Genomic DNA, 119,092 nt, shown 5'->3' with positions numbered 1-119,092 from the left:
AACAAAAGGCACATTTAGGGATTTTGTATTGTAGTATGCGTGAGTGTGTGAAAATATGAGTACAGGATGCAGGACCTATTTAGTTTAAGAGTTTTTCTGATTCTAAATGATTTTATTTTTTATTTCGAAGATTTCAGGTTTTCATTCTATTTTAGTCCTTGCTTGGAAGTTTTCAAGTCTTCTGTATTTTATTTCTTGCTGCAAAGGTTTCAAGTCCCTTCTCTATTTTGTTTCTTGCTTCGAAGTTTTCAAGTCTTTTCTCTATTTTAATTCTTGCTCCGAAGTTTTCAAGACTCTTCGTTATTTTATTTCATCTACTGTATTTTTGGTGATTTCAATTTTTCCAAAGTTGTGTGTTTCAGATAATGATCGATTTCATTCTTTGTCTTTCAATTTTCTGTCTTTAACTGCATTCGTCTGTTTCAGGTTTTAATTTTATGTAAGTAATTTTTAATATTTCTTTTTTGTCTTAATTGCTTCTGTCTGTTTCAGCTTTTATTTTTGTGTAAGTAATTTTTAATATTTCATATTTGTTCTAATTACTTTTCGTCTGTTTCAGGTTTTAATTTTATGTAAGTAATTTTTAATATTTCTTTTTTGTCTTAATTGCTTCTGTCTGTTTCAGCTTTTATTTTTGTGTAAGTAATTTTTAATATTTCATATTTGTTCTAATTACTTTTCGTCTGTTTCAGGTTTTAATTTTATGTAAGTAATTTTTAATATTTCATATTTGTCTTAATTACTTTTCGTCTGTTTCAGGTTTTAATTTTGTGTAAGTAATTTTTAAAATTTCTAATTTGTCTTAATCATTTTTGTATGTTCCAGGCTTTATTTTTGTGTAAGTAATTTTTATTGTTTCATATTTTTCTTAATTATTTTTCGTTTGTTTCAGGTTTTAATTTTGTGTAAGTAATTTTTAAAATTTCTAATTTGTCTTCATCATTCTTGTGTGTTTCAGGTTTTATTTTTGTGTAAGTAATTTTTAATATTTCATATTTGTTCTAATTACTTTTTGTATGTTTCAGGACTTAATTTTATGTAAGTAATTTTCAATGTTTTATATTTGTCTTCATTATTTTTGTATGTTACAGGTTTTAATTTTATGTAAGTAATTTTTAATATTTCATTTTCGTTCTAATTACTTTTTGTATGTTTCAGAATTTAATTTTATGTAAGCAATTTTCAATGTTTCATATTTGTCCTCATTATTTTTGTATATTACAGGTTTTAATTTTATGTAAGTAATTTTTAATATTTCATATTTATTCTAATTACTTTTTGTGTGTTACAGGTTTTAATTTTATGTAAGTAATATGTAAAGTTTCATATTTGTTCTAATTACTTTTTGTATGTTTCAGAATTTAATTTTATGAAAGCAACTTTCAATGTTTCATATATGTCTTCATTATTTTTGAATGTTACAGGTTTTAATTTTATGTAAGTAATTTTTAATGTTTCATATTTGTTCTAATTACTTTTTGTATGTTTCAGGACTTAATTTTATGTAAGTAATTTTTAATATTTCATTTTCGTTCTAATTACTTTTTGTATGTTACAGGTTTTAATTTTATGTAAGTAATTTTTAATGTTTCATATTTGTTCTAATTACTTTTTGTATGTTTCAGGACTTAATTTTATGTAAGTAATTTTTAATATTTCATTTTCGTTCTAATTACTTTTTGTATGTTACAGGTTTTAATTTTATGTAAGTAATTTTTAATGTTTCATATTTGTTCTAATTACTTTTTGTATGTTACAGGTTTTAATTTTATGTAAATAATTTTTAATATTTCATATGTGTCTTAATTATTTTTGTATGTTTCAGGTTTTTATTTTAATAATTCATGTTTGTCATAATTTCGTTCAGATGTTTCAGGTTCTTATTTTAATTAAGTAATCGAATATTTCTTAAGTATATTGCATATTTTATAGGTGTATTTTTATTGAGTCGACTCGAGTTTTATTTCACTTCTATTCCGAAAATGTTAATATGAATTTTGCATGTTACTTTGCATTGTGCATGCCTAAACATTGTAAAGTTACTAACATTGCATTTGCATCTCTGTCTCCTCTTTTTATTGTTACGTCTAATTATTCAATAGGTAATGAATAAGTCTTCACTGAACACATCCATCGAGGGATTTCATCAACTAATGCGCTATTTTTAAGTAATTTTAAGTTAATTTTAAGTTGCGTCTCTTGTAATACATTGTAGTATGAATGAGTGAATGTGTGAGATGCGTATACGCGAAGATTGAAGACATCAATCATCGAGGGATCGTCGGCGAATCTTCGTGGGATGCGTGCGTTACTTTTAAGTTAATTTTATGCGTGCGTTAGTTTTAAGTAAAGTGTGCTTGTGGGCAGGGTGGGTGGGTCCTTGTAAGTGCCTCTCATTCTAACTTGCACTCATCTTCTCAATTCTCAAACTTTGTACGGCGTTAGCTTGTAGTATACCCAGTTATTTTTTGTCAATCGTTCCGAACCCAAGTGGATCATTGGGGGTTCATAGCGCTGTGAACACGTGGCCGAGGTGAGCTGCAAGTGCTGGTGTAGCGCCAGGGACACATCTCTGCGGGGCCGATCGATTGATGAACCATCTCGATCTGCCGCCTCACGGCAGGGGTTTCCTCTCTGCGGTCAGACTTGCTTCAAACGCAAGCGGGGAGAAATGGGAGACCCTCCGCGGATGTGTCACTTGTTCTTGCCAGTATTTTCGGTTCATCTCGGTCTCGTGGTTCACGTAAGACACTATGGACTACCCTTTGACCCATGGAAGGCGAGGTTCACTTGGCGAAAAATACTGTTCCCCTTTTTTGACAGAAAGTTCTTCTAACTTTCTTTTGTTTTAGTAGAAAGTTCTTCTAACTTTCTTTGCTTTTAACAGAAAGTTCTTCTAACTTTCTTCCCTTTGCTTTTTGAATTCGTCATAGATTATTTGAGTGCAATCTTAGAATGAGAGGTACCATGCGGCGTTTAGAATAAGTTAAGCGTATGTGTGTGGGGCCCCATGCAATTAGTATTAAGTTAATGTATGTGTGTGTGTGTGATACAAGTTCTTTGCTGGATTGTGGTAAAGAACTTGTATATGCGAGCCTATGAGCTAAGTAGAGTCAGAACTCATTTATCCTTCTGATAAATGAGGTATTGCAATCGGAGGGTGGTAGGGATTTGGAGTTAGGGTGGGTCACTGTCTAACGTAGCCACCTCCTCGTGGTGTGACCCGGTAATCGATGTCGTTTTCTAAATACTTTTCACGAAATTAACTTTAGAAAACGATATCGAGCTAAGAGCTACGATTACAACTTCTCAATTTCATATCTAAATTACAATAATTCCGAGCTGTGGGAGGAAGGGTGGGCTCGGGCGCAGGTTTTTCGTCACATGTGACGAAAAGCTTGCGCAAATTGTAAGTGCCTTTTGTTCTAACTTGCACTCATCTTAACGACAATTTTTTAACTTGTTAGATATTAGTTTGTAGTAGTAGCCTATCATTTTTATTATCAATTGCTTTAAACTTAAAAGAAAGTTCTTCCAACTTTCTTCTTTTACCCTTTTCTTTACTTACTTTTACATTATACGAGTGCAATTTTAGAACAAAAGGCACATGTAGGGCTTTATGTACTGTAGTATGTTTCATATTTGTTCTAATTACTTTTTGTATGTCTCAAGTTTTAATTTTATGTAAGAAATTTATTTATTCATATGTGTCTTAATTGCATTTGTATGTTTCAGGCTTTTATTTTAATTAAGTAATTGAATATTTCTCCGGTATATTGTATATTTTACAGGTGAACTTCTACTGAGTCAACTCGAGATTTTTTTTCCGAAAATTTTAATATGAATTTTGCATGTTAGCATAAATCGCATATCTAAACATTCTAATATTACTAATATTGCATTTGCTTCTCTGTTTCCTGTTTTTTATTGTTACGACTAATTATTCTGTAGGTAATGAATAGGTCATCATTGAAGACATCCATCGAGGGATCATCGAGGGATCATCGAGGAATGCGTGCGCTAGTTTTAAGTTATTTTATGCGTGCTTTAGTTTTGTATTAATTTTATGCGTGCGTTAATTTTAAGTTATGTGTGCTCGTGGGTCCCTGTAAGTACCTCTCATTCCAACTTGCACTCATCTTTACAATTCTCAAACTTTGTACGCGTTAGTTTGTAGTATACTCAGCTATTTTTTGTCAATCGTTCCGAACCCAAGTGGATCATTGGGGGTTCATAGCGCTGTGAACACGTGGCCGAGGTGAGCTGCAAGTGCTGGTGTAGCGCCAGGGACACATCTCTGCGGGGCCGATCGATCGATGAACCATCTCGATCTGTCGCCTCACGGCAGGGGTCTCCTCTCTGCGGTCAGACTTGCCTCAAACGCAAGCGGGGAGAAATGGGAGACCCTCCGCGGATGTGTCACTCGTTCTTGCCAGTATTTTCGGTTCATCTCGGTCTCGTGGTTCACGTAAGCCACTATGGACTACCCTTTGACCCAAGGAAGGCGAGGTCCACTTGGCAAAAAATACTATTCCCATTTTTGACAGAAAGTTCTTCTAACTTTCTTTTCTTTTAGTAGAAAGTTCTTCTAACTTTCTTTTTTGCCCCTTTGCTTTTTTACGTCGTCATAGATTACTTGAGTGCAATCTTAGAATGAGAGGTACCATGCGGCGTTTAGAATAAGTTAAGCGTATGCGTGTGAGATCCTATGCGATTAGTATTAAGTTAATGTATGTGTGTGTGTGTGTGTGATACAAGTTCTTTGCTGGATTGTGGTAAAGAACTTGTATATGCGAGCTTATGAGCGAAGTAGAGTCAGAACTCATTTATCCTTCTGATAAATGAGGTTGCATTTGGAGGGTGGAAGGGATTTGGAGTTAGGGTGGGTCACTATCGTAGCAACCTCCACGTGGTGTGACCTGGTAATCGATATCGTTTTCTAAAAATTTTTTTTTTAAATAAACTTTAGAAAATGATATCGAGCTAATAGCTACGAATTAAATTATAATTTCATTTATTTCACATTTTCTTTTACAAAAATGTTTGGATCAAGTGATATATTACAAGTTCCACACTTGTACAAATTTAGAAGATTTACAAGTCTTATAATAAAATACTAAACTTTTCAAAAGTGGATGATAGATAAGACGGAAACCACAGAATAAACCAGAGGCGACACCTTTGATCTCTCGAAAACGCTGTCCCATTAAATTGTACGAGCGGGAATTTTAAATCGAGTGAAACTACTTTCAACAATCTCTAATAATTTGATATGTATTTGTAATAAATTTTCTGTTCATTATTAATATTGTCTTTTGAGGTATTTTTATCAATTTTATGGAAAAGTTGAAAAAGAAAATATACCAAAATGATTGGTCTACAAAATATATTTGAAGGATAGGTATTGCGGAAATGAATATTACAACTTATAAGAAAATAAAAAACTTTATTTCACAAGAAATTACAGATAAATGTGTTACAGATATATGACAAAATATTTATTGCAAATATGCATTAGTGAATATGCAGGTTTAAATTCTTCTTTTTCGCCCGCCATACTTCCACACTATGCGCATGCGCATCCCCGATTCTTTTGATTTGGTCATTTAAATTGGTGCGTCCTCTGTCTCTCTAAGAGGTAGGTTTCTTTATCTAGTGTCGCCTCTTGATATGTCTATTCTTTGCTTGAACCAATGAAAACCAATATGCGCAGTACACATGAAAACTCGTCAAACGATGGGTACGATTTGACCGTTGAACGAATACCAGCATCGCAAGGATTCGCGAGTTATCGAATCACCGTAGCGACATCTGTCACTTATCTCGTTTGGAATGTATCCTCTGCGGTTGGTGCGGCTCCTCGGAAAAAAGTCTCCTTTATAATCTCCATTCGTAGAACGTCACGCGGAAGTGATTCACTGATTCTTGTGGCAGAAAATGCAAGTTTGCAAATTGCCGCGGTGAGAAAAGTGAGTGTTGTTATCTGAAAGGTTCTCAAATCCGGTGAATGTCGTGAAATACCTCGGTTAGCGCTCACTGGGTGGGCAATTGATTTTCAAAGTGACCGTCGTCGGGTGCGAGCGAACGAACGCCTCTGACGCTTCGCAGTACCGAGTAGCAGCGAGCGCTGCCGAAGTTAGATTATTCATTCTAATACTGTCGAGTAAAAGTTTTGTGAAGCTACGTTTTATTTAAAAAAGAATATATATATTCATACATATATATATATATACATATACATAGTGCAAAGGTGTGTACCAGCAAATGGAAAAAGCGAGAAGAGCCGACCTTCGCTTTTCATGAAAGAAAGGAGCGAAGGAGGCTATACGCGTACATACCGGTTTCGGACACTCTCTCTCTTTCTCTTTATTCCCTCAAGCACCACTTGAGGCGTACCGCGCTTCTCGAGTTCGTTACGACATCAGTAAGGTATTACCCGGGTAATATCCCGAAATGGTGTCGCGAGAAATACGGTTCCGCCGGTCGCGAAATCGCGTAATCGGGCTTGTACGTGAAGGTCACGTACCAACCGTTACTCGAGCCACCAATTCCGCGTCACGTTTCGGTGTGGCTACGGGTCGTTCGCGGCAAGGTATCCTCCTCCGGTGCCTACCGAAAAGGTGACGGTTTCGCGAACACGACATCTCCCGGTGATGTCAGAATGCCGAAAAGATTTAACCGTCTACGTTCGATGAATTCTCTCGTCTGTGTGTACGAACGACGACGACTAATCTTATCGTGTATCGTAATCGGCTACGGTGAGTGCCGTTCGGTTATGGCATTACCCGGGTAATGCTCGAGAAAAACTTCACACCCTGTCCGTATTCGATTCGATAACAAACGCGACTCCGGTTGTCGCGCGCGCGCGGCGCCTTTCAAAGGCGGTCTCTCAATTTGGTTCGTCTCATTGAAAGTCCACACGACCAACGTTTATGGATCGTGGATCGAAGCGTACTACAATTCTGGACATGCGGAGAGTGGCGATGGTAAGGTCTCGCGACGGGTGATGTCCAGTACCACAAATGGATTTTCGCGAAATTTCTAATTCTGAGAGAGAAAACGCTTTTTTTTTTGATCGGGAACAACTAACTTTTCCTCTGATTGACCACTGCAGGGCGATTACCAAATCTTGTGACGTTGAATTTTTGACGTAGGCCAGTCGACGCAAAGCACGAGTGGTACTGGTTCTTCTAGCGATCTCATGGGGATCAGTGCACCGTATTATCATCTTTATGGGCATTTTGTCATGTTTTGAAAATTAACGCGTTCACTGCTCTCGTAGGAGATTGGATCATCAGCTTTTTGTCTCCTCCGCTATTTCCTATTTAACACCTTTGTCAGGTATGTATCTAAAAAGTTTCTTTAGCAACAGTCCTTATATTAATAAAATATATATTCATACGTATTTGTATTTTAGATAGTAATAAAAATGGTAAATGTTTATATTTTAAAGAGTTGTAAGTTATAAACATTGAAAGGAATAAACATAAACCTGCAGAAACAATGTTAGTGACATGTTTTATTTGTTTTAGGAATGTCACGGGACTATGATAGACGAAGAGGAGGTAGCGGTAGTGGCAGCAGTTCTAGTAAATTACGAATGGATACCAGCGTATCTCAGCCCAGACCACATGGTGAAAATTCAGGAAAACGGAGGGAATTAGATAGCGTAATGCGGAAAGCGCGTGAATCTCAGTCAAGTTATTGGAATAAAAAGCTTTTGGAGGTAGAGGAACGAGATCCAAATAGGTGGAGACACAGTGGGTACAAGGAATTGTACGTTGGGGGCACAGCAAGTGGAGAACCTAGTAGAGGACATCCCCGAAGTCCACGCAGTCCTAGACCTCGTAGTCCTCATATTTCACGACCACGCAGTCCACGGACTAAAAGTCCGCGTTCACCTCGAGATAGATCACATACCAGAGGCAGACCCACGCGTAGTCCAAGTACTGGAAGTACTTGTTCCGATCGATCATGTAGTGTCTGTTCACCAAAAGAACGTCGACGTATTGTACAGCCTTCCCGTTCACGTTCAAGATCACTCACGCCGGTTCGAACTCGGACACATCCAAAAGAGGTAGTACCATCAAGTTCACGAGTAATACCAGCTCGTACTAGACCACGATCGCCTCCCTTGCCACGCCCACGTACACCCCCGCCTACGCCACAACCTCCACCACGTCATCAAAAGGACTATAAAACAATTAAAGAAAAGGAAACGAAGGTTAGACGTAAAGAAAAGCATCATACTAGAATTCCAGAGGATCCACGAGTTCCAGATCCCATTCCATTGGTAAAGAATTTGATACTAATACTACTACGTTTTACCTTACATCTTTATTATTTATTAACTTTTGTTTATGTACCTCTTTTTTTTTTGCTTGTTCCCAATGCATAATCATGGAACTTACGCAGATGCGTAAACCTGTAAAAGTAGAAAAAACTCATTCGAGTCATGGATCAACTCAAATGATTAGGCCTCCGCCCGAATCCTCGCCTAGCGAAGACAGTGATAGTTCTTCTACCACATCTCACGTTGGTCCACCTAGGATGACGTTATCAGAAAGGTATAATTTAAAGTATTCTGTAATATAGCATGATTGGTAGTAGCCTGCAAGAATTGTATTTGTCTCATTGTCAGGAATGGCGATTTATCCTTAGCTCCCACTTAAAGCTTTCTCCAAAGTTCCTGTAGGCTTCTCCTATATTCTCCCTAGGTTTTACACCAGATGTAAACTGGTGCTCATAGGCTCTTTGGTTATAAGCATTTAATCTACTCATTATTGATGTACAATTTGTATCATTATAGTATGTAAGGAATTAAAATCGAAGTTTTAAAGAGTTTAGTAAATATAGACATAATTTATTAATAATGTTGTCTTAACAAAATATAAAATTTCGTTGTTTCATAGATTTGGTAAAATGGCACAATGGAGCGTAGATCGTAGAGACATGGAGAACATGCGCATCACAAAAGATGGAGAAAATGCAATGAAAGTTGTAATAGAAGGTGAAGAAAGAATTGCAAGATTAGGATACGATTCTCCACCACCAGGACACTATCCTGAGTCGCTTTTGGCACAAGGACCAAGAGGTCTTGAATGTTGGGATGACGTTCGTGTTAGATACGACTATTACAAGGCGCGAGGATATCTTCGAGACCTCACTTTGGATGACTATATAAAGTGGGAAGAATGGTGGTATAAATATCAAGAATGGTTAGAAGCAGAACGTTTTTATGAACAATGGGCTTCTTCGAACCGTCCTTCCGGTGGAAGTCGCAAGAGACGCGGGCGACGTAATAATACGGCTCACTGAAACTTCGTAAGCTCGTCATAAATCATTCTTGATTCATAGACATTACCATCAATAAAATATACTGTAATATTTGTTGTGCTTAGAAAAAGAGTGCAAAAGGTGTGTAAACGCTCTATACAAATATACATAATTCATATGAAAACATACACGTGTGTATTGCGCGTACGCGCGCGTGTATCATTGTGTATATATATACACATACATACAACACACACACACACAACACACATATGCATATACATATATTATAATAAAAAATATGACTGTGCTGTAAAAAACCTCGTTTTCATCGGTTTGACAAGTAAAGTTTAACATAAAAGATTTTTCGTTTTCTTATTTTGTAATGCTTTATATCCATAGAAGTTTTGTAGTAATAAGTAAACTTAATACATACTGAAGTATTATAAATATTTTGAACAATTTATTTTTATATTTATATCTTCTTTAGAAATTGGATAATTTATCATATAAATTTTTTCTAGTTATGATAAATACCATTAATACTTGCAGAAATAATTTTGTGTCTCTTTATTTAATGCCAATGTTTAATAAATTATGTTTTAAGAATATATGCAAAGGTCATACTATGAAAAAAATTGGAAGATTTGAAAGAAAAGAGTATATTAAAATAACAAGAATTATATATACATATATATATATTTTTGTATATAATTTCATTTTTTATAAAGATCAGTTTGAAAAACTCAAATATATTTAATCTTGATTAAGAAATCTTATAAATTCTGTTTCCAACTTATGTTATACATGTTACAACCTGTACCATAAATGTAATGTGACAAGATAATGTAATTCTTCATTTTTATTCGATTTTATGTAGTTATAAATGAGAAATACATAAACGATTTTTAATATTGAATTCTTAAATAATTTTTTATCAACACTGAGAAACTTCTATAGGTCTTTTTAAACCGTTTTTTTTTAAACATTAAAATTACTATGTTTAAATGAGAGTCTAATACATCAAAAAAAAACTTGAAAATAATTTTTTTTTTTTTTTCATTTATGAATAAAAATCTATTGTTTTCTAAATATTATATCTTGGAAAGAATTACATAGTGAACTTAAGATAAGATATTGCTTAACTAAGGGGTTAAAAGTTTATCAAAAATAAATATGAATACATAAGGAGAACACACAATTGGCACTGGATCAGTTAAATTAAAACAGAAGACTAAATACATCGCAAACTCGGCGAAAACAATAATGGCTTCACAAAAGGTGGTAAGAAAAATAATATCAACTTCATTGAGTCCAAGACCAGTTGGACCTTACAAGTAAGCAACAATATTATTAAAATTTTATAATATTTAAAAGTTTATTACTTGATATAGATAGTACTAATAATATGATTAATTTCAAACAGCCAAGCGGTACTTGTAGATCGTACATTATATTTGTCTGGAGTTCTTGGTTTAAATGTTAAAACCCAGAAACTTGTTGAAGGAGGTGCTGTTGCTGAAGCTCGTCAAGCGCTTATAAATATGGGACATATCTTAAAAGAAGCTGGATCTAATTATGATAAAGGTCAATTTTTTTTAAATTAATTATCTAAATTTATAATACCTCAGTATTATTATTAAAAATTTAAATAATACTTATTTTTTATTATATTTACAGTCGTAAAAACAACAATCCTGTTACAAAATATTGATGATTTTGCTGGAATAAATGAAGTTTACAAAGAATGTAAGATTCAGTTCTATTAAATCTGATTTTATTTTAAGATATTAATATACGTATATGTATGTATATATATTTTCTTTTAGTTTTCAAGGAAAACTATCCAGCCCGATCTACATTCCAAGTTGGAAAATTGCCAATGGTATAAAGCATTAAATTTGTTAAGCGTTTAAAAATTGATATATCTCAGACATTAATTGTGAAATGTTATTTTAGGGAGCTCTGTTTGAAATTGAAGCTATTGCTGTTACTGGTGAAGTAGAAACAGTTTCATCATAAATGGAAAATATTAAGTTTGTTAAGACTATAGTAAAATAAGTGTTTTTCTTTATAGTAATTTTGTAATGCTATTAGCTTAAAAAATGCCTAATATTCAAATAAGTTTTTGTATAAGGTCTATGAATATAGGGACAAATATGTTTCTAAAGGGTTGAGATTCCAAACACGATTACGAGATATAAGAAATGTTAGGTCTACATTTTTTATTTATTGGAAAATAAAAATGTTCAAACTCATTCATATTTGGTCTATGATTCCCCCTTATATGCGTACATTATCCTCCATGCATATGGCCGGCGAAGTAGAAAGCGTATGTAATGTGACAACACTGTAATGTCATTTAAAGGAAACCTACTGAAATTAGCTGTGATGCGCGAGTTGCATATTATTTGTTATTGAGAAGAATATTACATTCTTTCTAGAGTTTTTCATGCAGTTCAATTGGCTACCCTGCAAAACACTTGTCCGCGCGAACCTCTTGCGTTTTTGAATGTACTGCGCACGATGATGAAAAACTATAACATATTAACGTGTGTTTCAATTTCGCACGTGTGCGGATTCGTGCAAAGGGAGACAAAGTCTGAATATTCATCGGACAGATTCAAGATTAATAATAGATCGATGCAACGAAAGGTTTATCGATTGATCGAAGTTAATTCCGACCGAAAGGGTAAGAGGCGCGTGACTGGATTTTGATTAGTGACGTTTTACACATTCGTGACGTTTGCACGACAGACGTTTAGTTGGAAACCAAAATTGCTGAGACAGTAGTATTCGTACGATTTTAGTTGGAACGTAATCCGCAGTGTATCTGACAGCGACAAAATCGGCAGATATCAGTGAAGGAATTGTAACATTGTACGAGAATTTTCTTTCACATAGCTATACCTAAAAACAAATTGAAGATGAACGGTGTATCGTAGCAAGAGAAAGATAGGAATAGTACGTAAGAAAAGGAGAGGTTAATTCGTGCACGGAAAAGAGCCAGAGAAAGAAAACAAGGCATAGTGGAAAAGAGAGGGCAGTCAGTGCCGAAGCTTTATCTTTATTATGCGCCGCTGAGTGAATTGTCAAGTGAAATCAGAAATGGCTGCCAACGAGCAACAACGCAAGGTGAGTAGGGAGAAATACAGTGTATTTTTCTCGGATGTTTAATGGTTTTTTGATACGTTCGACCAATCGATCGACACATGATATCGTCATTGTGTATATTTGTCATTCGAAATGATCGAACGCACAACTTTTTCGCGATGATTTCGAGTCAAAATACGGGGATTTACACGGTATCTCAAGACTGGTCGTACCAAAATGAACAACGTCTTGACTTTAGTTGAATGTTAATAAATATTCGACAGCGAAAGAGATTCGAAAGTAGATTGCGCAAGAATATACAACCGTTTTACATGGACAGGAATTTTTCGAAGAGACGTACTACTTCATTCAAATATTTGCCAGATCATCGGTGCATAGAAAGACGTATAGATTCCTGTGTGCAGTATTTACATTCGCACAAGCAGCTGTCAGCAGATGATCGCGAAGGTGTCACGAAATTTTACGAAAAATATGTAGCATTTCGTTTCTTTTACCAACTCGGGATATATTGGAAAATTGTTTTTTTCAGAATGTCGAAAATCTTGTAGGAAATTTATCAGGGATAAGCTCGAGCGAAGCAATCAACGTACTACAATAGCATTAACGAAAGCTACGACGTATGACAAGCGACATGCCCCAACAATTTTAACGATACCTCCTCCATAATTTTTATTTTCCTTCCCATTAACGATTCGGCCTTAAGATGAATATCAAATTAATAGAAAATGTACGACGTCGACTGAAAATATCGCGGACTTTGCGCACGTTCGAAATAATTAGACAGAATATGAAAATTAACATATGCCTGTTACATGACGATGGATATCTGTTTTTCTTTTTCAACAAGATCAGGAATTCACTAACACACTATTACTAATTTTAATGATATATCGTTGTTAATGCGATTACGAGATATTTCGGGAATGTGGCGAATGTCTCATTCTTTTGGCATTGAATTCTACCGATCTCCTCGGTGTACCATAAATAGACGTGATTTTCCTCGGACTTATCATGGAACGATATCTTTTTTTGGAAAAATCCTTTTCGCGAATGTCGTGGAGTGATTAAACAGCGTTTTTTTTACAGATGATACTGCAATTTACGTGATTTCATAACATCGCATGAAATATAAAATTTAATACAATTGCATACGATATTCCGCAATAAAGTCCAGTTATCGGGAAGGTAAAAATATTAAAAAGATAGCAACCATATTCTTTAAGACCGAAATAAGTATAGTTTCCCTTTTATTTGTGACTTACATATACATACACGATCTTCGTCGTATTCGTGTATCGATTTACGTTTACATTTTCTAATTACTTCCATAATATTTCATTAAGTATGAAGGTGAATAGGACATTACTGAAAATATGAAAGATAAATAATTTTTATAAAATGCTTATCGTGATAATCAATTTAATGCATCAAAGAAGTAACTGTTCATTATTTTAATAAAGCAATATGGTTCTCAATATACTTCTCATACAATAATAAAGTAATTAAGTGATTAAGCAATCTTTTATTTTAGTATGGTTCCATGAATGAAATTTTTAAACAAATATTAGCTATTTTATTATAAAAATATTATTTGAATAAAAAAAAATTTTTAATTAAATATCATAGATTAATTTATTAAAAAGTATGTGAATAAGTTTGTAACATATGTACATTGATAATTTTTTTTTTCAAATTGTAATCAATGTAAGTAGTAGGTTTTAATAGTTACTATTACATGTAGGTAAGCATATATGACCTTAGAAACTGTCAGGGTATGTGATTTTAAGGCTTCGAAACTGCTATAGTATGATTATATATTGTTACGATTTAAAGATATTAAAAATATATTTACTTACTTCTTTTTTTACATTAATACTCAATGCTGTATAATTTTTATAATGATCAGAGAAAAATGTTATTAAATATAAGTATTATATATCTATTAGGTCATCTCATAATTAATGTCATTTCTGAAAAAAAAATTTAAATAGTAACTTAATAGTATTTAAGCACTTACTGTCATTCTATTTTTCAAGAAATTTTTTCTTGATTTTCTTTCATTGAAAAGTAGTGTTCATACTTTTTATCTAATAAAGTATTTATCATAAACAATTATTAGGAGATAGAAACTTGACTGCATCTTGGAAAGAAGGTCATACCAGGCATATGTTTACATGAACTCTTTTCTTATTTTAGTGTGCTGAATGTACCACTGAAGTTATACCCACAAATTCTGAAACACCCTATATATTTTTTTATTTTTAGAAATTGTATTATTCATTTCCAGACATTCAATAATTTAAAGTCTGTTGAATGTTTTTCTAAAAACTGAATATATAAGAAAAAAATTATTTAATTTTTATTTTATTAAAATTTCAGCCAGTTACATGTTTATAATCATAAAAATTTGATCAACATTTAGGAACCACGCGAGTTGAAAGAACCAGCCCACCATGCAAGAAGGCCAATGAATGCATTTCTAATTTTTTGTAAACGACACCGTGGTTCAGTGCGATCTGGTTTCCCACATTTAGAAAATCGAGCTGTCACAAGGGTTCTTGGCGAATGGTGGGCAACACTTCACCCAGACCAAAAGCGTTCATATAAAAATCTTGCACAGGAGGTAATTATTTACATATTAAAAAATGTAGATGTCACTCTAATAAATATGAGTCAACATACTTTGATGTAATACATTATAAATCTTAAATGCAGTAATACTAATTTTTTAAATATATTACTATAATTCTGTTTTAATTATCTTTCAGTACAAAGATGCATTCTTAAATGCAAATCCTGATTTTAAATGGTACAAATTACCAGCACCTCCTTTACGTACTTTGAATACTAGGCCTACAAATAAAAAGGCAGAAACAAGTTCTAGTGAGCAACCTATAGAAAATACAGAATCTGAAAACAAGTCTTCCGATTATTCAGAACTTGATAAGCGAGATGGACAATCAATTCAACCTGGAAAGTTAGCTGATGAATCCCAAATTGGTGGCCTCAGTTCTTTATTTACGCCTCAGAAAACTCAAGCAACAGATGAACAAGCAATTGTTGATGGTTCTATGATTGAAGATGATAATGAAGTTCCAAAACCTCCTAAGAAAAATTTTTCAGATACACCTTCTTCACCAGAGCATAAAAGAGAGTGCAAAGCTGATCTTTTTGATGCAAAGAAAAGGAAAAAGCCTGAATCAAACAACAATGAACATCAATATGTAAGAAATTAATTTTTAATATACATAACTTGAATAATTAAGTAACTGAATATATCATAAATTTAATCTCTTAAATATGTGCATTATTAATATTTAGAATGTAGAAGAGGAAAAAATGGAAGTAAATAATTTTTTAACTACAAATATACCTTCAGAAGAAAATAATTGTAGAAGTGAACGAACATGTAAAGGTTTACGTTATCAAAAGTTCCTTGCTGAACAAATGAAAAATATCGGTGCGTCCGGACAACAGTCTAAACGAAGAAGACAAACTGGAAGTCGAAGGTAAATACATTTAATGAACCTTCTATTAAATATATTATGAGAATTCATTTATCATGAAATAATATATCGTTACGAATATTTGTATTAGTACTGATGGACAGACGAATGAAAGACGAAATTCTATTTCATCAAATATTAGTGAGAAAACAGATTCCTTGAGTAGCGAAGGCGGAAACAGTACCCGTAGCGAATTAGAACATCTTGTAGAAAGGTAATTTCAATTTTTTAGTTATAACTAATATTTTTTATTTATTGTACATGTAATAAAAAATATTGTTTACTGTATGAAGTGCTGAGGGAAACATAGAAGCTTCAAAACCTGAAGAAACAGAAACTGAAGGTGCAGAAGAAGAATTAGATTATGGACCATGGACTGCAGGAAAAAGATTTCGAGCTGAGTATGTTACTTCATTATTTCATAATATTATTTTATGCACTTTTTTGATGAAAATATATTATTTTCATGTATTACTTTCTTGTGTAGGGATTTTAATTTAGAAAAGAAAATTGAAGCGTTACCATCTTTAAGTTTAGAAGAATTTCAGGAAAAGAAGAAACAGCAACGAAAAAAGAAAAAACTTGCCCAAAAGATAACAGCTTTAAATAAAAGATATCAGAACAATTTCAATAAGAATGGCCAAGCGAATTCAGAAGATTCTGAAAAAGCGCTTCTTGTAGGAAGTAAGAAACGGAAAGCACGAAAACAGAGCATCACGCGAAATGCTGCAGCTATTAGTGATTCAAAACAAGCTGCAACGGGAGAGTCTAACAAACGTGAGTATAGAAAACTGAAATGATATAATTTCAATTTGTTTTTACATATTTTATTTGTTAGTGTTTGATGTAAACAATATAAGAATTTTTTTAGCCTAATTCTACAAACTGGAACGTAATTTAAGTTGAAGAACAATACAGATTACAATTAATTTTTACTTTAAATTTTTTTTATATTTTTGCTATAATGTTTTTGAAAAACATTTCTTTATGCCATAAAATGGTCATATGTCGTTATAAACGTAAATTTACGTTCCTCTCTATGAAATGTTTACGTCGTATTTGAAATGTAACATTTTTAGCAATTAAGAAATTTAAGTATTTGACGATTATTAAATCAGCATATTGTATTTATAATTTGTTTTTTGTATCGCAATTTTTAATGTATACCTTTATACGAATGTAATTATTTCTATAATATTAATAGCGTGGTGTGCATCGCCGGACTTAGAAGCACTGGCTTGTCTTGCAGCAGTTGCCGCCAACAGAACAAAACTTACCAAAAATAATATATAAGAGATATATATTTTTCAATATTTAGCAGTCGTTCGCGGCATAAACTTGTACTAAGTAAACCAAAATCTTATTCATTTATTTCTTAATACAATTTCTTATTAGCTGAATTTATTAAAGTAACTGCTTTAATTGCTGTTAAAAAAAATAGCGTTTCAAATTGATCAAAAACATGATACGGTGGAGTCTCGGTATATGGCTCTGGACGGGACTGTAGAGGTGGAAAAATTGTGGAATGGACTAAATTAACAGAACTATTTTCATGCAATACCTGGTTGTTAGCCACAGTCAATATCGTACATCGTGAATTCTTAATTTCTGCATTTTCTAATTTGAAAATTTCTAAATTGCTAAATTTGAAAATTAAAAAATTTAGAAATTTTAAATGTCTAAATCTCTGCATACAAATGTGAAGAGAAATTCACGTATCAGACTATATAAATAGATGCCATATATTGAGACTGCACTGTACGTTCTTATTGTTAATATCTTCGTCGTTAATCGCTGTTAATATGAACATTTATAGTGTAATTGCTATAATTATTTTGTCACTCAACATGTAAAGATATTTCTTTTATGTTGCATAAATGTCCTACAAATGTGGTTAGTGGAAGATAGTTTCTTTATATAGTTCGTTAATAATTATTCTTGTTACTATTACATATTGAAGAAAGAAAAGAAAGATATTCTAATTTTCACTTTGCGTTACGTGTAATTATTGAAATGTTGCGTCGAGCATTCTATATTTGTTAACGTAAATACCTGCAGTGCAGACGATAGCCATTTTATTAAACTGGAAACAAAAAATGCCCGCATATTGATATATATTCGTTGGGAAATTTGTGCAACTTCCAAGAAAAGAAAGGACGTATTATAGTCATAATAGGACCTGACTAGATAAATATTCAATGAAGGAAAGAAAAGGTGCATGCAATAAGAGAGTGATAGCGAGCGTGTATTATACGATGATGAAAGCAAGAAATTTGTGATCTTGCAAACTAATTTTTCTAATGTAAAATGTTACAAATGCGATTGAGAATAATGATAACGAAGCCATGAACTTTAACAAAGCCGATGAGCAGGGCATTTTTATCATATCTATGTGTAATAACGATAACACGTAATAATTGCAAAGTCACTTGTTACTATTTTTTGTTATTATCATCGGCATACGTTTTATCTATATTTCATTATGTTCTGTAAACATTTTATGTACATAGAAATAGGTGCAGTATTATGAAAGATATCCTTCATGATCTGAATATCAAAAAAGGATACAATCAAAATATACATGTATAAATATATATATATATACATACGCGATATTCATGTACACACACACAATACATGAAAGACCATTGTTTATATGTTATACGTGCGTACATGTAAATATACGTAACAAGACGTCACGTATGCAAAATGGAAAAAATGTAAATTTTTGTTGTTAGCAAATATTTCTCTGGGTATAAAGAAAGCGTATGTATACGTGTATGTATGTAATTTGATAAGACTACGTATATATATATATGAATGTATATTTATAATATTTATATCAACTAATTATTTTAGCGTTAAGACCATGAAAAAAATGCGATTCTGTGCTCTGTTCGAGAAAGTAAGGGACTTGTCTGTGATTTTGGCTAAAGGAGTTTTTAATGTTTTATATTTTTCTATTGATTTTTTTTTTCTTTTTTCTTTTTCTTTCTCACTTCGTTAATTTCATTGAAGTCTAACTCCAGACACTGTTAGTGAAATGATAGGAACAATTAATGTTAGTAAATTCCTCTGTAATATGGAAATGAGTATACTGATTATATTTCAAATGTGCCTTGAAGAGATATGAACATAGATATTAAAAAAAACAATGACCAATAATATATTTTCGATTCGTTTCGCAATTCTAACTGTTTTTTGGCTTTTACATTTATACCTTTCCACACTTTTCTAATTGTGGTTAGGGTACATAATTATAACGAGGCTTTTATAGCCAATGTCCGAATATTTGGATTTATAAAAGAAAAAGTCAAGGGAAAGTGTTTCGAATTTTACTGCACAAACATCTATGTACCTAGCTTTAAAAATATAATTTACACGAACGTATATATATACATATATATAAAATTGTATATGATAGTATATGTATATATATATTCTATATTATATCTATACTTGTAACATATTGTATACCGTTTATATGAATAATAAAGATATAATATTTTGACGTAATTTTAAAGCTGTCTTATAATATTTGTATATAAAAATTATATCCTTATTTAAATTTATCTATTCTCGTAATAATAAAATAAGCAAGTGTGAAATTTTCATTTCTAACAAACATGTATAAACAATTAATATATTTATCGTATTTTATTTATTTCTGTGACTTTTAATTATTATTTTGGAGGATGAAAATTGAAGCTACAAATTTCGAATTAATTTCTTGCATACAATTATAAAATTAGATATTATACTTGAAAAATATTTAGTTTTCGATTATTTATTTTATATCGAACGACTATTAAGTTTATAGTGGAGTTAAACAAACTTTAAATTTTAAATATTTCGGTCTTCGAAAAATGATGTTCAACGAGCAATGAATTTTTGTTCACTCTGCGCATGTCGATTTTGATTGGTTAAAACCACAATGGCATTAAAGATTGCATCTCGAAATTTCTATGTAGGTTGTACATCTAGAATCTTAAAATCTATGAATCATGATTGAAACGGTTTGACAAATTTGAGCTGTTTATGTACCGTTGTTGCGTAGTGTATGGTATTATGGCTGCAGTGACAGCTACGTCAAATTACATGACTTGCTTGTTTGTGAAATCGAAGCACACAGAAGCTTAATTTCGGAGGTCATTTTCATCGAATATTCAAGCATTTGCAAAGCAATTAACAGTATTTCAGGATGGGCGTAATTTTCTTAGAACACATCGGAGGTACTCGTTTGTTCTCTTGTGCTTCTTGTGACACCAATCTAACAAACAGAGGTCAGCTGATAAGCACGCGTTTTACGGGCGCCACAGGCCGTGCTTTTCTCTTTAACAAAGTCGTCAACTTGAATTACAGGTATTCGCGTTTTTTCTTTGTTCTTTAAAATAAGCTAATGTTAATCGATATAATACATTTTTACATTTTTATATTGTTACGTTTCGATAACGTTTGCGTTTGTAAACAAAAATGATTGTACAAAATGGTTTGTTGTTATTTTCATGTATCTAAGAAAATGGAAAAAAAGATGATTAAAATCGAGTGACATTCAGAGTGCTACAGTTGAAAAATGTGAGGGAAAAAAGTTAGTAATCTTTTTTTAAAATTATTTACAAAAATACGACATAGCAACTTTTATATTTTGATAGCTTTTAGTGTATTTGAGTAGATAAACATTGTCACAGTGTTGGTCATGCCTAAAATTTTAAACAATTTTTGATGGAAGCATATCTGTTATTTTGTCAATAATTTGAATGATGTCAATTTCTATATTATTCTTAGCCACATCATTTTTCTATTTTGTACACATTTAGTTTTTTTTTTTTAACATTGTTTAGCGCACAGGATACCATTCATAAATGTACAGAATCACAGAGAACTTGTACTAATGGAATAATCTAATGTAACTTTTATTTATGCATAATTTAATTCATCTACAATGATATACAGTGAGGTACAGGATAGAGTGATGTTGACGGGTCGTCACATGGTCCGAGATGTCAGCTGCAAAAACTGTGATGCTAAACTTGGGTGGGTGTATGAATTTGCAACAGACGATAATCAACGATACAAGGAAGGTCGAGTCATCCTGGAACGTGCATTAGTCACAGAGAGTGATGGAATGGGCGACAATATTTAATACCCTGCAACAAGTAGCACATCATAGGATAAGAATATATTATAGTAAACAAAAATCAATTGTTCCTTTTGTCATCAATTTTTCATTATTTCGTATAATTTGGGAAATTGTTCTATAACTCTATGGAAATTAATATTTAATATTCATTGTTTTTGTAAACATTACACATATTTTATCTTATGGTATTATATATTTCTAATACCTTGCAATTTTTTTAATTTTTCATTTAAACATGTATATCATATTTAATCTAATTTGAAATAAAGATTCAGTGAATATTATATTAGCAGTTTTAATATTATGATGTTAATTTTGTATTAAAATTTATTATATAAAACTAATACGGAATAAATAGAAAAAATTGTAATAAATAAATGTATAAATTATATTAATGAGTCTCAATAAATTCGAGTTAGTCCTGTTATAGTATTTAAATTAAATATTTCTTTATTCGTCTCATAGATTAGGTACCCGCCGAAAAGCTCACGGTCACGGACATATATAGTGAAATCAACAACGAAGTCTGTAAGAAAAAGAATAATCTTGTTTTTTATGTTCAAAAATTTAAAAATTTATAAATTTGAAGATCGGAAAATTTAAAAAAAGAATTAGAAATTTAGGAATCAGATTTGAAAATTTGAAAACTTGCTTACACTTTTACTATAGTTTGAATCTGACAGTTGATTGTAACATTCCCGCGCTGAATTGATTTAAAGCTTCACTAAAAATATTTCTAAATGTCCGATTCAATTTTGATTATAACTTACGTTATCAGAGGGTAAGTAATATGATAGACATACGAGACAAAATGAACCGCGCCCCGAATCGTCACACAATTGGCTGTTACCATTCGAGCTTGGACCAATAGTAGGGCTGAGGTTCTGCAACGGGTCGCGACGGTGAACCAGTGTGGTCACGTAAGCCCACCATACCGCATGGTGGATAGATGTTTCCTTTAACTCGACGTTGTATAAAATGTTATAATCGTGTATTGTTGTTATTTTGCAAAAGGGAACAACGATCCTGTGGAACAACAATTTTCAGTCGTGCACACGGTAATTACAACATTATGTAGCTACATTACACAGCGTAACGCGTTGACTGATTTGAACGGTACAATTTGTTGTTTGCTGTTCGGCTCAATGGCCGAGTGTTAGTCGCACAATAGCAGTATATATTTCTTTCGTTTATCGAATAATTCTTTGGATTATTTTGCAAGTATCGAAATATCGAGTTTCCTCTGATATTTTCCTTTGAAAGATTATTAATACTCACATATATACATATATACGAGTATTTTTTACTTTCTTGTTTTTGTTCCTTCGTTCTTCGTCCTTTCCCCTCTACAGTGTCCCACGCATACAAAGATACGCGGCGGCACCGACGAAAGCGACTCCGAGAATTCTATGGAAATTCAAAATTAAATTTTTTTTCTTTTAAGCTAGCATTTAATTTAGCCGTGTGAGAACTTTTCCTTTTATACTCGTTAGTACTTCCTGGTGTTGCCGTGATATTCGTACCCGTAAAAAGAATCCTATCTTATCAATCGCTGTTGGGCATGTAAAGTCTCGCACACGGTGCCATTGCACTGCCGAATGGTCGTAACAGGAAAGCTATAAATACACACGCATCGCGGGGTAAACAAACTTGACCTCAGTGGAATTCTTATCGATGTACCTTCGTGTCGATGCAGTGTACACACAATCTTTTGAGGTTATGTTTAAGCGTTCGGAGTTTGTTGTATACTGTTGAAATTGAACCGTCGGATGTAGCAATAAAGTAATTAATATTTCATTTTCGGAGAAACGAAACTAGTTATTTTAATAACACTGTAAAAATCGATGTATATCTCATTATCATGAGTTATTGTTATCGTTCTGTGCTTTGGTATGTTGTGCGTTTCGTATTCGAATAAAACAAGTGTACAATAATTTCGCAAAAATATTGAAATGATATCGAACGTTTGACGAGCTTCACGTACTCAATACTTTCACTGATCTAGAAAGCTGATATGTTAATTTATGTTAAATATTAATTTTATGATACTAGTTTAAATGTTAAATAGCGGTGTCGATGATTTTAGAGGTTGCGCAAATAAATGAATAAATTTTTAATTATTTTATGCAATGTTAAATCTGTTGTACCTCTGTATTAAGACTTTACATAAAAATTAGTTTAATCATAATTTTTGAACTAACTAATAGTAGTATATTGATAGACTAGAATTTTTATAGTAAAAATATATAAATTTTTATATTTAAAAAACAATACATATTATATCAATACATGGATATTACACTTTAATGTATTATAATTACAGATTATATGATTTTAAATTTTATAGATTTTTCATGATATTTCAAAACTTTCACTACTGCTTGAATCTTCATTTCTTTTGCTAGGAACAGTATACATTTTTATCAGAAACATATCTTTCCGGCTTCTTTGTTTTAGAATAGCCAGCTTCCTTATTAATTAGTTCTTGAGTGAACCAGTTATAAAATATCAATCAGTAACAGCACTAAATAGTTCTCACTAAAATATAATATATTTCATTCAAGTAGAAACATGCTACAATAATAAAGCATTAAACAAATTAGGATTTTTTATTATATCATTTGTTCACATGATATGACACAATATTGTAAAATTCCCTGGAAAGTAGATTTTATGTAATAACAAAAACTGCTTTGCTTTACTTTAACTTGATAAGATAATACAAGATTATGGCCATAAATTTTCAAACAGTTATACTAATAATTATTTTAAGGAATGCATGATTTGAATATTTGAGATGTTGTGCTCTTTAAAATCTGTAAAAGGTTTAAACTATTAAATAATAATTTTATTTGTAATAAATAAGTATACAAGATATGCTTGCAAATATATTATCTATCAAATAAAATTGAAGTGGAAATATAAATATTGTTATTCATTTACTACAGAATATTGGCACATGTTTGTTATTGTCTGAACATCGTTGGAATACAATCGAATCATAATACACGCAATTCAGGAGAAATTGGAGCTTTCAATATTTGCTCCTTGATATTAAAGTACAGTTGAAAATGAAGTGGTCACCAGGTGCTTTGTTTTGTGAACAAGTTGGTGAACTCACTCGAGTATTTTCACAATGGAACGAGTGTGAACAAACTGTGGTACTATATGCACTACTTCGTCGCATTCCTGCAGTTCAAGCAAGGTTTCTTGCACAAGCAGTGCAGCATTCCTTGCACTCTGTTTCTGAACTGGATACACAAGAATTAAATGCCAATAATCCAGGTAAATATCATTATTATTTTGAACACAATTAAAGTATGATAATAAATGATATTTAACGAAAATATTGTTGCAGCATTTATTAATTCACTGCTCTCAGAATCGACCGAAGTTGCCATTAATCAACTTCTAACACATTTGCCGTTATTAAGGCCTGGGAATATAGAGTGCAAACAATGCTACTTAGTAGCTATACCAGAATTAGTAAGCCACTGTGTGACTACTGGGCAATATACAGAACAAACTCAACAACTTTTAAGTTATTGTTTGATCCATCCAGCTATAACTAGTCAAGATAGACGTTCTTTAACCCAATGGCTTCGACATCTTGAAGAACGTATTAGTGGTACACCACCGATACACAGCCTTGAGGAATACACCAATACTACTATTAGGTGAGCGAGTTGAGTATATATTGTGGGAAAAAATAACATATGTATCTGGCTTAAATTCAATTATAACGTTTTAAATTTAGATGGGACAATGCATGGCAGAGAAATTCTAAACAACAACAAACTGACCAAACAAGTTTATTTGGTACACAACCAGGTACTGCCTTCAATTTGCAATTTCCCCCGCCTGTAACTCGCCAACGGCGATCAAATAGTCTAACACCACCGGTTGCACCTCCTCATCATTTAGAAGTCGTTGATCGTACTAACAACGTAAATTGTACAACGAGACACAAACCCCGAAGTTTTAGTGTCTCCGGAGATCATACAAGTTAGTTTCATTGAAAATCTTATCGCAGACAGACGAAATGTTGATTATACTTTTATTTTGTCTTGAGTAATTGTTGGTTTCTAAACAGGCAATCTTATTGGATTAGGCCCATTGAGTCCACAAAGCTCTTGTGCAAGTAGCGGTAGTGAAGGACGTTTGGACGAAACATCTAACCGATCACTTGCTAGTGGTATGAGAGGTACGTGTATATATATTTTTATAAATTAAAGTTATATATATTTACCAAGAAAGGATAATAAAAAATTTCGCATCTTTTCACAGATGTTCCATCATGGCTTAAAACTTTACGTCTTCATAAATATAGTTATCTATTTGTTACTCTCAGTTACGAAGAAATGCTACAATTGACAGAAGAACAGTTAGCAGAACAGGGTGTAACAAAAGGAGCCAGACACAAATTGGCCTTATCTATTGCTAAGTTGCAACAACGCTATACGACGCTTTTAAATTTAGAGAAAGATTTATTACAACCAACACGTGATAACACACAGTCAGCGTCATTTTTACAAGGGCCAACAGTACTGGTCAATACAATCGACGAATTAAAAACAATCTTAGCCACACCTATGAAACCAAGCCAGGAAAATGATCCTCAAGACATACCTGCGCAGTTCACTAAGGTTCTTGGTAAATGTGAGTACATTTTTGTCAGCATGTTCATAAACACAGTATACATATTTGCAAAAACTATAACACATCGTGTTCTGTTCATTTCTTAGTGTGTAGCAGATTGGCATTGGATAGCGTGGATGACGGTATTTTGTGCGCTTGTATTAACATATTAGAGAAAATATTGCAGCATGATTGCTTTACTCCAAATCAAAAAGAAAAGGTACAACAATGGCGTAGCAGACTTGGAAATCCACGACCAGCTCCAAAGTAAGAAAGAAAACAACAGAATAGTTTCTATTTCTTCTTTGCAGTGTTACAGTGCAGTTTCGTTATTATGGCTCCTTTAAAATGGAGTTCTGATAGAATTCTTCTCACAGACTTCCGCAATCTCTTTCGCCCCTATAGGGCCACGTATCGAGACTCCGCTGTAACAAATAAAATTACAGGGGAAATAATTAGACAAATAATTAACCTTGATGAAACTGTAATTTCAGATGGCAACATAATTATGGATATAATAACAGGAGGTACTGTAATCCTCAACAGCACAATAGAAAGCCAAGTTTAAACCTAGGACATATTCATAATACACATCCGCAAAGCAATTCTTTTGTGGTTAGCACTCACAGAAATAGTATATCTACTCCGTATTTACAAAATAATCAGAACCAAAGTGTAAATCAGAATACTTTACGTCCGGTCCATGTAACCGAGAAACGACCTAGTTTACAAGAATCTAGTTTACAGGTATGTATTCTCTAAAATTAATATATATTCAGATGTGACCGAGGCTATTCTTGTACTGGACTGACAAAGTCAATCACCTGAATACACATCCAGTATAACGGTAGTCTCGTTTGGGAAAACAGAAGCCTCTACAATAATATTTATTCGTATCGCAGCAATTACAAAGGACGTTACAACGTACATATAGCGCACCGAGGGATCATTTTCTCAGTCAAAGCGGTAACAACACATCTGAAACGACAGAACCAGAGATCAACTCTCGTCTCGAATCTCTTTGTTTAAGAATGACGGAGCAAGCTATCGGAGGTTTCGGTGAGGCCTAATAAAATTCACTTTTGTTGACTGGATCTACACAGAGTAAGTCCTCTTAAAAAGAAACAAATGAAAAGAAAAAATTTCTAAAGCGACACACAAATATACATACACACATATACAATGCGCGTGTGTCTGAGCTCCGTTTTTTAAAGCCGAAGGCAAGACTGACTTTCGTAGATCTTGCGAATGAAGAGTTCGACAGCTATGATAGTGCTGACAGTTGTACGTATTCACGTACACACATTCTCACGCTTTAATAGCCCTACCAAATGAAAAATGTCCGACATTTGAGACATTACCAAGGAAACTCGGTTCGCGACGTCTGTATGACATTCGTGAAGGGAAAAACAACAAAAAAAATAATATTTTTTATTATATCCGATGCAATTATATACTATTTAATGAAACTGACAGAATTTGGCAAGCCAAATGCTATTAGGAAGATAGATTCTTTCCTTAACTATTTGCTGCATCTATATAAATGTATTATATAAAGAATATATATGTATACACGTATGATAGAATTTTATGGGAAGCGGATAAAAAAAAAATCATATAACGTATATTAGAAAAAAAGGGGGATGAAAAAGGTACACCATTATTATCGTGCGATGTTTGCAATATTATTTTTCGTGTTATCCATTTCGGGAAATGGAATTCGTCTGATTTTAAGCGCCAGGACACATTATACTAATGTAATGTAATTCATTTTAATGAACTGACTGATTTTACTTCTTTTTAACATTATTATTATTATTATATTATTATTTTTCATTCTACTCTTATCACCACCGCCGCTGTTGCTATTACTATCACTTAGGGATGTGCAGGTGCGAGGTTCGAGTCGGGTAATATCGAGCATAGTCGCAAAAAATCTGGTCAAAAATGGTGAGACTAAATCCGTAGCGAAGAAAGTTTCCGCTTACCACACGACGCTATCGTCTTAAAATACACAAAATATATTCCTCGAAATATTTGATATATCTGTATGAAAAGTTAAGTCAGTTTCAATTGGACTATAAAATATAATATAACAAGTATCCAGAAATTTAAAAGATCGAAGGATTTCAGATTCAGTGTAATATTAATAAGTCACTGTGAATTGTTTATAAAAGAAGAGGAAATTTTGATATTTTTATATTGCAATTTATAGTCAACCTGAAACTGATTTTCCTGGAGCAATTTATTTTCAGAATATTTTGTGATATTTTTAATAGTTATTCTGAAGTATATGTGAGACGATCGTAGTATTTTTGCTTCGTGACAAATTTTGAAAGTATAAAGATAGTTAAAGATCTTCACCGAAGTTTGCACACCTACGATCGTGTGAATGTGATTCGCGTCTCCGCCTGAGTTACTCGAACCGACAACTTGGATACATTAAATCACTCGCACATCCCTATCATACTTTCTGTCTCCACCATTCGTATTGTTCCCATCGATAGGTTTTACCACTATAAGTATCCTTATCGCTGTTCACGATATTATTCTGATCGTCGTTATAATTACCGCGTACTCTTACTACCACTGCTATTTGTTTTTTTAGAACGACTAACATGTATGCTTTGACACCCGGTTACTACACTTTTGACCCTTAATCGTTACCGCTGCTTCTACTATCACCATCCGCTACTATGCTATCTACTATTACCACTATACTACTAGTAGCACCACACTATTACTACTATCAGTAATTGTAATACTACTAATTATACTATCTCCACTGTCGCGGTATTATTACTGTAATTCTTCTTAGAGAAGGAAAGGCATACTTAAAAAGAACGATTCGTCACGCTTCGTTATATGCGTTGAAAAGAATGAAGAACACTACCGTAACACGTTTTAAATTCGCCTCTGCTATTGCTCGGAAATGAAAGCACATTGTGGTGTGTATGCTTCGTAGTTTGCGCACAGATCTCGTGATTTTTTATACTCATATGCAACGAGTGAGAAATGGGAAAAATAAAAAAAAATGAAAGACGAGGGGGGTGCGGGTAACCCGATGCGATTCGGTAAAATTCGGGAGAGGAACCTGTTGTGCTTGAAATGTTATTGTGGAGGTCCTAGATCTCCCTAGATTATATCTCTAAATCCTAATGTCCCTAAATGGACTCTAATATCAATGTATCTTTAAATTCTTGAGTCTTCTTAGAGTCTTACTTCTTGAAATTATTTTTGTTACAATTTTATATGAGTTAAAACGATAGCAACGCTGTGTGACTAGCGGAAAATTTTGATTCTCGCTAAAATCTTTCATCGGGTTCCCAGACGAGTTTTGCCGAATGTCGCCCGTAATGCCGGGTACCCGCGCCCTCAGAAATTATACAATAACGGATTTTAAAGGCCTTAAAGGGTGTATCGAGCAAATGCATAAAAAGAGGGGTATAAGACTAATTACTATATACACGTAGTGAAAACACGCCGAGATACAAAGAGGGTGGAAAAAACGCGGTAAACTTGCGTCGTACTTTTATGACGCGACATCGAAATCTGTGGCTTTAAATTATAAGCATACATCATACTACTCTGAAATATACATATGCACTTATTAAGCATCTTTTAAACGTAGCATAATATTTTTTCGTGCAAGATGATAGGGAAAAGAGAGAAGTTAGGGAAAACGTGGTAAAACGAAGAAGGTTAAATTTTCGTAATTAAATCTAGTATTAGCGATAAACCGATAACGTATCGATAACACGCGAAACAAAGAAATAAACGACAAAAAAAAAAATGATATATACAAACGAAAGACTGAACAATTCACGCGCCCGTGAGAGCCGTGAGCGATGAATTTTGGACGTTTTGCATTCGTGTATTAGAACGAGAGAGCTACACGGCCGCGTGAATGAAAAACAATTGGAAGACTGCGGAAGGAAAAAAACCTGTCAAAATATTAAGAATTAGCGAAAATGAGTGAGAGAGTGCGTGCGAGAGAGAGAAAGAGAGAGAGTGCGGTATCGTGTTAATTACGAGAGTAATTGCTAGTTGTATCTAGGTTGTAACGATTTATTCTAACGATTATAATAATCATACTGGGACGATAAATTTACGTAATGGCGTGCGGTGATCTTTCGACTAATTAATTAGCCTGTTCGAGCGAGAAGAATTTGTTTACACGACGAATATAGATAGAACGATCGGAATACGATGTTTTGCGGTGATTATTTGTTCCACCTTTTTTCTACATCGCGACAAACATGAACATACACACACATTTGTATGGCATACACGTGCACGAGTATGCACGCAGGCGCTTGCTCACTAAGGATGTTTGCTGGTAGCCCGTTGGCTGCACTGCCGATAAGAAAAGGATGCATTTTGCAGTTAGAGCCGATCAAATTTTACGTACATATGCGTCTTACGGATATACAGGGTGTTTCAGTAATCAATCAGGAAATTAATAAGTTGATCTTCAAACTGAAATAAAATATTTAGTTTCATATGTCAGACAAATTGTATCTCTTTTTAAAATGCTACAGATTTCGTTTAAAGTATTTTTTAAATAATCAATGAGTTATTTTATGTATTACTTATTGACTTATCCTGTATATCCTTCGGGTCAGCTTCAGAGACGTGGAACCGAACAGAGATCCAAATGTATCTTCCTACGTTGTAAAGTATGTTTTAGTTATACAGAGTGTCTCAATATTCGAGTACCACTCGTTCAAATACCACTAGAATTTAGATCGGGTATTCGAATACCGGTAGAAAGATACTTTCGGGTTTCTCTCCGATCCGATCTTTTCCGAAGCGATCCGAGATCGTAATCTCGGGTACCCGCACATCCGTATTGCTCACACATTCACTCGTGTTCATGCACATTAGGAACAAACAAGTGTGTACTGGCGTTAGGCATTAGGGTGCTTGTTAAGAATAATGTGATAATTTGTAATCTGAACAAGGACGGTGTATTGTTGGAGACACGCTCGCTAACAAAATCATGAACTAGAATGCGGACTATTGATTTGTGTGACCGAAGGTCACTCCTTGCGAATCGAACCACAGGTCCTGGCAATGCAGATCTATTATTCAGACTGCTTTTATACTGTCTGGAACAACGTCAGACTCGTAGACCTCAGAAACTCCACTCTTGAGGAGTCTATGTGGCGCGCCAGGCGCGTGAGCAGCGAACGTGTTAACTCCACAATCAAATTATCTTTTGTTAATAAGACAATTTGAGTTTAAAACTTTTTATGTCTACTTAATCTACTGACAACCGTCTTTGTAACGTTTTGACTGGACCCAGACGGGTTTTCATTAAATGTTAAAACTTTTAGAGAAAAAGACTGGAGCTAGTTAACTCTTTCGTTACCGAGAATGACTACAGTTATCTATTATTAAAATATCTGTATATGTGCTATAGGTAATTATAGTCATTCTATGCGTTTGTTAAATGAGAAAAAACAGCTAAAATTTTTAAATGAAATCTTATGTGTAAAATTGAAAGAACTTTATTGTACTTATAAAGATTGTTTTATTAAAAGTCACCGTAACGAAAGGGTTATAGATTAGGTTCTTATAGACCTTCTTTTCGCGTGCGAGTTGAAATTCTCGAAAGGTCACATTTCTTTTTATAAATCTCTTTTACGTTACTACACGTCACAACGCCCTGAGACTGCCCTAATGCTCATCTCTGGTGCACACTCATACGTACATAAAAAACACGTACAGTACATTGTTCGACTAGAATCCCAAGAATGTTTTTGTACACACACAAGTAATTTCAAGAGAGACGGTCAAAAGCTAGTCAAACAAATACAATTTCTAATTTCTACCACTTTTAAATGTGTACAGACGTTATTTGTACATTAATTTCGCGCGATTAACGCAAGAAACAAGGGAAATGGAAAACGTGCGCGATCGAAAAAGAACCGAACGAAATAAAAGGGTAGAAAGAGAGAAAAGGAGGAAAGTAGACGGAGTAAAAAAATATGTACGACGAACAGTTTTACGTCACGCATGCAAAAAAAGAAAAAACAAAAAAAAATAAGTTGAAAGACTGCTTCCAAACGACTTCAGGAAATTCGTGCAACGTAGAATTATTTCGTACTGAAACGCAGTATCTAAATAAATATGCGATCGATTTTAAAAAAAAGGCAGGACCTGAACTAAAGAAACGCAAAGAGATATTATCCGCATATGAAACGAACGTGTAGCAAAGATAAAAGAACAAAGAAGAGCGTAACGGGAGCGTGATTCTGCCAAAGATCGACGGCCGCTGAAAGAAAATGAATGTTGCTAATTCGAAGTAAGATCATGTATGACCCGAAAGAAACGTTGTACTTACACTGTGGTTATATCCGCTGAAAAGTGTTTCGAGTCGATAATTACGAAAGACTCTCGTTATATTGCCGCGGACAAAGGTGCAGTAGAAAACTACTTTGCTGAAAGAATTTCTCATTTGCAATGGTTTACATGAATCTCGGGTTCTAAGATGAGAAGAAGCTACCGGTGTGCGCAGAAGTCTAAAGGCGGCAATATAACGAGAGTCCGTATTTAGATTGAATCGAGAAACAATTTCGGCGGAGTGGTATCGGTGGCTTTCGGCAGAAACACTGCTTATATTGCGATTTGGCATCGAATGGATAAGAGATCGTTTAAGTAATAAGTTACCGGTGAAATTTTTGAAATTGGCGCGCAAACTGTCCTTTTGAAGATTTTTTCATGTGATTGTATTTAGATCGGTTGTCTGACATTGTTAGTCATGGAGATATCAAATTTCTAAATTTAGAAATTTAGGAAAATGGTAATTTGAAAATTTAGGAACATAATTTCAAATTTTCAAATTGATGTGACTACTCATCACTGTATAGGTGCAGTTTATCAATAGTTTAGATAACGTCCTTATTTTTGGCGAGATCAGAGCTCAAAGAAGTGATGGTATTAACATTGCGTCATTTAAGACTCTTGTTACATTGCCAAAAGGTTTTTCCTAAAAACCATTAGTTTGATATGTACGCGCTATGACAGCGAATGAACCGCTAGTGCGCATGCGTCACGGTGGTGGGAGAACCACCGGTGTGCATGCGCCTTGTAGTGAGGGATCAGTAGTGCACATCAACGATAGCAGAGAGCGTCACTCACGGACGTGACAGCTCGTAAACATGGCAATGTAACGAGAGTCCACTGTGATTTGTAAAGTTTATTACAGATTGAAAGGTAAAAATTATGGAATTCGTAGTTAAATTTATTCTAATTTAATTGATATTTTGCTACATACTTAAAGCGTACAATAAGCAGGATGTAAATAACAGACTACTTAATGCCCACGTCTGTTTATAAATCAATCATGGAAATAACGGTATTTATATGAATTTTAATGAATTTGTATTATAATCATGAAACTGAACGAATCGATAAAATTCTTGAAATGTATAATAGAATGTTGAATGAATTCAGAACACCTTCAAAAGGATAGTTCACGAAGGACGCGTGTCGTTTCAAGTTTCTATAGAATAATAAATTCAGTCGAGTTATATCCACGATTCAGAACTTATCCATTCGTTGTGTTTGCTTTAAATCCGCTTTAGAGAAGAATTTGTACCACGACGGACGAGTAAAGTTGTTAGAACGCTGCTATAGCATATAAGATATTCTCTTTGGCCGGATGCTTGTGTTTCGACAACCACTTTTCAACGCAAGTATCTATGTGCGTCGTGTATTTGGAGTAGCGTGAAATGTGTAGTAATTCGAAGGAACGTTAACACGTTGAATGCCATAACGGCCAGTGGTGGTCGCCATGACGGTAAAACAGATTTTCGGTAATATTATTTTATTTACACAAGGAGAGCTTTAATTTCTGAATTGTATATATTATGTCTAATCTATCATGTAATTGCAGGTAAAAAATTTTGCAGTACTAAGATTATCAAATTTTTAAGTATAAAGAAAAATGTTAACTTGCAAGTTTTACAAAATGTGCCACCATTAAGTTAAAAAGTGAATTTGAATAATTGCAAATGTAGAGTTGCATTACTGGTTGCTGTGAACAACACCCTAAGTATTTCCACTATGGAGCTAACTTGGTCAAACCGTGACAAATATGGTGTCAATTTAGGACGTCAACATATTAACGTATAGAATCTATGGTGCATCCCTAGTGGAGATAACAGAAGTCATGAAATGCTGCTCTAAAATATAGCACGCCGTACTACATACGTCCGTTTCCATTGCGGCATTTAACGTGTTAAGAAAAGGAAAAATATGTCGGCCAGCGACGTGTATCAAAGCAAGTTTCCGGCCGAAAGCGTCATTGACGATATGTAAGCCCAGGTAGCAACAAACGGTGATCCGTCGACTGATTTGCTTTTTTTCGTCGAGCTAGGAGATAAACTAGGAAGTTGATTAGGTATGTTTTTGTAAAAGCGAAGAAACAGAAGCAGCTAGAAAAGTGAAAACGAAAATCTGTGTAATCGTGTGTGTGGTACTTGCCTCCATTTCCCCAAAAGGAGGGAGAGCTTTCCTGCTCTTTCCGAAGCCTGGTCCAGACCTGTCTAATGTGCAAAAATGACACGAGTCGTACGTGATGCTTTTAAATTTTTTTCAATGAAAAATTTGAGATACAAATTGTCATCTAGGATGATGGTGGGTCTGGATTAGGGTTTAAGGCGTGCTTTGGTTGGCAAACGTGAATACTGTGTGTAACTCGAATGTGAAATAACGAAGGTGCACGTAAATTCATGCTGGTGTCTCTAACCTAGATTTTTTTGTATCAGTAAGGAACATTTACGATTTAATCTTATTAATATTTCCCATTCTTTGGACATTTTTAAGTTATCTCTTGAGTGAAACATTTTAGAATATCTCGACAATGCGGTTGTGAAACAACCGCGAATTGCTTATTAATACACGAAATGTATTTCACTTGATTCGGATAAAAGCGAGACAGAATTTTCGCGAACGTAAAGAGTGATTTTGACAAGCTGAGTTTGATGATAGGTAATTGTTGCGTGGATTAAAATGTCCATCGAATTTTCGTCGAAAAAAGAAAAGAATGGATTGAGAGTATATTGCGTTGTCGCCAAAGAATGCCTCTGCTACACAGCGCCTTCTGTTATTAAGAGACGTAGCTTTTGAATTGTCAGATTGCTAACTGGGATATTTTAGTTACGTAAGCTGGATAACTTGTAAAAATGCAATTTTTGTACTGTTATAACGTTAAATAGACGAAGGTATACTGACGTTGTAGCGTGAAAGAACATTTTTCAATAAAAAATTTTTCATACGCAGACTTAGTCGTATCATGAAATTGTTTCCTTCTCCTATACCCTTTTGTGTCTTTTATCGTTATTTTTTTATGTGAATTTGATTTTTATTTTGCGAGAGAGAAACCGTCGGTAACCACTGGTAGGAACTGCTACTTACAGGTAGTTTGGTACCAGTCGGTAATTGAAATGCATTGAAATTGAAAAATTGTGCTTTGTCTAACGCCCTCTCGAATATATTGCGGACGAAGTCAGAAACAGAATCTTAGTCACTGAACTGTTATTGAATTATATAATTGTGAATATTTCATTTGCATGCTTCTTTCTTGATCGTGACCACAATTTTATTTGAATGATTTTCTAAATATCTTAATCAATTTTAGAATGACTCCACAGATTGAGTATTTAAAATTTCAAAAAATCCAAGGGGCCTTCAAGGAGGGAATTTCGGCGAATTCAAATTAGAGGATTTCAGTAACGTCGGTATTTCAGATCGTGACATGAACAATAACCGCCCGCATGGATTTATGCTATACTTTGTCTGTGGTATTTCTTCAATTATTTATAACTCTTAATCAATAAAAATAAAGACAGGCTAAATATCAAGAACGTTTTATGATTAAATATTGTTTGACTCAATATTCACATATGACACAGTTCACATATGTGAAAATTATTTTACATGCGCAAAGTAGAAAACGTTTTGAGGTCGTTCATTAATTGTTATTTCTTTATTTTACTTATAAACAATATTTTTCAGAAAAAAAGACTAATTCATTATTCTCAATAAATGTTTTTTACAATCATATCATTATCAATATGAGTAATCAGAAAAGATTATATTTTATCAAATTAATGATAATTAAAAAATGTTTTTACATTTTTCTGTTTTTCATCCTTTCACCAACAATTTATATTGTGTTATAAGAAAGCGTAACCGTTGGCGCGCATCCTCATGAAAATTATATTCATCCATCAAATTATAACCAATTAAAAACTGGTTTTTTATGCCATCATCTGCTAGATGAGGAAGAGGTTTTAAGAAGATTATATATCAAAATTCTAGGAAACCAAATACACCCATATAGATAGATGGTACTTAACAGTAAACAGCAAAAGTATATAAGATATCACGCAAGCGCAAATTGTGTTGAGGTCTCGTTTTCCAATATTCAACCTACTTCATATCAGTTGCTCGTAGCAGATTCAGTTCGAAGGTTGAAAAGTGGGGAACAGTTAATGTGACGTCTTCTTACTATACGGAACACGTACATTTTGCACGACCAAGTGAACGTGATTAATAGCATAGACTCGTTGATCTAATTATCACATCAAGCAGATACGACCAATTTTCTGTATAAGGATCTTAAACGTCCTTTTAAAGAGGTGAATAATTTTAACTTATATTCGGCGCACGAATGTTCTTATCGATTGTAACCGTTTCTAGAAAGTGCGCATGACGCATAAGTTGACGTGTATTATTATTACGTTTTCCGGTTAATATTGTTTAGAAAAGTGTAAACAACGTTTTTGAAATATTATTGTCGGTAAGTATATTTTCTTCGGGGTATCGGTGTCCTTGAAAACTGTCAGTTGACTGTTCGTAATACAAGGAAACATTACTATTTTTACGTTGCGACAATGTTTCATAATGTTATACTACAAGTAGTTGCTAACAGATTACACCGGCATTTTAGTCTGAGATGAAAACAAACAACACAAAATATTGTCCCTACTTCGATTGCTAAAGTGTGATCTTCCGGATGTAGAAATTTTGGAAAATTGCATGTGACTAGATGACAAAAAATGACCGTGTTCAGAAGTGAATATTAGTGTATAAAAGTTTGAGATACTATATTCTAATTGGGAAATGTCACTTAGAATGATCTAATTTTTAGAGTACGTATCCTATTTTTAAAACGTACGCAAGATCGAGTGGAGTCATTCAAATAAATTATAATGTGCGTTTTCTGGTATATATAGTCATATGGTTTATCACTGTGTATTTTAAAGGTTATGATTCAGCAAGATAACAGCTCAAAGACAAACTTATATTACAGGTCTGATATGGGGAAACAGAACTTTTAGATAAGAATTAACGGTATTTCTCTAACTTGCATTACTTTTTGGGGGGAAAGATAAGAACTATAGTCGTGCAGCATGCAATATGCAGTTTCGTATGTTTTCACGTGAGATGATTCCTGCCCTTGCATTTGTGACACAATACAGGAAAAAGGAGGACCGTCAGTTCTGATCAGAAACAATTTTCCAGATGTGTTATCTCTCATTTCTCAATAATTCGCGTTTCGTCACCGTTGAATTAGATATATAGATTATGGCACACTTAAGTAATTGGTAGGGACAATCTGTGTGTACAAACTGAAAAAAATTGTCACTACTAACGGACTACTGCATTTAATTTTATATTGCACTAAAATTCGCCGGTGAATCTTAATTTAGATTAAAAATGAAAAAATATCGTGATTAGTTATCGAGTAGTATACATCGAGATCGTTTAAGTTGCGTTTAACGCAAATCGATTAATTTTTGTTACTCTTCTTGCTTATAAAATAGAGATTTAATTTAGGCATAGGTATATGGGTGTATGTCCATATTTTTAATAAGAAAATATTTTTTTTTAACAGTGACGCCATATTACGACACCGATGTGATTGTAAAATCGTACATAAATCGTAAATGTAGTGGTAATTATTAACTAGTGTCTGTAACGTTATTTTCAGCTGACTATAATATTTTGAACAATTAACACAGGTTAATTATGTTTATACTTATATAACTCATGATGCTTATTTGAATCTGCGAATATAAAAACTGACCATTTCAGATATCTTCTTTGTATTATCTGCCATGTGTAACAATAATTCTGAAATAATATTATAGTCTTAACCTAATGTAGTGAAAGTTTAATAGTAGTGAGTAATGTTGTGTTGTTTATATTTATGTCATTCAATTTGATATTCAATGTTTTATTTTTAAGACATTTATTATTTGTATTATTTGAAAGACTAAACAGTAATAACATTTAAAGTAATAATATATTTATTAACTTTTGATGTTTGTTTTGTTATAGAAGTTGTATTAAATTATTAATTTATATTGTAACTTTTATAATATATTTTATGTTTGATATTTCAGTTTAAAGCAAGTTAAATATTAAATGCATTATGCATGTGTTATTTTTGTAGATGTTTTTAATATAATTATATTTGAAATGGTAACTGTTTTTAATTATTTTAATAAAATAGTATGATACATAGTGAAAAATATATTTTTCTTTCATTTATTTTATATATTCCACTTAAAGGTTGCTGACACATTCGTGCACTGGCGTTCCACTGATGTTTCAATATGCAAGAGTGCTTTATGATAATAATATATTCTTTTTTAGTTAAAACAAAAACCGAAAGATGGCAACTTGGCAGAGTACACCTGGTGCAGGATTTTATCCAGGGCAACAAGGTTCTGATCTTTTTCTAAATTATAAATATTTTTTATTGTTACATGTTACTTACATTATTAATATACAGAACGTTTAGCAAACTTCAACTATCGTGATGCTTGTTTCAAGTGGCAATCATCGATCTAATCCACGAAACATCCACCCATTAATCATAATTTATAATCATTAATAATCATTAGAAAATTTTAACCATTTGCATATTTGTGAAAGGAGTTAATATATATGTATTTTAATACTTTGACTGTGAAATGTATATATGTATATATGTCCTCAAACATGCATTCAAATATGTATAAAGAACATATATATATATATATATACATATGGCCAGTAAAATTTTACTTATTGTATTAAATTAATATAGACACATTGTTTTTATTCTTTTTGTAATTGTGCACCACCATTTAGTGGCTGTTATTAAAGCACAGAATTTCATGAGAATTAATGCTTAAATTAGAATGAAACTGTCATTAGAACATATTTTATATAAATACAATTCATTTGTGCAGGTTATCCTCAACCCGGATATCCACCTCAACAAGATCCATATAATCCAGGATATCCACCAGCTTACGGCGGAAATCAACCACCAGGTTAATTCAGATTTAAAATTTTGACATCTTAATTAATGTATAGAACATATAATTGTAACATGTTATTTATTTTTTTCATAGGTCCTGGTTTTGTGCCTCCAGGTGCTCCTCCTTACGGACAAGCTCCACCTCCTGGTCCAATATTTGGTCCAGGACCACAAGCAGCCATGTATGGGACAAACTATGCAGATGATACTGTGTCAGGTGAAGTCAAAGGATTTGAGTTCACTGACAAAACCATCAGAAATGGATTTATTAGGTTTGTATTATAATTAGAGGTTTATGATATATTGATGTCATCAAAGTAAAGATTTACGTTTTATAGATTGTATGATTTATGTGTACTTTGCAGATTTAGATATATTGCAAGTGCATGAACATACACAGTATATTGATAACATTATACAGTTACATCTGTAACGTTTTTCTCTCTTTTTTTCAGGAAAGTATACAGTATCCTAATGTGTCAGCTTCTGATTACAGTAGGGCTGATAGCATTATTCCTTTACCATCGTCCAACTCAGAAATGGGCAATGGCCCATCCAGAAATGTTTTGGATTTGTTTTGTAGCAACTATTGTTCTAATTATATGTATGGCTTGCTGCACCAGTGTCAGACGAAAAGCTCCTATGAATTTCATATTTTTGTTCTTATTTACAATAGCAGAAGGTTTTCTGTTAGCCACTGCTGCTTCAACGTATAAGTCTGAAGAGGTAAAATATTAGAAAAACAAATATTATACATGTATATTAATTGATGATTTAGATACTTAATTGTACAATTATACTAATTGTTACGCGGGGAAGTACTCAGTTTGTGTTTTAAAAAAAAAAAAACTTTATTTCTTGATCACTACACTACTTTACAATGAATACGCTTGTCGCAATAGAAAGATCTCGCAATATGACTCATCCGAAACCCGAGCTCCGAATATCTCGAGTGAGCGTCGAATATATATAATAATAATGTTGCGTGCCGGCCTGTTTCTCCTTTTATACTTTTCTTGTCTACTAATTGCATTACCGTTTTCGGCTCATCTTGTTTATGTCTTTTGACCGGTGAAATAATAAATAAAAATATTTGCAGGTACTATTGGCTGCTGGAATTACTGCTGCTGTTTGCCTCGCATTGACAATATTTGCGTTTCAAACGAAAATCGACTTCACCGGTCTTCACAGTATTCTATTTGTTGCGTTGTTTATTTTCATACTTTTTGGAATAATTACGATTTTCTGGCATGGTAAGATTATAACCTTAGTGTATGCGTCACTTGGAGCTCTAATTTTCTCTGTTTATCTTGTCTATGATACACAATTGATGCTTGGTGGTAAACATAAATATTCTATTTCTCCGGAAGAGTATATTTTTGCAGCGTTAAGTCTCTACATAGATGTTATTAATATTTTCATTTACATTTTGACGATTATTGGTGTCTCACGAGATTAAGTAGTATTAATCACTATGTCGTTAAATTAATCTCTAATGCATAATGCTTTTACTTTTTGTTACTTTGTTTTGGCTCCCTCTGTACATAGAGAGTTCATTGCAAATAAAAAGTAATTAGAGATATAAAAGAGGCGGTATTGGCAGAAAAGAATTTGTTTCTATGAAATAATAGCTTTTACACAATTTTTCAAGATATAGTGAACACAGAAATTGTTTTAATGTTCGACTTCTAATCTTGTAAGTCAAGGAAAGTAATTCCTATCTTCGTTAAGGAACGTACACTGATCGTTAATATTAAGGACATAAATGCGAATGTACATGCATACAACAAAAAATTTCTTATAAACATATAATTATTCGTTTCATCTTTTCAATGGAAGAAAGTATTATATTCATTTTCATTGAATTTACTTAAAGAAGTAATATTTATTTTCTGAAGAAGGTTTTTGCGTTCTGTACATTTGTCATAATACAAAAATTGTTATATATATACAGCAAAACATATGGATTCATGTAATATGAATACATTTTAATAATATTAAAGTCAATATATTAGATTTAGTATTGTAATGTTTGAATGTTACTAAAATTTCGTATTATTGCAAAAATGTATACATGCATATTTATCTGTTGTGTCTTCTGGCAGCATATGTTATTAAATCATATTTACATAATAAAAGAAATATTGTAAAATATCGATTAATATTTGAATTCCTAGTTCTAAAAATTTGTTTTATTTAATACATTGTAATATACATTATGTTTATGACGATATATTGTAAGACAAATACACGCAATACACTACAAAAAATGTTTTAACACAAGTCAACACGAGATTTGTGTTAACTCCACGCAAGTGATTGTATTATAAAATCATTTCTTCGTGAATATTTTATATACTTTATATTGTTTATTGCAGAGGAAAATAAAAAACAGTTATCTCGAAATCGTGAATGTTTATATTTGTAGTAAATTAGTTTTACACAAATAGGATAAAAGCTCTTGGTCTTCAGCTTTCAAATTTTAACTTAAGATTTAAATAAGCATATGTAGTGCAATGTCTGTATGAAAAAGCATTCAATGTTCACATAGATTTTAAAGATTAAAAAGCCCACATTCATTCTCACTCTTCTCATTATGGTAACAAATTGCAGCCTCATAACAAATAAATTGTTTCTAGTTGACTTTGTTCGTGCAACAACGCATAGAATTTTATATAGAAACAAAGCTCCATCAACAGTGTATATTATTGATTCATTGTGTTTTATTATAAAAGCTGTGATGGAGCTTTAATGTTTGTATACATGCAACAGACACATTTATAAGTACAATCATATATGTGACAAACAGCACTTATAAGTACAATCATATATGTGACAAACAGCATTTATAACCCACCCTTAGAAACCCAAGTATAATTAAAAAACTTCACTTTCAAACTGTAGTTACACTTTTATATTTAAAATTAAATTTAGATGTCTTTTTATAAGAATTATCGTCAAATAAGTTCGATCGAATTTGATTAGGCAGTGTTGCAAAGAGTTTAATTATATTATTATGCTTTAAATTATGCTCTAAATCTATCCACAAATCTATTTTGCGTGGCATGAGCTGATATATAGTTTATTATTATGCGCCATTAAAATAAATAATATAAAATTAGCAGCACCGATTCGAGTTTCTTTCCACCCTTCGATCAACTGTTACTCTATCTGGAGCATCTTGTGGTTCCTTTCCATGTGTTTTTTCCAATATAGCTTCTGCTAATTCACTAAACGCACGATCGATGTTGATGTTTGCTTTCGCTGATGTTTCCATAAATCTAATACCGTGCTCTCTTGCTATCTAAAGGTGATATGCAAGTTATTAACTTGGAGCAGTTACAAATCTTATAAAATTTTAATTTTAACTACTTTACCGCTTCTCCTCTTTCTGTGCTAACAACACGTCTATCTTCCATATCACTTTTGTTTCCCAATATCATTTTTTCTACATCTTCATTTGCATGCTAAAAGTTAAAAGTTCAGAAAATAAAATTCAAACACTCGTATCTTTACTTGATCAAAAACAGTTTATAGATATACTTGCCTCATCAATATTTCTCAACCATTTGACAATATTTTCAAATGTTTTCTCATTAGTAATATCATAAACAAGCATAATACCCATTGCACCTCTGTAATATGACGTAGTGATAGTATGAAATCTTTCTTGACCAGCTGTATCCCTGTAAATGTATAGATTAAGGGCTGTTTAGAAAAATTTAATAATTCATAACTTACCATATCTGTAACTTGATTTTCTTTCCTCTTAATTCCACTGTCTTGATTTTAAAATCGATACCTGAGCGACAAAAAGCATACAATTTATTCATATAATACACTTCACAGTATACTGATATTTACACACATAAAACATTCAATTTTAACAACAATGTTGACAACAAATTATTTCGCAGGTACACTTTCTCCATGGTTACGAATTCGATACAAAGAAACACCTTCTTAAGTTCAAATTATTTTTCGTACGTCAAATAACATTTCACAAACTTTATTTCACAACGTTATAAATTCTTTAACCATAACCTACTGTACCGAAATAAATCCGTAATGTCGAATGATTCATTTAGAGGAAACACAATGATATTAAAAATCACGATTATCCATAACGGAGTTCTTACCTATGGTAGAAATAAATGTTGTTGAAAAAGCATCATCTGAAAATCTAAACAATATACATGTTTTGCCGACTCCGGAATCACCGATGAGTAATAACTTGAACAATAGATCGTACGTCTTTTTCGCCATTTCACTGTTGCTTCGCGTTAACGAGGCGCCGAGGAAAACAAAAAGAGTCGAACCTGTGGAGCACGATTAACAGTTTTTCCAGACGATGTTTCGAACATCGAACGTTATGAACGATTATAGGTTTCAAGGTCGGACGAGGGCGCGTCTCGACGTACAACGATGCCTCGTTAACGACGGAAAAACCGGTCACAGGGGCTGACTATTAAAAGACAATACGACGTCACACAACAGAGCAACACGCAGAAGCATCGGGGTAACTTTGCACTTCAGCTTCTGACAAAACTGTACGTCATAATATCAGCCAAACAATCACTCCTGTTAAGCCCGTTTCCTCATTCTAATTAATGACAATCACAAAACTATGCCGGGTTCAATTGCAAATATTCCATCTACCACAGGAGGTCACTACCACTGCAATAATAATTTTAAATTATCCGGATACTCTATGCGATACATGTATAAAGTTATTGCTTATTTTATCGATTTGATCTTATTGATTCTTATATATAATTATATTCTAGTCGCTCTGTATCGATATGCGTTAAAATAACATCTACGTCGCAATATGTTTTTCTTTTAGCGTTCAAGAAATGTAATTGTTATGTCAATAGCCAGTATCGCCGTTAGCGCCGAACAAACGGGACATTGTTTTAGATCTCGCGTACAAGTTTTCACATTTTTAAAAAATAAAATAAATGTGTATTGTCTTTAATTCTTTATTGTTACAAAGATACGTTGCTATGACTTGAACCGGGTGGGGTGTATTAGCAGAGTTTGAGTTTCATATGAAGTTTGGTTAATTTGACGTTCGTTATATTGCCGCGGATGGAGCTATAAAAAGGAAAACTTTAAGAGATGATAATATATCGAGTTGATCAAACTTTTTATATAACGAGTAAAATATTTAATACGCCGTATAATGCAAAATGTCTAATGGAAAATTCGACCAATATAAAAGTGATAATGTATTGAATACATAAGAATTTTTGCTCTTACAAATTTGTTAGTCCAACAAATTTTAGCTGCGGTGTAAAGGACGCAACATTTATTCACGAGTATACTTCAAATATTTGCATAATGAAGTATAAAAATGATAAAGAGTATCATTAGCAATTGAAATGTTTGCTTTTAATATATATTTACATTCTCTTTAATATTCACTACTTCTGTTTACATATGCATGCCGTAAAGATGCTCTGATGAGTAACTAGTTGGTCACAGTATACAGTGTGCATCTGAATGCATCTGAAAATTGCAAAGGGTAGTAAGGAAAATCTAAAAATCTCAACTATACAAAATAAATCTAGAATCCAGCCGATTGTATTTGAAATTTTAGAAATTTTCAACGATCTAATTGTTCAACGAAGAGTTAAAAAATTTGAAATACTGCAATTAACCGGTGAAAGTATCATCGAATTAAATTACTTTCGACTTTCGACAGAAATGATTTCGAATGCCCATCACTAGCGGTAACACTTACGAGAAGTTTGTTTCGGAACATGAAAGATAGATGGCGATTCATTTTCGTGATGCCATTATCGTCACATGCCTTCTTAGTTTGCAGTTTTTGTCGGCAGTTAGATGGAAGCACGCGGTTGAAAGAGTTAACTACGTATCGTAATACAAAAATCAAACGCGCATGGGTTTACATTAAATTTCTCTGCATATAATCAAGAGTATGGCAGCTAAGATGCAACATTTCGATCCACCAAGCTCAGCAAGTTCTGACAGGTGAGTGGTAACATATTTCTCGGCTACGTTCCTCAACTAAGAATATTGGATCTCCGTAATTTAGTGAGGATAGAGAAATTTGTTTGGACGAGAGAGAAATTTTTCTGGCCGATGACCTGTGTGAAGAGGCTGAATATTACAAGTGTTCTGATATCGCGACTCCTACGCCGCAATCTCCGAGACCACCTTCGAGGGGTAAGATAAATATTTATTTTTATTAATCTTCAAAATAATCTTGCAGTGATAATTGTTTTCGTCAATGGTACAATATTTTATCAGTTATGTCTATTTCTGTGAAAACTAGATGTTTGTCATTTATCTTTGAAGTTAAGTAGATTGCATGCTATAATTATTTACAGAACCATCAGTTTGGAGTACATGTATTTGGCAGTCAGGATGTAATTGGCGCACTGAAGTAGAGACGTTGTGTAATTTGAAGAAGGCTAAAAGCTCCAAAAGTACCTTATCCCATTTCCCATTCTTGTTCCTATTTATCTGTAAAAATTATTCGACATAAAACATCGTGCTCTTTTATTTCTTGTAGAATTTTCTGCATTTTCTAATTCTATGAAATTTATTCTTTCATTAATTTGAAAATTTTGTTCTATGATAGGATCTCAGAGATCTCCTAGATCAAGAAGGCAACGTACTACCAGTTTATCGCAGTCCAGCAAGAAAACCTCTGCAGAGTCCATTATTAGAAGTAAGACAAGAACAATATATACAGCTGGTAGACCACCATGGTACAATTCAGCAGGACAACAAGTGGAGCCTTTTGTGATAAGTTGGTGATATATTTATAATAAATACTGTTTTCTGAAAGAGGGCCTAATGTTATTGTTAATTTAATTTCAGGTATTTGTGGAGGTAGCGCATCTGGTAAAACTACAGTTGCAACAAAAATCATAGAATCTTTGGATGTACCATGGGTAACACTACTTAGCATGGATTCATTCTACAAAGTATGAAAAACCACAGTTTTTTTCTCTATATTATTTAAAAGATGAATGGCTGATTATACTGTAAACAATATCTGGTACAGGTATTAAACGAGAAACAGCACGAAATGGCTGCGCGTAACGAATACAATTTCGATCATCCCGACGCTTTTGATTTTGAGCTACTTCGAACAACTTTACAGCGTTTGAAAGAAGGTAGAATGGTGGAAGTTCCTATTTATAATTTTGTAACACATCGTAGAGAAAGTAGAACTGTAAGTTGATATCAAAAAGTATATTTTTTAAACATATGCAATGTACATTGTGTGCATTTCATTTTTTCTTGTTCCACAGAAAACAATGTATGGTGCCAATGTTATTATATTTGAGGGAATATTTACTTTTTACCACGTCGATGTTTTGAAGGTAAGCAGACTGCCAAAGAAGCAGAAGGAGTGGGTGTGAAATTCAGTAAGGTACAACAGTAATAAAAAAAAAGACAAAATTACCACTGATCTGCTTTCTTTAATTGATTAAGATGTGCGACATGAAGGTATTTGTTGATACTGACGCTGACGTGAGGCTCGCGCGGAGATTACGTAGAGATATATCTCAAAGAGGACGAGACTTAGAAGGTGTTTTAAAGCAGTACAGTACTATGGTGCAACCCGCTTTTTACTATTATATAGCTCCACTAATGGTACACGCAGATATCATTGTGCCACGTGGTGGAGAAAACGAAGTCGCGATAGAACTTATTGTACAACACGTACATACCCAACTTCAATTGGTAAAATCAGCTGTCTATTAAACATTGCTTTCGTGTGTTGCGTTTACTTACTATTACTTCCGATTCTAGAGGGGTTTCAAACTCAGAGAAAAATTAGCTCACTCGTTTATCGGTCAGCCATTACCATCTTCTCTCTACTTGCTTCCAGACACGCCACAGATTAAGGGTTTGCATACATTTATAAGGAACAAGGAAACGTACAGAGATGAATTTATATTTTATTCTAAACGTCTGATACGTTTAGTTATCGAGTATGCCTTGTCTCTTTTGCCATTCGAGGTAAGGAATACATTATATGAATGTAATAAGTGCTTTCATTTTTATGCTCATTGTGGTGTGTTTAAAGGACGTAACCGTAGAAACGCCTCAAGGAGTATTGTACAACGGGAAACGCGGAGCTACAGATAAGATTTGTGGCGTCTCTATCTTACGTGCTGGAGAAACGATGGAACAAGCTGTTCGGGATGTGTGCAAAGACATAAGAATAGGAAAGATACTTATACAAACAAACCAACAGACCGGGGAACCTGAGGTAAATATCATTTTAGAATCTTTGTTTGCTCTCAACATTTTGACATACATGACTCATATTTTTTACAGCTTTACTATCTCCGGTTACCCAAGGATATCAAAGACTATAGAGTGATATTAATGGACGCAACGGTGGCAACGGGTGCTGCTGCGATTATGGCTATCAGAGTTTTACTGGACCACGACGTTGCCGAAGAGAACGTGTTGCTTGCGTCTTTGCTTATGGCGGAATCTGGCGTTCATTCAATCGCCTACGCGTTTCCGCGCGTTAAAATTGTTACTTCTGCCCTGGATCCTGTGATAAACGAAAAGTTCTACGTGTTACCGGGTATCGGTAATTTTGGAGACCGATACTTCGGTACCGAGCCGTCTTCGGTCCAAGATTAATGCAGCTCAAGAGGATCTGATCCACGAATCTACGTAATTATTTAATCTCTGTTGTTATAAATCGAATGCAGTAATTCCATATATCTTTAACCAAATTTGTGTTATACCCGGGAACGTATACAACATCCGTGCTGGTTGACCACCATCTGTGCCTACATACGTGCATACGAATCCAATGGATCGAATCAGTTTTTATTTATCGAATTTTGGAGTTAAAGTGGCGTTGTGTCGACGTTGGAGCCAATTTCGCCTGCCTCGGCAGCGACACCCGTGCTGCGTAATTGTCTGTAACCTCGTGAACTTGCTCGACGGGAACGGCGCCAAGAATCCAAGTTCACAGAATTGGCGTTGCTCGATTGTCCAAGAAGGCACGTAACCAACCGATCAAGAGCGGCCAAATCCTCGTTCGTACTGCCGGAATTTTCTAATCCGTCCGGTGGATGAAAACCGTCGATTACAGCTTTCTCTTTGTGTTCAGTGTTTATAATGTTGCCTGCACCGCCAATGGTGTGGCGACCGAGTTTTGGCGTGAACTGTAATTATTGATATTCAGTGCAAATATTTGTATTAAGTTGTTCATTTATGTATAAATGAATTAATTGGTTGTGAAATTATCACTTATTATTCGTCGTAGAATCGTTAAGATATTTAAGTTACCTCTTCCGGACCGTGTTGGCCGTAGCTCAGTCTTTGCACTTCGCGGAACGTTTCGTCATCCGTCGCCTCGCGCACCGCCTCGTTGAGCGTCTGTTCTAACGCGCGTTGTTTCGTTTTACTCAGACCTTCGTAAAAACTGACGGAGAGATTTGTTCAGTGTTTGTACGAACCGCTAATTGCAAGGCAATCTTGAGTTAAACGATTAAATTACAAAGCTGCATAAGTTAAAACTATTCTTTACTTGACTCTGTTCTATTCTTTGCTTGACTCTGTTCCGTTAACAATATTTATTGCTTCAATTTGACCGTTTAACTCGAACATTTTGTGTAATTTTCGTCACCTCGAGTCTAGCGAGCTGTTATCTCGTGAAATATTCTTATCACGAACCAGCCGGATATCGTGCTCCCAAAAACGTCGCAGTTCCGGTGTAGATGTGTACGGTGCAGCCACTTCCTTGATCTAGAAGGAAACCGCAACACGTAGTGCGAGTGATATTGTACCAGTTAAAGAAAAGGGAAACATTATACGGTATATTTAAAAATACTTCGTTGTACGAAATTACTTTCCTGACCCTTTGTATTTTAATAAAATTCCGTTTATATAATCTTGTTAGTAATGTAACAAGTCTATTGCAGTTGTAAGTCTACTATAATTTGTAAAATTATCGAATGTAATAACTAAGTTACTAGAGAAGTTAGTTACAAGAGAAGTTAGTTTCTTTAAAATTACAGTGCAAAGCTGATCTATAGTTTTCGTTACCTTCAGCACAATAATCGCAGTGATAAATATGCACATCACGTTGATAAACGTCAAACACGCGCTGATTATGCCATTGCAGAAAAATTCGACTGGTAGATAATCAGTGTAGACGTAGACGTACGAGGTGTTGTAGTCCGTGTAGGACTCTCCTTTCATATGTGGCATTTTAATTGGTCGATAAATTAACCATATACATCCTAGAGCCCAAAATAGCCCCTGCAATAGACACTGGTTTTCATTACAACCATTGATTCAGAAATGTAAATTTATTCACTCACGCAATTCACTACTGGAGGCAGTAAAGAAGCGGAAATGGCGACACCGATCAAAGGACCATTACTTCCTTGCAACAAAGCTACCGCTACACCTGTACCTGACGGCAGAGCCCACAATACACCCATCCAGAGTGATCTATAGTTGCCTCTATCAACAAATAAATAGTTTTTAATATTCATTAAATGTTAATTTAATAGTAAATGCAATTGCGCTCTAGGTTTATATCTGATAAACACATACCTGCCTTTCATCTCGTCGGTGGGCCAATCATTGTAACCCCAAGGCATTTCGGTGGTGCCCAGAATGAGTCCAAATATGAAGCCAAAGAGGATCGAGACGAATATTCCGAGCAGCAGGCTCTTCAAGCCGACACATTGAAGATTTCTGTCGGCTATGATGGTGCCGAAGGTTAGCGACATTACGGGACCCTTGAGATTTAATAATGAATAAGTTGACAGGAAATTAACGCAGGGAGATTGGATATTACCATTAAGGGAGAGACCAACATGGCGGCGACAACGTTTGTTGCGCTGTTTTCGATGAGACCCAGTGCGGCCAGACAACTGTGGATAACATAGATATTAATATTTTGCACTCGACAGGGGTTTTAAAGTATTAGGGTTAAAGGGTTTAAGTATTAAAAGATATGGACGCTGTAGTATTTCTAGCAAGAGTACTGACTAATAAGTTTCATTGCAATTTTGTTTCGAAAGTTTAAGAATGTAAAGAGTTTAAGAGCTAAGTAAAAGAGTTTAAGAGTGTTTAGAATAAATAAAAGAAGTAATTCTCACTCAGCTGTGAGTACTAGTAACACATAATCGAACGTGAGATCTCCACCACTGCGAACGCCATCCACAACCTGTTTCACCGTCAATTTCGACCGTATCGACTCCACAAAAGCTTTCCAAGCATTCTTCCTATCTTCCGACTCCTTTCGTCTGAAACATTCGCAGTCATTACGATTCTTATACTATTTTAACTAGCAGAATACTATTGTAACTACTAGAATTTCTTCGCAACGGAGACCTTCGAGCTAAGTCATCCTTGATGGCCGCAGAAGTGGTGACACTACCAATGCCACTGTACGTGCACTGCGTAGGAATCACACTAAAAATCCACAAAAAAGTTAAGTCGTTTAACTTACAATTTACCTTAGAAAGAAAGTACCTTACTATGGAGTTCATTTTTACACCGATCCCCATTTCTGTTAGGCAATGCAGACAGTTCTCGCAGGGTTCTCCAGCTGGTACCGGAAATATCACCTGAGGGAAGATAAAAAGTTAGGAGAAGTGATAAGAAGGAGTTGGTTGCTTACCTCGTAGTACATGTCCTCTTTGTCTTTGCACCACACCACGTGCTCTACTTTTAGCTTCTTCAGCAACTCACCCAAAACCTTTAGGTATTGTAGTAATTAATAGCGGAAGAGGAAGAAGTAATAAATGAGAGAGGATTGTGTATAAATGATGTGTAGTGTGTTAGTATAATATAATATATGAAGAAGAGTAATGATGTATAATATAATATATGAAGAAGAGTAACAATGTTTGGGATAATATATGAAGAATAGTAATAATGTATAGTATAACATATGAAGAATAGTAATGATGTATAATATAAAATATGAAGAAGAGTAACAATGTTTGGGATAATATATGAAGAATAGTAATAATGTATAGTATAACATATGAAGAATAGTAATGATGTATAATATAAAATATGAAGAGTAACAATGTCTGGTATAATATATGAAGAATAGTAATAATGTATAGTATAACATATGAAGAATAGCAATGATGTATAATATAATATATGAAGCATAGTAATGATATATAGTATAATATATAAAGAATAGTAATAATGTATAATATAATATATGAGGAATAGTAATAATGTATAATATAATATATGAAGAATAGTAATAATGTATAATATAATATATGAAGAATAGTAATGATGTATAGCATAATATTACATATGATGCACAGTAATAATGTATAATAATACTAAATGATGCATAGTAAAATACATATAGGTATTATTTAAAGATTTGACTAAAAATATAGTTCACAGGGGTGCACAATTTCTCTAAGAAAAATAAAGATATAGAAGAAATGTATCTACCACTTTTCAGCAAAACTATGAATCCACAAATTTACAAATCAATACATCTACAAGTCTACAAGTTAATAAATCTACAAATTTAGAAATCTATCTCCAAGTTATGAAAACTAACTAAATTCTGAAATTACCGTTTCCATGGACACAAAAACTGGGTTCCTCTCTCGTCCGGAAGTGAGTCCTCTTCGCACATGTCTCCTGCCATCATCGTCAACTTCGACGATGCTTTCTAACTCGTCGTCGTCATCCAGCGTCAGTAACTGAGTCCTCGTTTTTGTTTCTCTTAAACGTAGATCCACCTTCGGTCCTATTACGGACGTTTCTTGTTTATCGCTTCTTTTGGTTCGTTTTAGGGGTTCACCGAAGATCAACTCGTGTTCGTAACCGTACGTGGGTATGCAGACTAGAAATACGACACCTCCGGGCATTTTCAGAAAGTTTAAATAAACGATGAAATAAGGTAAATTAATGGTTTAAATAAAGAACGAAGAAACGAAGTAAGAAATAGTAAAAGATCCACAACGTTCAGTGTGGATGTCGAGTTACGATGCTTGTTTCTGTAACGTTCGACCCTTGGTAGAAGCTTCAATTAACCCATCGCTAATCACTTTACTATTCCCGGTGTAATTAACGCGACGACGTTGATCAGTCGTTTCAAGCTCACTTTGCGTCTAAAATCATATCTGAGCTTCAGTTATGCTCTCTTCTTTAGTAAGTCTTTAATCTTCGTCTCTGCAAGATCCACTGATTAAAGGAGCTTTTATAAAACATGATACATTTTAGGGTAAAATTGAAGTTCGAGGATAATTTTTTGTAACGAGGTATTTAAGGTTGTCACTAATTAAATAGTTTTTAAATAGCTAAGTTAAACCTTCTGCAGTAAAAATAATATATTAACCTTGATAAAATTAATCGAATAAAATTTGCATTTCCTTATTGGAAATTTTAGCTGCAGAGCAAACATAGTAAATTTAAAACCAAGTTTATATTAAATTTAAAACCAGGTTCATAATAAATTTAAAACCAGGTTCATAGTAAATTTAAAACCAAGTTCATATTAAATTTATACTATAATTTTTTTGCAAGTCGTAATAAGTAAGAAGAGGTGAATTTAAGTAATAAAAGTTTGCAGAGAAATAATGACGTTAAGGGAACCAGGATATTTTCCAAGGTAATCAAGAGCCCCGTTCTTTTTTACGAAATAAACATTTATTTTAACAAATCAACAGCATAAAGACTAACGTCTAGAGTCTAGCCCGACGTTTCATCCGACCTAGGTAACTAGAGGCCGCCAGGAATTATATTGCGCGAAGGGAAATTTCGAACTCGTTCGAGATTTTTACGAAAATTGAAATCTGTCTCCTCTTCGGTTTCAAGCACGCGGCAATCGAACTAGGTGTGCGTGAAAAAATTGCGATCTAAAACAGTGATGGCACTTCTGGGCATTTGGGCATTTTGGCAATTTTAAAATTTGGGAATTTGGGGATTTGGGGATTTGGGAATTTTAGGGGTTTTAGGGATTCCGGAGATATGGGAATTTGGGGGTTTGGGAATTTCAGGGATTTTAGGGATTTTGGGGATTTTGGAGATTTGGGAATTAGGGGATTTGGGGATTTGGAGATTTAGGGATTTGGGAATTTGGAGATTTGGGAATTAGGGGATTTGGGGATTTGGAGATTTAGGGATTTGGGGGATTTGGGAGATTTGGGATTTGGGGGATTTGGGAGATTTGGGAATTTGAGAATTTGAGAATTTGGAAATTTGGGAATTTGGGAATTTGGGAATTTGGGAATTTGGGGATTTAAGGATTTGACGTTTTGAAATTTCGGGATTTGCAAATTTGGGGATTCGAGGATTCGAGAACGTGGGAATTTGGGGTTTGTGGATTTGGGAACGTGGAAATTTGGGAATTTGAGTATTTAAGAACGTGGAAATTTCAGAATTTGAAAATTAGGGGATTCGCGGATTTGGGAGCGTGGAAATTTGGAAATTTGGAAATTCGGAAATTTAGAAATTCTCAACTTGAGGAATTAGAAACTTGAGGGATTCGGAACGTCAGCAACTCTCAACTTGAAGGCCTCAGAAATTTAAAACTTCAAGAATTCCGAAATCCAAAAACTTAGAAATACCATTTTACAAATTCTCAGAATTTCCAAATTTCCAAATTCTCCAACCGCCCCAACTCTCAAATTTCCCAACCTCCCATTTTCCATCTCAAAACTTTCAAATTCTCAAATAATCCCACCACAATCCACCGTTCGCCATTTGCCCTGACCAGTTGTCCATCACTCCCCTAAAAGTCCAAAATAAAAGTCGCAACAAACCTATGTATAATTGACAAGAGACACGATTCGCATCCACGATATCCGAAAAACATCACTCACAATTTTTAACTTTCTCACAAAATCGTTCTAAACAAAATTGCACACCATCAAAGGCTATCCAAAATTGCACCATAACTATACAAACAGATTCTATTTGAAGCCTGACAATTCGTTGACCTCGTTCCAAAAGAGACAGTGCTTTTCACAGTAAAATATCAGAACTCGATACAGTTTTTTCGAACAACCATAATTGGTTTATTTTGAAAGTGGTGTAAATTCGTTTGCATGAACATACATTATTTTAGTTGAATCACCTAAAACAAATTTGTAATAATTTCGCAATAACTTTGTAATAACTTTGTAATAACTTTGTAATAATTTCTTAATAATTTTTTAATAATAATTTGTAATAATTTTGTAATAACTTTGTAATAATTTCTTAATAATTTTTTAACAATAATTTGTAATAATATTGTAATAATAATTTTTAATAATAAAAATTTGTATAATCAAATTGACCAATCAGTAAAAAAATTGCTGAAGTCTTGATGTAATTAACCTAAATTTTTTCATTGACATATATGCTAACTTTTAATTTTCTCAAAATAAATGAAAATGCACCACTTTCAAAATAATTCTTGTTCTTTTACTATAATAGTTCTAGCATCGATTCCACGTGTTTCAATAAGAAGAACATTCTTATCATACGTTCAAAGGAATCTGACGAGCGACTTCTGAAACGCAATGCACGATAAATTTATATTTACACTACGATGAGATTACTTCTCGTCGACTTAGAGTACTATGGGTATCGTGACTCGATTTCCAAAAGTCGCTCACTATGATTAACGAGGAACAAACAAACGTCTGAACTTTCTTATTTCCACGCGTGAAATCGTTTCGCTGATTTAACCCTTTGCACTCTTAGTCGAGGGTGGCTCGACATTAAATTTCTTTTGAATCTTACAAATAATTCAAATAAACTGGTTGAATATGTGTATTTTCATTTATTTACTAGTTATAATAATTTATTATTATTCACTAGTTGTAATAAATGAAAAATGTATTTGTCACGTACTTTGCACTGTCACAATACATTTTATCGACAACCCCTTTCTTGATCCATTTTGTAAATCAAAGAGTTGGCTGCTGAAAGAAACTAAAGAGTGCAAAGAGTTAAACTTGCTCTTTGTAATCTTGTGCATAGAATCTAGATATATCTAGACATATCTAGACACTCAAAAGTATTCAGATAATATCTGAATATAATATTGTTATTTCAGAATATTCAGATATTATTTTAATCAAAGTATTTAAATATTATTTCAACTAAAGCTTTAACTTGAACAACGTAGCAATTTAATAAAAGTCGTCTACGTTTTCCTTAATTCTTAGCTGAATAAAATAATTCCATTGATCTTCTCTAGTTACTCAAGTTCGTGGGACTATCACATTTTCGACCAATTTATTTTATTCTAAACGATTAACACCCTCGCTGCGTGTACCATGAACTATTAATGTTAATATTGGTATTGAGGGTAAATATTGACAGTATTATTTTTATACGTTATTTGTTTTATACGCGTATAAAATGCTGAGTTGTTTTGGACGAGGTTCTCACTATTTGGCCATTTTGGGCAAATTTGAGGACCTAAGGCAGAGATGTAAGTTGAACATTTGGTAGTTTGAAGATTTGAAGATATGGAGAATTTGGGGATTTGGGGAATTTGAGGAATTTGAGGAATTTGGGGAATTTGGAGATTTAAGGAATTTGGAGATTTGGGGATTTTAGGGATTTGGGAAATTTGGGGATTTGGAGATTTGGGTATTTGGGAATTTGAAGATTTGGGGACTTTAGGGATTTTGGGAATTTGGGAATTTGGAGATTTGGGGAATTTGAGGAATTTCGGGATTTGGGGAATTTGGGGAATTTGAGGAATTTGAGGAATTTGAGGAATTTGAGGAATTTGGGGATTTGGAGATTTGGGTATTTGGGAATTTGAAGATTTGTGGACTTTAGGGATTTGGGGAATTTGGGAATTTGGAGATTTGGGGAATCTGAGGAATTTTGGGATTTGGGGAATTTGGGGAATTTGAGGAATTTGTGGAATTTGAGGAATTTGGTAAATTTTGGGAATTTGGAGATTTGGGTATTTGGAAATTTGAAGATTTGGGGACATTAGGGATTTGGGGAATTTGGGGAATTTGAGGAATTTGAGGAATTTGAGGAATTTGAGGAATTTGGGAAATTTTGGGAATTTGGGGATTTGGAGATTTGGGTATTTGGGAATTTGAAGATTTGTGGACTTTAGGGATTTGGGGAATTTGGGAATTTGGAGATTTGGGGAATCTGAGGAATTTGGGGATTTGGGGAATTTGGGGAATTTGAGGAATTTGTGGAATTTGAGGAATTTGAGGAATTTGGTAAATTTTGGGAATTTGGAGATTTGGGTATTTGAGAATTTGAAGATTTGGGGACTTCAGGGATTTGGGGAATTTGGGAATTTGGAGATTTGGGGAATTTGAGGAATTTGGGGATTTTCTAATGAAAGAATTTGAGAATTTGGGATTTGGGAGTTTGAGGATTTTAATGTTTTGGACTTAGATATTTGGGACATTTGTAATTTGGGGACTTAAGAATTTAGGAAATTTATGAATTTGGGGATTTAAAAGTTTAGGACTTGAACATTTGGGACATTTGCAATTTAGGAACTTAAGTATTTAGGAACTTAGAATTTTGAAGATGTGAGAGTTTGAAGATTTAAACGTTTGGTACTTGGACATTTGGGACACTTGCAAATTTAGCAATTAAAAAATTTAAGGATTTAGGAATTTAAACATTACACCTATGAATAGTTAGTTTTGACTAACGCATCTGACAAATTGTACGGCAAAGGCTCAATAACTCATATAAAATATCCATGATCTGTCATTTTGACGAGTCTCGTAAATCCAGTGTATTAACACCAGATGTAAAAATGTGAAAGCTTAACTATTTCAAGATTAAAATTTTCACCTCCACAAATCACCTCCTGAATACCTTCAAATCCCCAACCCAAAACTTCCAAAACAAATATCTGGAAATTTCGAATTTCCAAAGAGTAAAATTTTCAAAGTTTAGCGTGTTAAGTTAGCACGTGTTCCACGATCCGCAGCGAACGCGTTAACCTTATACGGGTCGGTGTATCTTTCAATTCCTTAAGCACATAAGTTTCAGTTGCCCTGGAAAATCCTTCAATTCTCATAAAAACCCGAATTCTATAGTTTCCCTTAGCACCAACCATTGGTTGCACACAAACACACGCACACATGTACACACACGCGCACTCTGACACACCGATGTTCCTGTTTTCTTCGTCTCGTGTCCGATAAATGATTGTAATAATAGTCGTCGCGATAACTTGCTACGAATCTCTCGCTAAGAAAAGTTTCTTATCCTTATTTCTTGTTTTTTTTCTTGGTTTTATGTACATATAGAGTGGTATCAACGCGTTAGATACTGACCTACGACATCTTTTCGCGGTTGCTTTTCTACTTGAGACTCTTATTTCGTAACTTGTTTAATCAGTTAATTAGTTAGTTAATTATTAGTAATCGTTTAAAGCCGTACTTAAAGGGAGGAGCGTTTTAACAACTTCCACGTGTTCGCGAAAACGATCCACGGTAGGACGTCCATTTTTACAATCTATACTCGTACATGGTGTTCCATTACGACATTTTTATCGTTTTTAATAATTATGGGACATCTTCATTTTTTAAAATATAGTTAGCGTTCAATTATTTTAGCAAGCATGGTCTCTTTGGTTTTTTAAAATTAAGTTGATTCCATTTCTTAAATAAAGTAATAAATACTTTATATTTTAGAGAAACTGCGTTACAAAATGGCTGTTATTAAATTGACTCAATTTCTTAAATAAAGTAATAAATACTTTATATTTTAGAGAAACAAGGTCCTCAATAAAATAAAAATAACACACAAATTCACTTTCTTTGTGTAATTATAATTTACCAATATATTCTGTAAAATTTCTGTGAGGTTCCATGAGGGCCATTCTCTGCATTACAAAATGGTCGCCATTAAATTGACTCAATTTCTTAAATAAAGTAATAAATACTTTATATTTTAAAGAAACAAGGTCCTCAATAAAATAAAAATAACACACAAATTCACTTTCTTTGTGTAATTATAATTTACCAATATATTCTGTAAAATTTCTGTGAGGTTCCATGAGGGCCATTCTCTGCATTACAAAATGGCCGCCATTAAATTGACTCAATTTCTAAATAAAGTAATAAATACTTTATATTTTAAAGAAACAGGGTCCTCAATAAAATAAAAATAACACACAAATTCACTTTCTCTGTGTAATTAAAATTTACCAATATATTGTGTAAAATTTCTGTGAGGTTCCGTGAGAGCCATTCTCTGCATTACAAAATGGCCGCAATTAAATTGATTCAATTTCTAAATAAAGCAATAAATACCTTATATTTTAGAGAAACAAGGTCCTAAATAAAATAAAAATAACACACAAATTCACTTTCTTTGTGTAATTATAATTTACCAATATATTCTGTAAAATTTCTGTAAGGTTCCGTGAGGGCCATCCTCTGCATTACAAAATGGCCGCCATTGCGAGACCCAATTCAAGTAATCCATAAAATTATAATTAAAAATCAAATGCATCAATAAGTACCGCAATTTAGTTTATTTAGTTTAGTCAAATAATAAGAAAATTAAATTTTGCTTAAATAAAGTATTACCTTTAACATAATTTATTTTCGAAAATTCTCGTTAAAATTGTTTTTCGAAAGTTAATCATAACGAGACACTCTGTACGAGTATAATTATCGAGCTCGATATATCTCGAGCCTTGATATACATTTTCAGAGATCCATCTCGAGGGCATTTGAAAAGGTCACGCTATTGGTCGTCGAAAGCATGATTTCAGGTTAGGTAATATCCGTTTCCAGGCGGGAAACGATCTAGCGTAAGTTTGTACATTGGATATGGTATTTTTTTGTTTACTCGAAAGGAAAGTTCGCAAGAATCTGGTGGAAAAATAAGGTGAGCACTGCTTCGAAAGCGACTCGATAAGTTAACCCTCCGGTTTCTACGTCTCCTCTGGAAACATGTACACGCAAGAAGGTGCAGAGTTGCAGCTAGGATACATCTAGGAATCTTAAGGCCACGATACCGAGTCATGAGCGATCGCAGATAAGTCGTCCCTCAGGAAACGTACGCTGAGAAATACAATATTATAGGAAAGTGGTGTGCTCGCGTTGGTGCACCCATGTTCTCTCGCTTTCAGCACGCAGAAAGCAACGCAGCGACGAAAATCGACATAACCGTTGCCCACCTATCCACTCTCATCCTTTACTACTCTCAATTGTCTCCATTGGCGTAACTAGGACATTTCGGGGAAGTTTCCTTGATCGCCGCGCGTTATATTGCAATTTTGGAGGCTCTGATCTGGTCGTTTGGGGATTTGGGGATTTCAGGGTTTCAGAATTTGGGGATTTAGGGATTTCAGGGTTTCAGAATCTGGGGATTTAGGGATATCAAGGTTTCAGAATTTGGGGACTTAGTAATTTAGGGATTTTGGGGATTTCTGGGGTTAGGAATTCGAGGATTTAGGAATTTCTGGGTTTCAGTATTTGGGGATTTGGGGATTTCAGGGTTTCAGAATTTGGGGATTTAGGGATTTCAGGGTTTCAGAATTTGGGGATTTAGGGATCTCAAGTTTTCAGAATTTGGGGACTTAGGAATTTAGGGATTTTGGGGATTTCTGGGGTTAGGAATTTGGGGATTTGGGAATTTCTGGGTTTCAGTATTTGGGGATTTGGGGATTTCAGGGTTTCAGAATTTGGGGACTAGGGAATTTGGGGATTTTGGGGATTTTGGAGATTTCTAGGTTTCAGAATTTGCGGATTTGGAGAATTCTGGATTTCAGAATTTGGAGATTTGGGGATTTGGGAATTTGGGAATTTGGGAACTTGGGGATTTGGGGATTTGTGAATTTGGGGATTTTGAGATTTGGGAATTTGGAGATTTGGAAATCTAGGGATTTGGAGATCTCTCCTTAGGAAACTAAGGAATTAGAAACCCTGGAAATTTGGGGATTCACGAATCTAGGGATTTTATAAATCCCAGAAATTAAAAATTGGGGAACTAGGGAATTTAGAGGTCTTGGAAATTTGTACTTTGGAGACTAGAATAATTATGAATCCTGCAAACCTAGAATTTGGGAATTTTCAAATATCTTGAAAAGTTGGAGATTTAGAAATTTAGAAATTAAAGAATCCAGAAACTTGAATATTTCAGAATCTAATAACTTGCAAATTTCAAAATTTGATAACTTGTGAATTGAACTTGAAATTTTTTATATTCGCATACTTAAAGAATTTTTAAAAGTTTAAAAATCCACTAGATTTTGAAAGTGTACAAATTTCAGAAATTTTCAACTTCTAAATATTTGCGAAATTTGCCATTCCTTGATAAATCTACCAATTTGAAAATTTACCAATTTGAAAATTTACCAATTTGAAAATTTACCAATTTGAAAATTTACCAATTTGAAAATTTACTAATTTAAAATTTAGTCAATTTGAAAAATTTGCAAATCTATCACACCCCAGTTACGCCAATTTTTTGAAGGAAGCATCGAAACTTAATTACTTGAAAGATCCTCCGAATGGTCGGAATTCACCAGCGTCAGTCGTGCACGGAGGATTAAGTTTAAAAAAATATCTTTCTCTCTCTCTCTCTCTCTCGCTCTTTATCACTCATCATCAAAAAGGATTCACACGATCATCGAGTATCAAAAAATGAACGCAACCTTGACTCCACCTAATCTCGTTCACACTCGAGTCTTCCGTTTTTTGTTTCTTTTTTATAATCGCACCGATTTTTAATTCACGTAATCAAGCGAGAAAATATTCTTCACGGAGGCTAACTATGAAAAAACGATCCGAAACGACTCGTTTTCTGCGTGCGAATGAAAGCATCGGTAGTCAAAACGAGGATACTTTCCTTCATCGTGGTCCTACGAGGAGAGCTCGTTCGGTCAAATAATTCGAGGGAATACTCCTCTTTTGCCGAATTCGTTTTCAGTGGCTTATCGTAGCGATCTTAGAAAACTCTTTCGTGAAAATTTCTAACTCCAAATAGGTAGTTCTACCCACAAAGTCTATTTTAAAATTTCTAAAACAGATACAAAATTTCTTGGACTCTTCGCAAGATTACATTCTTTGTTAAATTCTTCGAAATCGTCTTTCGAAAGTTTCGATGGTGAAATTCAATTTCAAAGAAATTGAAAAATTTCTTTGTGCAAATTTATTATTTCGTACAATATTTGGTCAAATTTCTGGAGATATTTTCTTACATTACATGACAGCAATTAATTTCTTGAAATGTTATAAATTTATAGTTTAGAATATTATTATATTATTCAAACTTGTCTTGAAATTTTCATATTAATAGCAAAAATAATTTTGCTTCGAAATTTTTATACACTTCAAGTATTTACGTTAATAATATTTCATGAAATATAATATTTCATATTCATGAAATATTTCACATTCATGAAATATTTTACATTTATGAAATATTTCACATAATTGAAAGGAATCCACATCTTTCTCGGAGTCGAAATTTTCTTTGTTGAAAGGTTTCCGGTCTAAAGATCGCTCGATCGCCACTGAAAACGAGTAACATTCGATCAGACAGGGGCACTGGGTCGTCGAAGGAGCGTCGAGAGCAAGGAGCGTCGCGGAGGTCGTTTCCAAGGTCGTCGAAGACGCCGTTCAACGTCCGCGTAGGATGTCTGCCCCTTGGCGACCTCCAGGGGTCAAGCTTTCTCTTCCTCCTCGTCGATTTCCTCGGAAGATTCCGAAGACGATGTGATGAGCGCGGTCGAGAGACTCGGAACCTGGGCTGAATACGGGAACGAGCTGTTTCGGAGCCTTTGGGGATGATTCCAACACTCTGGCAACGAGTGCGAGCCGTCTTCTGTTGCTTTGTCTGATTGGAATTGTTCCATTGAACCCAGCTCCATCATGGATACCCTTCTGGTTGGGGCTTTCCTTCCGTCTGCAAGGTAAACTGTTCATTTAATTTTTAAATGTGTTTTTATTTAGTGCTGTATGGTTAGGTGATTAATCATTCTTTTAGGTTATTGAATATGTTTAGACTGTTGTCTTTAAGTATAGTTATAATTATTTTTTGGTTTGGTAAATTTAATTTGTGTAGATGGGGATGAATGTGGATATACTTGAAAATGGATGTATTTGAAGATAGAGTATAATAGATTGGTTTATAAGGAAATGTATGTACTTGAAGACAGATATTAATTTATAAGAAAATATGTATACTTGAAGACAGGTATTAATTTATAAGAAAATGTATATACTTGAAGACAGATATTAATTTATAAGAAAATATGTATGCTTGAAGACACATATTAATGTACAAGAAAATAGTTACACTCTAAGTGTTAACCTAACCTATCTTTTAACAGCTGCACCAGATATAATCACTATCATAATATTAAAATAAATAACAAAGCTTCAAATGTTAAACATACTTTGATTTTAGCAATCAATTATGCAAATTGTAATTAATAATGAACTCAAACAAGTTGCAAGGCAAATATGATTTTTATTATACTTGAATTATGTGTGCATCATGAGTGACTCGATATAATGCATTAATTTATAAGAAATATCTGTATAAAATTTACAAAAGAAATAAGTTCTATGAGAAACAAATTTATGCAATTATACCAGTGAACACATTTAGCATTTATATCAGCACTAGACATTTTAAACTTGCTCAAACATTCACCCTCTTAAAGTCACCCTCTAAATGCTTCATTTTCATGTATTTTAACAGTGTTCCATTTCGTTAAATAATTTTACAAGTCCTCATTTAATCAGGTTCACAGTGAGGTTCACAGTGAGGTTCATAATGAGGTTTACAATGAGGTTCACAATGAAGTTCACAATGAGATTCACAATGAGGTTCACAGTGAGGTTCACAATGAGGTTCACAATGATGTTCACAATGAGATTCATAATGAGGTTCACAATGAGATTCACAATGAGGTTCACAATGAGATTCACAGTGAGGTTCACAGTGAGATTCACAATGAGGTTCACAATGAGATTCACAGTGAGGTTCACAGTGAGGTTCACAATGAGATTCACAATGATGTTCACAATGAGGTTCACAATGAGGTTCACAATGAGATTCACAATGAGGTTCACAATGAAAAGAAGTGTTAAAAGACCTCCCAAACCAAAGACACATTTTTGGGCAATTAATTGAAATACCTAGAAGCATAGAATGTTCGTCTTAATCAGTAAATGGGTGTACTTTAGATGGTCGAATAAATACAGTGAAGTGGTTAAAGTTCTCTCGAGCGATACCGAAACATATATTCCCGTTTAGTCAGCTTCGATTTTCCACTCGAGAAGAATGTTTGTACTCACTTGAGGTATTCGTGGGTGAGTCTGTCTGCTCTGTTTCCGTCAACGTGTACTCGTCATGCTCGTCTACGGTTTCCTGGCAATCCATACTGTCTGCAGTGCAAACACTGTCGCGTCGGAATAGACCAATCACGGACTGGATCTTCGGCTGCTCGATTCCACCTTTGATTATAAGAACGTAATTAAGACATTTGGTAGATGGCTGTGGGTGCTTTGTTTGATCTTCTGAAATGATACCTTTGTTGGTTTTTTAATCCCTCAAATTTCCAAGAGTTCAGTTTCCAAATTTTGCAATTTTTAACTCTTCAAATTTTCAAGCGTTCAGTTTTCAAATTTTGCAATTTTTAACTCTTCAAATTTTCAAGCATTCAGTTTTCAAATTTTGCAATTTTTGACCCTTCAAATTTCCAAGCGCCCAGTTTCCAAATTTTGCAATTTTTGACCCCTCAAATTTCCAAGCGCCCAATTTCCAAATTTTGCAATTTCTAACCCCCCAAATTTCCAAGCTTCCAATTTCCAAATTTTGCAATTTCTAACCCCCCAAATTTCCAAGCGCCCAATTTCCAAATTTTGCAATTTCTAACCCCTCAAATTTCTAAGCGCCCAATTTCCAAATTTTGTAATTTCTAACCCCCCAAATTTCCAAGCGCCCAGTTCCCAAATTTTGCAATTTTCAACCCCCCAAATTCTCAAGCGCCCAGTTCCCAAATTTGTGAATTTCCAAATGCCCAAATCCCTAATTTTTAGATTTCTATATTTCCCAATCTCTAAGTCTCCAAATCCCCAAATCCTCCAATCCCTAAACCCCCAAATCTCTAAATCCTCCAATCCCCGAATCCCCATTTATTGATTCAACAGCTACCAAACATATTTCATTTCAGACGATCAAATACCAGAAAGAGCCAGTACACCATAGAAGAGGTGGAACACAGATGCTCGTGAAAGAACATGGCAATAGAAAGAGATGCTGGGGTGGAAAGAATTCAGTAGCATTTCCGGTGTGATGCACAGCTAGTCGTATAATGGTGGGTGCATGTGCGTGTGTGTACGCGTGAGCTTCAAAGGGGATTGGGTAACCCAAAATCGAAGAGAAAACAGAAGAAATAAAACGACAGAGAAGTCTGAACAACTTGATGAGTAACATTTACATGTTCTCTGGCCGGAAGTCCGGGGTTTGTATCCTCCGAGCTCGTTAAGCTGGCTTCGCTTCACAAATACAGGTCTCCTGTAAAGCAGCGTTTTTTATCGTTTACGTTTTTTGTTATTAAACCTCTGTCGACCACAGTAACAACAAATTATTGACCATATTTTAACAACAAATATTTTTAAGAGAGATGGGACTTCTGTGTAAAAACTGGAAGAAATAAAATTGATGCAATAAAAAAATTTTATGGAGTTTTCTTATAAGAAAGGTGAAAGATTAAACTTTTTCTTCTGTACAAATATTATAAGAACAGCAGAAAATTGTTGTTATTAGACAACTAATTATAGCTGCCTCCATTAGGAAGTTTTAATACTGGTATTTTTATTATGAACAAAAGAGACTTCTTTGTAAAATTAGAAAAATAAAATTGTTTAAAAAAAAGTTTATGGAGTCTTCTTACAAAAAAGATGTAAGATTTAATTTTCTCTTCTGAACAAATATTATAGAAAGAGTAGAAAATTGTTGTTATTAGACAACTAATTATAGCTGCCTCCATTAGGAAGTTTTAACACTGATATTTTTATTATGAACAAAAGAGACTTCTTTGTAAAATTAGAAAAAATAAAATTGTTTAAAAAAAAGTTTATGCAGTCTTCTTACAAAAAAGATGTAAGATTTAATTTTCTCTTCTGAACAAATATTATAGAAAGAGTAGAAAATTGTTGTTAGACGACCATAATGGACTTCTAACAGTGAGTATTTTTATTATGAACATCGTTAAACAAATATAAATTTGTCAGAATTGTGACATGATTTGATGACATAAAATTGATGAAAAGTCAAATTGGAAAACAGAGCTGCAACGCAGAGAACACCTGAAACAACGCGTCAAAATTTAGAGTCGCCATTTTGTGTAACACGAAAGGATTACCCAAACCCCGTCGAATGTGTAACTTTAGAGTAAGTGTCAGAAATTCTATAGAGTGTCAGATAAAAATGGTTCAACTGTTTCCCAACTTGCTGACTTTCTTCTAAAAGACTCTTTCGATAAAATATCTTTTTAATAATTTTAATTGCAGACTATACATAATTGCTTTAAGCTAAATTATTTAAACAGTGTAAGTATTTAAATCTTTTAACATTTAAATCATCATTTTTGAAACACTCTATAAATTCCCAAAGTGTCTGTTTTTAATAGTGTAAGGAGATGTTACTATACTCAGTAAACTACATAGCTCCATTGGTGAGATGGATTTACTCGTGATAAAACGTTGCTAATTATACCTAAAAATGTTGCAGATGGAGAACTGTACGCCAGATATTCCTTGTTGGAGCACCAAGCAGGAAACTCGTTTTGTTTGACGGGGTGTCCGGATTCGTAGTCGTCCTCCCTTTTCCAGGGTAGCATGGTCTCTGTGGCTGTGGGGGTTGTCACCCTGTAGCACTCTGCAATTTTATAGAAAAATATAAAAGTACATGTACATGTTTTATATGTTAAGTGTATAAACATGTTCATATGTTAAGTATATAAACATGTTTATATGTTAAGCATATGTATAAACATATTTTATATATGTTAAGTATATAAACATGTTTAAGTTAAGACACATATATTAATTATATAAACATGTTTCATATGTTAAGTATACTTGACATGTTCATATGTTAAGCATATGTATAAACATGTTTGTATGTTAAGTATATAAACATGTTTTATATGTTAAGTATACTTGACATGTTCATATGTTAAGCATATGTATAAACATATTTTATATGTTAAGTATATAAACATGTTTAAGTTAGCACACATATGTTAATTATATAAACATGTTTTATATGTTAAGTATATTTGACATGTTCATATGTTAAGTATATGTATAAACATGTTTGTATGTTAATTATATAAACATGTTTTATATGTTAAGTATACTTGACATGTTCATATGTTAAGCATATGTATAAACATGTTTATATGTTAAGTATATAAACATGTTTTATATGTTAAGTATACTTGACATGTTCATATGTTAAGCATATGTATAAACATATTTTATATGTTAAGTATATAAACATGTTCAAGTTAGCACACATATGTTAATTATATAAACATGTTTTATATGTTAAGTACACAAACATGTTTAAGTTAGCTCACATATGTTAAGCATATAAACATGTCAACACATAAAGTACACAAACATGTCAACATATCTCAAATACATGAAAAACAAACAAAAAGTAAGTCTGCAAAAATAGAGAAGGGCGTTCAAACATCAAGGAACTCGCACTAATTGCCAGTAGCCGTAAAACTTCAATCGAAGTTTAAATCGTCATCGAAAACCCGAACAGTTAATTCCTTCAAGTTAACGAAAATCGATACGACAGAAAAAAGATGAGAACTCACCGTCCCTACCGAGTTTCATGTCAGGATCGTCGGTATTGATGGTGTCCATTGACGTGGTGGTGGTCGCGCCATGATGGTTCTCCGCGTTCACGTTCGACGAGTCTGCGGATAAAGAAGTTCCATGAATCGAACGAAAAATTAGTTCCTTTGGCCATAGAAGATCGCCGCGAATCTAAATCTGAATACACCGCGGTAGCGATGATTCTTCAAAGGCCGTTTGAATAGCGCGAAAATTCGTGCGGAAAGTTGGTTCGTAACGAGCCAGAACTTCCCCCGATGAGAATCGGCTAGGTAAAAAAAAAAAAATTCACTGCTTACCGGAAGTACGAGCCGTGAAAGTTATCGCAGAGTCCCAGTCCTCTTTGCTGGAAGGCTTTGAGGTGTCCCCGTTCTCCAGCTCGTACAGAACCCCGTTGATGTAATCTGCGACCAATTAAAATTCACCTGGTGAAACGAGCCTTTGCCCGTCGGTGCCCTCGGGCATCGATTATTCTTTCGGCAAAATTACCTTGGGTGAACAACTTCGTCGAGCCGTTCTGCTGGAACTCCGGGAAACTCACGTGATTCTGTTTGCCGTCCTGCGAACACGGGCACGGGTTTTTAATTACGAGTTTGCTTTAATTGCAAATCGCCAAAGAAAATGAGGCACTGAATACGGGATTCTTACTTTGAGCAATTTTTTGCTGCGCTTGTGACGATGCTTGTGCTCCCCCATCATTCGACGGATGTTCATGTGCATCTTGTAATTGACTTGGGTTGACAGGTCGCGATCGTTCACGGCGTGTCGACTGTAGCTTAAACGACGGTGCTGCAAAATTTTATATTCAGCTCTTTTTTCATGTTTTTCTACTGTCTTTGTAGTTAGACTAGTATTTAGTAGTTTGGCTAGTACTTGGTAGTTAGACTAGTACTTGGTAGTTAGACTAGTACTTGGTAGTTAGACTAGTATTTAGTAGTTAGATTAGTACTTGGTAGTTAGACTAGTATTTGGTAGTTAGACTAGTATTTGGTAGTTAGACTAGTACTCAGTAGTTAGACTAGTACTCAGTAGTTAGACTAGCACTCCGTAGTTAGACTAGTACTTGGTAGTTAGGCTAGTACTTGGTAGTTAGACTAGTATTTAGTAGTTAGATTAGTACTTGGTAGTTAGACTAGTATTTGGTAGTTAGACTAGTACTTGGTAGTTAGACTAGTACTTGGTAGTTAGACTAGTACTTGGTAGTTAGACTAGTATTTAGTAGTTAGATTAGTACTTGGTAGTTAGACTAGTATTTGGTAGTTAGACTAGTATTTGGTAGTTAGACTAGTACTCAGTAGTTAGACTAGTACTCAGTAGTTAGACTAGCACTCCGTAGTTAGACTAGTACTTGGTAGTTAGGCTAGTACTTGGTAGTTAGACTAGTATTTAGTAGTTAGATTAGTACTTGGTAGTTAGACTAGTATTTGGTAGTTAGACTAGTACTTGGTAGTTAGACTAGTACTTGGTAGTTAGACTAGTACTTGGTAGTTAGACTAGTATTTGGTAGTTAGACTAGTACTTAGTAGTTAGACTAGTACTCAGTAGTTAGTCTAGTACTCAATAGTTAGACTAGCACTCCGTAGTTAGACTAGTACTCAGTAGTTAGACTAGTACTTGGTAGTTAGACTAGTATTTAGTAGTTAGATTAGTACTTGGTAGTTAGACTAGTATTTGGTAGTTAGACTAGTACTTGGTAGTTAGACTAGTACTTGGTAGTTAGACTAGTACTTGGTAGTTAGACTAGTATTTGGTAGTTAGACTAGTACTCAGTAGTTAGTCTAGTACTCAATAGTTAGACTAGTACTCAGTGGTTAGTCTAGTACTCAGTGGTTAAACTAGTACTCAGTGGTTAGACTAGTACTTGGTAGTTAGACTAATACTTAGTAGTTAGACTAGTACATAGTAGTTAGACTAGTACATAGCAGTTAGACTACTACTTACTAGTTAGATTAGTACTTAGTAGTTAAACTAGTATAACGTGATTGCTGTCAGGGAAAATTAACGGAGAGAATGTACCCTTTATTTGGACGTTGTATGAGTCTCTTTCACACATACATTTACAGCAGAATTTTGTCATATTAATGTGTGAGTAGCCGAAAATACTGCAAATTCCCCAAATTCCTACATCTCTGTTGGTAACATAAGTGTCCACATACAACGCGTAGCCATAGATGTCATAACTCTACCTTGACCAAGGGTACAGAGGTCCTAATATAATATAACAACGAGCCCCAATATAACTTTTATAAATCCCATAATCAACAGTGCCTTTCACACTAAAATCCCGAATAAAGAAAAATGAAATCTAACGTAAATGAAATCTAATGTAAATGAAATTTACTTATAAATGAAATATCCTTATAAATCTAATATACAAAATAGTGAAATAGAGTAACTATATTTGACTGGCGCGTTATATTGGATCATCCAAGAGAAGGATATCGACAAGCAAGATTTTGCAACGAGGCGATATCTCCTAAACATTCCTCGTCAGCAAACACGTTCACGGTCTCCAGCTCAGCGCGACTTTCTTACCCTCTTGTAAGGTTTGCAAAGTTCCTCGGCCAATAAGTGGTGGATCCTGGCGTCCGTCAAGTCCTTCTTGGAAGGGTTGTACTCCAGCTCTTGGAGATCAATATTCCAGCCCGTTTCGAGCTGGCTGCAACTTGGACTGGAAGGAGAAAGAATGAGACTGCATTTTATGACGGGCTGCCACTTCAAGATCGATACTCTGCCTCGAGTTGCCTTTGCCGTTCAATCCAGATACATGCAACACGGACTTATCTTTTCCTGCCGTTGCTCGAAAAGTACCCTTTCGTGGATTTATTTCATTCACATTTTTAAGTAAAACTTCAGAGACTGTAACTTGATTAATTCTTGCATGTGTAATTATTACTATGTGTAACAATTCATACGTTCGATTTAATATTTCGTTAAAAATGACAGAGCTTGTTGGTCAATATGTACAAATGTTTTATGCATACAGCAATTAACGTTTATTATTCGTGGATGAAATAGATACAGGGTTTATAACAAATCTAGTAAACAGATTTGCAGACAGCGGTGAACAGACTTGTACAAATTTAGCGGTAGGTTTATGCAGATTTAGTTGTGAACAGATTTAATCAGATTTGCTACTGGATTTAATGCAATGCAGGGATGTAATTTAACCCATTACATGTGTGCATTATTCTATCCTCTCTTTTGTAAATGATTTTTGTCCCAATCTAACAGATGGAAATTTTTATTAAAGTTAAAATTTTGTTTCAAGTTTTGTATTCATATTTTCAACCTTTCAAATGTTGCAGTCTTTAAATATAATTTTTAGGGGATATTTCAATGGCTAATTTAACTCGTTTCAAGTATACTCTGCTTCATTTTATTCTGAAGCTAAATTCTCGTGAATAACAATCGAGTAACATTGTCAGAGCTTCGTTATACGTCTATCTCGCTAATTAAAATTTGTGAAGAAACGCAACGGTAAAACAAATTGCAGCGTCATACAAAGAAATTGTTAAGCAACCGCGACGAATGGAGACACACGACGTCGGGTAAAATAAGATTATTTGACGTTGCAGTCGCGTCATTTCCATGGCGTTAATTATAGAATTAAGCGAAGCAGAAGAGTAGGGTTTGTAGCGACGTCAGATTGAACGCGAATGAAAAAGAATCCGGTTCAGCGTTTTGTCCTGTCCTCGACAGAAAACTTTCTCTATAATTAATATGTCTTCTACGGAGGATCGAGAGAGGACGCGATGCACCTGTTGTGATCAAAGGAACATTCTTTGCCGTTTCCTATTGTGCCGGTAAACAGGTCAAGTACGAGCGAGATAATTCAGTGGTGCACGGATCGTGGAGCAACGAAAAAAGGACCGGGACGAACAGGGAATAGCGAAGAAACGAAAACACCGTACCTTCCATTGAATTGTCCCGTGTTGCTGTAGTTGCGGAATATCGCGGACATGCTTTCAGTGCCGCTGATATTGCCGATGGTGGACGCGTTCCTCCTGATGTAATCCATGGCGTCTTTCATAGCGAGTTTCGAGTACGTTTCCAATATCTTCGGTTCGGCGCCGTAGTGGTTTCTCACCAAATACGGTCGAATAAATTTGTTATCGAACCGCTTGAATCTAAAAAGGAAAATAATCTATACGTATTGTGTGAAAAATTTATCGACAAATATTTCTTGAGATTCATTTTATTCTGATGTGAACATTTCACTAATGCTTCTAAGGAATTTTCTTTTAACTGGGTAATCAGATATGTTACACGTTAAAATTACAAATCGCAATGTGTTTAATTGCAAGACAGGGAATTGCTAAGGATTGATATATCGCAGATGGAATTGCCATGGTTTCAATTACTGTTCGATAGATCACCATAAATTGTTGCAGGTGCAATTCTCACGTAATGTAACTGCGATGCGTGGAATTGCGACACATTAAAATTACAACGTGTGGAATTGCATTGTACAGAAATCACAATATATGGAATTACGACTAACCGAAACCACAACGCATGGAATTGCGAGGCACCACAGTAATTACGCGTGGAATTGCAATTAACCGATGTCACAACGCGTGGAATTGCAACGTATCGAAAGCACAATAGGTAGAATTGCAGTCCATTGAAATGACAACGCGTGGAATTGCATTGTACCGAAATCACAACACATGGAATTACAACTAACCGGAACCACAACGCATGGAATTGCGAGGCACCACAGTAATTACGCGTGGAATTGCAATTAACCGATGTCACAACGCGTGGAATTGCAACGTACCGAAAGCACAATACATGGAATTGCAGTCCATTGAAATGACAACGCGTGGAATTGCAATGAATCGATACCATAACGCATGGAACTGCGATGTTGCAAACTTACAAGGCGCCGAATTGCAGCGCACTGAAATCACAACGCGTGGAATTGCAACACATTGACACCACAACGCGTGGAATTGCAACGCATTGCAATCGCACCGCGTGAAATTGCGACGATTTTAAAATTGCAATTCGTGGAATTGCAACGTACCCAAATTGCAACGTGTGGAATTGCCACATACTGAGATCATAGCGCATGGAATTGCTATGAACCGGAATTCTTACGCGTGGAATTGCGACGAATTAAAAATTACAATTCGTGGAATTGCAACGTACCCAGATTGCAACGCGTGGAATTGCCACGCACCGAAATCATAGCGCATGGAATTGCCATGAACTGAAATTCTTACGCGTGGAATTGCGAGGCGCTGGAATTTCCATGTATGGAATTGCGTCGATTTAAAATTGTTGCGGATGGAATTGCCGTGTGCTGAACTAATAAGAGTGGAATTGCAGCGTGTACAATCAGTACCAGTGGAATTGTTACGCGTTAAAATTTCCCCCTATGGACTTGCTACAAATCGAACAGCAATATACCTCCATATTCAGAAAGATAAATATGGCAGTTCCTTCCTAGTATCTCTCTAATTACCGAGAGACTTGATTAAGAAAATAATTAAAAAGGATAATAAAACGATCGCATAATATATCTCCTCGCGATAACTAGAGAAATGATGTATCTCCGAGAAACAGTGAAATTTAAACGAGCCAGGATGCGAATTCGCGTGAAAAGCGAACAGCGCAAATCCATCAACGATTTATCAACGTTATACTCAACGTTGCAGGCAACGCTCGAGCAACATGCGCCCCCACTATTCATCCACCTGATTATAATCTATTATTATAGTCGAATTTAGTACCCATTCAGATCATACGTGTCCCTCGAGAGCATTTTGAGCATCTCGTGAAACGTATGTATCCCAGTAGAGGTGTAAGGGTTAATAAATCTAGCAACTAGCACGCGAAAACTTATGCTCTATCTTTTAACACGTTTATGTGCCTCGCGTGTCGTTTCATAGTGCGAATTATTCATAGACGAATTGCCAAGATTCTGAAAATTTGGGGATGGGGTGGAAACATTTGGGAATTTGGGTATTTGGAAATTTCGGGATTTAGGGGTTAGAAAGTTGGAGAATTTAGGTGGTTGGACATTTGAGGATTTAGGGGTGGGAAAGTTGAGGAATTTAGGTATTTGGACATTTGGAGATTTGGGGGAGGGAAATAGGGAAACTTAGGTATTTGGACGTTTGAGGAATTGGAGGTTGGGAAGTTGGGAAATTTAGGTATTTGGACATTTGAGGATTTGGGGGTGGGAAATGGGGAAATTTAGATATTTGGACATTTGAGGATTTGGGGGTGTGAAAGTTGGGAAATTTAGGTATTTAGACACTTGAGGATTTGGAGGTTGGAAAGTTGGGAAATTTAGGTAGTCAGACACTTCAGGATTTGGGGGTGGGAAATGGGGAAATTTAGATATTTGGACACTTGAGGATTTGGGGGTGTGAAAGTTGGGAAATTTAGGTAGTCAGACACTTCAGGATTTGGGGGTGGGAAATGGGGAAATTTAGATATTTGGACACTTGAGGATTTGGGGGTGTGAAAGTTGGGGAATTTAGGTTCTTAGACATTTGAAAATTTGAGGATTTAAGGATTCATGGATTTGAGGATTCGTGGATTTGAAGATTTGAAAGTTTAGTGATTAAAGGATTTGTGGATTTGGATATTTGAGAATTTAACAAATTTAAAAATGTGGGGATTTGAAAAGGGGCTTCATACATATGAGGACATATGATTCCAAGGATTTAGAAGTCGGACAAAATTTATAAATTTGACAAGTGTACATGTAGTCAAACAAATCCTAAATGAAAAAACTACCAGAACCCAGATTACAGAGTTCAAAAATCGCCCAACTCATAAATCAGAAGTATCACGATTTAGGCCAGCCGGAACCCACGACCTTACCCGTAGCTTAACCTAGAATTCCCCGAACGATAGAAATAAATATACGTACTTGTCTCGTACGTGGTAATTTCCGTGTTTGCCTAGAATGTCTTCGATGCCGGCCATCACGTGGTCCATTATCTGAAAAACGTGTACGCCATATTCCTTTAGCTGGAGCTCATTATTTCCGTTTTAGCCGGCACGTATAACACGCGTACATATCCGCGTCGCGAAAAAAAAAATTGAAACCAGAGTATCACGAAGAAACACGGTCTTATTTACTGGGCCATTGTTCTTCTCCCGACACGTTCATTTACAGAAGGGCACCCCAGGTGAAAATCAATGCGATCCTTGCACGCGCTCGCTCGCGACGAATTATTGATTGCATCGTGGACCTATTATTCTTTTTTTCCTTCTCCTATTTTCTTCCATACATATATATCTTTTTTTTTCCCTCTCGATATTTACTTTAACGATAACAGCGTGCGGCCTCTGTAATTTATACAACGTTCGCGGTTATACGACCTTCTTTGTGTTCGCCTGCCGTATTTTTATTAAACGATCGATCCTTCGTTCTCGCATGAAATACCCTCGAAATCTAGCTCGTTACGCTCGATCGCGTTGCAGGATATGCACACGGGGACGAATAGCACACGTACCCGTTCGTGAATCCTTTCGTTCATGGTCGGTTTCTTCCTTTCAGCCCTCTTCACGTTCAGGATCTCCACCAGAGGTTTGATCGAGATACCCTGAAAGCAGAGTGTTCTGATAGCTCTGGATGCTCATTGCCGGAGAACGTGAGCGGAATAACAAATAGATCGTCCACGCTTTATTGTAACCTTCATATTTTACACTGCGATCATTTTTTATTTAGCTATTCAGCACGATTGCTATTAATCATTCCGAAGAGCTTCGTTGCTCCCGTTGTACTTTGTTGGAGCGCCAGTGTCACTTTGTACTGCCTGTCTATTTGAAATTTGCATGTTTCTACATTTTTAAGCTACTGTATTGTATTTCTGTTTCGTATAATACACGTAAGAAGATCACGTTTATTATTGTTCATCAAAATTATTGACAATGAGTATTTATAGGTATATAGGTAAATAAATGAGGAAATATTAATAACATAGAGAAAGTTGAACTTTAAGGTTGAAATATTATTAAGGCATCTAACCCTTATATTTAAGGGCAAATTTAATTAATAAAAAAACTGAAATATTTTTAAAATTCACTCATCTAACCCCTACATTTAAGGGTAAATTTAATAATTAAAAAAATTGAAATATTCTTAAAAATCACTCATCTAACCCCTGCATTTAAGGGCTAATTTAATAAATAAAAAAATTGAAATATTCTTAAGAATCACTCATCTAACCCCTACATTTAAGAGTAAATTTAATAATTAAAAAAATTGAAATATTCTTAAAAATCACTCATCTAACCCCTGCATTTAAGGGCTAATTTAATAAATAAAAAAAATTGAAATATTGTTAAGAATCACTCATCTAACCCCTACATTTAAGGGTAAATTTAATAATTAAAAAAATTGAAATATTCTTCAAAATCACTCATCTAACCCCTGCATTTAAGGGTAAATTTAATAATTAAACAAACTGAAATATTCTTAAAAATCACTCATCTACCCCCTCTATTTAAGGGTAAATTTAATTAATAAAAAAACTGAAATATTCTTAAAAATCAATCATCTAACCCTTACATTTAAGGGCAAATTTAATAAATAAAAAAATTGATATATTCTTAAAAATCACTCATCTAACCCCTACATTTAAGGGTAAATTTAATAATTAAAAAAATTGAAATATTCTTAAAAATTACTCATCTAACCCCTACATTTAAGGGTAAATTTAATAATTAAAAAAACTGAAATATTCTTAAAAATCACTCCATAAATTTTGCCCCAAAAAAGTTTCTTAATATACGAACTCGTTCATGTGAAGTTTCAAAGTCTCTAAATACGAAACCTTGTAAATCCGATATTAGTTCGCACAGAATTTGTAAGAATGTTTTCTTCGCCGAGATTTCTTGGCGCACTTAAGCATGCATATTTCGCACATAAATTTCCCGTGGTAGTTCTCCTATATTCCCACAAAATTAGACGCAACCCCTGATGCAACGTAAAACTAAGATTATGCTAAACGATCCTCTAAGCAAGTTAAACATATTCCCGTAGGATAGTAAATTTAACTCTGAACTATCGCGGTAAAGTTCAAATGATCCATGCTGATCTTTCAAAGCGTCGTGTGTCTACCGCATTAGAACAGACGTTAATTAGAAACTGCGTGTTCGACGTTCTTAGCCGGATGTTGGGCTTCGAACCATAACGATTTTAACTTTTTCTTTACAGGGCGTACTTCCGTGGGTGATCGATAAAATGCTTGATGAAACTTTCGAATGTTGCGACAAACTTTTTTATCAGGAATTTTGGGATTTTGGGTTTTGAGGATGAAGGGACTTAGGAGTAGAGATATTTGTAGGGAATTGGGGAATTTTCAAGGTGGGGAATTAAGGAATCGGGGAATTAACAAGGTAGGGAATTAAGAAATTGGAGAATTAACAAGGTGGGGAATTAAGGAATTGGAGAATTAACAAGGTGGGGAATTAAGAAATTGGAGAATTAACAAGGTGGGGAATTAAGGAATCGGGGAATTAACAAGGTGGGGAATTAAGGAATTGGAGAATTAATAAGGTGGGGAATTAAGGAATTCGAGAATTAACAAGGTGGGGAATTAAGGAATCGGGGAATTAGGGAATCGGGGAATTAGGGAATCGGGGAATTAGGGAATCGGGGAATTAGGGAATCGGGGAATTAGGGAATCGGTGAATTAGGGAATCGGGGAATTAGGGAATCGGGGAATTAGGGAATCGGGGAATTAGGGAATCGGGGAATTAGGGAATCGGTGAATTAGGGAATCGGGGAATTAGGGAATCGGGGAATTAGGGAATCGGGGAATTAGGGAATCAGGGAATTAGGGAATCAGGGAATTAGGGATTTAGAAATTTAGGGATTTTGGGATCTAGGGATTCGTGAGATCTAGGGATTCGTGGGATCTAGGGATTCGTGGGATCTATGGATTCGTGGGATCTATGGATTCGTGGGATCTATGGATTCGTGGGATCTATGGATTCATTGGATCTAGGTATTCGTTGGATCTAGGTATTCGTTGGATCTAGGTATTCGTGGGATCTAGGGACTCGTGGAATCTAGGTATTCGTGGGATCTAGGGACTCGTGGAATCTAGGTATTCGTGGAATCTAGGGATTTTGGGATCTTGGGATCTAGAGATCTAGGGATACTAAAAATTGAAGTTATCGTAATCTAGGAATATTTGAATTTAGACACTAAGACCTAGGGATACTGTAAATTGAGAATATAGAAAATTTGATCGAATCTTGAAACTTTTACATCTTGAAATTCTAAGATTTGAGAATTTTTGAAGTTAGTGCTTCAAAAATTGTGAAAACTTAAAAACTCATTATTTTAATAATCTGAAGATCAAAAAATATATTATATATTTATATATATAAATTTTCAGTAAAAGATATCCCAACAAACATTCCACCCCATTCAACGCAATATAACCTAACAAAAATATGACCATGCCCTTAAAAAGAAAATTTTCCCATCTGTCGATTTCATATAACATCAATTCTGAAAGGTTACAGTATCCGTTCCGACTAGTATCCCATTCATCCGCGAAAGTAAAACGAAGTTTATATTATTAACACATCTATTACCACCCCAAGTTTGATACGATAGCAATCTCCGTATAATACTCAATTCTCATCGTCCGTGTCATAACACTTGACTGATGCATTATTAAAAAGAATCTACCCGGTTCGAGGTAGATCCATCACAATCAAGGGAAACGCAATTAACCGTGCGATAAAAGTTTCATATATATTTAGCAAAGAAAACCAGCGAAACGTTCGGTTGTTAAACAAAACGGCCGCCATTAATTTCGACTTTTCACGTGAGCCCGAAAGAATCGTTCGCGTATAAATTGGAGGGAACCCGCGAACGAAACTGCAATCAACTGTTCTACGCACATGTTCATTATGCAAAAACATTTGCGCCTGGCCATTTCATTCACGGGCTAAATTAAGATTAAAGCCCCATTCATAACACCGTTCACCCTCGTTTTACTACATAATTTATCAGCAATCCCCCCTGCTCCTTTTCTCCGGAAACTGTTCGCTTTAATTCCCGCTTTTACAGGATGGAATTAAATCGAATCTGAATAAAAACAAAAAATAAAAACCGACCGGCAAATAAAAGTGGTAGCTTAATTAGACTGCGAAAGATTGAAGAGTCACGGACGATAAAAGGGAATGAAAAAACAGAGCTACTTCGTCCCGAAGGCGCGTCCTGTTTGCGAACGTCCACGATCGAACCTCCATTAATTCTAAAAACACCATCGACTTTGTCGCGCAATCGATCGGAAACTCGATGCTGATGGCGTTCCTGAACACGCTTCGCAACGTCGGCTAGATACGAACGATAACTTACATGCTAAACGCTTCTGCTGTTGGGAAACAACGTCAACTTTCTCGAGGAACTTGTAAAAAACTACTTTGATGGCTTGTCAGAACGGTAGCACGATTCTTCGTTGCTAATTTTCCTAATTTTCCAATTCCCCAATTTTCTAATTTCCCAATCTCAGAATTTCATAATTTCCCAATTTCCCATTTTCCCCATTTCCCAATTTCCCAATTTCCCAATTTCCCAATTTCCCCATTCCCCAATTTTCCAATTTCCCCATTTTCCCCATTTTCCCAATATCCCAATTTCCAAATTCCCCAATTTTCAAATTTCCCAATTTCTCAATTTCTCAATTTCTCAATTTCCCAATTTCCCATTCCCCAATTTCCCCAATTTCCCCAATTTCCCAATTTCCCAATTTCCCAATTTCTCAATTTCTCAATTTCCCCATTCCCCAATTTCCCAATTTCTCAATTTCCCCATTCCCCAATTTCCCAATTTCTCAATTTCCCCATTTTCCTAATATCCCAATTTCTCAATTCCCCCAATCCCCAATTTCCCAATTTTCCAATTTCCCAATTTCCCCATTCGCCAATTTTCCAATTTCCCCATTTTCCCAATTTCTCAATTTCCCCATTTTCCCAATATCCCAATTTCCAAATTCCCCAATTTTCTAATTTCCCAATTTCTCAATTTCTCAATTTCCCAATTTCCCATTCCCCAATTTCCCCAATTTCCCAATTTCCCAATTTCCCAATTTCCCAATTTCTCAATTTCTCAATTTCCCCATTCCCCAATTTCCCAATTTCTCAATTTCCCCATTCCCCAATTTCCCAATTTCTCAATTTCCCCATTTTCCTAATATCCCAATTTCTCAATTCCCCCAATCCCCAATTTCCCAATTTCCCCATTCGCCAATTTTCCAATTTCCCCATTTTCCCAATTTCTCAATTTCCCCATTTCCCAATATCCCAATTTCCAAATTCCCCAATTTTCTAATTTCCCAATTTCTCAATTTCCCCATTCCCCAATTTCCCCAATTTCCCAATTTCCCAATTTCCCAATTTCCCAATTTCCCACTTTCCCATTTTCCCATTTTCCCAATATCCCACTTTTTCAATTTCCTCATTCCCTAATTCCCCAATTCCCCAATTTCCCCATTTTCCCAACATCCTAATTTTCCAATTTCCCAATTTCCCAATTTCCTAGTTTCTCAATTTCTCAATTTTGCAATTTTCAAATTTTCCCAATTTCCAATGCCCACATTGTCCAATTCCCACATTGTCCAGTTCCCACATTGCCTAATCCTCACATCGTCCAATTCCCATATTGTCCAATTCCCACAGTGTCCAATTCCAACATTGTCCAATTCCCACATTGTCCGATTCCCACATCATCCAATTTCCACTTTGCCCAATTCCCACATTTCCCAATTTACCAATTTCTCAAATTCCCAAATATCTAAATTCCTAAATTCCAAAGTCTCTAAATCCCTAAATCTAAATATTCCAAAATCCCTAAAACCCTCTACCTACAAACACCAAAAATCTTAAGCATCTCCAAATCTATAAACCTCCACATCTCGAAAGAACGCACTCACATCCACGTGACCGATTCCAAGATGGCCGCGAGGACGCACGATTACACGAAAGAAAAATCGTGAAATAATCGTTAAGAACGAGAAACGACAATGTCGTAAGGTTTTATTCGTATTTTCGTGTCAGTCGTAATGGGGAGAAGCCTTTCGGGGCTTTATGGCGTATAAAAGAAGAAAAGAATACAGAAAGGAGGGTATTCTTCGGGCGACACGCACGTCTATTTGCGTTCGCCCGGTCTGCGCGTGGATCGTCATAAAATCGTGCTCGAAGAGAAATTCGAGTTCATCCTTAGTTGTCTATGATGACAAAATGACTGAGGCGCATAATAAACGTCCGGGTATTCCACTGCTAACATATGCCGTGATAACGATTGAAATCCTGATAACAGACTGCGTCATATTTTCCTGCGTTACAGGGTAGTCCTTTGTGAAACATCATTCGGTAAATTCTACAGGTAGTACATGGCTCCATATGTACGTACCTAGGTGTACAGCTGTACAAACGCAACCTTTGTTTCGCTTTTACCTTTGCTTTTCGTTTGATATACTATCTGCGGATTACAGAATTTCTGTGTTTTCAGCTATACCATTACCGCCACGAAAATTTTATCTTCCCTGACGAATTATTTTTGAAACTCTCTGTGGGCGAGATACAACAATGTATGATAAAATTATAAATGTTAACGTTATTAATCGCGTTATGAGTTGAGTAACAGCTTCGTTTTTTAAGAACATACCCAACTAACAATTTTTCTAGTTAACGTTTTATTATAAAGAATATTGTTCCGTAAATTATTATTAAAATAAACTCATTCGAGAAGAAGGAAAATGATGGAGATAAAATTTTTTTAAAGGAGTTTAATCAATGATCAAACACGAGTCTATTACTGTTTAATAGTAGTTGATTAAAAGCAACAACTTAATTTCATTATTTTCCGTTGATCAAACATCTCGTTAAAACTTCTTGATTAAGATAGTTTGATTGTGCAAAGCGTGACACTTCAAAGGGTTCCTATTCGGTCAGAACAAACATCCAATTAAAAATTTCAAACAATCTTCGTTTAATACAATTTTCTGTTATTACGATGAATCATGAATAAGTCTTGTCTGGAAGTTTTTCAGTTTGTCAAACAGTTTAGCATTATTCATCAAGAGTATTGAACAAACTTTTCAACCCCCTTGCAATCTTTTTCAATACGCTGATGTTAAAAGGAAATTTTAATATCGGCCATCTGTGGCTCTTATGCCAATCGATATATTCACTCCCTTTTCGTTGTGGTAACGTCTGATAATTTCGTATTGATAATCAAATATGGATTGGAAGTTCGATTCTCCGATTCCATAATTTCCTAATTCCCCGATTTTCTAATTCCTCGATTCCCTAATTCCCCGATTCTCCAATTCCACGATTCCCTAATTCCGCGATTCCCTAATTCCCCGATTCCCTAATTCCCCGATTCCATAATTCCCCGATTCTCCAATTCCACGATTCCCTAATTCCCCGATTCCCTAATTCCCCGATTCCCTAATTCCCCGATTCCCTAATTCCCTGATTTCCTAATTCCCCGATTCTCCAATTCCACGATTCCCTAATTCCCCGATTCTCCAATTCCACGATTCCCTAATTCCCCGATTCTCCAATTCCACGATTCTCTAATTCCCCGATTCCCTAATTCCCCGATTCCCTAATTCCACGATTCCCTAATTCCCCGATTCCCTAATTCCCCGAATCCTTAATTCCCCGATTCCCTAATTCCCCGATTCTCCAATTCCACGATTCCCTAATTCCCCCATTCCCTAATTCTCCGATTCCCTAATTCCCCGATTCTCCAAATCCACGATTCCCTAATTCCCCGAATCCCAAATTCCCCGATTCCCTAATTCCCCGATTCTCTAATTCCCCAATTCCCTAATTCCCCGATTCCCTAATTCCCCAAATTTCCAAAATTCCTAAATCGTCCAAAACGTTTATATTTTCCACAGCTAAAATAGTTTCCGTTCCCCCGAATCAAAGTCAACATTGAATTTAACATCTTCCCAGCCTCAAGCTTCGAAAACACCGAGAAGCAAGCACACCCCAGGATATGTTGATTTTAAAGAAACAAGATGTATCCGACTATCATTCTATCTCCTCTTTGAATTGGCCAACCTCTTTTGTTGTTATTCCTCTATGTGAACGCAACGAAAATATTCAAGTGTATTACCTTGAGTGCATCGTGTATTATTTCAGCAAAGCATCTCAACTTTAATTCAAACTTTTATAGGACAAACAAAACAGAGAGGAAATATTAAACCGACTTGGTGTACTGAGTCAGTTTCTCTGGGACACGTCAGGATAATCCTAATGAAAGGTATAAAACAGAAAGTTGTAACCATGAATGCGAAATGGATGCTTCTTTCGAGGAAATCATGAAAAACTTTAACTACTCAAGGAAATGCGATGTAACCCGGTGACGGGGCAGGTCGGGCGCCCGCTGGAGCGCTCGCGGGCATTTTGGTGTTGTAATGAGGATATTCAAGATTTTTAATTTGGGAGGTTGGGGATGGGGGAGGGTGGGGGAAAATTTAGAAATTGGGGGATTTGGGGATTTGGGGATTTGAGGATTTGGGGATTTGGGGATTTGGGGATTTGGGGATTTGGGGATTTGGGGATTTGGGGATTTGAGGATTTGGGGATTTGGAAATTTGGGGGATTTGGAATTCGGGGGATTTGGAATTCGGGGAATTTGGAATTCGGAGGACTTGGAAATTGGGGGATTTGGAATTCGGGGGATTTGGAATTCGGGGGATTTGGAAATTGGGGGATTTAGAATTCGGGGGATTTGGAAATTGGGGGATTTGGAATTCGGGGAATTTGGAATTCAGGGAATTTGGAATTCGGGGAATTTGGAATTGGGGGATTTGGAATTCGGGGAAATTGAAAATTGGGGGACTTGGAATTCGGGGAAATTGGAATTGAGGGATTTGGAATTCGGGGAAATTGAAAATTGGGGGACCTGGAATTCGGGGAATTTGGAAATTGGGTGACTTGGAATTCGGGGGATTTAGAAATTCGGGACTATAGAAATTCAGCATTGTGAAAATTTATGACCATAAAAATTCAGGACTACAGAAATTCTGAATTGTAAAAATTTAGACCCATAGAAATTCGCAATACCAATCTTGCCTACCAAAGTAAAAAATCCTCCCATGCTTCAACAAATTCTCTCACATCACTCTCCACGTGCCACACCATTCAAACAACAAGTAAACACCCCGCGATATCGCGTGACCGGACTCCATAACACCATATTATTACCTGCATGAAGACGGTGAAGTATATAACCGCAATGGTGGTGGTGACAAACATGGGCTGCAGTGACACGTGCTTGGGGTCGATCAACAGGACCAACGCGAACGCGACAGCTCCTCTCAAACCTCCATAAGACATCACGAACTTCTCCACTTTGTCGAGTTTGTGCAACCGGAACTGATTCGCCACAGCTGTCAGCACGATCACTCCTGAAATTTCGTTTGGATCTCCGATGAACATTCTATCGATCAAATCTTTAATCGTCGCTAACAGTTTAGCGATAAATCGACGGTGGAAGCCGTAAACTCGTGACGGTAAGCCGCGGAGTAAAATGGCAGGTCGTAGAAAAGATCGGCGAATCTTGTTAAGAGTCTTTCGAGATTTTGTTACTTAAAGAAGTAGTCGGAGAAGGTTTTTGCCGTTTCTTTGGCTCGGACGGTACCGGGGCAGACATCGATTTTACTGAGGGTCATTTTGGTAATTGGGGTGGTTTATGGTTGGGGTGCACTGTTGGGGGAACTTGCTGGATTTTCTTGTAGCTAAATGCATTTTAAACAATGTACGTAATCTAACCTGACATCTAAATACGTTTTAAAAAATGTATTTAACCTAACCTGACATTTAAAATCATTTTTAAAAATGGTTTTAACCTAACCTGACTTCTAAATTCATTTTTAAAAATGGTTTTAACCTAACCTGACTTCTAAATTCATTTTTAAAAATGTAGCTAACCTAACCTGATATTTAAAATCATTTTTAAAAATGTTTTCAACCTATCCTGACATTTAAATTCATTTTTAAAAATGTTTTTAACCTAACCTGACTTTCAAATTCATTTTTAAAAATGTATTTAACCTAACCTGACATCTAAATTCATTTTTAAAAATGTTTTTAATATAATCTGACATCTACATTTATTTTTAAAAATGTTTTTAACCTAATCTAGCTTCTAAATTCATTTTTAAAAATGTATTTAGCCTAACCTGACATCTAAATACATTAAGGACAATGTATTTAACATAACCCAACATCTAAATTCATTTTAAAAAATGTCCTTAACTTAACCTCACATTTAAATTCATTTTAGACACGGTACTTAACCTAACCTGACAGCTAAATTCATTTTAGGAAATGTATTTAACCTAACCTCATATTTAAATTCATTTTAGAAAATGTCTTTAACCTAACCTAATATTTAAATTCATTTTAGGCAAGGTACTTAACCGAACCTGACATCTAAATTCATTTTAGAAAATGTCTTTAACTTAACCTAACATTTAAATTCATTTCAGACAAAGTATTTAACCTAACCTTATATTTAAATTCATTTTTAAAAATGTCTATAACTTAACCTAACATTTAAATTCATTTTAAGCAACATATTTAACTTAACTTGACATCTAAATTCATTATAGAAAATGTCTTTAACCTAACCATCCATCTAAACACATTATATCCAACGTATTTAACCCAACCACCCATCTAAATGCATCACAGACAACGTACTTAACGTAACCTAATAATTCCAGGTCTTAAGTGCAAGTCCAAGAGCAAAGAAAGTTAAAGACAGTGTAGAAATCGCGTAACGGTGCATCAAGTGACACGCGATAAGCCATGATCGGTTTAGCTTAAGGCTCTTATCTGGTGATTCCATTAGCTACTCAATCCGTTTGGAATCATACCACTATCGTTCTCGATTTCATCGATCCACGCGATTACGCGTCCCCGACCGCGGCTCCGACACCTGCCCCAAACGGCCTCGACCTCGACCTTCTACTCACCGACGATTCGATAGATCGAGCAGAAAACGATGGTCATCGCGACGAACCACGTGTCCCAGTAATGGTCGTTGTTTACGGTGGCCACACCGAGGAACATGAAGATGATGGTTTCAGAGCTGCTTGACAACATCTTCATGGTGTACTTCACGGTCGTGTGGGACTTGTGCGATATGTTCGCTTCGACGTAGTTCTTCATGGTGATCCCGCAGAACGTGATGCTGTGGACGGAAATTAGGGTTCAGCTAAGATGTTGATTCATTTGGAGTGGTAGATTAAATGGAAATAGCTGGAGTGTTAGATTCAGGGGAATGTGGATGTTGAAGAGGACACATTATGTATCATGTTACAATTAATAAACTTGTTAAGTTTTAAGAAGAGAGAGAATCTAAGATTTCCAGCTTAAAGAAAGATAAATGCTTCTTTATTTTTATGGATCTCTAAAAATGTTACAGTTAATAAACTTGTTAAGTTTCAAGAGAGAAGATGAAGCTTCAAGAAGAGAGAGAATCTAAGATCTCCATCCTAAAGAAAGATAAATGCTTCTTTATTTTTATGAATCTCTAAAAATGTTGCAATTAATAAACTTGTTCAGTTTCAAGAGAGAAGATAAAGCTTCAAGAAGAGAGAGAATCTAAGATCTCCATCCTAAAGAAAGATAAATGCTTCTTTACTTTTATGGATCTCTCAAAATGTTACAATTAATAAACTTGATAAGTTTTAAGAAGAGAAGATTAAGTTTCAAGAAAAGAGAGAATCTGGGATCTCCAGCCTAAAGAAAGATAAGTGCTTCTTTATTTTTATGGATCTCCAAGAATGTAAGACCTTGTGAATCTTTGGATTTCAGGGACTGGAGAAGAATATGGGGACCCAGGGATTTGGTCTAAGTTGCAGATTTAGAGATTCAGGTTAGGAATTTGTAGATCAAGGAAAATGGAATCCAAAGATCTGTTGATGTAAGAATTTGTGGATTTAGAGATTAGGAATGTGGGACGCTGTAATAGGGAGGTTTAGAATAGGAGAATCTAGGGATTTATTGGAGGAAGAGTTTGTGGATTCAGAGATTTGAAGGTTGAGAATTTATGATGCAGCTGTTTGGAGATCGAGGAATATGGGAATCTTGGGACGTGAAGGGCTGAGTGTAGATTTAGGGATTTGGGGGTTGGGAATTTGGGACGGTGGAGTTTCGAGATTTAGGGATAGGGGATTTGGAACTTAGGGATGTAGGATTGTACTGAAATTGGGAATTTGGGAGATGTGGATTTAGAAGTTTTGAGAGATTAGGCATGTGGGGACTTAGGGATGCAGGGAGTTGGGGATGTGTGGATTTGGGGATCTGTGGATTTGGGAATGTGTGGATTTGGGGACATGTGGATTTGGGAATGTGTGGATTTGGGGATGTGTGGATTTGGGGATGTGTGGATTTGGGCACGTGTGGATTTTGGGATGTGTGGATTTGGGGACGTGTGGATTTGGGGATGTGTGGATTTGGGGATGTGTGGATTTGGGGATGTGTGGATTTGGGCACGTGTGGATTTTGGGATGTGTGGATTTGGGAACGTGTGGATTTGGGGATGTGTGGATTTGAGGATGCAGGGATTTGGGCACGTGTGGATTTGGGAATATGTGGATTTGGGCACGTGTGGATTTGGGGATGTGTGGATTTGGGGATGTGTGGATTTGGGGATGCGTGGATTTGGGGATGTGTGGATTTGGGGATGTGTGGATTTGGGGATGTGTGGATTTGGGGATGCGTGGATTTGGGGATGTGTGGATTTGGGGATGTAGGGATTTGGGCACGTGTGGATTTGGGAATGTGTGGACTTGAAGATGTATAGATTTGGAAATGCAGGAACTTGTCAATGTGGGAATTTAGAAAATTATGGATGGTTAACATTAAAAGTTTTGGTATCCAAAAATCTATAAATCCGAATATATAAAACTTCAAAATCACAAACCAGAAAATACAAAAACATAGAACCAAATAAAAAATGTAAAAGTTTATAAATACCATTTGCAGAATTTATAGTCCTAAATTTACAAATGAAAAAATCTAAAAACTGCACGATGAAAAAGTTTGAAAAATGGCCCCTAGAAACCCATGGAAGCAGTAAAAATTTGGAAATCGAAAACTGCCAATTGAACAATACGTGTCCCTACCCCAAGGAAGCAAACGTAGCTCCCGAGTGTGCCGTTAGCTATCGATCGTCCTGGAAACGGTGTCGAAATTAATTCGAACGGACGATCTGACGATTTACGAAATCGACGTTTTGGGGAATGGAAGATCAACGATGTGGATCGGGATTTACGACACGGACGTGACTATACCGCTTTGTGGACCACTAATTTCGACGCGGTTACATTCAGCTTCGTTTCATGATTTAGGCTAACAGGGAGGAATCCAAATTGTGACAGGGGTTTCCTGCCTCTGTTTGACTTTCGATTATGCACGTTCACTGTGTACCGATGAGTATAGGTTCTATATGGCACAATTGACGATATGCGTAGAGGAAACCATGCTACTTGTTAATTTTCAATTTTATTTAAGGATTTTAGCAAATTTAAAATTATGGAAAGTGTAGGAAGTTTGAAAATTTGTGTAAAAGAAATCTGGAGAATTAGGGATTTGAGGAATTAGGGACTCGGGGAATTAGGGGAACGGGGAATTAGGGGATCGAGGAATAAGGGATCGGGGAATTAGGGAATCATGGAATTGGAGAATTGGGGAATTAGGAAATCGGGGAATTAGGGCATCGTGGAATTGGAGAATCGGGGAATTAGGGAATCGGGGAATTAGGGAATCGGGGAATTAGGGAATCGGGGAATTAGGGAATCGGGGAATTAGGAAATCGGGGAATTAGGGAATCGGGGAATTAGGAAATCGGGGAATTAGGGAATCGGGGAATTAGGGAATTGGGGAATTAGGGAATCATGGAATTTGAGAATCGGGGAATTAGGGAATCGGGGAATTGGAGAATTGGGGAATTAGGGAATCGTGGAATTGGAGAATTGGGGAATTAGGGAATCGTGGAATTGGAGAATCGGGGAATTAGGGAATCGTGGAATTGGAGAATTGGGGAATTAGGGAATCGTGGAATTGGAGAATCGGGGAATTAGGGAATCGTGGAATTGGAGAATCGGGGAATTAGGAAATCGGGGAATTAGGGAATCGGGGAATTAGGGAATTGGGGAATTAGGGAATCATGGAATTTGAGAATCGGGGAATTAGGGAATCGGGGAATTGGAGAATTGGGGAATTAGGGAATCGTGGAATTGGAGAATTGGGGAATTAGAGAATCGTGGAATTGGAGAATCGGGGAATTAGGGAATCGTGGAATTGGAGAATTGGGGAATTAGGGAATCGTGGAATTGGAGAATCGGGGAATTAGGGAATCGTGGAATTGGAGAATCGGGGAATTAGGGAATCGGGGAATTGGAGAATCGGGGAATTAGGGAATCGGGGAACTAAGGAATCTGGGAATTAGGGAATCGTGGAATTGGAGAATTAGGGAATTAGGGAATCGTGGAATTGGAGAATCGAGGAATTAGGGAATCGGGAAATTAGGGGATTTGGGACTAGGGAATTTGGGTATTTAGGGATTTGGGAATCTAGGGATTTTGCACTAAGAAATTTAGAATTTAAGAGCTTGAGACTCCGAATTCCCATCTCACAAAAAAACTCTAAAAATTTTAGAAAATCTGAAAATTCGTATAAAAGAAATCCAAATCAAATTCTCAATTTGACAAATAAAAATATCTAACTCGACAAAAGAAAATTAACCTTAATTTGAAAAATAGGAGATAACAGAAAAAATTCTTGTCATACAGACATTTGATAATGCATCACAAAAGTTTAACGGAGCGTCATTAATCGAGTGCCCTTCAACTTTTAGTTTTACGTATTCACAATGTTTTTGCATCCGCAGTTTCATGGAATCCATCATAATAGCTGTCGAAGAAGACTACAGAGTGTTAAGTAGCTCGATGAAAACGCGTCTACCTCATGAATAATTTATCTTTCTTCTTCGAGGCGATGATGGACAGCGCAACATCGATCTTCCCGCGCTTTGCATTTAGGCGAGCAGAAAACTTGGAAGTCACGTGACAACGTTTCCGACGCGGAAATAAAACTGCTGCTATATTAACGCCTTAAACTTCTAACTTCTCCCCGTACAATTTAATATTCCTCGAAAAACATTGAAGAAGTAATTGGACTGTTATAAAGAGAGATGCACTATACCGTATATCGCTTTAGTAGCTAAAGTGTTAATAGGGTAGCTTCGCATAATTTCATTCCAATCTAATAGCTTCACACGGTGAACTTTGAGTAGCCGAGGGTTCTGCTCTCAATATTAATAGCGACTCTAATTTTATACGGTGAGAATGTTACGGATATAAACAGTTAGAAGGATTTATTTATTTAAACAATTATTGCTATTCAAATGGTTGTGACGTTATAGTTTCATTTTTTTAGGTCTCACTTTTAGAGTTTCAATTTTGGGAAATTATGATATTAATGTTATTCAATTAACGACGTTAATGTTATTCATTAATTTGTGCAATTTAAAAAAGTTGTTCATTAGTTGTTCAATTTTAGTGGACAGTTCATAATTATATCATATAAATTATAATTATATTGTGTGTGCAATTATATTACATGTAAGGTGTAATCATATCATGTGTACAATTATATTATACATACAACATATCTGTGTTATGTACACAATTAAATTGTGCATAAAGTATGATTACATTATTTATATAATTTTATTGTGCATATAATATAATCATGTCATGTACTCAACTATATTGTACACACAGAATGAACTTATATTATGTACACAATTAAATTGTGCATAAAGTATGATTACATTATTTATACAATTTTATTGTGCATACAATATAATCGTGTCATGTACTCAACTATATTGTACACACCGAATGAACTTATATTATGTACACAATTAAATTGTGCATAAAGTATGATTACATTATTTATACAATTTTATTATGCATACAATATAATCATGTCATGTACTCAATTATATTGTACACACAGAATGTACTTACATCGTGTACACAATTAAATTGTCCATTAAATATGATTACTTTATATAATCATATAAAATGATTATTTTATATAATCATAAAGTGTACTCATATTATACATGCATATTATTGCATGATACTATAAAATGCACTTCCTGAATTGTATGAAAATGTACTACTAAAAAAAAGTACAACTAAAAAATCGTCACAACAAAAACAATATGGCGCGGCATCTCGATAATCGCGTGCGCCCGGGGCTCCCGGGCTCCAGACTAAAGCGTATCCCTGTAATAGTTTAATAAGTTTTAAGTACCCGTTACCGTGTATCAGCATTACGTATCCCAAATCGTTTATTTGTCCATCAAACAGTCCGTCCACTCGAGCATTCAAATAAAAAATCAACGAGATCGATCGAGACCGGGTGATTACGGGTTAAGCATATTTGAACAGTTATTACACGGCGCATACTTTGCCTCTGGATCGATGATCGTCGTTTGAACTCGTACAGGAAACGTGTAAATAATAGACTTAACGAGAACACGGTAGCCGTCGTTGTTTCAGAATAATGATTTGCCATATCGTTGAATTACTCGGATAAAATCAAGGCTGGCCTTGAGAATAGGTTGAACGTGTCATCGAGCAAATTGTTGAGCCGTTCGGAGTAGATTTTCGTTGAACATTCGTTATCGCTTGGATCTCATGGCGGCAAAACGCAGAAAATGGCCGGGCAACGCGTACTTATTGAAAAGTTTCAAAGTGTATAGGGCGCAATCTATCGGGATCGCACATATTTTCTTTTTATTACGAGAAGGCACGCACGCCACGACGGGGCCGCGTGACAGTTCGCGTGACGCCCACGGTTGAAAGTTCTTTCCGAAATTTATTGCGACGCAAAATTGGAGAGCGCCGGAAAACTAGTGGAACTGGTTTCTGCAAATCTAAGGATCGCGGACACGTGCCAGATGCTCGATTTTTATCGGTGGGCGAGAAACAAGTGTATTTTGCTGAGGGAACGTTTCTTTAAACTCGTGTATTAGTCAGCGATTTGAGAATTTGGGGAGGTTGAGATGGACAATTGCGGAATTTAGGGATTTCGGGGTTTGGGAGTAGGTAATTTAGGGATTTAGGGATTTGGGACTAGGGGATTTAGGGATTCGGGAGTAGGGAAATTGGGGACTTAGGGATTTGGGACTAGGGAATTTGGGAATTTAGGGATTTAGGACTAGGAGATTGGGAACTAGGGGATTTGGGATTAGGAGATCTGGGATTAGGGAATTGGGGACTAGAGGATTTGGGATTAGGGGATTTGGGATTTGGGATTTGGGGATTTGGGATTAGGGGATTCGGGAATCTAGGGATTTAGGGACGTAGAGATTTGGGAACCTAGAGATTTATGGACGTGGAGGTTTGGAAACCTAGGGAATTCGGGACGTGGGAATTGGAAAATCTAGGGAATTTGGGACTACGGAAATTGGGTATTTAGGGATTTGGGAATCTAGGTAATTTGGGGATTTAGAGATTTGGGACTAGGTAATGTGGGGATTTAGAGATTTGGGACTAGGGAATTTGGGAATTTAGGGATTAGGAATCTAGGTAATTTGGGGATTTAGGGATTTGGGACTAGGGAATTTGGAAATTTAGAAATTTGGGAATATAGGTAATTTGGGGATTTAGAGATTTGGGACTAGGGAATCATAGAATTTGGAAATGTGGACCTAGGGATATTGCAATTTTAGGAATTTGGCAATTTGCAAATTTGGCACTGAGAAATAGGGGAATTTGGAAATCTGAAGAAGTGAAATAGGGGAATTTGGGAATATCAGGGTTCGGATCTGGGAAAATGTAGAATTTGGGGATTTAGATTAGGGAATTTGGGAATTTGGGGATTTGAAATAGGAGAATGTGAGAATTTGAAGATTTGGAATAAGAGAATCTGAGATTTTGGTGATTTGGGAAACTGGAATATGAGAATTAACTATCTTGGAAATTTACTGATTCCAACTAGGTGAATTTGGGTCTAGGGAAATTTGAGAATATAGAGAAAAAGCCTAGGGAATTTGAAGAATCTGGAATTTGGTCTAGGGGAATTTGTAAACTCAGAAATTAAGACTAGAGGAATTTGTAAATTCGGAGATTAAGCCTAGGGGAATTTGTGAATTCGGAGATTTTGCCTAGGGGAGTATGGTGAATTCAGAGATTAAGACTAGGGGAATATAGTGAATTCAGAGATTAAGACTAGGGGAATCTGTGAATTCGGGAATTCTAGTATTTAGACTAAATAAAATTTGAAATTGCAATCTTCAACCCAGAAAAAATAATTTAAAAACTTGTATATTCAAAACGATATAAATTCAGCTACTAAAACATCCAAAAATACAAAACCCCACTAACGTAATCTAAATAATAGAATAATCGAACGTGCTATCGAAAGCCAATCATTTGCACCGTCCATCTGTCCCACTGCCCTTGAGAGCCCAGCTGTCCATCACTGTCTTAAACAGTAATCGACATCCGCTGATAGGCTTACATAACTTGTATTAATTACATATTAATTAATTCCTTTCTGATCGATTCAGCTACGTGTAAACGGTTCTATTCATCGACCGTCTCCAGCTACTCAAAGCATTCATGTTCCGAGCTTTCAAATTGAACGGTATTCGAGATTTCCACATGCATGTATGTACACGAGTATTCTAATGTTTCACCATGAATGTCGGTTCATCTAGCTTCATCAAGGTTCTGGATTACATTCGGATTAGGTCTTGGTTAGGCATATTGCACGTGCTCGTACAGTATGATTATGATACCTCTGCCTTGATATCGGTAGTAAGTAAAGCGTGTACTTGATGAAGCTAATTATATGTCTAGGGTGGAAATTACGGAACTGTCATGAATTTGGTACAAATGTACTTTCAAATGATATCGGTACATCTACTGTAAATTGTATTTACATGAAGACTATTTGTAATATTTGCTGAAGATCGTAATTAATACTTGTAACTGTACTTTGTAATATCAACTACATTTTATAGTAAGTTGCTGCTATTTAAATACACTTCTTCAATTTAATCATAATAGTTAGAAGAGAATATCAAAATGACACATGTACAAACAAATAAAACTTGTCCATTTCTATAATAATCAATTTGTGGATTTCTATAATAAAATTAGAGTTTCAGGAAATTTAAGCAGCATCTCTGAAAAGCCTAAAGAGACTTATGGTACATGAGAACAAACATGAACCTACAAAGAACCTTAACATCTCAAAAAGAACCCCAAAAAGGTCCTCACATCACTCCAACACAAAGACCACAAATAAACAGCAACATAAAACCAATTCAACTTACATCAAATTTCAATTTACCTTATCGCAAGAATCAGAAGAAAAGTTCACTTACGCCAGTATGCTCGACATGTGAAAAATTTCAGCGTTCAGGTAGGCCAGGTACGCCATGACGAATATGAAGATGGGTTCGATCACGCGAACCTGATGGGTGAACCTCGTGACGAAACCGGTGGCGAAACCCCATATCACTCCGATTATCGTGCCCCCGATCGCCACAACGAAGAACGAAGCCAGACCGGTCAACAGGTCCGTGTAAAGTATTTCCGTCGGGCCTATCTCGTTGTACGCCTCGAACATATGGTACAGCACCTGAGTGGCCATTAAAACGGGACGAGTTATTCCAACTGTTTCGACGATTAACATGTTTTGTTAGGGTGGAGGACTCTTTTTTTTAAGGCGTTCACTGCTGCAATGAAGATTGAGATTTTAGGGACTTTTGGTAATTGAGTAGTTGGCAATTTGGGAATCTAGGGATTTGGCAGCATAGGAATTTGGGATTAGGGATTTAGGGGTTTGGGAATTTAGGGAATTTGGAAGTTTGAGGGATTTGGGACTAGGGAATTTGGGGATTTAGGGATTTTGGACTAGGGAATTCGGGGATCTAGAGATTTGGGAATTTAAGGAATTTGGGGATTTGGGAATTTGGGAATTTTGGGAATTTGGGATTATGGCATTTGGGACTAGGAAATTCGGGGATTTAGGAATTTGGGAATTTAAGGAGTGTGGGGATTTAGGGATTTGGGAATTTAGGGAATTTTGGAACTAGCGAAATTGGGAATTAGAGAATTTGGGATTATGGAATTTGGGGATTTAGGAATTTTGGACTAGGGAATTCGGGGATCTAGGGATTTGGGAATTTAAGGAATTTGGGGATTTGGGAATTTAAGAATTTTGGGAATTTGGGATTATGGCATTTGGGACTAGGAAATTCGGGGATTTAGGAATTTGGGAATTTAAGGAGTGTGGGGATTTAGGGATTTGGGAATTTAGGGAATTTTGGAACTAGCGAAATTGGGAATTAGAGAATTTGGGGACTAGGGAATTTGGGATTATGGAATTTGGAACTAGGCAATTCGGGGATTTAGGGATTTCAGGAATTTAAGGAATTTGGGGATTTAGTAATTTGGGAATTTAGGGAATTTGGAATTATGGCATTTGGGACTAGGAAATTTGGGGATTTAAGAATTTGGGAATTTAAGGAGTGTGGGGATTTAGGGATTTGGGAATTTAGGGAATTTTGGAACTAGCGAAATTGGGAATTAGAGAATTTGGGGACTAGGGAATTTGGGATTATGGAATTTGGAACTAGGCAATTCGGGGATTTAGGGATTTCGGGAATTTAAGGAATTTGGGGATTTAGTAATTTGGGAATTTAGGGAAATCGGAACTAGGGAATTTTAGAACTAGCGAAATTGGGAACTAGAGAATTTGGAGACTAGAGGATTTGGAAACTAGGGAATTTGGGATTATGGAATTTGGGACTAGGGAATGTAGGAATTTTGGAATTTGAAGATACAAGGGTCTAGAAATTGTGGAATTCAGAAATTTAAAAAGTTGGTGATTTAGGAATTGGGGATTTATGGTTTTGGAGATATAGGAATTTACCAACTTACACATTCCCAAATTCCCAAAGTTGCAAATTACCAAATTACCAAGTTTTGACCACTTCCAAATCCCCAAATCCTAAAATCCTCAAATCCCCCAGCTCACAAACCCCCAAATCTTCAAACAAAAAACCTAACCTAACCTATCACAGCTCACAAATCTATACTCCACTCCTCCATTACACACAACATCCCTTATCCACAAATTTCCTTTTACCCAATTTCTTGAAATTTCTTCAATTTCTTATATAGTAAAATCTTGAAGCGTGACGCATAAGTTTTGAATTATGTGTGTACCAGAGTTAACATTGCAGCAGCGAAGTATCAATCGACGCAATTGAGAAACTCAAAAGCATCGGATTAAAAGCGATCGATTCGATCTAGTAGTATCAATATTTACAGCTAAATCAATACTTACGACGGTGACAGCGTCGTTCAACAAGCTCTCTCCGAATACGACGATATATAGGATCTCGTTTACATGAATCTCTTCGAAAACGGCTAACACAGCGACGGGATCGACGGCGCTGATCAACGCTGAGAAAAGGAACATTTGCAGGAGCGGCGTTTCGAAGCCGAACAGGCCGATCTTACCTAACACCCATAACGAGGCGCCTAGAAACAATTAATCATTAATTAACAATTTTTCTTCATTCACTGACAATTTTTTTGATTTTCTAATATTCACGTTTGGTGATTCAATAGTCACATTTTTATGTCAATGTTGTATTTATTAAGGGGTAACTTTAGGGTTAATTTGATGTTGCTTACAGTGTACTGATTGTGTCAAATTAATTATTTTTATTTTATGTTATGGTACTGTATTGTAAAATTTTTTTATTATGTGCAATATTGTGAACATTTTTTTGAAATGATGGTGTCTTAGAACCTCAGCAAAATTAATTTACCATTACCTATTACTGAAAATAAATGTATCATGAATTCATCTAATAATTATTAATACAATTCTTGGCAATAAATCAGTCATGTCTATTTGTATAAAATTTCCAATAGACACGAATGAAAACATCTTCAAGGAACAGGTTACAAGGTCTCTAAAATTGTATTTCAAAGAAAATGCATGCTGTACTTCTTTTAAAATAATGATCTCATAGTGTCCGTATATAATGAGTTGCGTATTAAGTTAATCGATGATCAAACAAAACTGAAAATAAATCAAGACCTGGCAAAATCAGTGTTGTTCAATCTTATCGAATTGCCGGTATAATTCCGTAAATCCATCGATAACGTAACGATCACTGATAAAAGCGTTACGTCTTTAATTATCAACCAGCGTAACCGTGTCGTATGCAGAAAATCGACGACGTTTCGTAACTCGCAACTACCATTTCGCGAACACTCTGATCCATAAACAGAAATCGCGTGGGCGAGTCCTCGTGTTTTCACTCTCGATAGAAGCGCCGGTTACTACGTGCGCGCTGATTACGAAATGTACGACGAAAATTGACAGATCGCGACTGCTCGTAAATTCCGAGGTGCACAACGAAATTTTCTGAAACGGAATGTTAAAAAGTTAAGTGGTCCGTAGCGGTTTACGGGGAACTCTGTACATACTTCACGATCTACTTCAAACTTCTTCTGTGTTCTTTAGTATGTACGAAACTCCTGTTTACGAATTCTTACTTGTTCCGAAACTATCGGAACTTCTTCAAAATTGTATTGTACCTCCCTGGGAAACTTCACGGGTTTTCGAACTTTCGGACGTTTTTAACGATTTAGGAAAAAATACTGTTCGGTACTGAGTCAATTAAATCGTTACGTATACATATGTGTTGCATGCACATGTGTTAAATATGGAATAGAAAAATGTTACGAAATTTTAACGATGATGCACATGTGAAATTTTAAAGTAACATAAATCTCTCTTCTAGAGTCAAATTAAAATATACATACATATGTGTACATGTATGTATATGTGTGTATACATATGTGTATATGTATGTATATGTGTGTATAGATATCTGTTCATGTATGTATATGTATGTATATGTGTGTATACATATGTGTATGTATATGTATGTATACAATGTATGTACACATATGTGCATATGTATGTACATGTATGTATACAATGTATGTACACATATGTGCATATATATGTACATGTATGTATACATATGTGTTCATGTATGTATATGTATGTACACATATGTGCATATTGTATATGTACATGTATGTATACATATGTGTTCATGTATGTATATGTATGTACACATATGTGCATATGTATGTACATGTATGTATACATATGTGTTCATATATGTATATGTATATACACATATGTGTATATGTACATATATGTATACATACATATGTATAATTTATTTTACACATATCTATAACAAAAAGTATACAGATTTTATTGGTACCTATATTAAAACTCATTTAATTATTCCGTAGTATTATACAGTTCACTTTGGTATCGAAATATGACTGTGTATAAAAGACGTGATTTCTGGACCAGCGCCAGTAATACTTAAAAAGTCGTTTCCGGGCTGATATATTTTTCACAAACGCGTGCACAGATGTACGAATAAAAATAAAAACAGAGGCAACAAATAAAATCTACTCCAACGAGATAGGAAGAAGCACTTACATTTATCACAAAGACCATTTACATAAATAACCCATTAGATAGTCTGTCTACCCACTCAGAGGATCATTCTGTCTTCTACAAACGTTTCCATAGAAAATGAACAAAACTAAAAGACGATATAAAAAGCGAATAAAATATGAACCGTCAGAGAGAAGAAATTGCGTTTTTTACAATTGGAAGGTGAAAAGAAATGATGCTGATTTTATTGCGATTGTTTATTGAGACGTTATTGCAATTATTCTTAGTTTTAACGAGCAATAAATTGATAAAGAAAATGTTGTTCTAGTTTTGATACTTTGAGATGTATTATTACTTTTTAGATTTGATATTTGAAGAAAATGATTCGTATTATTTTAAGGTTTATTTGATTATTATAATTTAGGTCTAAAATGTTTCGATGAGTGACCCACGCGGAATTACACATTGAATGAGTGAGCCAAGACCTAGTTTTGAAATATAGGTGACCCACGCTCTAAATATGGATTGCGCGAGTGATCTACGTTATAGTTTTGAAATATGCGTGACCCACGATTAAAGTATGGTGGGCACGAATGTTCCACTTTTCAGTTTTCAATTGTACGGATGACCCACGATACAAATCACAAATATGTAAGTGACCCACGCGACAATAATAAATGTTATGAGTGACCCATGCATACATCACGAAATCTATGAGTGACCCACTTACGATTTTGGGTCACACGAGTGACCTACGCATCAAATGTAAATTAAACGAGTGACCCACGCATCAAATGTAAATTACACGAGTGACCCACGCATCAAATGTAAATTACACGAGTGACCCACGCCTCAAATATAAATTACACGAGTGACCCACGCATCAAATGTAAATTACACGAGTGACCCACGCATCAAATATAAATTACACGAGTGACCCACGCATCAAATGTAAATTACACGAGCGACCCACGCATAAAAATTAAATCATACGGATGACCCATCCACGAAACCTAATTTGTACGGATGACCCACGTACGAATTCTAAACGGGTTGGATGACCCACGCAACAATTCTAATTATTGCGAGCGATCTATGCAACAATATTGAAATATATGAATGACCCATGCATAAATATGAATTAAATCGAATGACCCACGCTTCTGTTGTAACTCATACACATGACCCACGCATACAAATCTGACTTTAAATTGTATGACCCACATTAAAATATTAAATCACATCAGCCATCAAAAAATTTGAATAGAATGGGTGACCCACAATTATAGATTGCGTAGGTGACCCAAAGTTGCGTGACCCACCTGCCGATTATAAATTGTAAGAGTGTCCCATACCTTACTATGATGTTACATACGTGACCCACGACCTAATTATAAACCATCTGAGTGACCCACGACAGTTGTCAACTCTGATCGACCCAATTATAAATTGCATAAGTGATCCATGTGACAATACAATATTATCCAAGTGATTCATGCCTCAATATTAAATTGCAGGACCCACGCTTTACGTGACCCACGGCCTAATTAGAATCCATCTGAGTGACCCACGACAGTTGTCCTCCCAATAAATCAATTATACATTGCATGAGTGATCAATGTGACAATACAATATTGTCCAAGTGACCCATACCTCGATATTAAATTGCAGGACCCACGCTTTATGTGACCCACGCATCGTAGCGTGAAATTCGCAGTGCTAGTTAAAATGTCTATCACGCACAGCAGTGAATCGATGAATTCATTGCCCGTTCCGTTTGCAGTTCGATCAAATATTATTCCACTATTTAGATTGTTTATGTTACCAATAATACTGAAATCCAACGCGTACGATCCAAACAATGCAACAATGTTTGATCGACAACGTCACCGTAAACGAATCAATAACCCGGATCGAGTTTGAATCTCCATTAAAAACAACCGAGCAAGCTCATTTTCAGTAAGCAACAAAAATATTTTTTCCACTCTATTAAGGTTCGTTTGACTGTGGTTAAACCGGCTCTAAAAAAAAGTCGGCCACTTTTCGATGCGATAGAGTTTCCGCGCGTTTAAACTTCCCTTCCGAGCTTCCGTAAATAAAACATCAACGTAAAAGTAACTCCGTTTCCGGTAACTAAATACTTGCCCGCAAAAACAATCCTTTTCGCTCTATTAAGGCGTAGACTCCGCAAAAATCCCGATGGGCACTCCTTCACGAAAAGTAACTGTTTAGAAAAAAAAGCCCGATAAATCCCGCATCTAATGCGATACGAAAAGAATCGCTGTTCATTCTATTAGAGTTCATTCGACCGCTGCACCTATAAAATCCCGCTATTTTTCGACGCGATAGAATTTCTCCGCGTTTAAACCGGCGCTATAGATCTCTTGAAACGTCCGTCAGGCAATTTTTGAATCAGCCCGTGTGCTTTTTCATCGGGCCAGCCTGAGCGAAGGCGCGAACAGCCACGGGGTCCAGACAGAAATAAAAGAACTCGTAAAAACGAACGCGAAACAGGCCAGCCGGCAAGATATTTCGACGGGAAATAAAGTTTGAAAAAAAGAAAACGTCCATACGTTTCCACGTAACAGATTCATGGACATAGGAATATGTGAAGTCCAATGGCCCCGGTTTGTATTCGTAAACATAAGAACGTGGGGCGGCCATATTGTAAAGATAGTAAGTCGGTAGATCTATTAGCAAATTGGGAATTAGAATTTCGTTTCATATTTTAGTTCTGTGCTTATTTATAATAAATATATTTGACAAGATTCAATTTCTAGGTCGACATGAATGAAAAATAATTTATAAAAATGACAAGGAGTATACTTAAGGCTTATGGAGCAATTTTAGATTAGAAGTGAAGTACATCAGGGATGAGACATTAATTTATACAATTATTCATAACCTTAAGAAAAGTTAACATATCGACAAAAATATTTAACGCACATTTCAACAAAATTATCCTAATAATTTTTATTACGTAAAATTCTTTTGTACCCAATTTTCTAGGATATATAATCAATCAGAAAGAAAATCATGTCCTTCCACAATGGTCGTTCAACCTCATATCCCGCCATATAAGTTCATTTCCACCGAGTTAGCTCATACATTAATCCGTGAATAAAGTCTGCTGGTCCATTTTTACTAACCTATCGATAAGGTGTTAAATATAGTCCCGACGACGGCGAACAGAAGTATCGTTCCCAGGTGGTCGAAGAACAGTCGGTTCGGCATGAAATAACCAGCGTCCAGTATAATGGGCGGCAACATGTAGAGGAAAAACGTGTCCGGCGTAAGAGGTGACACGTGGACGCTGCTCATCTTCGAGAGTAGGGCGCCGATCACAACGCCGACCACGATCAGCAGACAGGATTCCGGAAAGACTTTGCTGAGACTCGGCGTCATGTGAAAGCCTGCACAATCGTTGCTTTACAGATCTTGTTCGACTTGGTGAAATAAAAAGGCGGTGGAGAAATGTGGAGTAAAATTTTGATCGTTGTTTGCGTGAATCGGTTTGACACTTGGATGCAAGAGGGTAGAGATTTTAGGCTAGGATTTTAGTTATGGGAGGTGGTTACATTTTTTGGGGGGTAGAAAGTTAGGAAGTTGGGGAAATTGGGGATTTGAGGAATTTGGAAATGGGGAATTAGGGATTGGGGAATTAGGAATTGGGGAATTAGGGGTTGGGGAATTAGGGATTGGGGAATTAAGGATTGGGGAATTAGGAATTGTGGAATTAGGGATTGGGGAATTAGGGTATCGGGGAATTAGGGTATCGGGGAATTAGGGAATCGGGGAATTGGAGAATCGGGGAATTAGGGAATCGGTGAATTAGGGAATCGGTGAATTAGAGAATCGGGGAGTTAGGGAATCGGGGAATTGGAGAATTGGGGAATTAGGGAATCGGGGAGTTAGGGAATCGGGGAATTAGAGAATCGGGGAGTTAGGGAATCGGTGAATTAGAGAATGGGGGAATTGGGGAATCGGGGAATTAGGGAATCGGTAAATTAGGGAATCGGTGAATTAGAGAATGGGGGAATTGAGGAATCGGGGAATTAGGGAATCGGTGAATTAGGGAATCGGTGAATTAGGGAATCGGGGAGTTAGGGAATCGGTGAATTAGAGAATCGGAGAATTAGGGAATCGGGGAGTTAGAGAACCGTGGAAATAGGGAATCGGGGAATTAGCAAATTGGGGAACTAGGAATTGGGAAATTTGGAAATTTGAAAGTTTAAGAATTAGCGATTTTAAAAATTCTAAAAAATTAAGTATTTAACAACTTCCTACTAACTATTAAGAATTTACAAGCTTACAAATATATATTTTTCGAATATTTAAAATTACAAAGCTTGAAATTTCTCAATTTCCGTTTCAAAATCAAAAAAGATCACTATACAAATTACTTCCTCCACATTCTTCAGTATCTACTCAGTGATTGCAATAGACAAGCTATTTCTCCCAAATTTTTGCCAAAATAAGTCCTCGTCTCATAATTTTTAAATCACGATCGAAATCGTTTGGCACTTGACAATTTTTAAGAACGACCACGTTCCTGGCACCATTTTCTTTCGACAATCAACACGTTGTACACGTTATTTGCTAAAGAGCTTTACTCACTATTATAAGTCTGACGCCTGAAATGGCCGCTTTGCATCGCAGCTTTTCGTAATGAAAGGGTTAACCCTCGTTTGTGCTGGGCCACTTCTGTTCCAACCGCCTGTTGCAACCAGGCGTGGGTTTACCATCGTTTCGATATAAATAATCATGTTTCAACCTGCATATTTATGAACCGTCGCATATTTAAGCAGAATAAATTAAAAGAAATTTTTATATCGATCTCACTGCTCAATAAAAATAACTGATTTTTACTAATGAATTATTCTGTCGAATCAATTTTTAACATTTTTATACTTTCATATATTTATCGTGCAATAATTCATGTGATAGTATTAAAGACTATACAGATTTTTTTTTATAAAAAATGAATGACTATAAATGATATAATAATGACTATAAAATTTTAAGGTAAGTTAAAATTTTTAAACTTTAGATTTTGCAGAGAGTGCAAATTTTATTTTGTTACAAATTTTACTGTATTTATCGTTATTAAAATTTTTATTGTGAGAATGTAATTAGATATCAAATATTGAAGATGCTATAAGATGTTATGTTGCCACAAGATGCAGAGAAAGTAAAAAATGAGACAGCGATGTTCGAACAATAATCAATCAAGTCGATGATACGCAAAATTCGACGAAAGAGCAAGTACTATAAAAATGGAATGATTAATGCAGAAGGTTTTAGATACAGTGCTTTGTTGCTAATGCGAGCGAAACCATTGGAAGACGATCAGAGTAGAATCTCCATTATCTGAGCATTCAGAATCCGACTGTTTCGCTGTCCGATCATTCTGTTATCTGAACACTCTGTTATCTATCTATATCGTTGTTCTGCGTCTGTTTTGGTAACAGGAACATTCTACAGGGGTTCGATGGTAATACAGTGTAATAATGGGATGTACCATCGTGTACGATTTAACGCGAGCATTGCACTATTTATGTAATCACGTAATCTCGACTGGAAAATCCAGCTATCGTGAAAATAATCGAAAATCCATTTAAAATGGCAAAATTATCACGTTGGAATTTTCATTTCAGTAAAACTTTTAATGCGTTCATCACGTTAATATTTTTCCCTTTATATAACAGATAGAGAATGTAATTAATTCACCGATTCCCGAATTCCCTGGTTCCCCAATTCCTTGACTCCCTAATTCCCCGATCCCCTAATTCCCCCATTCTCTAATTCACCGATTCCCTAATTCCCTCATTCCCTAATTCCCCGATTCCCTAACTCCCCGATTCCCTAATTCCCCGATTCCCCAATTTTACCATTCTCTAATTTACCGATTCCCTAATTCACCGATTCCCTAATTCACCGATTCCCTAATTCCCCGATTCTCTAATTCACCAATTCCCTAATTCCCTAATTCCCCGATTCCCCAATTCCCCCATTCTCTAATTCACCGATTCCCTAATTCCCCGATTCTCTAATTCACCGATTCCCTAATTCCCCCATTCTCTAATTCACCGATTCCCTAACTCCCCGATTCTCTAATTCACCGATTCCCTAATTCCCCCATTCTCTAATTCACCGATTCCCTAACTCCCCGATTCTCTAATTCACCGATTCCCTAATTCCCCCATTCTCTAATTCACCGATTCCCTAACTCCCCGATTTTCTAATTCCCCGATTCCCTAATTCCCCCATTCCCTAATTCCCCGAATCCCTAATTCCCCGATTCCCTAATTCCCCGATTCCCTAATTCCCCGATTCCCTAATTCCCCGATTCCCTAATTCCCCGATTCCCTAATTCCCCGATTCCCTAATTCCCCGATTCTCCAATTCCACGATTCCCTAATTCCCCGATTCCCTAACTCCCCGATTCTCTAGAATGTAATCTGTTGAATTAAAAATAATTATTGGAAAAATGAGAAAAATAATAATTCAGAGGAGAGAAATAATTGAAACAAAATACATCAAGTATAATAATTGTGAATGAAAACATAATTTTAATTCCGACAAGTTTGGATAAGTTTAATAATTACTACATAAGTTTAGACCTTAATAATTGTTGCTAATTTACAAAATTCTGCCAAGTTATTCCAAGAAGGCTTGAACCTTCACCGCGAAACTCATGAAATAATTCGAAATTATTCAATTAGAAAGTGTTAACGTAGAAAGTTAAAAGCGATATAAACTTTTAGACCCTTAATACCCGAGTGATTTAATTTGCAACAAACCTAATCAACTATTCTAGCAATTAGCATTTTGCAGGTACCTTTAAGCTATGTAATATATTAGAGCTATTTAAGGATTGCTTCAAACTGGGATCCCATTAAAACGGACAGCAGTGTCTCATGAAAATTCATGAGTCAGCTAAATATGACACATGAAATAGCTGATAAAATTAAATCGTGAAGCAGAACAGAGGCATCTTAAAAACTTGAAGAGTCATCGCAGTCGAAAAAATGGGAACGCTACCAAAATGACGCGAAGTATTGAAATTCGATCGAAACGGTGACGAAACGTTCAATCAGATAATGGAGATATTTTGATAGAGCCTCTTGATAGTGAAACGTGGTCTATTTGCAAAATTTCAGATACAAAATTATAATAATGTAGAATAATTTTTGTCAAGATTTTCTTTTGCAAAATATTTCTGTTTATTGACAATTAATGGGTAGGCTAATTTATTAAATTCTGGATGGGGTTGATTTCTAGTTTAGGTAATTTTTAATTTAGGGATTTGCGGACACATCCGGTGATATGGGGTTTTGGGGTTCCAGGAATGTGGAAATATATTTGGAGACATGGGAGTATGGTCACATAGGAATCCGAAGACACGGAATCTGGGGATACTGGAATCCGAGCGAACAGAAACTGGGGACATAGGAATCCGGAAATATGGGAACCTATTGGAGTCTTAAAATACAACTGGGCATATTGGAAACCGCAAATGTAAAAATCTAAAAAAGAGATGTAAAACATGTACCACATAAAAAATAAATAATATAGCAAATTATAACATGTGGTCCAAATAGCCAAACGTATCTATTACCCTAAATTACCCTAAAACCGTCCAACATAAAATACCGAATCTAATTCCCCAGCTTCCCATCAAATAAACTTCCAGCAATAACAGTGAACCGATTTATAAATGCAGCCAAAACCCTACACCGTAAACAAGAGGTCAAAAGTTGAAAGTTCGCCAACTTCGGTACGCAAACAACGACATAGTTGACCACACGGACTACCAACGAGCCGATCAACGAGGCCAGCGGTTCAAGTTCAAGTGCCACGTGTTACCTATTTTCGCGATGCTGGCGAAGAAGATCCATATCCCGATGACGAATGGTGTTTCGATCCTGTGGAACTCCACGGAGATGATGTTGTAAGTCCGTTTCTGAGGCACGGAGGAGTCGTTGTTCTCCTGGACCGCGTGCGACGCTAAATGCTCTACGTTGTCCCCTTTGACGAGACTCGGCGACGACATATCGTCGGGTAAGGAGCCGTCTATGGGGCCCATGGGTCCAAAGCTTTTGCCCGGATAAGGTTCTCTGAGATCTCGAGGGAAGTCGTCCGCGATTGGTCCGTTCATCGCGTAATCGTCCATGGGTACCCTGCGATCCGGCTGCAGGTCTGCATCGGACTCGTAAGTGTTTACCGGGCCACCCTGACCACATGGCCATCGGGCGACGATGAAGAGGATCGTACAAACGACACGTGTATCCATGGTGACGATGGCGGGGCTTTCAAAAACAACTCTAGCTAAGTGGTTCCCGCTGTTCCCAAAGTTGCTTCACCACACCCTCGTTTCCTGTTTCCCGTCGCGACTTCTTTCGGACCGATCGATCAAGCTACGTTCTGCACGTGGAAGACAACTCTTCGGTCCACGACACGGACCCCGTTATTGCTCTCGATTGTTCTCGCGGTAGGAACTAAAGACACTTCCGAACACCTCGAATTAGCGTATCGATTCCCGGACACGTCACAGATCCAAACGTTCACGGCACCACGTTTTACCCGGGTCCTCTCTGGTCGCAATTCCTCGCGGCGATTTTTGTCCGGTGTCAACGAACCCTTCCCATCCTTCGCCGTGAGTAAAATTCTTAAAGCAACCACTTCTTCGGGTTGCACATTTGTTTTGCTACTTACCACGGCGTCGCTCTCCGTGGGCTATCGACGAAGAGGGTCCTCCTCGTACGCAGCTGCAGCAGACCGAAGCACTCCGCTAACGATCGTGTTTACGCGTCGCTCTGCTTACATCGCGATCACTTTATCCAAGGTATTCATCGGGAAGAAACACGCACTTAGGGTAGAATTCACCGAGGACCGAAGCGATGGAAATTTACAGAGAGATACTTCGCTGGAGAGCGGACGACAGGTAAGGGTTGCGAGACGGGTTTACGCTGGATCCAGGGGTCTCCTGACGCCATGGCAGTTCGGGAATACCGGGAGTTTCCAGACAAGTTGGCGACGAGGTCGAGGCATCGTCGGCGTTCCGAGGTTTCAGGCGTTGCTGTTCGATCGACCGTCACGGCAGCACTGGGCGCGAGTTAAATCGCCGGCTCGCGAGCTACGTCGACGTCGACGACGGGCACCATCGTCGCGGTAACGGGCAAAAGGGCGACGGTGGGAAAAAAACGTGCGCCACTGTCGACGAGGCCACCCTCGACGTCGCTACTGATCGTCGACGGATGTGGTGTTCGGCTGTCTCTGTCCGACGAGAGGGTCTCTCTCTCTATGGACCGTGCTGCTCTCTATATCGCCCTCCTTGTCCCACCCCTCCGCGGCTCGGGCTTCCAGCCCAGCTGATCGTTGCGGGAACCCGCGCAGGCGTCGCGACGCTTCGATGCCGTCTCGCACGACGTCGCTGGGTGTAGACTCGCACGCGTCGAGACGCCGAGGATTTGTGTTGTCGTGACGCTGCCTGGAGTTTCGGCGTCGCTGCGCACTAAAGCACCGACACAAAACCGACCCTTGAATTGCGTTCGAACACTGCCCAACTGCGATACACTGGAATTCTGGAATGATCGATAATCAGCCGGGATTCGCGGTCCAGGGTGCACCTTTGTTTGCCGAGCATAGGATTAGACCACGTTCGACCGGGATGCGCTTGTTTTTGTCCCGTGGGATTCTGTGCCATCCAATTTTTATTCCACTTTCAACTTTGCTCACTTTGACGACGGATTTTGTAGGGCGATTTTTATGAATTTGTGATCAAAATGGCAGCTATGCATTGATTTCTTGGGGAAAGGAATTAATGGAGTTGGGACGTTTTTGAATTTAAATATTTAGTTAAGGTTGATCACTTTTTTAAGGTCGTTCACTTTTTAGTTACAATTGTAATTTTAAAACGGTTGTAGCATTTAAGTGAATTTGTTATTTAGCTACGTTTTCCAGCAAATGGAAAGTAGAGATTGATGTCAGGAATTCTTAGTCTTCTCTTTGTATGTGGTGCTGCATTTTCAAGGGTGTCTTCATTCTTCTGTAGACGAGGACGCTTGGCTATACAGGGTGTGCTGAAGTTGAGGTATACAAGGAATTTAGGAATGCAGGAGTTCAAGGACTTAGGAATTTATGAATTTGATACAAAGAAATTATAACTCTTCCTTTTTATAACCCTTCCCTTCTTTTTCTTTCTCAAACACACTCAATTTACAAGAAAGAGAAAAATTTCTATAATATAAAACTTAAACCTCAAAAACTTGAAAGGTTCAATAAATCAAGCTTGCCTTGACAAAAGGTTTCGAAAGAAAATTGTTTTACAAAAACAAAAAATATTTTACAAAGTAACTCATAACATTTATTGTATAATCAAATATTTATTCCGAAATTTCGGTATTTGCGATACGTGACAAATCGAGAATACCAATTTGACTTTGAGATTAATTTTCGAGATTGGACACGAATGAGACGAACAGCTATTTTCGTCATGCATGATTCTATAAACCCACGAAGTTTTATTCAAACCGATGAATAAAGACTTATTTTCGTGTTTGTTCGAACAAAAACATTTTTTATTACTTTCCTACGTGGTTCAGTACAACACTGTAACATTTATGTGCTTAGGTACAAGATATACGTGCGTGCTTCACTTTATGTTTCATATTTTGGATACGTCGTTCCAATAAGATATTTATAGATTTCGTTTCGTAACATTTGACTTTATTTTTGTCGAAGTTACCGAGTTCATTGGAAAACTCCGCGGAGAGTTTTAAATAACGCGCGTTATTGAACTGTGGACTATTTAGGAGCAGACAATTTATAAAATTTTTACTGATTCCTCCGAAGATTATTTATTTTCAACTTCTATACATAAATATTCTACATATGATACATATCAATTTTATAAAATTTTGTGATTTACAAATTTACACATTCTTGTATTACTCCATTTTGATTTGACTTAAAACGAAGAAAGTTTCAGAACACAGTAATGTCCGCCATATTGTCCTATTATCTATATTTTGATATTGTCCTTACTTACAAATATTGTCGTTACTTTTAAATATTGTTCTTACTTCTAAATATTGTCTACATACATCGCTTACATTTCATACAACATTGTTTTTTTAATTTTAATTTTAATTTCAAGGAAGATATTAAAAAAAAGGTTTATAGAAAAACTTGCGAGACACCTTGTAGATCGCGTCACGGAATTCAAGCGAGAAGCGACCTTAAACCAGCTGCGTCACGTCGCCGGATCTCGGAGACACCTTTACCCTTGACCTTGCAGCTTTCTGTGTTGCTCTAGCAAAATACGGCTGCCTCGACATTCAAGCTCGCTACTTGCCAGCCTTTTCGATCATACTCGTGCGACCTACTACTAGCTGCTAGCTAACCTACCCTACTTACCTTTTCCACGTGTCGCGTGAGATACGCGATTGTACGTTTCACGAGTTTTTCTTTCGATCGGGCATACTATAACATTCTACCGTATTCTCCGATTGGACCTTTGATAATGATGCGAGTAAAATTTTTAATTTATGCAAGGAAGAGAGAGGGAGATTTGGAAAGTTGGGGTATTGGAGTTTTGGGAAGTTTAGAATATTGTATAATATGGGGATTTTAGGGATTTGAGGATTTAGAAATTTCAGTGTTTGGGAATTTAGAAAGTTGGACAATGTGGGAGTTGGACAAATTGGGAATTGGACAATGTAAGAGTTGGACAATGTGGGAATTGGACAAATTGGGAATTGGACAATGTAAGAGTTGGACAATGTGGGAATTGGACAATGTAGAAATTGGAGAATGTGGGAAATAGACAATGTGGGAATAGGACAATGTGGGAAATGGACAATGTGGGAATTGGACAATGTGGGAATTGGACAATGTGGGCATTGGACAATGTAGAAATTGGAGAATGTGGGAAATGGAAAATGTGGGAATAGGACAATGTGGGAAATGGACAATGTGGGAATAGGACAATGTGGGAGTTGGACAAGATGGGAATTGGACAATGTGGGTATTCGAGAATGTGGGAATTGGGCAAAGTGGAAATTGGACAATGTGGGAATTGGACAATGTGGGAATTGGATAATGTGGGAATTGGACAATGTGGGAATTGGACAATGTGGGAATTGGACAATGTGGGAATTGGACAATGTGGGAATTGGACAATGTGGGAATTGGACAATGTGGGAATTGGATAATGTGGAAATTGGACAATGTGGGAATTGGACAATGTGAGAATTGGACAATGTGGGATTTGGACAAGATGGGAATTGGGGAATTTGAGAAATTGGAAATTTGTGATATTTACAAGTTAGTAAGTTGGAAATTTGGCAAATTGGTACTCTGAGAATTTACGAATTTGGGAGTTTGAGAATTTGGCAAGTTGACAAGTGGACAAGTTGGCAAGTTTCCAAGTTCACAAACTACAAACCTGTGAATTTACATAAAAAGGAATTAAAACATGCAAAGACTCTACTATATAAAAAACTGAAAAAATTTAGAAATTCTACAAATGTATATCTTGATAATTTGTAGACAACAACACTCTCCCATAACTTCATACAAAATACATCTCCTGAACGATGAATAATGCAGTTATATTCAATAACGACGTGTCCATGTAATTAAATAGACGTTACCTTTGGAAACCCGTTTGGTTCGCCAGCAAAATTGCTGATCCTTTTTTTTGTTGTTAGAGGCTGTTCTTTTTGTCGGCGGTGGGATGATATAACGAGCTAGACTGTAATTATTGGATGTAAGCCGGCGTTTCAATTATATTTGTATTCACCGACGAAACTGGGATACGAAGTTTCTTTATTTATTATTATTTATGGTTTTGTTCAGGCAATTCATGCGAGAAATAATTTCATTCGTGAATGGTATTTATATACGTACAAAGAAACGTGATATGTAACACGTTCTCCATTTTCTTTCGTTGTTATTTTTTAATTAGTCCGTTCGTTATAATTAGTATCGTAATAAAAGGATTATTATATTATGAATTATCGCGCTACCAGAATGAAGTAATTCGTTTTCTTTATGTACACTGTACTTTTGTTCGTATATCATTGTCAAATTCACGGTGACATTTCAATTAATTTTATGTGTTCGCTAAATTTATGTGGACACATTTTTTCAACAGTTTTTCTTTCGTTTTAATTATTTATAAACAAAAAATGCATTAAATTTGAACGTGGATTAAGTACAGGGTGAATCATTTTTAGTGTATGTAACTGAAATTGTAGCTGACGTGATTCTGAATAAGATTTCTCTTTGCAGAAATGGGGTCTGAAGCTTCGTTTTTGAATTATCAAGCAAAAACGCGGACCCATTAGAGAGCTGGATGACGTAGTAACCCAGCGTGTGGATATCCAACGCGTAGTAATCCAGCGCGTGGATATTCAACGCGTAGTATTCCAACGCGTAGTAATGCAACACGTGGAAATTCTACGCGTAGAAATCTAACGCGTAGTAATTCTACGCGTGGGAGTTTAACGCGTGGTAATTCTACGCATGGGAAACTAACGCGTAGTTAACCAACGCGTAGTAATGCAACGCGTGGTAATTCTACGCATGGGAGTTTAACGCGTGGTAATTCTACGCATGGGAATCTAACGCGTGGTAATCTAATGCGTAGTAATGCAACGCGTGGTAATTCTACGCGTGGGAGATTAACGCGTGGTAATTCTACGCGTGGGAATCTAACGTGTGGTTATTCTACGCGTGGGAGTCTAACGCGTGGTAATTCTACGCGTGGGAGTCTAACGCGTGGTAATTCTACGCGTGGGAGTCTAACGCGTGATAATTCTACGTGTGGGAATCTAACGCGTGGTAATCTAACGCGTAGTTAACCAACGCGTAGTAATGCAACGCGTGGTAATTCTACGCGTGGGAGTCTAACGCGTTATAATTCTACGTGTGGGAATCTAACGCGTGGTAATCTAACGCGTAGTTAAGCAACGCGTAGTAATGCAACGCGTGGTAATTCTACGTGTGGGAATCTAACGCGTGGTAATTCTACGCGTAGGAATCTAACGCGTAGTAATCTAACGCGTAGTTAACCAACGCGTAATAATCCAGCGCGTGGTAATCTAACGCGTAGTTAACCAACGCGTAATAACCCAGCGCGTGGTAATCTAACGCGTAGCAATCAGAGCGCGAGAATACTCACCTTAATGGAATCAAATATTTATTGTAACGAATTTAATTGTCGTTAAAAATTGTTACCAACAACTCAATAAACGTAATGAAACATTTCCATCAAAGATTAAACAATAAGCGTATTTAAAATTCAGCACATTCTGTAACGAAAGAAATGTCCGTAATCTCCCGATGGGAAAATAAGAGCCCGATACCGTCGGCCAATTATCAAATGAACGATGCTTCCGCAACAACGAAGAAAACAGAAATCAATTTGCGAGACACACCATATAATCTCTCGTTTAAAAATAGAAAATTAAACAAGAAAAAAAAATCACGGACAGATACTATCGATTCTCGATAATTTCGTTCAATCCATCTTTCGATACGGTTCTTTTTTTGGTATCGCCGATTCATCAAACGACATCAAGTCGGTTCCTAACGAGGCGCCAGATAATAAATTGACTGATAAGCGATCTGGTTCGAAGCTTAATTCGAATCGAATTCCATCGTTCTGTTCATTGATAACAAACAGATTGCGTAACTCGTCCGAACGTTCGTCATTCGTGATTCTGTCACGTTCGAAACGTATCGCACGATTTGGATCGCAGAGGAATCATCGGATAAGAATTTATATGGCAATTAGTTCGTACATCTTCTTTTATGAAAAATATCTGCTTTTTTGTTTAATAAATGTATGTAGTACATTATTTTTATTTAAGTTTGTAGAATTCTTGAGTAGAGGCGAATTTGTGTAGTGTTCAAGATGGCGGACTCTGTTAGACAAGATGGCGGACTCTGTTAGACAAAATGGCAGACTCTGTTAGACAAGATGTGGTTGATGTTAACTTTGGAAATTCAGGGAGTTTGAAAGTTATAATTGTGGAAAGATATTAATTTGGGAATTTGGGAATTTGGAAGTTTAGATTTGAAGGTTAGGAGTTTAGGGTTTTGGGAGTTTAGAGATGTAGGGGTTCAGGGATTCAGAAGTTCAGGTATTTGGGGATGTAGGTATTTGGGGGTTTAGGTATTTAGGGGTTTAACTGTTTGGGGGTTTAGGTATTTGGGGGTTTAGGTATTTGGAAATTTATGTATTTGGGGATTTAGGTATTTGGGGGTTTAGGTATTTGGAAGTTTAGGTATTTGGGGATTTAGGTATTTGGGGGTTTAGCTGTTTGGGGGTTTAGGTATTTGGGGGTTTAGGTATTTGGGGATTTAGGTATTTGGAGGTTTAGCTGTTTGGGGGTTTAGGTATTTGGGGATTTAGGTATTTGGGGGTTTAGGTATTTGGGGATTTAGGTGTTAAGGGGTTTAGGGAATTAGGGGTTTAGGTCTTTGTAGGTTTTGGTGTTCGAAGACTTGGATATTTAATGGTTTATAAATTTAGGAATTTTGGGAATTAGGAGTTTAGGTACTTGGAGGATAAAATTTTCAAGTTTATGAAGTTGGGGGTTTAGGTACTTGAGGATTTAGAAATTTACAAGTTTAGGTACTTTGAGGTTAAGGAATTAGAAACTTAAGTACTTGAGGATTTAAACATTGAGGGCCTTATTAATTTATAAATCTAGAAATGTGAATAAAAATTGAAAAATATAAAAGTTTATAAATCCACAAATTTAGAGTCCTAGAATTTCATGAATTTAATAATCTGACATTTTAATTTCTTGACTACCAACTTGAAGATAATATTAAAAAACTATATCCAAAAGTTTGAACATTCGTAAACTCGAAAGTAGCTTCCCATTAAAATTGCGTATTAAGAAAATAAATTCGCGAAACATTCACGTTGACAAAACGTTTCATATCTTTCACAACGTCCCGGTCGGTGAAGTTTTCTCATTAGCAATAAAGTTTATATTACGAATGACGTAATTTGTCGATCTCCATGTACAGCGTATACAATTGTTACAGCCTGTTTATACGTTCGGTTTACAGCAAGAACTAAATTTCTTCTTTTATTGGAGGAAGTCTGCCGTTGATGGCGGCAGTTTAAACGAACAAAACGAGACCGTTTCGATTTCGAAGCTGCCTGGTTGTTTCTACTGACTCGTAAATAATTCTGTCTTTTTCAGAACCAGTGCACTGCACGCGTATGAAATTTTTGTTTCATACGAGATCAATTTGTTGATCGAATAAAGCTATTGTAAAACTATTTTCAGAGAAAAACTTCATAGGTTGATCTTTGAGCAATCATTGACCGAATCTCGATTTTATTTATTATTTCATTTCAAACTTTAGTGTTTTCTTTGATACTTTAGAATTTTAGGTTCTTGATATTTATACTGTTAGGTTAAGATACTATTTTTTAATATATTTCATAAGTTAGGGGTCACTATTGATCCAATTATACCATTCGTTAATTCTTCGAATGCTTTCTAACCTCAAAATGGACAGAAATTTTAGATTCTTCATTTTGAATTACAGAAATTAAATTCTAGATATATTTTGATTTTTCTAACCTCAAAGTGGACAGACATTTTAAATTCATTTCGAGTTAAATAAATTAAATTGTAGACATACTTTGATTTTTCTAACCTCAAAATGGACAGAAATTTTAGATTCTTCATTTCGAGTTAAATAAATTAAATTGTAGACATATTTTGATTTTTCTAACCTCAAAATGGACAGAAATTTTAGATTCTTCATTTCGAGTTAAATAAATTAAATTGTAGACATATTTTGATTTTTCTAACCTCAAAATGGACAGACATTTTAGATTCTTCATTTCGAGTTAAATAAATTAAATTGTAGACATACTTTGATTTTTCTAACCTCAATATGGACAGAAATTTTAGATTCTTCATTTCGAGTTAAATAAATTAAATTGTAGACATACTTTGATTTTTCTAACCTCAAAATGAACAGACATTTTAGATTCTTCATTTCGAGTTACAGAAATTAAATTGTAGACATACTTTGATTTTTCTAACCTCAAAATGGACAGAAATTTTAGATTCTTCATTTCGAGTTAAATAAATTAAATTGTAGACATACTTTGATTTTTCTAACCTCAAAATGGACAGAAATTTTAGATTCTTCATTTCGAGTTAAATAAATTAAATTGTAGACATACTTTGATTTTTCTAACCTCAAAACGAATAGAAATTAACAAACAAACAAGAACTAACTTCCAATTAACAATTCGATTTGCACTAAAAAAGCGTTCAACACCATTTCGAAGTAAAAGGGATTTAAGATCATAATAAACGTTGATTTGCTTTTGCGAGTGAATTTTTATAAAATTAATTAAACGTCCAATGGGGCAAGAAACAGTGGATTACTGAAGTTTGTTTCTTCAAACTCGACAAAGTAATAGAGTGTCGTCGAGCAACGAGGTTGTTTAATTTTAACGGTTTTTACTCTTGATCTTTGCATTGGTTTTTTAAAATTTATTACATAATTATTGATAAAAGAATTCGTTGATATTTCTGGCTCGTTTGATTTCCTGATTCCCCTGTTTGCGTTGAACTCGTTTTATCGATACCGTTCGTGAAGTCTGATCGCGTCATTATTATAAATGCATTTATTGCGAAATAATGGGTGTTATACCATTCATAAGTAACAAACAAATTGTTATCGACTTTATTGTGTTATATATAGTATGTATATACAACGCGATATTAACGATACCATAAATGACAAGTGAAGCAATTAAAACAATGGCGAATGAGGGTATTTCAGAATTAATTGCTGATACAAACTGTTACTTTAGAAATGAAAAGGATAAATCAAGTTTAATAATTGGTGATAATGTTGCTAATTTATATGCGAATCGTAATATTAATAATTACCGAATATACGATGGATTTTCGGGCAAAAATTATAATTACAAATTTGTTTCAAATAATGATATTAAAATATTCGTTATTGTTGCATGTTATATGAAAATGAAAAATTATGTTTAATTAAACGATGAAAGCCTGTTCGCACGAATATAATAATAAGTAGAAAAAATATAGCGTAATGAGATGAGAATTATTTAACGCTAAACCTACCGGTGCTTTCGAATTCAAAATGAAACTGAAAACTAAATAAACGATAAAATATAAATTAATGTACATTAATTATTTATTTTCAGGAAAACCACCACAGAAAAAGAAGTTAAACTCTGTAAATTATATTTTTCAACAATTAAAATATTACGTGTGTCTGGTAAGTTGGCAGATGAAACAATGCGATATGTATTGTTGGTCATTGCTAATTTAAACGTGATTAGGATATTTTTAATTTTGAGAGATTAATTATGGAGAGTTTTTTATTTAGACATGTTTTTATTTGGAACTCAAGATTTTTATACTCTAAATTTCCAAACTATCAAATTACAAAATTTCCAATTTTCTAATTCTCTGAATATTCTAATTGCAAAGTTCTATGTTCCCAAATCCCTAGATTCTCAAATTTTTACGTTTGTAAATCCCTAGATTCTCAAATTTTTACGTTCTCAAATTTCTAGATTCCCAAATTCCTAGATTTGCAAATCCCTAGATTCGCAAATCCCTAGGCTCCCAAATTCCTAGATTTCCAATTCCCTAGATTCCCAAATTCCTACGGGCCCAATTCCACAGATTTCCAAATTCCTACGCCCCTAAATCCCTAGATTCCCAAATTCCTACGTCTCCAAATTCCTACGTCTCCAAATTCCTACGCTCCCAAATCCCTAAATTTCCAAATCCCTGCATCCCCAAATCCCTAGATTCCCAATTTTCTACGTCCCCAAATTTCTACGCCCCTAAATCTCTGCATCCCCAAATCCCTAGATTCCCAATTTTCTACGTCCCCAAATTTCTACGCCCCTAAATCTCTGCATCCCCAAATCCCTAGATTCCTAAATCCCTGCATCCCCAAATTCCTAGATTCCCAAATCCCTGCATCCCCAAATTCCTAGATTCCCAAATTCCTATGTCTCCAAATTCCTACGCTCCCAAATCCCTAAATTTCCAAATCCCTGCATCCCCAAATCCAAAGATTCCCAATTTTCTACGTCCCCAAATTCCTACGCCCCTAAATCCCTGCATCCCCAAATCCCTAGATTCCCAAATCCCTGCATCCCCAAATTCCTAGATTCCCAAATTCCTATGTCTCCAAATTCCTACGCTCCCAAATCCCTAAATTTCCAAATCCCTGCATCCCCAAATCCAAAGATTTCCAATTTTGTACGTCCCCAAATTCCTACGCCCCTAAATCCCTGCATTCCTAAATCCCTAGATTCCCAAATCCCTGCATCCCCAAATTCCTAGATTCCCAAATTCCTACGCTCCCAAATCCCTAAATTTCCAAATCCCTGCATCCCCAAATCCCTAGATTCCCAATTTTCTATGTCCCCAAATTCCTACGCCCCTAAATCCCTGCATCCCCAAATCCCTAGATTCCCAAATTCCTACGTCTCCAAATCCCTAGATTCCCAAATTCCTACTCACCCAAATTTCTACGTTTCCAAATTCCTACGTCTCCAAATCCCTAGATTCCCCAATTCTTATATCCCTAAATTAAAAATTCCAAGTTTCTCAAATCCCAAAATCCCCAAACTTGAGCACCTCAAAACCTTATTAAACCAATATCAAATTTATCCAAATTCTAACTCTCCTCACAATAAAAATTGATCACCAAACTATGTCTGACGCATCTGCTCCTCAGCCACCATTTTCCCCAGAATAACGCCGCACCGCGCATAAGTTTCGTTCCGGGGCTTATCGGAAACTTTTTAACCACGTTATCGTCAATCGCGCTAGCCGTAGAACATCCAACATTAAACGAAACACGAGCGAAGACGCGTTCGCAGGTGGTTCGAAAATTATAATATCAATTACGGTGATTTATGCGGACGTTCATTTAATTCGTTCGATACACGCGAACTGATTTCCTTCAAGCAAGAACGTGCTGCGTGACACATGGACTCATGCCGAAACCGATAAGGCCTCCATTTTGGAAGTTCACGGACCACGACGACGTTTATCAGCGTGGGTCATTTTCGTCCCCTTGGAAATTTCGATTCGAATATTCTTTCGATCGTTGGATAAGAAAAATATCACCTGAACGTAATAAATTTTGTAGGTCGGATGCTATTTAATTCGCCGTTCGCAATTCGATACAAGGGTTGCATGAAATATCGATGGCTTTGACCACTTCGCCGAGTGATTTCGGTGAAAACCTCTCGGCATTATTACATAATGCCTTTTATCAGCGATTTTACTTTTTAATCGAATCGATAAATTTTACAATTGGGGAATTTCTGGTTTTTTCCAGAAATACATGTATTCTCTTGAACAATTTTGATCAGATTAGAGATTGTCGTATCTGTGCATCTCTATGGACAAACACTTGATAGAGATATCATATCATAGATTTGTTATTGGTTAATTGTTTAGGGTAATCGGTTAATTGTTTTTGACTGTTCGTATTTGTCGTAAAATTTCAAAATATTATTCTTTATAAAATTTCAAATTGTTATTCTTTATAAAATTTCAAATTATTATTCTTTATAGAATTTCAAATTATTCTTCAAATTATTATTCTTTATAAAATTTCAAATTATTTTTCAAATTATTGTACATAAAAAAATTTCAAATTATGTTTCAAATTATTATTTTTTACAAAATTTTACATTATTTCTCGAATTATTGTTCATCATCAAATTTTTAATTATTGTTCGAATTATTATTCTTCATAAAATTTCAAATTATTATTCTTTATAGAATTTCAAATTATTCTTCAAATTATTATTCTTTATAAAATTTCAAATTATTTTTCAAATTATTGTACATAATAAAATTTCAAATTATGTTTCAAATTATTATTTTTCATAAAATTTTACATTATTTTTCGAATTATTGTTCATCATAAAATTTTTAATTATTGTTCGAATTGTTATTCTTCATAAAATTTCAAATTATTATTCTTCATAAAATTTACAATTATTTTTCGAATTATTATACATAATAAAATTTCAAATTATGTTTCAAATTATTATTCTTCACAAAATTTTACATTATTTCTCGAATTATTATTCATCATCAAATTTTTAATTATTGTTCGAATTATTATTCTTCATAAAATTTCAAATTATTATTCTTCATAAAATTCACAATTATTTTTCGAATTATTATACATAATAAAATTTCAAATTATGTTTCAAATTATTATTCTTCACAAAATTTTACATTATTTTTCGAATTATTATTCATCATAAAATTTTTAATTATTGTTCGAATTATTATTCTTCATAAAATTTCAAATTATTATTCTTCATAAAATTTCAAATTATTATTCTTCATAAAATTTACAATTATTTTTCGAATTATTATTCATAATAAAATTTCAAATTATATTGCTACTTTAGGTAATGCACCAACGTTGTTAATTTTCACGAAACCATTAAGTATAATTGTATTCTAAAAATAATAAAAATCCTGGAAACCTTAATTGCAATATGTTACAGTACAAATTTGTACCTTACCTGCAGTAAACTAATTACTTGTTATTATTTTTAAATATTCGTATCGACCATAAAATTCCAAATTATTTATACCCTTATTTTACG

The 119,092-nt window shown here is 35.4% G+C and overlaps 10 protein-coding genes and 1 long non-coding RNA gene across 34 annotated transcripts; 7 read left to right on the top strand and 4 right to left on the bottom strand.

The window, feature by feature from the left end:
- The first annotated feature begins 5,595 nt into the window (after positions 1 to 5,595).
- LOC100882389 (uncharacterized) lies at positions 5,596 to 9,639 on the top strand. Of its 6 annotated transcripts, none has more exons than XM_076528996.1 (5): positions 5,596 to 5,969; positions 7,283 to 7,341; positions 7,533 to 8,293; positions 8,416 to 8,567; positions 8,913 to 9,639. In XM_076528996.1, the coding sequence occupies exons 3-5, from the start codon at positions 7,535 to 7,537 to the stop codon at positions 9,316 to 9,318; spliced, it is 1,317 nt and encodes a 438-aa protein (XP_076385111.1). In that variant the 5' UTR covers positions 5,596 to 5,969; positions 7,283 to 7,341; positions 7,533 to 7,534; the 3' UTR covers positions 9,319 to 9,639. The 6 variants fall into 6 exon arrangements, with proteins under 6 accessions (XP_076385111.1, XP_012143339.1, XP_012143333.1 ...); XM_012287949.2 differs by having other exon boundaries at positions 7,155 to 7,341; XM_012287943.2 differs by having other exon boundaries at positions 5,596 to 6,250; positions 7,155 to 7,341.
- An 813-nt stretch (positions 9,640 to 10,452) lies between these two features.
- On the top strand, positions 10,453 to 11,534 carry UK114 (reactive intermediate imine deaminase A homolog UK114). The gene is made up of 5 exons (XM_003699738.3): positions 10,453 to 10,613; positions 10,703 to 10,863; positions 10,957 to 11,025; positions 11,106 to 11,161; positions 11,236 to 11,534. Exons 1-5 carry the CDS (start codon positions 10,543 to 10,545, stop codon positions 11,296 to 11,298), a joined length of 420 nt encoding a protein of 139 aa, XP_003699786.1. The 5' UTR covers positions 10,453 to 10,542; the 3' UTR covers positions 11,299 to 11,534.
- Positions 11,535 to 11,820: 286 nt separating this feature from the next.
- bbx (bobby sox) lies at positions 11,821 to 19,412 on the top strand. Of its 5 annotated transcripts, XM_012288007.2 has the most exons (11): positions 11,821 to 11,968; positions 12,181 to 12,411; positions 12,654 to 12,837; positions 12,920 to 12,976; positions 14,813 to 15,013; positions 15,159 to 15,614; positions 15,712 to 15,899; positions 15,988 to 16,110; positions 16,190 to 16,297; positions 16,384 to 16,673; positions 17,101 to 19,412. In XM_012288007.2, exons 3-11 carry the CDS (start codon positions 12,826 to 12,828, stop codon positions 17,187 to 17,189), a joined length of 1,524 nt encoding a protein of 507 aa, XP_012143397.1. In that variant the 5' UTR covers positions 11,821 to 11,968; positions 12,181 to 12,411; positions 12,654 to 12,825; the 3' UTR covers positions 17,190 to 19,412. The 5 variants fall into 5 exon arrangements, with proteins under 5 accessions (XP_012143397.1, XP_012143403.1, XP_012143421.1 ...); XM_012288013.2 differs by lacking the exon at positions 11,821 to 11,968 and having other exon boundaries at positions 11,995 to 12,411; positions 12,710 to 12,837; XM_012288031.2 differs by lacking the exons at positions 11,821 to 11,968; positions 17,101 to 19,412 and adding an exon at positions 16,768 to 17,023 and having other exon boundaries at positions 11,995 to 12,411.
- A 481-nt stretch (positions 19,413 to 19,893) lies between these two features.
- On the top strand, positions 19,894 to 21,320 carry Yippee (yippee zinc finger protein). The gene is made up of 2 exons (XM_003699740.3): positions 19,894 to 20,258; positions 20,850 to 21,320. The coding sequence occupies exons 1-2, from the start codon at positions 20,098 to 20,100 to the stop codon at positions 21,037 to 21,039; spliced, it is 351 nt and encodes a 116-aa protein (XP_003699788.1). The 5' UTR covers positions 19,894 to 20,097; the 3' UTR covers positions 21,040 to 21,320.
- On the bottom strand, positions 20,791 to 22,851 carry LOC143266680 (uncharacterized). The gene is made up of 2 exons (XR_013041653.1): positions 22,717 to 22,851; positions 20,791 to 22,652 (listed from the first exon to the last, which is right to left on the bottom strand). It is a non-coding gene; the product is annotated as an uncharacterized LOC143266680 (long non-coding RNA).
- On the top strand, positions 21,771 to 34,966 carry smg (sterile alpha motif domain containing protein 4 smaug). 9 transcript variants are annotated; one of them, XR_001096350.2, is made up of 11 exons: positions 21,789 to 22,094; positions 23,985 to 24,321; positions 24,395 to 24,713; positions 24,794 to 25,041; positions 25,130 to 25,240; positions 25,324 to 25,695; positions 25,782 to 25,941; positions 26,169 to 26,421; positions 26,577 to 32,895; positions 32,963 to 33,037; positions 33,267 to 34,966. XR_001096350.2 is itself a non-coding variant. In XM_012288110.2 (9 exons), exons 2-9 carry the CDS (start codon positions 24,108 to 24,110, stop codon positions 26,742 to 26,744), a joined length of 1,827 nt encoding a protein of 608 aa, XP_012143500.1. In that variant the 5' UTR covers positions 21,771 to 22,094; positions 23,985 to 24,107; the 3' UTR covers positions 26,745 to 34,966. The 9 variants fall into 9 exon arrangements, 4 of the variants coding, with proteins under 4 accessions (XP_012143500.1, XP_012143464.1, XP_012143483.1 ...); XR_001096351.2 differs by lacking the exon at positions 32,963 to 33,037; XR_001096349.2 differs by having other exon boundaries at positions 32,963 to 34,966.
- Positions 34,967 to 36,141: 1,175 nt separating this feature from the next.
- Lfg (Glutamate NMDA receptor-associated protein 1 lifeguard) lies at positions 36,142 to 41,407 on the top strand. Of its 4 annotated transcripts, none has more exons than XM_012288159.2 (7): positions 36,142 to 36,326; positions 37,586 to 37,645; positions 38,350 to 38,420; positions 38,931 to 39,014; positions 39,096 to 39,273; positions 39,457 to 39,727; positions 40,101 to 41,407. In XM_012288159.2, the coding sequence occupies exons 3-7, from the start codon at positions 38,369 to 38,371 to the stop codon at positions 40,458 to 40,460; spliced, it is 945 nt and encodes a 314-aa protein (XP_012143549.1). In that variant the 5' UTR covers positions 36,142 to 36,326; positions 37,586 to 37,645; positions 38,350 to 38,368; the 3' UTR covers positions 40,461 to 41,407. The 4 variants fall into 4 exon arrangements, with proteins under 4 accessions (XP_012143549.1, XP_076398483.1, XP_003699790.1 ...); XM_076542368.1 differs by having other exon boundaries at positions 37,586 to 37,712; XM_003699742.3 differs by lacking the exon at positions 37,586 to 37,645.
- Rab10 (RAS oncogene family member Rab10) lies at positions 41,397 to 43,583 on the bottom strand. The gene is made up of 5 exons (XM_003699743.3): positions 43,141 to 43,583; positions 42,743 to 42,803; positions 42,549 to 42,687; positions 42,379 to 42,468; positions 41,397 to 42,305 (listed from the first exon to the last, which is right to left on the bottom strand). Exons 1-5 carry the CDS (start codon positions 43,265 to 43,267, stop codon positions 42,120 to 42,122), a joined length of 603 nt encoding a protein of 200 aa, XP_003699791.1. The 5' UTR covers positions 43,268 to 43,583; the 3' UTR covers positions 41,397 to 42,119.
- Positions 43,584 to 43,957: 374 nt separating this feature from the next.
- On the top strand, positions 43,958 to 48,844 carry LOC100878803 (lethal (2) k01209). Of its 2 annotated transcripts, XM_003699745.3 has the most exons (11): positions 43,958 to 44,998; positions 45,063 to 45,193; positions 45,612 to 45,782; positions 45,854 to 45,960; positions 46,041 to 46,211; positions 46,291 to 46,362; positions 46,475 to 46,726; positions 46,796 to 47,005; positions 47,073 to 47,258; positions 47,327 to 47,677; positions 47,834 to 48,844. In XM_003699745.3, exons 1-10 carry the CDS (start codon positions 44,946 to 44,948, stop codon positions 47,642 to 47,644), a joined length of 1,671 nt encoding a protein of 556 aa, XP_003699793.2. In that variant the 5' UTR covers positions 43,958 to 44,945; the 3' UTR covers positions 47,645 to 47,677; positions 47,834 to 48,844. The 2 variants fall into 2 exon arrangements, with proteins under 2 accessions (XP_003699793.2, XP_076398482.1); XM_076542367.1 differs by having other exon boundaries at positions 47,327 to 48,844.
- LOC100882610 (uncharacterized) lies at positions 46,472 to 51,897 on the bottom strand. The gene is made up of 12 exons (XM_003699697.3): positions 51,586 to 51,897; positions 50,652 to 50,729; positions 50,504 to 50,598; positions 50,363 to 50,443; positions 50,128 to 50,274; positions 49,824 to 49,899; positions 49,577 to 49,764; positions 49,339 to 49,483; positions 49,061 to 49,276; positions 48,642 to 48,760; positions 48,302 to 48,437; positions 46,472 to 48,177 (listed from the first exon to the last, which is right to left on the bottom strand). Exons 1-12 carry the CDS (start codon positions 51,880 to 51,882, stop codon positions 47,857 to 47,859), a joined length of 1,899 nt encoding a protein of 632 aa, XP_003699745.2. The 5' UTR covers positions 51,883 to 51,897; the 3' UTR covers positions 46,472 to 47,856.
- Positions 51,898 to 52,641: 744 nt separating this feature from the next.
- Positions 52,642 to 106,836, bottom strand: Nhe2 (Na[+]/H[+] hydrogen exchanger 2). Of its 3 annotated transcripts, none has more exons than XM_012288184.2 (17): positions 105,265 to 106,836; positions 100,545 to 100,808; positions 95,239 to 95,435; positions 93,269 to 93,525; positions 84,825 to 85,042; positions 83,050 to 83,252; positions 74,313 to 74,402; positions 73,724 to 73,794; positions 70,746 to 70,961; positions 69,367 to 69,502; positions 67,480 to 67,620; positions 67,321 to 67,390; positions 67,131 to 67,235; positions 66,813 to 66,914; positions 65,696 to 65,857; positions 63,271 to 63,429; positions 52,642 to 61,870 (listed from the first exon to the last, which is right to left on the bottom strand). In XM_012288184.2, the coding sequence occupies exons 1-17, from the start codon at positions 105,689 to 105,691 to the stop codon at positions 61,629 to 61,631; spliced, it is 3,060 nt and encodes a 1,019-aa protein (XP_012143574.2). In that variant the 5' UTR covers positions 105,692 to 106,836; the 3' UTR covers positions 52,642 to 61,628. The 3 variants fall into 3 exon arrangements, with proteins under 3 accessions (XP_012143574.2, XP_012143569.2, XP_012143579.2); XM_012288179.2 differs by having other exon boundaries at positions 52,642 to 61,882; positions 105,265 to 106,835; XM_012288189.2 differs by lacking the exon at positions 100,545 to 100,808 and having other exon boundaries at positions 52,642 to 61,882; positions 105,265 to 106,835.
- Between the last annotated feature and the right edge of the window lie 12,256 nt (positions 106,837 to 119,092).

The sequence above is a fragment of the Megachile rotundata genome, chromosome 2, assembly GCF_050947335.1.
Source record: "Megachile rotundata isolate GNS110a chromosome 2, iyMegRotu1, whole genome shotgun sequence".
In the NCBI taxonomy this organism is placed as follows: Eukaryota; Metazoa; Arthropoda; class Insecta; order Hymenoptera; family Megachilidae; genus Megachile; species Megachile rotundata.
This window is presented reverse-complemented; position numbering and strand designations above follow the sequence as displayed.

Coding starts and splice junctions, on each gene's coding strand:
- LOC100882389 (XM_012287977.2), top strand. CDS start 7,535: ATGTCACGGGACTATGATAGACGAAGAGGAGGTAGCGGTAGTGGCAGC. Junction 8,294..8,415: donor TTCCAGATCCCATTCCATTG/GTAAAGAATTTG, acceptor GAACTTACGCAG/ATGCGTAAACCTGTAAAAGT. Junction 8,568..8,912: donor AGGATGACGTTATCAGAAAG/GTATAATTTAAA, acceptor GTTGTTTCATAG/ATTTGGTAAAATGGCACAAT.
- UK114 (XM_003699738.3), top strand. CDS start 10,543: ATGGCTTCACAAAAGGTGGTAAGAAAAATAATATCAACTTCATTGAGT. Junction 10,864..10,956: donor TGGATCTAATTATGATAAAG/GTCAATTTTTTT, acceptor TTATATTTACAG/TCGTAAAAACAACAATCCTG. Junction 11,026..11,105: donor AAATGAAGTTTACAAAGAAT/GTAAGATTCAGT, acceptor ATTTTCTTTTAG/TTTTCAAGGAAAACTATCCA.
- bbx (XM_012288007.2), top strand. Junction 12,977..14,812: donor GCTCGAGCGAAGCAATCAAC/GTACTACAATAG, acceptor ATCAACATTTAG/GAACCACGCGAGTTGAAAGA. Junction 16,111..16,189: donor TTAGAACATCTTGTAGAAAG/GTAATTTCAATT, acceptor TACTGTATGAAG/TGCTGAGGGAAACATAGAAG.
- Yippee (XM_003699740.3), top strand. CDS start 20,098: ATGGGCGTAATTTTCTTAGAACACATCGGAGGTACTCGTTTGTTCTCT. Junction 20,259..20,849: donor GTCGTCAACTTGAATTACAG/GTATTCGCGTTT, acceptor AATGATATACAG/TGAGGTACAGGATAGAGTGA.
- smg (XM_012288074.2), top strand. CDS start 24,108: ATGAAGTGGTCACCAGGTGCTTTGTTTTGTGAACAAGTTGGTGAACTC. Junction 24,714..24,793: donor TACACCAATACTACTATTAG/GTGAGCGAGTTG, acceptor TTTTAAATTTAG/ATGGGACAATGCATGGCAGA. Junction 25,042..25,129: donor TGTCTCCGGAGATCATACAA/GTTAGTTTCATT, acceptor GTTTCTAAACAG/GCAATCTTATTGGATTAGGC.
- Lfg (XM_003699742.3), top strand. CDS start 38,369: ATGGCAACTTGGCAGAGTACACCTGGTGCAGGATTTTATCCAGGGCAA. Junction 38,421..38,930: donor ATTTTATCCAGGGCAACAAG/GTTCTGATCTTT, acceptor TCATTTGTGCAG/GTTATCCTCAACCCGGATAT. Junction 39,015..39,095: donor CGGCGGAAATCAACCACCAG/GTTAATTCAGAT, acceptor TTTTTTTCATAG/GTCCTGGTTTTGTGCCTCCA.
- Rab10 (XM_003699743.3), bottom strand. CDS start 43,267: ATGGCGAAAAAGACGTACGATCTATTGTTCAAGTTATTACTCATCGGT. Junction 42,688..42,742: donor AAAATCAAGTTACAGATATG/GTAAGTTATGAA, acceptor ATACATTTACAG/GGATACAGCTGGTCAAGAAA. Junction 42,469..42,548: donor GGTTGAGAAATATTGATGAG/GCAAGTATATCT, acceptor TTTAACTTTTAG/CATGCAAATGAAGATGTAGA.
- LOC100878803 (XM_003699745.3), top strand. CDS start 44,946: ATGGCAGCTAAGATGCAACATTTCGATCCACCAAGCTCAGCAAGTTCT. Junction 46,363..46,474: donor ACCACGTCGATGTTTTGAAG/GTAAGCAGACTG, acceptor TAATTGATTAAG/ATGTGCGACATGAAGGTATT. Junction 47,259..47,326: donor AACAGACCGGGGAACCTGAG/GTAAATATCATT, acceptor TATTTTTTACAG/CTTTACTATCTCCGGTTACC.
- LOC100882610 (XM_003699697.3), bottom strand. CDS start 51,882: ATGCCCGGAGGTGTCGTATTTCTAGTCTGCATACCCACGTACGGTTAC. Junction 50,275..50,362: donor AAGGATGACTTAGCTCGAAG/GTCTCCGTTGCG, acceptor CGAATGTTTCAG/ACGAAAGGAGTCGGAAGATA. Junction 49,900..50,127: donor TTACTAGTACTCACAGCTGA/GTGAGAATTACT, acceptor TGTTATCCACAG/TTGTCTGGCCGCACTGGGTC.
- Nhe2 (XM_012288179.2), bottom strand. CDS start 105,691: ATGGATACACGTGTCGTTTGTACGATCCTCTTCATCGTCGCCCGATGG. Junction 66,915..67,130: donor TTTCACGGCTCGTACTTCCG/GTAAGCAGTGAA, acceptor CTTTATCCGCAG/ACTCGTCGAACGTGAACGCG. Junction 63,430..65,695: donor TCCATCTGCAACATTTTTAG/GTATAATTAGCA, acceptor TTATAATCAAAG/GTGGAATCGAGCAGCCGAAG.